Here is a 121,737-nt window from a genome sequence, read left to right on the forward strand (position 1 = left end):
GCTGCATGATGGTATGCACTGTCACTTTGAGTAGAAGGCAGGGGCAGACCCTGCCTGGAAATCTGTTCCTGTTCAGTCGATTCCTTGGACAATGTCATATTCTGGGAGTCTTTAGGAAGTACAGAACATCAAGAAATAAGTCACTAAAATACATTTTCAAGATTAGCAGCACTTGTCTATCTCTTCTAAATTAGAGTAATAAACTAACCTGAGTACTTAAGCAAAGTGAATAAAGACTACACAGAAGCCAAGAAGTTATTTTAGAGACCATAGCCAATCATTAAAAATCGTTCCCTACACTACCACCTCCACAGCCCAGATCAGTAACCACACAAAATGGGCCAGTTGATCAAGACAAATGCCGATTGATTCAACACTACTTCTTTTTCCCCTTCTCCTTCCCTTGCCTAATGCTTAGTGGTTTGTCTGCCCTAATGTCCAGCAGCCCACTGGGATAAGATTCTGTATTCCAAAAGGCCATTCTTCAATTGCCAGAACTTGGGTCCAGGTTTGATTCTTGGCTGTAGCTATTCTGCCTGTCTTTTTGCCCTAAGGGTACAGAAATAAGGTGCAGTTGGAGCAACAAATTATATGTAACATTCTGGGAGCATTCTTGTGCAGAATTTTTTCTCCAAAGTTTTGAGGACACATGGAGGTCAGTGGAGGAGGAAGCATTCAGAAGGAAATACTCCATTACACAAAATATATATGACAGGTATGTATTTCACTAAATGTGCACACAACCTGCTCCTCACAGACTTTAAAACACGTCCACTTTCAGATGAATGTAGTCTTTAAACCACTTTTAACTGTATATTATCCCCATTAATCTACCAAGTCATCAACACTGCTAACACAGTACAGACACTGTCAATAATGCTGTTTTTAATTTATTTCACTTCACTGATTGTCACCTACATATCTCCGGAAAGAAGAAAGGCAGAAGGAAAAAGGGGTTTTGACAGATCTAGTGGAGAGCAAACAATGCGATTAATGCTTGTTTAGACAGGCCAAATGTTTATCTGGAGCAAACTTGAATAAGAAAGTACAAAGTAGCCAAAACAACACAACTCAAGACTGCCAATATTTGTCATTTTTGAGAAATAAAGAGGGAGAGAAAAATAAAAAGCCCAAAGTAGCTCAATATATGACAACCTTACAATGCTGCCGTGGATTTGTTCACGTTCTTCTTTGTTGCCTTCTGAAAGGGATTCTTCCTTTACTTGTATGTTATGGTAGTGATATGGTCCTTTTCCTATACAGGAGGACCTGCAGCACTAACAGACTTCCGTGCTACATTCTTGGGTAAGAAGAACTTAATTAATTTAGCAAAACAATTACAAACTAAAGAAACAGTTTTTAATATACAGTCAAGTTTTCCTCATAGATCTTTGCCATTGTTTCATTTTGTAACTTTAAAAGACTACATTTGAGACAGCAGAGCTCTGGCCTCTTTATAGGGACTACAATGCAGCCACCAGTTACGCTGGTAGAATCAATCAGCTTAGCCTTTGGACCATGAGTCACTAAGTCTGATGCCTCAGGACTTGCTGCATATTGATCACAGCTTCTAGTTCAGCAGGCAAACACAGATACAAAGCCAGAGGAGGCTGGCTATCACATATCCATATCCACTCTGACATGATGCTGCTTATTGATTGTGCTCACTACTATGGCTGCTGATAAAATACCTTGTTGCTTCTGCTCCTGCAGGTTTCCCTTAGCTTGCAGCTTTTGAATATGGATCCCAAGAGCTGCATAAATTCCCCATTTGCTCTTAGTGGGACCACCAGTCATTATTTTCTAATAAAAATTAAACATAATAAAGATTTAAGATCTTGGATAATGGTGTTGAGGCCAACAGATGATAATCGATGGCTTGAAGATGAGAATCATCTACCAGGCCGGGCTGGGGGAAAAAAAAAAAAAGAAGAAACAAATTGCTGCCATAGCTGTGCGTGTATTGTTTGTGTGTGTGTGTGTTTGTGTGTGTGTTTGTGTGTTGGGGGGGCAGAGTGAGCACACTTGTGTCACCATGCTGGCGTGTCCAACACACAGACAGCAAGCTTGTTTAGTTATTTATTTTCGTTTTCTTCAACTTCCGACAGGTCTTCATTCATTCAGAGCGCTGTGACAGTTTTTAAAAAATACAGGCAGCTGAGTAAATGGCATTACACCAAGCTCCTTCACCGAGGAACACCGAATGCCACTCGAAGCACCTTGTTTCTTTTGCTTTATGATATGTTTGGGGGGGGGGGGGGGGGGGGGGGGGATGTGTTAAGTGAGAGCAGTACACCCCTGATAAACAAACTGGTGTTAAGGTCTATGTTTGGCCTCTTCTTTTTTGAAATTTAATTTACATACAGTTTTGTTTTTTTCCTTTATTATTGCTGTTCATTATTTCCATCTGAAAAGGTTTGGAGATGTTTGAGGTTTTTCATTTGAGTTGTTCAATAAATTAATGTTTCCTATTTTACTTCTGTTTTATCTTAGGAAACATAATGCTCTTTTTAACAATCTAAAAAAAATTTTCAGAGGTCTTTTTGAGATGAATGAGACAGGCTTTGGCCAAAATACCTTTAAGCACTGTGGCCTTTCTTTAGCAAATTAGCAACAAATGCTAGCAAATAATGCTTTCTCATAAACGTAAAGTAATGGACAAAATCAGAAATCAACTCTAACCCGTAGTAATGCCTGTGTACCATTATTACTGCATTTAAACCTTCTGTTGGTTATCAAATAATTATACTTGGAGACATAGCAGAAACATACCGGTAATGTAATGTTAACACACCGAGAGTGGTACATGACGTTCAATGCAGCAATGAGAGTGAGGAGAAGAAAACACCTTATCCACACATCTGCGACTTGTTTGAATTACAGAACAGAACCGTTCAACCAGAAAGCATATAATTAACAAAGTAATGTAACAATACTGTTCATTTTTCAAAAACTAATAGCAATAACTCTTTAGGAGTTCATTACATGGCAGTTTTTTTTTAAGTCAAGGGTCCAACTGGACAAAACAGTCTGAAAAGTGCTTGCGGCACAAATACAGTCTGTGTCAGTCAAATACATTGCGTGGACATCGGGGACAGTGCCAGAAATAAGGTCTAGGTTTAAAAATACCGGAGTTCTCCTTTAAATCTTCTCTAAAGCCCCTACCTGCTAAAAATATGCCCTCTACAGGGTCATGGATAGGAGTTTGAGTAAGAGCTTTTCCAGGCTAGAGGCACATGAATTTTAAAGAATGAGTGAACATGGATTTAAAATGATGTGCGTGTTCAAAATAGTAAAATAGTTAAGGAGAGTCATTTGGCCTCTTTTTAAAAAAAAAAAAAAAGGACAAAAGGCCACCGTTTTTTTTACTTGCATGTATGCAGCGCATTGTTTTCTTTGAGTCAAGTTTTTCTTGCCACTTCTTTTTCTTTCCTATTGCCAAAGTGTTTTGTAAGCTTTTTGGCCTTGGGGGTAGAATCTCGACTCAGTTACCAGCAGACACACTTGTATGATATCAGACTTGCCATTTGCAGTCACTAACCAAGATCAAAAGATAGCATTGACGGCTCATATTGCATTATTTTAATGATTATTTTCTGCCTGCCCACTCCGTTTTACCCTCAACACTGATCATGGTTTTGTTACGGCAGATAAAAGCCGTTTTGATGTGGTTTTAGAAGTAAAACTTATTAAAACATTTGCAAAACAACTGAACAAAATTAGCTTATAGATTATAGAGCAAAAAAGGAAAATGGTGGTTTCTCAGAGTTCATGTACTGTCACAATGTCAGAATAGTTGGAAAAAGGAAATGGAACTAAAGAAAATAGACAAAACACAGAAAGGGAAACTGTGAAAGTGCAGGCAAATCAGGAGGAGCCCCGTCTTCCTTCGGAAAAAAAAAGGCGTGAGGCCCTCAGAGTGGCGCAGCAAGGAATTTCGTCACTCTGGCTGTTGCCCATGAGTGGGGCTGGGCATCCATTCTGTCCCACAAAATACATATCGTTCCACATGGTCGAGGTAAAGGGGACAAGTGCTGCATCCCAGCAGGATGACAATGTATGCAATTCCTGTCTGGCACACACTCAGACTCTCATGGGCACAGGAAAGAGAGCGTGTGTATATGCATACTATCATGTATTTGGACTCCCTGCATCTCTGGAAGTGAGAATCTGGCGAGGCAGCAGGCATAAGTGAGAAAAAAACCTGCAACGCACTTGAATGTGATACAAGGTCAGCGGTACTATATCTGTGCACATACACACAGTAAATGCATTTAATCTGTTATAAAGGTCTTCAGTGTAAGCAACAGAAATATTCAGTTTTGCTTATTTTACAACCCATAGATTCTTTTCATGCAGTTATTGGCTGCCATGAACAAACGCACGTGGCGTATTTCTGTATTACAACTCCCTGCCACAATGTACAACTATACATCTGAATCTGCATTATTAACTCTGATATTCAATTCATTGCCTTCACTGTACTTCTTTCTGAACACAAACGCATAAGGACTGTGATACTGATAGAACAACAAGAGTGATTAAGGATTTACAAGTCTGGTTTTGCATGGCAAAAAAAAAAACTCACAGGAAGGGATGTGTTTACAGCTCTTGTTTCTTTTGAAACAAGAAAATAATTACAGCTGGTGGTTACCATGGGATGATAGTCAAAAAACAAACAAAACAAAAGCAGCCAAATCTGAGATGCTTTCAAGACAGACCAGATTTTATTGGAAAAAGTACTTTTTAGCACTAGATAGGATGTCACCATACTGTTGAGTCTTATTTGTCCTGGAATAAACGGAAACAGGAGGAGGCACTAACCAGCTGCTGGGAGAAGCATTCATATGGTATAGAAGTGTAGAAGGTAGGAGATAGCACAGAAATTCTAACAATGTGGAGGCTTGTGATAAGCAAACATTACCTTTTTCCACCATCCCTTCACACAAAGAAACTGCACTCAGCAGCAAAGAAATAAATTAAAATAAATAAAAAGCCGTTTCACCTTGTGGTCATTTTAACGTCAAAACCCCATTACCTTCTTTCATGCACTCACTGCTTTACAGGACACAATAAGTTTCTTCTGTATTCCTCATTTCACCCCCACCCACACAAATTACATTTGGCAACACTAGCTTTGATATGAAGATTGTGGCTGTTGCACTCTTATCCAGGAAGTGTAGCTCGACAGAGAGGCAGCTGTGGGGTCAGAACGCAGCAATGTGAGAGGAGAGGAAAAGGGAGGATACTATCAGTGTCTCCATCTGTGGAGAGTGGCACAAGACAAGATGGGAGACACACCTTTCATTAACCTTCACCTTCCACCACTTGTTCTTGCAAGCATGCGTGTGTCCCCCCCCCCGATCAGATGGCAGATAAACGACCAAAGTGAAATTCAATTATTTTTTACTTTAACATATTTAGGTGTTTTTATAAGCTTGGAGACATACACGTGAACAAACCGTTCCTTAGCTCGGCATTTCCTCCTTCAAGCTGCAGCACGTTTTTAACTGTAACAATCATAACAGCAAAGCTTTCACCGACAAAAGACCAGCATCCAATCCTGCCTCCTTCTCGCAAATAACGCAAGAAAATTGGAAGATTGTTGGTGTAAAAAAATAAATATAAATAAAGGGGGAAAAACATTCCGCATTGTAACTGCACATCTGGTATTTTCCAACAAACCAAATTACTTGAAAATCTGTTCAAAATCAATGAGTTATGACCATTTTATTGTGAAGATACCTCAAGCCTCCATCCAACTGCTCTGTATTAACTGCGAGTTAATGAAGTGAACAAAATGCAGTCTGGTTAGAATTAAAAACATATTTCAACTGTTTGGTTGAACAAAGCGAGGGCCACTCACAAAGAAAACAAATAGCTTTTTTAATTTTCTCTCCTCTCAATGCATGCTATGGAGATGGTTTGCAAAATGGTAATTTATTCAGTCCATATATATATATTTGTTTTAATCCAGCCCATTGTGTGCCTGGTTTTAAAAGGATCTACTGTTTTTAAAAGGATCTACTGTTTTCATGAGCTTGGACCATTTCTTTGCACAGTGGTACAGGGACTTCCTGGAGTTTATGCCAGTGTCATGGCAACTTTGCGATGACAAAAAGATTCCAGGAAGCCGTCGCCTTCAGTCGCCGTTTCCTCAGAAATTGTTTCCGTACCCAGAAAATACTCAAACTGTCTTAGAGTTTTTAAACTCCACTCCAAGAAATTGTGTTTCTGAAAATGTCAAACCGTTTCTTTTTCATGCCACTTAATTACACTTTCCTTCCTGCTACTTGGTGTTACAGACCTCTAATTCTAATTCAAGTGCTTTTATTGTCCGGCTGTTTTTTGTCCCCCGCCCAGATCGTTCAAATATTTTCTGCTGTAACGTGCACATACCGAGAAGTCTCACTTCATCATATCTTGCCTCTGTCAGTAGAGTAATATTTTACAGCAACAGTTGACCTTTGTCCTGCTCAAAGTGTTACAATGATGGAACCTGTGCCTTAATGCTGGCCGACAGCCTTGTCATGTAAGATTTGATTGGTGCCGAGGGGCGTGTCAGACAGCAATATAAAAAAAGAAATTGGGCTGTTAACATTCATCAGGAATGATCAGTGTCAAAGGGAGAGCATCCGCTTGTCATCGCTCAGACAGCACTGATCAATTTGACTGGCCATCTCTTTTAGTAATCCCCGTTATGTGAATCTATGATTTTCTTCTCATCTCCTTTCCTACCATCTGTCAATCCCATCTTGTTCCATCCTCCCTTCACTACTTTTCTTAGTCCTTTTCTTTCCAACCCTTCTTCCATTCTTCCCACCCAGTCATCCATGTTTCCTTACTTTCTAGCTCAGATCTCTCTCACTTTCTTCCCTCTCCAATTCATCCATCCATCTTCCCCCCATAAATCCTTACATCCTTCACCCAGCAATACATCCTTCCTGCCTTCTTTCCAGCTTGCCCATCTACCCTACTTGCCTGCAAAAAAGTGACATCCTCACTTCCTTACTTCCCCCTTCATGGTATCCTCTTATTCCTTATTTACCATCATTTCATCTTTACTTCCTTCACTATCCATACCATCCTTTCTGCCCATTCTTCAGCTGTTCATTCCCTCTTTAATCCACTCTTCCTTCTCACTCCCCCAACCATGTATTATTTCTTACCTTCTTCACTCCTTCATCTTTTCCTTTGTCCAGTCAGTGCATCCTTTCTTTCTCTCCTTTGTGAAATCCATACATCCTTCCTTCTCTCCTCTTCCAGTCTATGCATCCTCACTTCAGTTTTGCATCCTCTAACCTCTTTTCCTTTGACCCCTTTCATTTTACCCCCCAAGCCATCCCTTCATTCTCTCTCTATTTTGCTTCCCGTGCCTTTCAATATTGCAAATTTCAGATTTCTCTAGGGTGAAAATGGAATCAATCCATGACAAGTTCAAGAACCAACATCCAACTAGACAAAAATAATTAACTGGAACTTCAGTTAGAAGTAGAAAAGGTTGAGTTTAACCTGTAATATAAATTAGACCATGAAATACATGTGATATGATGCTGAAGCATTGTAGCTATGACTAGAAGAATCTGCATTAGATGTCTACTGTCACAAAGCAGCTTTCAGACAGTGACATAAAAAGCTAAAGTGTTAGCATATCCCTGCCCATCAGCTACCTGTCCACCCAGTCCCACAGTTTTCAATGAGTACACACAATAATAAGTTCACAAGCCTTCCAATTGTTGCCTTAATTCGATTGCTGGCACATATAGGCCAGGCATTAAACCCAAACACACAGGCCCACACAGTGACACACCTCAGTGCACTTTGTGGCTCAATGCTGTTCAACTACAGCATAGAAACACACCCGTTTCACAATTGTGAAACTTAAAAGATGACAACAAATACCCATCTGCCTTCGTTATTACCTCATTTTAGCCTCCTTTAATTCACAGCTGAAACACAAATCATAAGGCACATTATTAAAAATTAATACTAATGAGGACAAAGTGAGTGAAGCGTTGAAGAGGAAATTTTTACTCAAATGTGTCCCCTCTGTTTCATTCCGTTTAATAGATCTTTAACTTAAAAACCACATCAAGCTTTTGAAATTCGAGTGTCAGTCAGTCATTGCCCCAAAAATGCATCAAAAGGAATCAGATAAGGGTCAACTCTCAGGCATTTGACAATTAGACGCTTTCTATTTTCTCGGGACAAGTTCTGTGGTGGCACCAGATGTTGCCGTCTTTAAGCTGCTCATAAGTCATCTTTGGTGGCTTTCTCAGAGCTCAGAGTAATTCTCAATAGCATCTGAGTAATTATAATGAAAATAGTTTCATCATCTGTTGGTGATAAAAGGGATGATGGGTTATACAAAGTAATGCCCTGCCCTCATTTGGTAGCTAGTGGAAGTGCAGCTCTCAATAATCAGGACTGAGAGCTTATAAAGCAGCAATAATCGCCACCTCTTAATTCAAATTCATTAACCCAGGCTTACCGAAACACCTAAATACAGTACATACAGCTCTACAAAAACCTAAAACTTGTCAAGAAGGAACAGTTTTTTTTCAGTGTATAAAATACATGCATTTACTTGAGATAATGTCATAATGTAAAAGTGCATGTATACTTATTCTGAAATATAAGAACTTTAAGCACTGCATTAAACATATGTTGGTGAACCAAGATTTGTCTGTAACCAATTAACTGAGCAACAAATTTAGATAAACATGCCTTTAAAAATTCATTTTTGAACAACAAAGTAAGCTAAGGCTACATTAACATCACTAGCCCCATTGTTCAATTCAATTGCAACTCAACACAGTTCAGACTTGATACCTTTCTGAGAGCTTTATTTGTATCGACAACAGAAGAAGTCACTGTGAGACAACTCGGGAGACGCAAACAAATGTGAAATGAAAGCTTCTAAGTTCTAGGGATGGCAAACATTTTGACATCTATTTAGGTAAAGAAAGCGAAGGACAAGGAAGCTAGACAGCTAGTTTTTGCTAGCAGCATGGCTGTTGCTAGCAGCACTGTGGTAACACTGCAGGTGTATGACAACAACGCTCAACATGTACATTTAAGAAAAAAGCTACATGGAATCCGACAGGAGCGTCCACATTCATGCAGGATAGCCACATGTCAGATATACTTCCGTACTAGGACTGTATACTGAAGTCATGCAAATCAAAACTGATAATCGGATCCACACAGCCCTGAAAATTATTTGGGGAAAAAAAAATAATGCATGAGTCACACCAACAGGGGGGAGGGGGTCTTAATATCTACCCTTGTCCAAAACCAGCAGAAAAGATAATGATTCAATTAAAAGCGACGTTCAACCCCAATGTCATTTGAGAGCAGGATAAAGGAGACCCAAATATATTAAGTAGCCATGGTTGAGAAACAAGAGGAGCAGCCAGTGACCAAAAAGTTACAGGTTAATTTCCCTTACAGGCAGAACAGAAGTGCTGTTAATGGATAATGGATAATATACCCACACAGTGAGAATATTCAAAGTCTTTACAGAAAGGCTTCAGCAAGCCTCCAGGTTCAGACCAAATTTAACACTGAAAACTTTTAGGATGACAAAGAGTTCTCTCTTTGATCTTTAGACATATACAGAATCCCTGTAAGACATGAACGATAAGAAGTTGTACTTGCACCACAGTCTGCACTGTGGATTTCAAGCAATAAAACATTGAATCCAACTTTTGACTAAAGATCATGTTCTGAGGGTCCATCAACATCCAGGAACACCAGGAAAAGGAATGCAGAACAGTCTTGGTCTCCAATATTTCAAGTACTTCAACTTAAAGATAAATGTTTTTATATACAGCTTGAATTAAGCTGTCAAAGAGCATTTCTTTAAGAACTGGACAATGCGTCATAATGCGATACTGTTAAAGAAATAGCCACTGTTGTGTGTGTTGCAATCATTTCTATGTAATTCTCCCTCTTTTCAGCCTTCCTATAGCTACACCAGCTGTGCATTACAGCCGTCACTGTGATGAGTCATACAGGAGCTGTGTGTCACAGAAATCTCCTTCACTCTCGACTGTAAATTTACCTGTAGGTCGTGTTAAGGTCTTTTGTTCCTCTGATGCTGATTTACAGGTTGAATTGATCAGATGCCTGCATACAGAGTCCCGAGGAGAGGTAAATAGCTAGGGCTTAGTCCTCTAGTATTTTCCAGTTGCAGTCATCTCCCTTTCTTGCATGTCACTGGGTATAATGCTGGAAATTCAGAAAATAAAGTAGACTTATGAGTGTGTTGTGAGTGAACCAACGTCAAGCTGAGATTTTAACTCTAGTATGTACTGAACTCTTCCACAGCAATACAAAAAGCTTACACCTACTTCAAAGGCTTAATTAGATTAAAGGAGGATCTTTCTGCCACATAGAAAGGAGGGGAGGGGAAAAAAAAAAAGTCAGGGGTTCTTCACAACATTCAAAGCTTGATCGCACAAGGCATGCCCTATCTGGTACTTCTGGTTGATCCTCATGTGACAAAAGTAATGGGATAGTTAAACATATACTGAATATGCGGATGATGGTTGGGGTCATTTTATTAAATGGGGTGCCTGGGCAGCACCAAAAAGTCAAAATAAACTGTTAAAGAATATTCAAAACAGCTGACTGGAACTTAAAAGCAGGAACTAGTCAGCACAGCCAAAGGCTGAGCCGAGTTGTTAAACTGAGCTTCTGGCAAGGGACGGTAGCAAACTGGCGATTTAATTGCTGACTAAGGGTAATCAGGAAAGAGAATGCAGGTGGCGATTGATGGAGAACAAAAAGTAGGTGGGGTGAGTGTGGATAACAGGAGATTAGAGAGAATGAGACTGTGGACCTCTGGTGGATAGAAATGGCAAACAAAAGAGAGAACCAAAGCCAACAAATGACAAAGTCCAGAAATAACACAACAATTGAGCAACATTATTAAGTACACAAGAAAAAAAAGACTGGCATGACTGATGATTTTGGTTCGGACTACCATTTATTATGAGACCACACAGGTACTTTAAAAAACATATCTTGTGAATATCTCTGGATTAAGTTTCCTATCTGAGTTTAATCCACCATATTTGACCAAGCTTTTTTGACTTTAGAATATATTTAACTATCCTTTTGAGTCTAAACGATCAACAAGGATAAAAAAAGCTTGTGATAATTCAGTGCATTCTTCTTCCCATAGTTGTAGTGCCACAAGAGTCCCCTCATCGCTTGGAGCCACCTTTGAAGATTGTCACCTTAACACAACAATCAAATGTACAGATAATAAGCTGGGGAGGCAAAATGCCCACATGAACAGGTTCATTGTTTTTATTGAGTTCTAATGGAAGAGGTTTACATGTTTTATGTTTAAAAAACACATTCTTTTCCCTTGTTGTACATTGCAGTAGCACTTTTTGTAACCTTCTGGTATTGCAATGCTCAGATGTTGCTTCTATATCTTTCAGGCCCTCCCCCCAAAGGTGCCAGGTCAGCACTGGGTGGTCAAAAACTGGTCCATACGCTTTCAGGGAAGGCGAGGAAATATTCCATTAGTTCACTGAAAGAGTAACTTAAATGTTTACATGTTAGATTATATCTCTATCTAACTTTTGGGAGAATTTGACTGCTTTTATGGAAACAGAATCACATATACATATTAACAAATACTTTAGGAAAGACCATTCATGTATTTAGTGTTGTCTGGATATATAAAATAAAGTGGGAACGGGAAGACTTACTGTTTCAGATTTAGAAAACCGATGTGTAGATGAGTGTAGAATGATGCAAGAAGGCAGGTTCAACAAAGAGATTCTATAGCCTGCAAATTCTGCCTGTTAGGAAATGTTCATTTGAAACATCATCACCAGAGTAGCAGTCTTTTTCAAAGCTGCCAGGGGATGAATTGTTTGACTGCTGAGGTTCCACTCGTCCATGTTCTCGTGGACATTTATCCATGTGTGGAATCAACAGGTCCCTTTGACCTGCAGTGCTGTGGCAGTTAACGAATGCTTTTGTTTTTCTGCATTTGTTTCCATTCTCTGCTCCACATCTGTTAATTGATTAGATCCATCTTCACGTGAGTGAACTCTGAAATGAATCGGTGGGGTAGTCTACCATTATACTGTTCTTCCTGGTAATCCAGAAAGTACAATAGAGGACACAACATTTGCATATCCACCTATATAATTCAAAAGCTTTACAATTTGACTTGTGACATTAATGTTCTTATTTTCCCATGTAATAATACAATTGCAATGGAAAGGATATGTCATGTCACACTGATACACATTATATCTCTTAAAAGACAAAGTGATGCCTAATGTTAGACTACAGACAACATAAGCTGCAGCTCACTGTAAATATCGCAATATTTCGATTTGAGCAGCTGGAGATTATATATAGTTCTTTATACATGCACGCGCATATTATGTTTAGGCTATCTTCGCTGCCTTAGTTGTCACCTATAAGCCTATTTGAATCTTAAATGAGATAGCGATGGGTTTACATGTCAGTGGTGATGGTGTGGACTATGCTCTGTGCAAGAGTATTAGCTGTGCTAAATACAGTAATACCATCAGGGCCAGCCTAGTTATGAGGACACGTTGCTTTAGAGCAAGTGGGGAGGAGAAGGGGGGGGACTAACAACAGAGGGTCAAGTCTTAGCAAGGATCATTTAGCTCCTGAGGTCGCAGCAAAGAACACTTGTACAAGGAGCAGAGGATACAACGGATGCACTTTTAGGTTTCTAAACATGTTTGCCAAGTTGAAAGGCCTCTTCAGAGGACCCCAGGTGCCAGCTGAGTCTGGGACCACCAGAGAGGCAGCTGTCCCGGCTCCAGCTCCAGCTCCACCGCCAGCTCCAGCTCCAACTCCAGCTCCAGCCAAGGTAAGTGCATTTGAACATAAAGTTTACCACTGAAAATGTCAGGGATAGTTCATTTATATGAGATGTTTGAAAAAATACATCATTTTTCTGACACTCGTTCAAACTTTGAGTAACTTTCATGCCTCTCAGTATGTTAGCGGCCAAGCCTCAAATCAAGTATAACCACAAAATACAAGATGCAGCATCCAGCATGTGAGGCAGTAAACTACATTTGTTTCTCCGAAGATCACAGCTTTGGGTTCTTGCCTGTTGCTCCATTCATTCATTCAGTAACTCAATACTCTTGCTGGAGAAAAAAAAATTCAAACAAAATAGACAAAATAGACATGTTTCATTACACGGACATCACAGAAATCCCTCAGTGGGCTACATTTGAATTTATTTTGTTTCAAACGCAGCTTGTTTCAAAAGTGACAATCAGTCTAGGGACCAATTTGTCAAATGCTAAATTCAGGATTCTTTAAAACCGCTCACGAAATTAAAATGTCTCTTTAACGGTGGTGGGTTGACTGATGGAGCCAAGAATCTGACTCTGTAGAAAATGTTGATTTGTCTTGTAGGAGGAGAAGCCAGCCGATAAGGAGGATGAAGCCAAGAAAGAAGACAAACCACAGGGTAAGTCATCAGAGGGGCTGTAAAGATGCATCTACCATAGATGCCGGAGGACTGTATGTTACCCTTGTCTAGACTACAAATTGTGGCAGGATAAGAAAAAAAAAGTATTCTTAATATATTGAGAAGCCACATTATTTGTTCCCTAAAGCAGCTTGTAACCCTTATTGTTGACAGACAGTTGCTAATACAGTATATCTATTCTTAATGTAATGCAAAAGTTTTCCATGGCATCTCAGCAGTGTCTGCAGTTGCCCACAAAAGCATTTTACGTATGTTTCTGCAATTTTTCAAAGCCTCAGACACTTATAATAAGCTTTGTGTGCACTTGAAAGGCACAAGTATCTAACCAACATATTACATGTAATTGCACTTGTATGTAATTGCCAACAGAGAGACATAGACATGATCCAAAGGTGACAGATATTCAATGAGAAAACTTATGTCTCAGTTTGAGGTATATCATCTTTAATGGAAATTGAATTCCACGGTTTGGTTGATTGTGTCGTGAAATGTTGTGACACGTTCTGCTGCCATTTTTGATCAGACAGCATCAGTTCTGTCGCCTAGAGCTCCAGTTTTAAGGGCCCTTATATACCGATCCGACAGTTAGCCATTGGGTACATGTGGGGGGTCAGTGATCTTACTCCCAAATATTTTTCATGTGTCAGCGCCCTGTGATGGACTGGCAACCTGTCCAGGGTGAACCCAGCCTTTTGCCCAATGTCAGCTGGGATGGGCTCCAGCCCCCCACGACCCTGAGTTGGAGCGGACATTGAAAATGCACGGATGGATGGAAGCCACTGTCAGAATTTTTAGACTCTGGCAACATTCATTTTAGCGTCATTTCTGCTCACTCTGATTGGCTGTTCAGTGCAGTGAGTAGAGAACTGCTAACTTAACTTCTCACACAGTCTCTTCCCAATTGTTGTCTTCATTACTCCAAAAACAAACCACACTTTTCACAACAACATGGAATGAAGAAACTGAATACCACCTGATTATCATAACATGAATATGAAATTACTGAAAAAGCATGTTTTTTAATCTACATGGTCTCCCATTTGTTTGCCCTGGAAGGGGATACAAACTATCCCCTCCTTCTGCACTGATGAGTCTTCCTGCTCAGGTGTAGACTCGAGATCCTTGCCGGCATTTGTTTATATTTATGTTTATGTTCAAAGTAACTTACACTCATATCCCAGGTAGGCAGGTAACCGAAGGACCTTTCAAATGGGTAAGGCTCAGGCATTCTTACCACTACACTATCCAGTAAGTTTTGTAACAGGGGAAGTTGAGCCAAGATTGTGGTGACCGTGGCCATCCCTGGCCACCTTTTGGCTCCTCCTCTGTCTCCGTCATCTAGCCAGGTTCCGTCACTCCACCAGATTGATGCTCTTACTGTTACTTTGTGTGTGTAAAAGCCACAGAAAGACATGGATAAGTCCTAATCAGTGCTCTAACTGCAGTATACAGTTACACATTAGTCAGCTCTTTCTTCTGCAGATAACTAGATAACCAGTGCAGCTCAGATGTCAACAAGCAGGATCAAATCTACTAAACTCCTTAACAAAACTGATTCACAGAGACCTCCGTGACTCCAGAAATGTGAGCGCTGTAATTGTGAATTGAGATGCAGCTTCGTCAGTCAAACTTTATGGCATAGATTTTCATGTAACTTCAAAATGAGTTAATAGAAAGTTACAAAATGCTTTACAGGAAAATAAGGTTTATATAGATTAACAAAATCTATATATGATGTATAACAGAGTCTGGAGGGGATCAATTATAATGACAAAAATGTCCCTTTTTCAGAACCGACTCCCTCCCCAGCACCAGCTGCTACGACGGACCCCGCTCCAGCACCTGCACCAGCCCCTGCACCGGCCCCTGCACCGGCCCCTGCACCGGCCCCAGCACCGGCCCCAGCACCGGCCCCAGCACCGGCCCCAGCACCGGCTCCGGCCACCACAGCTGCGCCTGCTAACCCTGATCAGGCTGGAACTGAGGGGTAAGGCCTGAACACGTGGTAGTTTCCGTAGTTCTTAGTTGTTTCAGCTGCAATCACACAGACATCAGCACCTCTCATCTGCTCTGAGATTAATTTCAGGGGAGATGCACTAAAGGCAGTAAGCAATTAAAGAGAGTGGTTCCAGTCTATTTATTCTTGAGTACCTAACCAGTGAGCAAACTACACTTTGTATAAACAGTGACTCAACAAACCAGTATCAGATTAATCACTCAGTGTATACCAATTAATCAGATAGCCTGGTAAGTTGTTGGAGACAGAAAAGCGCTTGGAGGTGAAAACAGACTTTGAGATCTGTATCCCTTGATGCAACATGTGAATCAACTGTGGAACGGCCTGAGAATGGATTAAAAGCTTTCCAGCTCTTTAGGCATAAGAAGCTCATCAGGGATGCTTCTGGCTCAGCTACAAAATCCAAAAAAGTAACAGGTAACAGCTATCATTCATCTTCTCAGTTATAAAAACAGGTATGTAAATGAGACATGATGTCAATGATGCAGGAGTTCATCAGGAAAATTTGGTGGAAAAAGCTAAATGTTTATAGTTGGATGGCTTCACTGTTGTATGGAATGAGTGTCAGAGTTCAAAGGTGATCTGAGAGTACTGTAAAACAGTTTAGAGCTGGTCAAGGCTGGCAGCCTGTGAGCTGATAATTGTTTTAACCAGTGATCTAAAGATACATCACGGTGAGTTTATTTTTCATGCTCTGGTGTAGTATCTTAAAGGACTTTTATTTTCAGCCTTTGTCTTCATGCCAGTCTTTAACAGACCTGTTAAGCATGTAATTTCTATCATTAAAAAGCTCTCCATGCATTGCTACTAATCTCTCATACAAATATTCATATAATCATACTTTACAAGGTCCTTTTTTGTTGTTTGTTTTTGCAAAGGCTTTGCAAATATAAATCAACAGCTTCTACCTGTGTGTGTTTTGCAAGATTAGAATCAGTCCCTGCACTTGAGATAGATTAGTGAGATGAATAGCCGGAGCTTTTGGAGTAGATTAAGTCTGAGATGGCAACTCGCAGCTTTACATCCATCAGAGGCAGCCTCAGTTGCAGTGTCATTTCACCTTTGAAATGAACGATACCATCTTCCAAACAGCCCCATCTATAGTGAAGCCTCAGTATTTATCAAATTATGTCAGCCCTCAAAAAGTCAGTATAAAGGAGGCAGTTTTTCAAAATTCTCTAGCCTCAGTTTAGATTTATTATAAAAATCACTGTTAAAAAAAGAGATAAAAAAATATATTTCTAAGCTTTATCGTTGCTTTAATGTTTTGAAAGTTTAAATGTGGTGGCTGAGTGGATGATAACAAGAAACAAATTCCTTGTTGTCACAGGTGTATTCTGACTTTTCTCCACAAGGGGGTGAAACATGAACGTCCTTTGCTCTTTTCAAGACTTTCTCTATTACATTACAAGACTACAAACATACCAAAATACCAAAAAAAAGTATAAGCATTTAATTGCTTTTATTTAGCAGGTACTGGCCTACACGTCCTTTTCTTTTGGAGAATAGAAAAAATAATGTAGAAACAGCTATAAGAAAATCAAGGAAAATATTTTGATAAAAACGCACAAATGACACTCATTTCTATGTATAAATGTTAACAGTAGTTTGTTCATTCATTTTTTTTTCCCAGTCATTTCCATATATATTCATTCTTTTAGTAATATATCTTCATGTTTGGACTTTTTTTCTTCCCTTAAGCGATGTTTGTGAAGATTCTCAGTCATCCAGGTCATGGTAATCTGAGGAGCTTGAATAAAAGCAACTGAACTTCATTTTTTTAAGAACCAAGAAACAAAATCCTGTTAGACTATAATTCAAGCTCCAAGTATTTTCCCCATATTTCAATTTCCAAAGCAAGCTCCAAGTATGGAGGTATGGTAAAGGTATGTTAACTCCTTGGCCTACTTCTAACTTCACATTAAGCTGATGTGAAAAAATAAATATCATGAAGACTATGATGAAGACTAGAAAAGTAATTGTCTCGCTGTGTTTTTATTTCCTTACAAGGACAGATCTGACAGTCGTACAGAGTGACAAACAGAGTGTGAGACACTGAGTGATGTACAGCACTGATTTATGAATCACACTTTCCTTTTTCTTATCGTTGTATTGACTGCAGCTGTAAGTTCTGTACTGCACTATAGTTACTTTACTTAAGTTACAATATAGGCTGCTACTTTGATGCAAACAACTGTCTTATAAAGTCAACTGTGCACACTGTGAAGATAAGAGAAAGGCACAGATAAACATCAGATACCCCACTAAACACAGAACAAAAACCACCTCCCATTACAAAACATGCCTGACATGCAAAAATAAAAAGCTTTATCTTTCTACAGATGCTTGACTTGTTCTTCTTCACCTGTTCAAAGTGTTCAGTTAGTTAGCCCTGCTAAGGTTAGGGAGGGAAATGTGTCTTTGTTCTTATTCAATAAATGCTCCTCTGGGTTTGCTTAGAGGCTAACTTCAGTTGCTAGTATTGTTTTTATGCCACTTCCTGCTGCCAGGGGAAGCTTGGTCAACTCTTTGGGACTTTCTTTCAACTAAAATGACTGCTTACTACTGTAAAAGGGAAGAAATTAACAAATAAGTTCTTGGAAACCAAAGTGGATAGTGGATCAGTGGATAAGACATATTGTAGTGTCAATATTCTCAGTGGGCTGATCAGAAAGAGGAACTCTGTTATGCTAAATACATAAAATTATACTTTTTTGCCTATCTCAACACCATGACATGTCACCTGAGAGTTGTCTTGACGATCAAATTTATCCAACTTCATTACACAATAAACTGGCCCCTCTTTGACTATAATGAATAAATCAAGATGTAATCATACTAAGAGAAGAAATTCTAAAGGATAAATGTCCTGCAAAGAAAGTTCTGGTGGAGTTCTCATGAGTTTTTGTTGGTAAAAGGGAATTAAATGCTGGCATGGAAATGTGGAAGAAAATGGTAAAAGTGCCCTGCATGCCAAAATGCAGGCCTCTCCTAACGAGAATGCACTCATTATCAGTCTGTATGCTCTCTTTCTCTACTGTGACAAAATCTCAATAGAGTGAAAAAGGTCTACAGTCTGGTTGTTTTTTGTTTTTCAGACAGGACGAGGCCCCTCCTCCACCTCTACCCATAGTCATCAACAGATACTCCGATGACCAACTGAGAGCCATAGTCAAACTGATGAAGGAGAGACAGCAGATCTACAAGGAGAAAGTGATTGATCAGTACGCCTCATCCCCTGAGATAACCCCTCCTGTTAGTAAGTACTCACACCATATACTTCATCTGTATGCACACACGTTGATGCAGCTTTGCTGGGAAGTAATGACACAAAAGATGTACTATAAGTTGGACTTGATGTCTTTGCACACTAAGTTGTTGTGTTATCCTTTTAGCGCCATTGCTACGCAAGGATGACTACACGAAGGTCATCGAGGAAAGGGCCAGGAAAGCAGAAGAGGATCGGATAAAGAAAGAAGAAGCAGATAAGAAGAAGAAAGAAGAACAGGAGCAAAAAAAGAAGGACGCCGAGCAGAAGAAGAAGGAGGAGGAGGAGAAAAGGAGAGAAGAGGAAAAGAAGGTGAAGGTGCCCATAAAGGTTAAGCTGATTGCAACTTACTGGTCCTCAGTTGACTTTGTGTTGAAGCCAATTGAGGATAGCATGGACCCTGTGCTGGGGCACACCATCGATCCTTTCACAGATCGTCGCTATATTGCGTGGCTAAGTTTGGTGACTCTGGCCATCAACTACAACATATGGTTCATCACAGCCCGACTGTGTTTCCCATATCACAATGAGAGCTCCAACACTTACTGGTTCATCATGGACGTCGTGGCCGACCTCATCTACCTCATAGACGCCATCTTGTTCCAGCCTCGCAAACAGTTTGTCAAAGCAGGAGACATCATAGTGAGTGTGGAAGGATCCTGACAAGTGACAGTCACAGACAAGGATTTGAATAGAAATATGAGAAATTACTCTGTTTTTTCATTTTTCAGAAAGATCGTGCATTGACAAAGAAGCACTACAGAGACTCCGAGAGATACCTGGTATTCTTACTGGAGTTCATGGAACTTTGAACTTAAATGTGAACTAACACTGATGACCTGACACATCTGTTTCTCTTCAACAGGCTGACGTAGTGTCTTCTTTACCATTCGATCTATTATACATACAGTTTGGATTCAAATCTATTTTCAGAGCCAATCGTTTACTGAAGGTACATTTTCAGTTGTGCTCATCCCACGTCCAAATGAACCAAAACGGTTTTCTCTGTCTAACATTTCTTTATTTCTTCTTCTCAAGGTAGATACATTTTTTGAGTTCAGTGATCGTCTGGAGAGCATCATGGCCAAGGCTTACATCTGGAGGTAAGCCCCATGTGATGACTTAAGCAATTCAACTATGGTAGAGGTCTCATCAATGTTAGCAAACACATTTGATGGAGTCAGTGAGTCTTTATTCCACAAACATCTGAAAGGACACTGAGAAAGCCCAGTTTGTGGTTGGATTTAAACAATAACACTATGCAGGTAGGATTAGAAAAACAATCATGTCTGAAATACATTCTTTTCACAATGCGACTGTAAACAAAAGCCACATGTGCACATTTTGAGGAGGGGGTTAGTCTCATATACAGAGGAGTTCATGGACGACTTAGTGATGGTGAGGTGCCCAGGTCCCATGGCTGCTAAACAAGCCCCAATCATCAACCCTCCACCACCATGCTTAACAACTGGTATGCTGTGTTTGGTTTTCACTAAATATGGTGATGTGAAATACTGAAAATCACCGAACTTACCTCATGAACAGAGGTTTTGAGATTTGCTCAGATGCTATTTTACAAGCTGAAGCTGTGCTGAAACTTTTAAGAAATTTCTAGGCTTTCTCCAGGCGACTTGTTCACTCTTTATCTAATCGTGCTGTCATGAACTGTAACATTTCACATACTAACTGAGGCCTGTCGATTCTAAAGTGTAACTCTGTTTTTTACTTGTATGCTTCATTGTAATTTCTCTGAGCATTGCACAGTCTGACTTTGAACGTGAACTTTCTCCAGCGTTCATTCCTGGGAAGACGGGCAACTGTCTTGAATGTTTTCTACTTGTGAATAATCTTTCCATGTGGTTTGGAAATGGCCTTATAACCCTTTCTAGATTATATTTATCTCATTTTAACATCCGGTAAAGACAAGATGATTATTTTTTTTTCATTGTGTCTTTAGACTTAAAAGAGGGTGCTCTTGTTTTTTCACTTGACCAAAGCCACTGGAGGTGGTTTAAAAGAATAAGAGATGAGCGACTTCACCAACATCTTTTCTCCTCCGTCAGAGTGATTCGCACCATTGGCTATCTCCTCTTCATGCTCCACATCAACGCCTGCATCTACTATGTGGCCTCAGACTACCAGGGCATCGGAAAAACTAAATGGGTCTACTCGGGCCTAGGAAGCGCGTAAGTAAACAAGCTTAAAAAGTTTTCTTATCTCTTATCTAAGCATTGCACACTTTCCATCCAACACAGGTCATCTGTTCATCTGTTGTAAAGACGGTGTAACTAATACTGGTTGGCTTTACTTTGCAGCGCAGCAAATCGAACATTGTCAATCGTGATGTTTTCATTAGCATGGAACACTTTTTATCTGAGTTTGTAGGGCAGAAAAAAAAAGTGTGATCAGGGCAGAGGAGCTATATCGTAAGCAATAAACTGAATAACTTCAGACCATTTCTTCACTTTCCTTAAAACATCCACAAGTGTCTGTGGTTACTAAAGAATTTGTACCATCAGCTGCAGCAGTTTCAAATGTTTAATTTAACAATTCAGCATCCAATTGATATCATCATGAGCTTATTTAAAAGCAGCTGCTTATTGTTTTTGACAGAAAATATTGAGGCAAAACATTCCTTTGAAAAAGTTGTGATAAAGATTTAAGTAGTTCTGAAAGCTTTGCTGATAGGTTGTGTTTTCCAGGGTTTTTCAAAATTCGAGACATTTGAACTGTAAGGAACAAAATGTATTTTTTTTTTGTTTAAAGATGTCTTGAACACTTACATGCAACGTGACATGAGTCCCACTTTAGACAATCTCCATTGCTGAGAAATTCAATGAAAAAAATCCAAATTTAAAGTCTTTTATATGTTCCATCTTTGCTGCTGCTGCAGTTACCTCAGCTGCTTCTTCTATGCGGAGAAATCCCTGCTGATGATCGCTGAGTTGCCAATTCCAGACACCATGTTCGGGCAGATCTTTCAGATGATGAACTACCTATTTGGGGCATTCTTTATGTCCATCATTCTTGGCCAGGTAGCTTCCTTCTTGTAGCACGCATGATCCTTTGCTCTCTAACTTCTTATATTTTTCTTCTTTTTTTTTTCCTCCTCTATTCTCTACTGATTCGCTGAAGCTGTAATGAAATGACATGAGCCATTTTTTGATTTCCTCTCTATTCTTAATCACTTTTCAGCTCTGTTATTGAACAGCCAAACCGATTGTATGTATATCAAAAAGAAAAAGAAAGAAAACCAGCAAGACATGAAGGGAATCACAACTTTTCAACAAAAAAATCGGTTCATAATGCCTAAAAGTCAGGACTGCCCATTCCTCTAACCTAAATGCAAAAGCTTCAAATAAATCCTCTGAAACACACTGACCGGGGGCGTGCAGAGCAGTTTGTGAAAGCCCCTCTAACACCCCGCCCTCTCTACAGGTACCTGCGTTGTTACTACTATGCCGTCCGCAGTCTGATCAACATCGGGGGTCTTAACGAACCCCACACCGTCTTTGAGATTACCTTTCAGATGACTAACTTTTTCACGGGCGTCTTTGTGTTCTCCAGTTTGATCGGACAGGTAACAGAGAGCCAATCCCCCCCGTAGCACGAGTCGCAGCCCTAGCATCCTCATTCCATATGAATCCTGAAATTAGCATGTCTAAGTTAGAATATAATCACCTCCTTTTCCACCCGTCATGTTAAGATAGTTAGCGGTAGATGAAAGAAACCTGTCCTGTTAGAAACTGTACTACCTATAAACACTTTTTAGTCACAACGCCCTTTTTATCTCTGTTGTTTTTTTCTGGTTCCCTGTGAAGTCTTGACTTTCCAGGATGTTAAATGTAGCATTTGAACAAGAAAAACTCATTCTGCCATGTAAGTCACGAGTAGTTTAATCACACTTCTTTATTGTTATTATGTTGCCTCAGATGAGAGATGTCATTGGTGCAGCCACAGCAGGACAGACCTACTTTCGATCCTCCATGGACAACACTGTAGCTTACATGGTGACCAACAACATTCCCTCTTTGGTGCAGAACAGAGTCCGCACCTGGTACACCTACACATGGGACGCTCAGGGCATGCTGGGTCAGTACGCACAAGACAGTGATATTCTACACTCAGGCCTTCAGGGCTACCTTCCCACCTTTCCGATGGCCTTGAATGACCTAAATTAGACAAAAGAGTTACATGTTTCTGTCATTTATGTAAGCACCTCATTTCTAAAGTGACAGTAACCTTTTATTACGTGGAACTGAGCCATTTAGCTGAAGGCTCCGCGCTTGCAAGGGCTGCAGTACACTTACAGGAGAGACACGAATACACGACTGACAGCGTAGATAGGAGGCTGCATCACAAATAGACCACATTCTTTGTTATCAATGTCATTACCAAAGAAGCAAGAACAATTTCACAACAAGCACTATGAAATACAACCAACTCAATCAAGAATCAGACTTCTTTTGTAGATTCCAGCCAACCTGATCGGTCCAAACACACATTCCACCATACATAGTAAAGGTCACAGCCAGATTACTGGATCTCAACATAAATTTACACCTGTAACAACAGCAGTAATGATAAAAATCCACCATGGCTTCAAACACCGTATCAGTCAGTGACAAATAAATCTTCCCATCAGTACAATTTACAGTCATTCGTTGATGCACTAAGCCAGGTGTATTTTAGCTGCTTGACTGAAAGAGCAAGATGGAAACGTGGCTGCTAGCTTTCTCACAGTGTACAATTTTTCTTGAAAAATCCCATTTGAAAAACACTTGAATCCAGTAAATCCATGACAAGATCAACCTCTTCTCCTCATATTGACAGTCTCTGGGCAAGCAGAGAAAGCATTGCATTGCCTCATAACCCCTCTTTGGCGATGAATTAAGTCTTTAAAATTGTACGGGATGTCAAAAAGACTTAAATAATCAGAGCCCATTCGACTCTTTATTGTACTGGGCTGAGTGGTTACATGCTACATCTCTCTGTTGCTCCAGTATAGATTGACACTGAAGAAGGCTCTTAATTTTTCTGTTTCATCTTGATGTTCAGATGAGTCTGAGCTGCTGGATAAGATGCCTCTAGTAATGCGAACCGCCATTGCCGTGGACGTCAACCTGGCCACATTTCAGAAGATTGAGCTTTTTAAGGTTCCGGCATTTGAAATTAAGCCACTCACATGGTGACAACGGGATACTGGGGACTGGTCTGTTAAATCTCTATGGATGTTTTCACAGGGCTGTGACCAGCAAATGTTGGTCGACATGTTATTGAGGCTCAAGTCCATCATCTATCTGCCTGGGGATTTTGTTGTGAAAAAAGTGAGTTGGTACCATTATGTCTTTGAGTCTATAGGGTTATCCAGGATATCAAATCCTGAGGTTTTTACTACGAATACAGTCAACTGTCATTCTTACCTCCAAAATGCCAGCAATAACTTCTTTGTGCGACTCTTTTATGCCTCCACAGGGGGACATCGGCAAAGAGATGTACATCATCAAAAGTGGAGCGGTGCAGGTGGTGGGAGGACCTGACAACAGCATTGTGTTTGTCACACTGAAGGCTGGCTGCGTGTTTGGAGAAATCAGGTGACTTCACACACGAAAGGAATTGTTCATGCATGCAGGTATGTCCAAACAGAACAACAACTAGAGACGTTCAAACGTAAAATGTTTGTTTCTGTTTTTTTTCCCCACAGTCTGTTACAGTCTTCCAAAGATGGAGGGAACAGGCGGACAGCTAATGTCAAAGCCTACGGCTTCGCTAACCTTTTTGTCCTGGAGAAGAGAGACCTGTTCGATATTTTGGTCCACTACCCAGAGTCTCAGAAAGTTCTGGCCAGGAAGGGCAGGTGAGTTTAGAAGGCAATGTTTCAAAACCATAAAGTTGTTTTTTTGTATATTCTTTTTCCAACAAAGGTTTGCTTGTGTGGTCACTATCCGGTGAGTTCCATGTGTATTCACTGTGGACGCGGAACACATTCTGAACTGAAAAAAAAACCTAACAAATGTTATAAGTCACCTAACTGACCTAACTGAATTGCAAGTTTTGCTGGGTATGCCTTTAAATCTTTTTACACAAGTTGGCAAATCTCTTGTTTGTGTGTGTGTGTGTAGAAAACTAATGAAGGCCAAGGGCCCAGCAGGGGCTAAAGCCGAAGAGGAGAAGAAGAAGAAAGGACTTGCGCTTTTTGGACCTAAACCTCCAACACCCAAACTGCTGCGAGCTTTTGGTGGAACCATCAACAGAAATATGTTTGACAAAGTGAAGGTAACTTCACACTTCTTATTTCTCAAGACAAATTATGTACCCAGTGATCATTGCAACTATCTAACAATCTGATCTATATAATCTCTTTTTTTTTTCCCCCACAGTCTTCTTCTGGTGGCCAGTGAGAACCCTCGTAACCCCGGTTTTATTTTTAACAACTCCTTTTTGGGAGTGAAAGTTTTTTGTTTTTTTTCACCAGCATATTACTGCTCTTTGTTTGTTTCGTTTTTTTACCAAGTGTCTTTTTTTCTATAAAGATTGTACGTAGATTGAAAGATTCAAACATGTGGTTTAACATTTTGAATCCCGACAGTACACGAGATATATTTTAGCGACAAAAGTACACGTATGGTACATGTACCATAGAAATAATCTCTAATTGATTTAGAGTACTTTTCAACCAGCTGTTCTGCCCTCCGTGATTTTGAAAAATGATATTTAAACTGTTGTTATGGCTTGTGCACTAATAGAGGTCACAGTCTGCTGCTCACAGTTAATACTGTTTAAATTAACAATGGAAAAATTAATTGTTTTATTGGCTGTATTGCTTCAGTGTCTTGTCACAAAGTAGTTGTACACTATAAACCCAACGAACATTGTCCATCATTGCGATGAAGTGTGACAGTTATGCTGACTTTATCTTTGACTTGACTGGATTTATATCCATCTATATCTGCTTAAATAAATGCTTACCTGATTTAAGGTCAGTCCCCTTTTTGTGCTGTCATCTTTGGTGATTTGGCATGTGTCTGTCAGCTTTCAGTTTGCACAGTTGTAGTTGTGGTGCAGATCCTCTGTAATCCTGTTAGCCACACAGAGACATAGTAAAGGCTGATTAACTAAGTGGTTTCTCCGTTGGTGAGCAGGCAGAGCGACTGTTTGAACCCGACCACGGTCAAATACTACAGCAACTACTTTCATTCAAAACAGCTTTGAGTTCCTAATGTATTTCTCGTAGTATCTCGTGATGTAATGTAAAAATTTATTTAACTGTTGTAAACATAAAGGTAAAACTGGTTCTTTGAAAGATGCTGTTAACTATTTCTAAGAGATTAATTGGTAGATTAGGTAAACAAGGTGTAATACTGACAGTTTACCCAACTTCCCTCCACTTTCAACATCTTTCCTTCAGTTTTAAGTGATCCTTCATGTGAATCTATCTTGTATTAATCACTAATATGTTTTGCCACATCCTGTTAAAAGGTAGTGAAGCTTGAGTGTTCATGATCAAAGCCATTCTAACCAGACAGCGAGAAAACTATTATCCAGCCTGGCAGTGATTGGCGCATGTGCTGGCTGATCTGATGTTGGTTCCAGGAGAAAGGGGAGTGCCCAGAGGGACTTAATGATTCTAAGAAATTTTAAAGCCTCAGTCTGTTGTTTAGGTGTGAGACGAGGATTCTCATGAACTACTGGACGAGGAATGGATGGCAAGACCCGCTCGCTGTAGGCCACACAGAACCCCAACATGTTCAGCAAGTTGAAAAGACTGATGGGGGCTCCTGAGGCTCCCCCAGTTCAAGCAGCTGCTCCACCCTCTACGACAGCTGCACCAGCTAAGGTATGGCCTGATCACTCTTTGATTATCTTTATAATGTCATGTAACTACATAAAAGTCTGCCAGCAAACCTCAACCACGGCCGTGTTCTAAAACGCTTTTTTTAAAGATAAATCTTTACATAAATAAAATCTTACATTTCTCTTGCTGCCAATCATATAGGACTACAGCGCAATAGCTCATTTGTTCATTGGTCATTAGATTTTTTTCTTAAAGATTCTGAACCATGTAAACCTAATAGTAATTTATTCAAATTCATGTCTATTCATGTCTGCTACAAGCTTGCCACATTACGCAAACAGACTGTGTTAAGGTAAACAATAACAGATGACTGATGAGTAAAAGCCTCTGAAGCAGCTTGGCACTTATGTGGAGAAGAGCAGTGATTTTCCTCAGCAGAGAGTCTGGTCCTGTGTGGGAAGATTTGTTGTTGCTTTATGGCTCAATGCTGGCTAAAGGGACGGTTGGAGGGTCTACGTTTTCAAGTTTTCCATCCGTCCCACCCATTTTAGTTCAAATCTTTACAATGCCGTGAGCGAAATTCATCGATATTGTCAAAAAACAGCTAATCAACCTTAGGGATGAACTAATTAGAAATTGGTCCCCGTGTCCTCAAAACACATTTTTTTTCCGGCCATAGGACAAGAATTCATACTGTACTGTGATCGTGAAAGAAAGAATACTTAGAATCAGCTTTACAGCATAACCCTATTTACTGCCTTTTACGTGCGTTGTTCATTTCCAGGAGACGCCACCTGACAAGAAGGACGAAAAAGTAGAGGAGCCGAAGAAGGAAGCTGAAGAGAAAGAAGTGGAAACGAAAGATGAGGAGAAAAAAGAAGAGGAAAAGAAAGAAGAGAAGAAAGAGGAGCCCGAAGCAGGTGAGATGTCTGTTTAAAGTGGTCAGAACTCCATATTCAACAGTTTAATATTATGGTGGTCGTGATGTCATCCAAAGACAGCATGGTGAAGATTCTGGAAATCTTGCGCCTGTTTTTATAATTGATCCTTTCTTTAACAAACATGTTTTGTTGCATACTCTTACATGATATGACACAGCAGAGGGCATGGACACGTTAATGATTATTTGTAATCATGTAAAGGAATGGTTTGTTTTTACTCTGCAAATGGTCTACAAAGTAGGAAAGAGAGTTACTAACTCCCACAAAAAATGCTGCTCCATAATGGCATTAGATATCTGTTACGTTGTTTCACTTTTTATCCTTTACTTGTTTTTGTCACAATGTAAAAGCGTTACTTAATGCCCTCTGTCAAGCTTGTTTGAGAGTTTGGCATTCTGTTAAACAAAGCCAGTTATAAAAAGAAGTACTGTCTCTCACTTGGCAACCACAGAGAACACAAGAGTCATCCTGCTCTACTGGCATTTGAAACACTGAAGGCTCAGTCTACTACTTTTAAAGAACAATCCCTTTGTCTGTTTTGTTGGCTTAGTATGGACATATACAGCCCAGTCTCTAGAGAAGTAAGGTTCCATTCTATGTTTCTGGCAATCAGAAATATTTGCAATGTGTACATTTTCAATGTTTTTTAAAGCATGCATACAGCTCCTATTTTACTTATTTTCAAGCAGCAGCGCTTGACTCTGACTCTGGCTTGACTTTTGGACTATGCCTCCTCTTCCTGACAGTCACCCAGCCAGTCTAGGGTCCTGGCTGCTCGGGTTCTGCCAAGTGGTGGCTAATGGGGCAAGCTATGTTAGTTGGCTCCGCACTAAACGAAAGGGACCTGGCTAGATATCGGCTGGTGCTCAACGGTACAGAGACGACCTTCAAATTCAGATAACCTCGCCTACAAAACTAAAAAAAAAAAAGACTACATTTGTTACATGTATCATTATCGCTAAAGGAAACAGAGGAGTAACTAAACATCTGACACGGAGCAAGTTAATGCAGGAGATGGAGGAAGAGAACAGGTAGCTATGTTAAGCTCGAGAACCAGATATACCGCTAAAAAGTGAAAATAAACACTAAAAATCTGTAGGAGTGAGTGTTAAAATAGAACAAATATGTGATAGAGTCAACTATGCAAAAATGTGTAAATTATAAGGAGAAATTGGGTGACTTTAAACAGTCCAAGAAGAGCAAGTGATTCCACAGAATATAATCCAGTTACCAGGAAGTGATACAATATGGTTTGACACAAAGCCTCGACCAATATTATAAACATATTCGACCTAGGTGGGACTTGAACCCACACTCCCCAGCTCCGGAGGCTGATGCCTTATCCATTAGGCCAAAAATGGGGCAAAAGGGACTGCCTTGCCACCAGGCCACCATTGTACCACCTGAGAGGTCACCCATGGACAGTTTGTATAGATACCTACAGCCATTTTTTTAAAACTAGGCCTGGTTGTTAAAACACCACACAGCTGATGTTTACAAGTTTTTTGTAATGGCAGGTTTTGTTGTGCTTGAACGTGCTATTGATGCTGCATTGCATAACTAATTTTCGACTTACAACTTGAAAAAAAAAAACGAAAAACGAACAGGACATCAGATTTCCATCCATTAATTTTCTATACCTCAACCAAGGGATATCCAGCTGTCATTGGGAAAGAGGCAGGTTTCACCCAGGACAGATCGCCAGTCCATCACAGGGCCACATAAAGACAAACAACCATCCTCCCTCACTCCTGGGGTCACTTTAGAGCAGGGATGTCTAAAGTTGGTCCTCATGCGCCGCTGTCCTGCAGGTTTTAGATGTTCCCTGATGTTCCCAGATGAAATGGATCTCTTCAAAAGATTGTTAAGTTCTGCACAAGTCTGCTAATGATGCATTGATCTGAATCATGTGTGCTGAAGCAGGGAAACATCTAAACCCTGCAGGACAGCAGCCCTCGAGGACCAGATGCGGACAGCCCTGCTTTAGAGTAACCTCACATGCATGCTTTTTGGGCGGTGGGAGGAAGCAAAAGAGTACTTACTGAGAACTCACATATACTCAGGGATAACTTGCAAACTCCACACAGAACTGAAAGAACTGGTAGCTATGTTAAGCTAGAGAACCAGACAAACTGCTAAAAAGTGAAAATAAACACTAAAGATCTGTAGGAGTGTCAGAATAGAACAAACATGTGATAGAGTTAACTGTGCAAAAATGTATAACTTATAAGGAGAAACTGAGTGATTTTAAATAGTCCAAGAAGAGCAAGAGATACCACAGAACATAAATCAAGTTAACAGGAAGTGATGCAATATGGCTTAACACAAAGGATCAACAAATATTTAATCAATATCATCAAAGTTATTCGACTCAGGTCAATAGTCCAAGAAGAGCAAGAGATACCACAGAACATAAATCAAGTTAACAGGAAGTGATGCAATATGGCTTAATACAAAGCATCAACAAATATTTAATCAATATCATCGAAGTTATTCGACCCAGGTCAATAGTCCAAGAAGAGCAAGAGACACCACAGAACATAAATCAAGTTAACAGGAAGTGATGCAATATGGCTTAACACAAAGCATCAACAAATATTTAATCAATATCATCGAAGTTATTCGACCCAGGTGGGACTTGAACCCACAATCTCCAGCTCCGGAGGCTGATGCCTTATCCATTAGGCCACCAGGCCGCAACTCCCACACTACTACTTTTATCAGGTAGACCTGGTAGTAAGAATGAATTTTGTAATGATTTTACAAATTTTGTAATTTTGTGCTTGAACGTGCTATTGATGCTGCACTGGATAACAAGTTTTTGACTTACAACTTGAAAAAAAGAAAAGAAAATGCGAACAGAACATCATATTTCCATCCATTACTTTTCTATACCTCAAGCCAGGGATATCCAGCTGTCATTGGGCAAGAGACACCAATACATAGCTTTTCTATTTCCTTCTAGATGCCAATTGCTAAAAATATTTATCTAAATTGGGAGAAGGGAGGTCAAAGGTGAGAATGTTTTAATTTATAAAAAAATTTTTTTTTTTAAAAAAAAGCAGTTTAAGTGAAGTAAAATATTAACGTGACTGAAGTTATGGTCCCCTTTTTTTCCCCCTATAATCAAACGCATGTAGTTTCTCTACACACAGTAATTTGATTTTTGAAGATGTTGAATACGAACCAAAGTCACACAGTAACACAAAAAAAGGGCCTGGTTTCTTGAGAATTGCAGTCTTTTACAAGGAAATGGCCATAGCACAGAATAGCATAGTAAAGACAGAGTTTACAGGCCAGTGTCATCCGTTGGTGGGTGGAGATGTGGCTAGGGCCTGATTAGCATATTGATCCCCATTCCCCAATTAATGATAAAAATAAACAGTCACATTAAAGCTATTTTTAAAGCCATGAGGGTTTTTTTTATTGGCAAAAACATGAAAATGTATGACTTGTAGGAATACAGAGCAATTTTGACTGGATTAGTAACTGTCAGCAGTCGGGAACTTTCTCGGACAGAGGGGGGACAAGCTGTGTTACAGTTTACAGCATATAGAAGGGGTTAGTGGTCAGTTTTTATGTCTTGGGCATTCACTTGTTAGAAATGTTGAAATGTTGCAACATTTTTATTCCAGCTCCAGCTGCTCCAGCTTCAGCTGCTCCAGCTCCAGCTGCTCCAGCTTCAGCTGCTCCAGCTGCAGCTGCTCCAGCTGCAGCTGTACCTGCAGCACCTGCAACTACTCCTGCTCCTGCTGTTGCTCCAGCTCCTGATGCTCCTGCCAATCCAGAAGGGAGTCAAGGGTAAGAAAACATAATACACAGTACAATATATACTTCCCCATCTTATACAGTGCAAGTTGGAATAGGTTGCGGCCACTCTCAGCATCAAAGTTAATCCAACTCACTGGGATCTACTGCAAGGCCATCAGATGTAATTTGGACCAGATAAGTATGGCTGTATGGTGACAAAAGAGGGAAGATGATGAGGATTAAGAATGTTCAGTGTTTAGATGGCCGAATTGCATACAGCTTCTTTGGGAGTCATGATTACAAAAACAAGGAAATAAGCTACAACCAAATTCTTGAAGAGGGTAAGAGAAGAGCTGAGAAGTCAGATCTAAGCAAGCAGCTCAGCTGAAATTATAACTCCTCAGAATTTACTAAATGCTTCATCTCCCTGGATCCAGCGTCCTGAGGCTCTACAAACAACAGAATGTCGGGAGATGAGGATTAGTAAAAGGTAAAGCCACCGTCCTGACTAAAGTAAGGTAAATTCAAGCATGCATCAGGAAGATAGTTTCAAGTGAAGAAAGTGAATTATGGTATAAAGCCCCTCTATGGGTTAATCATCAGTAAATCAAGAAAGTAACAGACCATATACAAAACCTGCCACTGGCTACATAAGACTGGCATGAAGGACAGAATGGGTATCGGTTAAAAGTGAAGTCCCAATGGCATGCACCATCAAAAGTAGCTAAGAACAGCAGAGCTAAGATCCTGTTGGACTTAAAATACTAGACAGACAAGCGTCTGGCTGGCCAACCAACTCGATCAGTGATCAACAGCTATAAAAATAAACTCAACTAAGAACATCTAAACCGTGCTTGAGCTCTGTCCATTTCAAGAACCCCTAATGCTTCCCCAAATTAGTGAACTACATCAGTTTTGCAACATCACCGTGTGAACAATACGTTGATTTTACACGTGGACATGTCCCACCCCCGCGCCCTACCCAGGTATCCAAACAATCAGAGATGTCTGCATTGTGTGTGCTGCAGAAACAACAGCAGTGATCACCCTGTGACCTGCAACATGTGACTCCTAAAGTAGGTAAGAAGATTGGGAGCTTAGAGGTGTTTGTGACTGCGAATGATCAGGATTAACGTTCACATGTGAGCTACAGTTGATTTCAAAGACTTGGGGAGTTCTGTGAAGACAATGCAAATATGATAAACAAGAACTCTGCATTGCAGCAACTGACCTAAAAGCTTTTAGACATTCAGATGGAAAGGGAGAAAGAAAACCAATCCATTTTAATATGTGATGTGCTAATATGATTATGTGTGATGTATTTTTCCTCCAAATCCTTATGACAAAAATAACTATCAACAACAAAACATTTTCCTTTATAAAACCTAATTTATCACTCATCACTAAATCTAATTCTTCACTTATGCTTCTTCACCCATATCCTTTAAGAGAGGAACCCCCTCCACCACCCGTTGTCTACTCCCGCTATGCAGATGACATCCTTAGAAATATTATCAAGCGGTTAAGAGAGCGAACAGACATGCTCAAAGAGAAAGCCATAGACCCTTATGCCACTTCCCCAGAAATCACCCCACCTGTCAGTAAGTTTGGACAACAACAACCACAGTAGCTTTCATACAGGAAGAAACACAAGCGTGGCACCAACCATCTCTATCTTTGCTTGTCCAGCACCTATTCTGAGGAAGGAGGACTACATCAGACTGAAGGAAGAGGAACGGATAGCAAAAGAGGAAGAAGACAGAAGGAAGGCAGAAGAAGCAGCCAAAAAGGCAGAGGAGAAGAAGAAAAAAGATGAGGAGAAAAGGCTGGAGGCGGAGAAGAAAGCAGAGGAGGAGAGGCTGGCGGAGGAGGCCAGGAAGAAGGGAAAGATCCTCTCAGACTTCAGCTGCTCCTGCTTTGACATCCTCTTCCGTCCGATCGAGGAGAAGATGGATACTGTCTTGGGAGACACCATAGATCCTTTCACCGGTAGTCCAGTCTAGTCTAATTTATTGTTTAGTGTAACACCCCTAAACTCAACTGTAAATATTTCAGTTTTTCTTTCTCTCTGCAGACCGCCGGTACATTGCCTGGCTGACCGTTGTAGCCTTGGCGTACAACTACAACGTTTGGTTTTGCACCGCCCGGTTGGCCTTCCCTTACCACAACCCATCTGCCAACAAATACTGGATTTCTTTTGACATTCTTGCCGACATTGTGAATGCTATCGACATCATGGTTTGGCAACCTCGACTGCAGTTTGTCAAAGCTGGAGACATTATAGTAAGTCACAAAGAAAATTATTGCAAAGCTTCACCTAGAGGGATTTGCATCTGTGTTGATCCAACTGAACTTTAGCACTGTGTAACAAGTAAAACTCCTTCTGCTGCTTACAGAAAAACAGAACTATGACAAAGGTGCATTATCGGAAATCACAGAGATTTAAGGTGAGAATGTAATTCTATGTTCAGCTGTGAAAAGCAGCAAAGTATATTTCCTAAAATATGGCCCTTTTTTTTTTTAAAGGAACATATGCTTTAGTTTCATACTTTTTTTTATTTAATTATTTACACTTGAAATATTCTTCTTTTCACTCTTTTTCTTTTTTTTCCCCACATGTAATTCCACAGGTTTTTGGCTTTTGATTATTTTCTGTTTAATTCAGTTCAGTTTATTTCAATACAATTCAGTTTAGATTATCTATCTAGCACCCATTCATTACAGAAGTCATTTCAAGGCACTTACTTATCAGATAAAGTAAATAATCCATCCAGTCATCTTCTTCTGCTTAGTGTAGTAAAAGTCAGTTCAAGTTCAAGCCAAATCAAATTCAGTTCAGTTTAATTCAGTCCAATTCATCATAAATTCATTCAAACCAGTTCAGTCCAACTCATAGTTATCACATTCTAATCTAGATTAGTCCTATTCAGTTCAGTCAAATTCAGTATCATTTCATTTATGTCAGTTTGGAAAGAGAAGCCTAGTAAAGGAGACCAACAGATGACACAGAAACTCCAGTTAGACCCCATTTTAAGAAAGCTTATGTCTCACAGTTCCATATAAGTTGACCTCTGAGATGGTTTTCTTTTAAAGAAAAACTGAAGAAGTCAAATTATCCAGTGAAGGGAAGCAAAATGTTTCCATCTTTCTTGCATTATTTATTATCACAGCAATCTTTTACACAGGTTCTGTGAGCCTCTGAAGGGGGCTGCATAAGCTATATTAATGAATACTTTTACTAAGGCAAGCAATAGTAATACTTCTCCACTCCACTCACTGTTACCTTAAGAGGTGCAAATGCAGCCTATTTCACCATCAGGTGAATTTATGTTTCTCTTTCTCTCCCTGTAGACTGATATAATCAGCATCCTCCCATTTGACCTTCTCTGCCTGCAGTTTGAATTCTCCTCCATTTACCGATTCAACCGCTTCATGAGGGTAGGAGTGGCAAACCAAAGCAGTTTATTCTCTACTAGACTTTACATTTCCTGCTCAGCTCCCCACAGTGTCTGCATCTCCATTTCTGTTGTAGTTTGAGTCCTTCTTTGAGTTCAGTGACCGACTTGAGAGTATCATGGCCAAAGCTTACATCTGGAGGTAAACGCTCACGGAACAATGAGAGAAGCATATAAACACAGAGGCCACATTAAAACAATACAAAATTGACAGTATGGGATGTGTTAAATAACATCTATACATATATCTACTCTGTTTGGATATATGTGGATACGTTATATCCAGTCCTAATTGCTTGATTCTAAAAATATCTAATTTCACCTAAAGATAACCTCAGTCTCATTTAATCCTGCCTACTTTCTTTCCCTTCTGTCACTTTCCGCCCGCCGCAGAGTGGCCCGCACCACAGGCTACCTGCTCTACATGCTCCATCTCAACGCCTGTGTTTTCTATGTTGCCTCAGTACACCAGGGTCTTGCAACAACTACATGGGTTTACGATGGAAAAGGCACAGCGTACGTTCATTTTACTTTTGACAAGCTGTTTGGCAGGCTTCCTCCTGAGCGCTGTCCATGGTGCTGAACGCCTTGTGTGTTTCTGTTTGTGTGCGTCTAAAACCATTACTTTATGTAAAATAAATAAAGAAAATAAAATGTTAGCTATATCTTAGGTTAAAGTCTGTTTTGAACTTTGAAATTCTGAGTAGCAATCTCAAATAAATGAGTAACAAAAAAAAAAAAAAAAAAAAAAAACAATTCTGAGCCTTGTGAATGTATTTTTGGGAGTTTTAAGTTCCTTCTCTTGTCAGCGATGATGAAAAATAAGAAGCTGTCGTCCAAAATATGAAACTTGTGTGTCTATTACGAGTAATAATAACTACCACATATATACCACATATTGGAACCATCTGAACATGCCTCAACAGCTATGGTGCCGATAAAAAGTATAAGTGGGTCCTAAAATGTAAACAGATCTTAATCTGCAGCCCAGGTGTAACCAAATACAAAGCACATAAGCTAATAACACAAACTGTTAATCTACTGTGTGATTATTAATTATACACACGTTATATGGTAAGGGAACTCTTGGATTAAACAACTGTACTTCTTGTTTTTAGCTTTATAGCGCCACTCCAGTAGTTTTCCTATTATTTTGTTTTCTTTCTGTATGTTAAGCCCTTCCCTGACAGTCAGGTTTCACGTGTAGCTGTGAAACCTCCTGTAACGTTGGCTGGCTTCGAAAGCAGCTGCAAAAGTCCCAAATGGAGACAAACATAATATACAGAACACCGGGCTTCATGTCAGAACTAATTTAAGGTTCTTCATTAAATGAGGTCTGTAACAAAAGGTAATGTGTCTTTTTTCCTACCCTCCAAAAGGTATCTGCGTTGTTACTACTTTGCAGTTCGCAGTTTAATCAACATCGGGGGCCTCCCAGAACCCGTCACCGTCTTCGAGATCATCTTTCAAATGACTAACTTTTTCATTGGTGTCTTTGTGTTCTCCAGTCTAATTGGACAGGTAGACAGTTTAATGCTTTATTCATACCTAAAAGCAGTAAATCCGTTTCAGCTTTCAGACATTTTTTGGGGTTGAATTTGTAGACTTACACAGTTTTGATAATTCAAATTCATCATTTGTTGAATGATTCAACCGTTTTTTTCTCACAAAATTGACTCATCGAAACTCTTGATTTCCATTTACTTCTTTCAGATGAGAGACGTCATAGGAGCAGCCACAGCAGCTGAGGCATACTTTCGGGCATCGATGGACGGCTGTGTTGCCTACATGAACACTTATACCATCCCCAAGGTGGTCCAGAACAGGGTCCGGACTTGGTACAACTACACCTGGGCTTCTCAGGGAATGCTAGGTAACAAATTGTTCTCGCTACTCTGTGTTATCATCAACAAGTAAGATCGCAGACTGAGGTTATGAAGCTGACTTATACGTACCAACATTAAAACAGCTAATTCATGCACGTCTCCCTTCTCTTGTCCTGTTCAGACGAGTCTGAGCTCCTGGACAAGATGCCTCTGGTGATGAGAATCGCCATCGCTATGGACATCAACTTAAGCACATTCCAGAAGATCGCACTGTTTCAGGTGCCACAGCCTGTACTCTGTCCTCAGCTCAAAGCACGGGCTTGCTTTAAAGAAATGAGAAATGAGATTAAATTGAAAATGAACGCTAAGTGGTAACAAATGTTCCCCTGATTTCCACATCAATATGAAAGGAAAACGCAAAGGTACACTGTCAAATAGGTTGTACCTCATTTAAGATGAAAGAATATGCAATTAGAAGAGGGTCAAAGGAGGTTTGAAGGCAGTGGGATGGGACATATTTACCGACATTCATTAGGGTTTTTGTGTTCAACTGTGGCAAATCACACAGTCCCACATCAGTAACCAGTCCACTAAACACCGTCTCCTTTAGGGCTGTGACCAGCAGATGTTAGTCGACATGTTACTGAGACTTAAGTCCATCATCTATCTGCCTGGAGACTTTGTTGTGAAGAAGGTGAGCTGTGCTGCTCTGCAGGAAATAACTAACAATGCAGCCAAAGTCTTATGATCTGAGGGTAACACTGACCTCTGCGTCGCTGCTCCTCCGCAGGGGGACATCGGTAAAGAGATGTACATCATCAAAGGCGGAGAAGTGCAGGTGGTGGGAGGACCTGACAACAGCATTGTGTTCGTCACACTGAAGGCTGGCTGCGTGTTTGGAGAAATCAGGTTCGTCGGCGAGGGCGCAGCAAGAATAGAATTTGACAGAATTGAACAATCCAGCTCAGATGAAGCCTTTAGAGTCATAGTTTTGTCATCAAGTAGATGACTCCACGAGACTGATGTTGCCGTTATCAAAAGTATTCTATGTCATTTGATGTGGACACAACAGACATTTTTTGTTTGTGCGTCTGTACCTAACTGCAGTTTACTGCAATCTGCCAAAGACGGAGGAAACAGGCGCACAGCTAACGTGAAAGCTCATGGCTTTGCTAATCTCTTTGTTCTGGAAAAGAAAGACCTGTTCGACATCCTCGTCCACTACCCAGAGTCTCAGAAAGTTCTGGCCAGGAAGGGCAGGTGAGTCACTTTTGAGTGTTTGTGCAGCTCTTTCAGTTTTAATGTAGTTGTCCACTAAGAATTGTATGTATGTGTCCTGTGATTACAAAGACAACTAGTTAAATCCAAAGCTGCAACAGGAGCCAAAACCAAGGAGGAAAAACAGAAAGGTCTGACTCTGTTTGGACCAAAACCACCAACTCCAAAGCTATTAAGAGCATTTGTCAACCTTCGCAAAGGAGGGCTCCTCGAGAAACTCAAGGTAAAGTCATTATGCTGCGGCACAACAGCTGGGCCGGTTCGTTTGGGTTAAGATCACCGATAATCCCTCATGACCGGGTCAGACCAACTTATACCTTCATGAAAGTGAGCACTAACAACACATTTTGTCTTATGTTCACAGAAAAGTGCAGAGGAGCAGAATTAAGAACAGGATCTTTGACGTCCTTCCAAGGCTGTATATTCTGTTTTTCTTTGGCTGCTCAAACGCTCATAAGCTTCAAGATGAGCCGATCCCCTCCAACTCAGACGCCTACCGAGACCATCCGAGAGCTCCGACCATTTCTAAATCATTTTCCAAAATAGAAACAATACCTTTGAACCTGATCAGAGCCAAATCAGAGTAAAATTGCATTTGAAATGCATTTGTTGTAAATCGTGCACATTTTTTCATATAAAACAATTTGAACCTTCACTCCAAAAAAGTGTCCTCAGTTTTCTTGCTGCTTGAAAGATGATATCAAAGTATTTCATGCCTCAGAGTGGAGTTCCCTTTGTGGGACTTTAGCTGGGAAGAACTGGGAAGTTGGTGTGAGAAGCCCCAGTCATGATTTGGGTAAAGAGCACCACCTACTGTGCAACATCAGGAATTTAACTGAGGCGGAGCAGTGAGTTGTGCATTTTGCAAACATGCAGCGAGATGAGATTTATGCTTTTCAAGTAATTGTCCTTTTTTTCCTCAGCTAAAACAAATAACTACAAGCTTTGTGCAGCCTTCTCTTTGACTCCACATATTTAGAGGTTTTTATTTAAACTGCTTTATTTAGAGGTTAGACGTGTGTGTCGGAGGCTCACTCATCAAAGTATTTGGCATTCACCGTTTTCACTTTGCTATTAGAAAAATTAGATCAGTCTGATAACAACCAGTCACTTTTTCTGGTGCTCTTTGACCAAATGCTGTCAGTTTGTCATTAAAAGAACCGTTTCCACAGAAGAAATGGCTCAATAATAAAAACGATGCTCATGATCTGTGCAACTCAGAACACATGCAAACACATGAAAGAAAAAAAAAAAAAGACAGACGAGCCAGGTTTTAGAGGCAACTGTGTTTTTTTTGTAATAACACCTGAGTGGCATAAAGCTCTGCTACTCCGTCCACTTTAAAGAATAAAATACACAAAGCTGTAGAAACACGATTGCTAATTTAAAAGAGCAGCGTAACATACATCCATGAGTTATATCTGCTTTTTTCCTCAGAAGGCTGCAGCTGCCCCTCAGTCATGATGCATAGCAAAAGTTAAAATTCACACATAAGCATGAGGAACAAGCTAAAAGCAGAAGTGAAAAAAAAATAAGGCGAGGACACTTTTAGCTTCCAGCCCTCATGCAAAAAAAAAAAACAAAAACAAAAAAAAAAAACTGCAAATAGACATTTTCTCTTTCAATACTCAAAGAAGGATGAGTCACATGACTCTCTATAGACCAGCGTGTGGTATACTCCCACATACTGTACAGACAGTAAGCTTTCACCTCTTCTCATTCGAGTCTTTTTTCTTAGTCAGCAGGTTACTTGGCCTGTACTGTCCGGTATATTGCACTGCAACTTTAGTCTCCCCAGCTGGCGGATTCAGTTCTGCAGAAACGGGTCTTTAACACTGGATCTTCCAGAAGATGATCTGTCTGTCCTCTCCGCCTGTGATCACCGAGGTGCACAGATCGTTCATCCACATGGCTGTGACAGCACCTGCACAAACAGCACAACTTTCACTGTCCATTAACAGCATCACTATTTCTTTAATGTGGAAAACAAAGAAAACAGTCAGGTGAAAAAGAAAGTACACCCTCTTTTAATTCTGAGTTTGACACAGAGAACTGATGAGGTCGACCGTAACGTACGATCATGTGAACTCTTATTGACAACGTTGCTTCGGCTCATTGAGGTTTGTGGGCATTGTTCTATCCACACTTCTCTTATGGTCCCACTGCAGCATTTCCATCAGGTTAGCAGTGGGGACAGTAGCTTCACATTTAACTCTAGAAGGATCAACGAATCTAGGGGGATCAGCAAAACGTCACCTCTCCATCACCACGCTTGATAGTTGGTATGATGCGTTTTATTCTGACATGTTGTGTTTGGGTTAAACTAAACTAAACGTGGTGCATTATGACCAAACATTTCCACTTTGGTCTTGCGACATGCTAGCTGAGGCCTGTAGAGTCTGAGACGCAACACTACGGTTTTCTCTGGGCATCGCAGTGAACCTCCCCTCCTGAGAAGATTGTCAATGCTCTGATGCAGTGATGCAGTTCCATGCTCCAGACAGGCTGTCTGCCGTTAAGTGGCTGTGTAGCACAGTAGGTTCTCCTAAACCGAGGTCCGAAGTGTAAGTCCAAGATGTTGAGGTCATTTTTATATGTTTTCCATCATGGTGAAATCACAACTATATGCAAACACTGAATCTACATCTTAAGCTAAGCCTAGATGTTTACTATACTTCTTTTCTTTTTTCTTTTTTTTTTTTTCAAGCAAAAACAAAAACTCAAATGTTCTCAAATGGGGGGGTGAGACCTACCTGAGTGAGCAGGGATCCTCTTGGTGACCGTGTTGCTGAGCAGGTCCCACAGGAAGAGGTCACCAGACTGTCCTCCACTCAGCACGAAGTTCCCGTCCCAGCGGAAACACCTGCACACACAAAACTGCTGCTAAATCGTTCCAAACCGGTCAAGTTAAAAGGTTTTGGAGTCATTGAGGGTAACAATGCGACACAACTCAACCTCAGCAGGTCAGGATTCTCTTACTGCCAGATCTAATAAAAGCTCTCAATGTATCGCATTGGAAAGACAAGAACACCATTTCAGTAGCACTTATTAGACGCATAGGTTTCAAACGTTACCTCTGCTCCTCCTCAGCCTTCACTGATGAGATCACCATTCCCGTCTGAACATCTGTTACCTTCATACAGGAGTCTGCACCGACGCTGAGAATGTGCCGGCTATCTGAGGACACACACATCACACACAGCGCTCGAGCTTTGCAGCAATTCTCGACAACCTGTGAATTCCCTCTTTACACCCTCGGCTGCTCGGATTCTTCACCTTTAAACCTGCTAATTATTTTCATGATGATGTTATTTCTCAGCCCCACGCAGAGTGAGCTGCAGGTGTCATGCAGACTGTTAAAGTTAATCAAGTTTTCTCTTTTTCATGAATTGTTCCTGGTATTTCTACAGCTTCCATCTGAGACTTTATGGTTGGTTAAACCAGTGTTTCAGTTAAACTGAAGCACCCTCAGTAAAAACCAGTGTGTGCAGCTGGGTGTTTGTGTTCCAACTGATGCCAGTTGGAATTAAAGACGACCACAATAAAGTCATTTTTTTATGGTTCTTAGCAGAATAAGGTGAAGCAATGAGGTTTGTTGCCAGTACATTAAGACTTCTTTGGATAGCTCATGACTCAGAGAAGAGAAAACAGCTGCCAACCTCAGTGTTTTATGAGCTCTGTAGGAGCAAAACAACGACGGAGATAAAGACAAAGGCAATGTCAAATATTATGTTCTGAACTAAGCTTGCAAGGCGTCATTTTAGTTTCTAAAGCATTTAATTATAGTCTTAATTATAGTCAAATTAAAGTTTGTGATGGGACCATTTTCACATAAAGTTTTATTCCAACCTAACCATCATTTCACTAGAGCATAAAAATGTCTTGGTTGCTGCTTTGACACATACCAGGACTGAAGGACAAGTAGTGAACGGCGCCAAAGTGGCAGTGAACTTGCTGAAGGGTCCCGTAGCTGCTGGTGTCCCAGATGGTGACTGTCCCATCTTTACAGCCAGACACCAGGAGAGTTCCAGCTGGATTCAGACCGACAGTGTTCACCTTAACACGAGATATTACAGAGGGAAAACAATCTGATGTCAGACAAACATGGGGATTTGCTGTTGTCTTGTTTTTTCTCATCTGTTTCAGCATCTTAACTCACACCAGCATCATGCTCCAACTCAGCCAGCAAATGAAACTGGGATCTCTTGTGACTGGATGAGCTGTTAGCAGCACACTGCCAGACCTGTGGAATAAACGACACATTCTACCAGCTGTAAAGACGATCATAAAACTAAATTTTAAAAAATTTAAAAAATAAACGCTGAGGTTTAACGTATCTTTACCTTAACGGTGGAATCCCAGGACGCTGTGTAGAGTCGGTCATCAAACCAACACATCTCACTGACGGCATCATCGTGGCCCATCAGGGTGTCCTGCCGCCGGCCGTATGGGATGGAGTAGAAGTATCTGGCAGGGAGAAAAGCACAGGTCAGGGAGGGAGATCACCAGAAAATGTGCCCATGCAGTTTAAATAAGCTTACACATTGTTGTCCCACGAAGAACACACCACAGTTTTACCATCTGACAGCATCAAGCACGAGGATAATGCCTGAAAAACAGTCAACAGGTGTACTGATCAGAGAGCTGGAGAGGAAGACCAGAAGGGATACGGAGGGGAGGAAAAACAGCCGTGTACCATGTTAGAGAAGGACATGCTTCTCTGGAAGTCCTTCAGCTCTCTGGAAAACATCTTAAGTGTCGAGTCTGGAATAAAGAATGATACAGTTGAGTTTTACTCAACATTCCAACCTAAACTAAAGTTGACATTTATTCAATTTAACCTGCATTTTGCTCTCCTGTTCCACTGATACAATTAATAAGATAATCAGCTGCAGCATTCCAACCATTCTGAAACCGTAGAAATCGGATTCATTCATGCCACAGCTTTTTACTAATGTACATTTTACAAACATTGTTCTGCACAGAACTCCTTTTCAGACTCATGGAGTGTTTTGCTACAATAGATGTTTGCAGCGGTCTGGGTTTAGATGCTCCGTCTCACCTTGGGACGTAGAGAAAATAGAAGCTCCGTCTCGAGTTACAGCAATGCCTGTCACAGCGCTACACATTAAACAGGAAAAATGAGTTAAAACATGCACAAATATCCTGAAAAAAGGAAGCCAATGTTCACAACTCCACACAAGTGCAAAGCTGCTTGATGAAATCTTCCTATTTGAACCACAGCTTTCATTTTTGTGGCACAATGCATGTGACACTGCGATACATTTGAGCTTCATTGTTGGCCAAGTGGACGACCCCTGACTCACTCCTTATGGATCTTGTGGCTGGAGATGAACGTCAGATTTCCCATGTTTGTCCAGGCCAGTTTCCTGCTCTCCTCAGTCAGGTCTTCAAATGACGAGTCCTCACTCTGAGAAGCTGTGGACAACACAGGGTTCATCCGTGAGGCAATATCCAGACTTACTGCACGTAAAAAAAGGATACCCAGCTTATGTGTTCGACGGCTCATGGGGCCTTACCTGGAGACAGCTCACTGACAGGAGAGTTGATGCTGGGGCTTCGTGTGATGTTCTGGAACCTCGGTGTGATCCTCTGAGGGTGAGGGCTGGTGAACAGCTGTTTGGGTGTTTGGCCGAACTCCAGGATCTGCGTCAGCATGGCGATTCTCTGATCGGTGTCCTCGATGCTTCCCGGTGAGAAGGAGGGGAAAGTTAGTCATGACGCAAGGGAAATATTCACAAAGCAATTCTTCATGGACCTTCTTGTTCACCTGTCACAGTCGATGCCCCCTTCGTAGGTCAGCGGGTGAAACACTGAAAGACAGACAGAGAAATATTAGTTGCTGTGCACTCTGTGCGTTCGTTGTTGAAATTTGATGGCGTCTGTTTTACCATTATGAGCTGCCACAGCCTCACTGCCTCGCTGTTTGAAGCCAAACACCAGGTCAATCCATTCATGAAGGTGCTCTGACACATACTGACTCTCCAGTGCCGCCTTGTGCTTTTGAAGAAAATCGCTGGCATCTTGGGCAGTGGCAAAGACAAGAGCTTATTGGCAAAAGGAACTATTTATACTTCTTCTCTGCACAACTGCAAATATGACACAAGGCAGAGGAAAGGATGCTCGAGAGAGAAACCTACCTGAGGCCCAGGGTGGGAGAACAACATCACCAACTAATCGTCCAATCTGCCTTCTGCCCAAATCGAGATTCAGTCTGTTTTCCAGGAAGCTGGAGTCATTCCCATAAAACTCTGGAATCAGCTGCAGTAGCAGAGAGACGCGTGAGGAAAACTTTGTTATAGAAAAACTAAGAAGTCTGCAGGTTCTCTACAAACTCATCAAGCCAAATCTTTGCTGGATCTGCCCACTACAGTGGAGCTGATGGAAAAGTGCAGGAAACAAACATTTTCACCTCTTTGAAGTCCGTTGCCCCCTCCAGGCAGTTTTTCCATGTTTCACCGATGCTGTAAGAAATGAGAACGTGGCCGTAAATACCAAAACGTACAGATTACAAGTCAATAATCTTGGCCATTGAAGGGTTCTTTTGCACTTTGATAAGATGAAAAATTTTACCTGTTAAACATACGATCTGCATGGTCATATCTGCCATTCTGGAGACACAACATATGCTCTGGAGCTGAAGGGAAGAGGACAACTTCAATTATGCTCGCCTACAATCGACAGTCAAATCAGAATTAATAAGTAGAAATGCAAGATTACGTTTTCACTTTCCGTAATGTGCAAGTATAACATCTAAAATGAAAGGAATGTGACATACCGACTCTCACCAGGTAAAAAAGGACGTAGCCTGGAGACGAGTAGTGACTTCCGAACAGGAAGCGAGGCTCAGGCATGTCTCTGTATCGAGCCTGTGTGAACAGAACAACTCTGTGGATACTGAGAAGCTTCTTAGAGACACTAACAGCCCGGAAACAACATTCAACACTCATCCGCTCACCAGCAGTCTGTCCAGCCGCTCTTTATTCAGGGCCCCCACAGGTTTGTTCAGGTCTCTGAACGAGTCAGCATTTGTCAAGTCTGAAAAACAAAATGAAAAGTGCTGAATATGAACTACTGAGGAAAACTTCCAGCAAGGATCCTGCAGCGAGACTCAGACCTTTACCGCTCATTTTTAACCGTAACTGCCAGACAAAGCACTTTCCCCACCTAATTGTGCACTATTATAGTCTGCGATGACCCAGGGGAAGACGGGGTACTGCGAGAGGTCGTTGCAGCTGCGGTCAGCCAGGTTGTTGAGGTGGAGCAGATACTGGTAGTTACTGAGATGGCCTCGCTGCCACTGCAACATGTAACTCTCTGCCGTGTGTTCGGTCATGTGATTTTCTGAACCCAAACAAACAAAAACAAGTAGTTTAGAATTCCTATATTTCAGGATGTCTGCATACAGACGTTAACAGACACCAGTCTTTCTTTAGAAAAGGTACATTTTTGTTTCCTCTCACAGCTGCTCCTCGTGATGAAATTGTATCAGTTAATACAATCAATCAATCAAGCTTTATTCATGTCACTTTTTCCAGAAAAATGCACCTCTGTGCTTCATGAACCAAGTGCAAGGACACAAGCAAGAAATTAAGGAAAAATGTAACCCAACGACCACACTCAATTATTTGCAGATAGCAGCAAAATAGATTCAAAAACATCAATAAAGCAAAAAATATATAAAAAGAAAATAAAAAAGAAATAAGTGCTCAAAAATTTCAGTTAATTAGAGAAGATCTGATGTAGTTCTGAGCTTTGCATCACAAACACAGAGGCTGACAGCATTTGTGTGCGGCTGATGTTATCAGATGTGCTTTAATCTGCTGCCCAGCGCAAACATGCTAAAATGCCAGAAATTACATTACTCACTAAATTAAGATATTTTGCAACCTGGAAAAATGCAACTACGCCAGGGTGATGGTTTGATTCAGTTCCAACCGTCTAAAAGCAGCCTGGTCACACAAACGCTGCAGCATTTTCAGTGTTTGTTCACATCAAATACATAAACTACTAAATTAACAGCACGGCAAACCAAATGTAGACAAAAAACAGCAAATAAAATGGATTTTTCTTTCCTGAACAACCAATCTTCAAAATACTGCCAACAGTTCACGTGAAGCTGAGACTTCTTACTAGAAGTTCTTAAGTTAGGAGCTCACGGAACAATTCTTAGAACTTTTAGGGAACACAGCCCCTGATCTTTAGGCTCTTTGGGATTAAGAATTTGAGTGTTCTCACCCAGGAAAGTGGCGATGTAGTAGTAAATTTCATCTCTGTCAGCGGTGTTGTAAAACTTCAGGTAGATGTCCGAGCAGAAGTCGTTCTCAGTACAGAACACCTCCAGACCCTGAGCGAGGACAAAATGTGAGCACCCGAGGAATCGCCCCAGTGACAGTTAATGTTAGAAGTCATGTAATCCATGTTCAGCCACTGATATCACTCACCAGCGGTCTGAGTCCATGCCGTCTTTTGTAGATTCTCCTGATCTGGTGCAGTTTGATTTGAATCACATGCTCCTGAAATGAGACGTGAGGTTACCGTTGTTCAGCTGAGAAAAGCTGAAGGCACTCCAGGTATCACATTACTACCAACCACCTCATCTGAGTGGCAACTTTATCAGCTCACCGGATATCCATTGAGAGGCTGGAAGTAGAGGTTTTCATCGGTTATGCAAACGTGGCCTGGATTGGACACCAGAGGCATGACCATCTCCACTGCACACTCCATGTGTGGCCTCTCTGCAACACTCTGAAAGCTTTGCAGCAGATTACCATCATAGTCCAACACAACACTGCTTAGTTGATTAAAAATCAAACCAAAATAATAGATTCGGATTCACATGTACTGTACATACCAGTTCTTGTCAAATGATGACCTCGCCAGCCGTGACTGCAGATTAGCAGCGATCTTGATATTCACAAGCAGAAATATTCAAAATAATAGGTTAAAAATACATATATATATAAATACAGGCTGCAGAGTTGCTCATTTATGCTCTTTTTCATTGCTTTAGCATTTCAGAGGCTTCGCAGACTGAAACTTACCATTGCAGTCTGGTCCCCAAGCTTTTCCAGACAGGAAGCTCTGTGGAGCTACCAAATTTTACAAATTGAAAAGGGAGAAAAATGACACAAACACACATTCAGAGGACTAAAACAAATACGGCAAACGTATCATTGAACAACTTGAATCGTTAGTGAAACACAGAAAGTACAACCTGCTGTTAACGTAGCATTAGCATTCTTCAGGATATAACCACTTACCTGCAATAATGTCTGAACAACATCTTCAGTTTTATTCCAAATTTCCAGCTGAATCGTCACTTTGTGTGTTCCCTACCAAAGTGATGAGATGAAAGTTTATTCAAGAACATAAAAGGGCTCGTTTAAAAGAAAGGAACAAGCTGCGCGTGTAAGGTTAAAACTAGAACATTACAGACAAAAATGTTAAAGAGCCAAGTCAAGCCTTTATTCCAGGGTTTAGCCATTTGATCACCTAAAATGTTCTCTATTAATGATCAGCTCAGACCACGGCTCCCACTGTTAGAATGAATCATCCCAGGACAAACAAACAAGTTTGAGTGGAAAGCCAAAGCTGAATTCCAGCTGACTCACCCTCTCATTTCGGTAAGGTGCTATGATGTTGCTTTCTTTGATGAAAATAACCTGAAACGCAAAGTGAAAGGGAAGTTGTGCTTTTACTTTGGGAGCCAGTCGAAACAAACTGTACCCTGCAGCAACTGCAGGTGACAAATCTGGGCCAAGACAAGCAAGAACCACTAACTTTTGAGCATTTATTACAGTTAAACGAGCCGTGAGGACTGGGGACACCCTTACTGTTAATTCATCAAACAAAATTCACACCTCACCTGTTGACATGAAATAGACAGAATCGGTGGCTTCGGCCTGTGAGAAAGGAAGAATAGAAAACACAAGTGAGATGGTGGGAATCTTTTTGGCATTTTAAGATTCTGTTTAATAATATAAAATAACCAAAACCGTCCTTTTTACTGTGTACGTCACCATAAAAACAAAAACGGTGCAAAACATCAACCCAATAACTTGAGGATGCTGGTGTCAGACTTGGTTTCCAAGTGTAGTTGCACAACATGTCATTTTCAGTTAGGGAAACCTAACCAGTTTGACAAACTAATGAAACAGGTTTGGTGTGTAGAGATGGAACTGTGCTCACTCGCTGAAAGGGTTGTTTTCTTTCTCCACACACTCGATCTTCTTACAGTCTCGCAGAGGGATCTATACGAAGGGAAAAGAAAGAATACTGTCAGCCAAAAGAAATAAGTCCTTCCAAAACGGGGCTCAAACAACATCGTATGTTAGGCTTTCTTCTGTTTTTTGCCCAGCCTGTGAATGTAATGTTGCTCTTTAAAAGTTTCAAAGATCCCAACATAAGATGGCCGACATGATTCCAGTGTGAAGGTTTTAATATAATATACTTATGGGTGGTATTTATCCTCAAGTTTATCATCTTTATACATTTGTGAATGAAAAGAGACAAAAAAATATATAAACATTATCAAAACAAACCTTAATAATTGGCTCTGTAATATCCTCTGGGTCAAATATGATAGACCTGGAACAAACCTTGAAGGAACCCCTGATTTTTCTGGAAGAAGAGCAGCTAGAATTAGCATGTTAGCGCTGCTAACCATTAGCCTTTAGCTCAATACAACACAGATACTATAAATTATGATCAAATAAACATGCTGAAATAAAAGCAAAAGTAAACTGCAAAACACTAAGATCAGAAGGAAACGGATGTTAACAGTTGTTTTTGAAAAGTTAGCAAAAACAGAAAAAAACTTTAATTGATAGCATCCTCGTTGGAGCTTTTATGCTAAATAAAAGTCACTCTCAGGTCAGCTTTTACAAATTTACCTTGTGCAATAAATGCTCTTAGTTTTGGGATATAAAGATATTTAACAGATTTCTGGACTGATGCTTTGTCCAAATCTAAGTTGCCAAATGTTCATAAAAGTTATTTACTGGGGTCACAGTGGATTCTGTTGGTAAATACTGTGTTTTCTGTACAAAAATACATTTTCTGTAGATTAAAATTCACAAATAAAACCTCTGAGCTTTTTTTTTTTGTAACATTTATTTGTATTTAACCATTTACTCTCCTTTCCACAAGAGACAAAGTGATCATCAGTGGAAATGCACAATGTTTGTGACGGTAAACGAAAACTAAAATGTCTGATCATCTTTTTGAGTTTGACCGAGCCTTCATAAAAGGATCGAGACGATGACTGAACACATTTCTTACAATCTATGGCAAATACCCTTAGTTCTGTGTGATAGACAAATCTTCCAACATTTGAAAGAAAACAAAGTTAATTCATTACCTTACAATTTAATGAATTTGAACAAATCATTTAATGAAAATGGACAAAAAAGCTGTTAAAACATTTGACCGACCTCTCCTTTTTGGACCTGCTTGTCACATGGTATGCGGTGTGCTGCTCAAAGAAGTATTCCTCCAAATCCAGCAACAAGAGAGAAAACCTGAGGAGGACAAACAAAACAGCGACGTTAGAAACGTTGAAATAGGACAAGCATAGGCGTTAATAATGAGGGCTGAAAGTTCTGCAGAGAAGAGGGAGTTGGAAACAATATTCTTTAAACAGAGATCATGTGGGGGGAAAAAAAACGTTTTAATTCATTTAGTTAGGTGAGACAAACTCTTCCTAAATGTGACGGTTCAACATTGCAAACATTTCAAACTTCCTTTTGCCTGTAGTTGATTCACTTGAATTACTAACATTTCCAAAGATTTCTAAGGTGGTTTACACTGAACAAGCCCTTTCCCTCATTGGATCCAGGCCACAGGGAACATAAAGTGTGCTTTCTCAAGTATTGGCAGGACTGTTTGGCTTTCTACTCATAAGATGTACTGCGGTGACGGTTTATTGTGTTACTCAAGACACCATCTAATTCTAGTTGAATTTTATTGGCATAAGATACCAGCAAAAGATAAGAAAATCTGACTGATAACGTGGAAAAACTGAGATTAAAGCCAGAATAGGGGAGATGCAGCCTTCGAAAGTGGGAAATGTTTGGCCTGCAAAGACACAGAGCTCAGTACTCCACAGCTGTGTTAACCTCACTGCAGGGTTAGAAACTGTGACCTCCGCTTCGCCTTACAGAACATGAAAAAAAAGCAACTTCAAAGAAAGCTGCGAGCAGATAGTAACTACTGACAAATTTAGGAGGAAACCGGTGGCGACGCACTTTCTGATGAACACTGGTTTTACCACTTCACACATTCTGGCTCATGTTTTACAGCAGCAAAAGCATGAAAAAACCCACAACCGATTACAGGCAAACCCCGCAGACTTCCACAGAGAACACACCAAACCTTCTGTAGGTTCTCTGTAAATGTAGTTAAAGAGTGAGAGGTTTTATAGAAGTTATGGCTCCTGTGGGGATTCAAAGCGAGTCCAAGAGCACAGAGGAATCGCAAAGAGGTATCTGTTGAGAAAATTTTGGATTGTTAGGCCTTTACAATTAGTATCCTGCGGTGTCACATCAACGGATGAGCTTCCACTGGGTGTTTTTCTATTGTTACAGCCTCATCTAACTGCTTCAGCGTGGGTTACGCAACGCTAATAACATCACTGGACGACAGGTGACCTGCCAGTGGGCACACAGGACAAAAGCTACTCATCCTTCATTCCTCAGAGCAGAGAAATTCATCCTGTCGAATAAGCTGTGAACATCCAGCTCCTCAGTTCGATATCCGAACGCATGAAGAGTCAGGAAAGCCTTTAAGATATCAGACTTGTGATAACATTAGAACATATTGTGTGTAACTCTCTCCATTCTTGTGCTTTTGACGGGTGTTGCACCGTGGCCTCAACACGGTCTGGCACGCGACAACAAACACTACGATAGAAATTCGTCCCGTGAAGTAAACAATTTGCTCTTAATTGCAGCTTTTCTCTTTTGAACTAACAAGAGGTCATTTGGGGATATTTTTCACTACCCCGATGTGAAATAGCTGCCGCGTGTCAGTCCGTTCTCGCTGACACTAAACAACAGACCGTGAACAGTCAAGGCCGCTCTTCATGACTTCAATAAGCAGAGGGCATCTCACAGCTGACCGTGAAGCTCTCATTAGCCCAGCCTGGCGCTGAAAATGATATTCGTTCGCAGTGAGGGAAAAACGGCCCGCTCCTGTTACCGCACAATGACCTCCCCGACACAACCAACGACACGCTGACAAAAGACGGAGCACCACAAACCTTTCTTTAGTTCGCTCTTGCGTTCTAAAAAATGCCATGACTGTTCAGCATCCTCCACAGGAACTCAACACCGAGCAGCCAGAGTCCGAGCTCTGTAAACACGGAAACTTGCTTGTTATCACGTGACTGGTTCTCGCACAAATTACACTTCATCAGGGGAAAGTATAAAGTGGAGATGCTTTCCTCTGACCCTTTTTCGGGGTGGCATCACTGCAGTGCGAATTCTCCTGGAACGTGAGAAGAACATGCCAAGTGTGTGTTTCCCTTTTCATGTATCTGTATTGAAAGGGATGAACGAAAAACAGCTTCAGTTGTTTGACCATGTTGTAGTTTATTACTCATCTTTACTTCTAATTTCCCGCACCCATCCTTCAAATCTACTGCTTTAGATAATTTAGTTATATTATCATTGCGTTTGTTTATTGGTTTACTTATTGAAAGGAAGTAGCTATATATTTTTAAAAACACACTGAAAGGGAAATATAGTGGTTTAAAATTAGAATAATCTGTTGAGAGTGGGGTGCGGTGGGGGGTTGCTTAAAAATATATCTGAAACGGTCGAAAAATAACCAAATCACCTGCGTGACAGTGACGCCGCAGCTTGACGCCCGCCCAGTGAATGATCTTCCCTGACATCGACGATCTTTGTCCTCCAACGTCTTGACGTGTCGTCAAGGGGACAGTGTGGGAAGTTTCCGATCTTGAAGTGTTTCTGTCATGAAGCACGCTGTATTTAATCTAAATTTGTATCAATTCTTTTAGGAATCATGTACCTGCCGCATTATAAGTGCAGGTCATCATGCAGTGGAGAAGACACGTTACTGGCCTCGCGTTTAGTTTCGTTTTCGTTGTTTCGTATTTCACGAATAAGGTGAGTTGTCTTTTAGCGGACAACGCAGATCAAGTTTTAGGTCATGATCAGGAAGATCATTAAGTTTTAGGGTGTTGTGAGCTAAGCCCTGTTAAAATATTTAGACAGTTTTATTTTAGTCGCAACCGGTTAGGTTTATGACTACCTCCAGTATACTGGCCGAGGAGAGCGAGTCTCAATTTAAACCAAACGTGACTTATTCCTTGAAAATTGGAGCAAATCGCCGAGTAACCCACATAATCGTCATTAACCGTTCACTCAAAACTATTTAAAGCCCTTTTCGGACCGCTGTAGCCCTGAACATGAACGTCAAAGCAGCGTAACAAAAGCTGTCTCAACTCATGGATTGGTATAAGTAATTGTAGAAAGTAAACAAGAGCAACTTGTAAAATGGATGCACAGTGAGCCGAAGGGAGGAGTGAACACTGCCAAGAATGAACCATAAAGTCAAAGCTCTGTTGTAGCAGAGAAAGGCTTGTGCACAGAGAGAAATGCTAAATCGAAAGGATTATGAATGGGGTTTGGTACTGTGTTGTGTTTAGTACCAAAGTTGCAATGACGAGAACTTTTTTTCCTTCTTCTTTTGCAGTTTGTCCTGTCTGTGTTAAAATTTACCTATCCAACCTTATTTCAAGGGTAAGTGGCTGAAAGCAAACCCTTAATGGAGCATTTCAAAAGTCGATTAAATTGATCTAAATGTGCAAATGTTCTGGACAGGAATAAAAAAAATGATGTAACCAAAAGGGACATTTTTGAACAAGGAATTCTTACATGTAGCCTGTAAATGGGTGATAAAATGATCAATTCAAAAACCTACAGTTTACTTTCACAAACATGAGAAGAAAAAAAAACTTTTTTTCCAGATGGCAGACACTCATTGGAGCGGTCCTGCTTCTGCTGTCTGGACAACTGGGATGGGTGGAAATGAGCCGAATCACCAGGTACCTTTACGAGTCTACTTACTACACACTGAAGGATTTATGCTTATCCGCCTTTATTTGATTATTTCATCTTGATGCGTTACAGATCTGCTGCTCTCTCCTGGCTTCCGGGCTCATTCCTCTTTGTGGGGAACATATACGCTGGCTCCAGGGCCTTATCACGCATAGTGAGTGACTTTGCAGTGTAGTTGGTGTTTCTAGATCTAATTATTTTTTGAAGATGGCTACCACAAACTGTACATCCCGTGCTTTACATCCCGTCATTCCTGTCTGTGCAGGACATTCCCTTTTTCTTCACTCTTCAGAATTCCTCCCATGTTGTCAGTTACATCATCATTAAGATCCTCCACAGAGAGGTAAGGGCGGCACCCACCCCCGGCGGAAAATAAAGACCACTGCTGCTTTGCAACGTTGATGAGCCACCAGCTCTTACTTAACTTTTCATGAAGTTTTAACTGCTCAATAATATTTCCTTTTTTTCCCTCTCTGTTCTCCATCAGAGGACACCGTGGCTTCGATTTACCAGGTATTTATCTGCATTTTAGGTACTCAAGAGGTTGCAGGAGATGGGTGAATACCAGGAGTTACACAGCTGTTTTATAGTCAAACGAATTCATAAATGTGCGTCTTCCTCCTACAGTATCTGCCTCATGCTGCTCTCAGCCATCAACCTTCCTCTCTATGACCCACAGGTAACAGTAGTCTGTTACACAGTGTAATGGTGGGTTTTGTATTGGCGGTGCACACAGACCTCGTTACTTTACACGTTTTTCCACTTTGCAGTTTGACTCCAGTGGTTACCTGTGGGCTGCCTGCCATCTGTTCTGTGTTGGTAAGTCTAAGAACACACATTGACGGAGAACGGTCGTTCTTGTCCTGATGATACACCAGATATCAAACTCAGGCTGTCACCAAGCAGGACATTGAACGCGGACATCTGGCACTGTTCTGATGTTTAGCAAATACCCCTGATCAATAATTTGTCCGTTCTTTCAAAAGTTGGTCAGTGTGCCCCAATTATTTGTCGATCAAATGCTGGCCTCTTTAAGTCTCCAAATTTAAGCAGAGCTCAGTGTGGATTCAGTTCCATCTTTATCGTATTTAATCAAAGATATTTGTCCTGTGGAATGTCCTAATCAAAGGCCCCTGTTAGCTGCTTTGGACAGAACTCAGTGTTGAACTAACACATCTCAGTTACTGTAAAGCAACATGTTGGTTGTGCATCATGTTACCATGGGAACCATGCATTAGTTGGTGAATCCGAATGGGTTATATATGGTTTTTATGTCTTGTCCCGATTTGCCAACAAGTCCTTTCTATAACCTACTGCTAATGTCGGGTGATTGGTGTGTTCATCACAGATAAGGAAAACCTCCCTGAGTTGATCTGGCTTCACAGTCCACCCCTTCAGGAGGCATCAGAATGTGTTTTCACTACGATAAAACATGTAGTAGATGGAGCTTTAGTGCTTTACTGCAGCAATGAACTTTGTGTGAATAACATTTCATTTCCAGGTGCGTACAGGGTGTTTCAAGTTCACTACAATTCCAACAACATAAGGTTAGTCTCAGTGCATTTTAAATGGGTTAAAAACCCGGGCAACATCTCATCTTTCACTAATAAACTGAATTTTTTTTGTGTGTGTGCGTGATCTCGTTCTAGTGATTTTGAGCAGCAGTGTATGAACTACTTGTTCAGGTAAGAATACATTTAAATGGTTTGATTTAAACCGGCGCCGTCGGTGAAAATCTTACACCAAAATAACTCCACTGGGAAAGCCTGAACTTAAGCATGACGTAAATAAAGATGCTTTCAGACTTCCACACAGTTTTACTTGCTGGAAATCATTTTAATACTGTTGGATCGAGTGATTTAATCTTTTTTTTCCACTATTGCACAAAAAATACAGAAATCCTCTCTGGTTTGAGGTGGTTTTTGACTGTTTTAGCACTATAACCCATACCGCCACCCCTCTGAAATGTGTCCGATTCACGTTTCTTTTTGCTTCATGAGTGAATGGAATAGCTGCCGTGGTTTCAGGTATCTAATAACACCTTTTTACTGTCTTAACCCAAGTGTGCTGCTGCTGGCCCTCGCTGCTCACCCAACAGGTAGGTTGATGTAGCGCGTGCTTTGGTTGGTTATGCGGCGTGGCGCGTACGTTTACACCCTGCACCCCTCTGTCCCTGCACAGGTGACCTCACAGGTGCTCTGGAGTTCCCCTCGCTTCAGTCCCACACATTTCACTGCGGTTGCTGCGCCAGGTGAGACGACCCGTCTTCTCGGCCCGACGGGAGAAGCAGAACCAGTACAGACAGTGTTGTGTCAGATCAGATCACATTTGTCTTTTCTCCTCAGTGCTTTGCTGAGCTTTTTGTTGCTGTTGGCGACGGTTAAATTAAAACGCGGGTTGTCTCTTGAGCACTTTGGGGTATGGATGTTCTTGTCTAAGGTAAATATGAAATTTTTATCAAAATCACACCCGACACAGACAAAAGTGATGGCTGATTTTATCAGTGGGACACTTTTTCTCCTCTCAGGTTACTGCCATGTTCCTCTCCCCGTTCGTCTTCGACACGGACACCAACGCTCCGTCTCTTTATTGGTAAGAACTCGGCTCGACTTTCTTCCCATTGTTGATCTTGTGGATTGTTTTTGGCACCAGGTGTATATAAAAAAAAGATCCAGGTGTTATCTGCTAAGAAGTCTCGGAACACTTTAAAAAGCGTAACGAGGATTGTGCCTGAATCTTTCTGAAATCGTTTTTGTCGATTGCAGCGTGGTCATCAGTCATGTTGGCGAGGCCCTGCTGGTGTATTCAGACAGAGATTCTCAACTGCGATGACAAAAAAAATTCCAAATGAGTTCACAGCCAGCCTTCATAAAGAGATTATTTTTTACTTCTTTTTTTATTGTTGCTTTCGTTTCATCTCTGTGCTCCTATCATCCCCAAACCAAATAAAACTGTGTACATACCGTCCTTTTTCTTTTTTTACAGCATTTCACCTAAAAAGAATTGGATTTATCGTACCAGGTTCTTTTTTTGACTGATCCCAGTTCATCCATGCAACCGTAATTTCGTGGAAAACGTGGATATTTGGGATCAGGAAGATCTTGGGAAGTTGAAAATTGCACATACATGTCTTGTGTTTTAGTTTTTCAAACACAATCCTTTGAAAGCACACAGAAGCTGGTCTGTTCATCCAGGCGGCAAGTGAACACCAGGCCTCAGCCACTGTGCATTCCTTACAAGGTCACTGGATTCCTACCGCTGTGCAATAAGAATATTTGCGAGTTGATTCAAACGCGTCTTCGATTAGGGAGAAGCGTCTTCAGTGTGCTGCTGTTTTGGCTTTGGGGAGAAGAAAGCGTTGAGTGGCTGCCGTCTCCGTAAACGTGCCTGAGGATTCTTCTCTTCCTTGATGTAACCTGGGACAGAGGACAAAGAAACTGACTTCTACCGTGCGTCTAAAATAAATGCATCAGTTCACAACGTTGTATCAAAAAACCCGAAGGGACGAGCTGAAATCTGCCATAACGTGCAACTAAATCAGGAGGATTACCTCTCTCGATGCAGGTTTGCGTCGATGGGAATCCGACTTCCCAGAAGTTTTCAGGCGTGCTGGGAGGAATGTACCGAAAGCGGTGCCTTGAACAGGCAGACAGCTTTTTCTGTTTTTCCTCCTCTGGCAGGTGAGCGTAATACTGCAGGAAACCACAATCATTTCAACAGCACCAGAGTAAAAAAACTAAACGCAACACGTCCGCCTCAAACTCAAAAATACTCACAACTTCACATTCCTTGCAGGTGGTGCCCTTCAGCTTTCTTCTTTCGTCTTTCTTGCGAACTACCGCCACGTGTGCAAAGGTCGGCCATCTGACGCACAAAGAGGAACGGTGCTGTTCACTCAGTGAATCCCAAACGAGAGCTTAAAAGAAGAAGCTGTGGACGCGTGGCGTGTTTCTTACCCAGCTTTACTCTGACGTGCAGCGGTTTCCTGAGAATCTTGTTCTGTGTCGGTTGGAACGAACAAGGACAAAACAACACATCCATGAGCCGACATCCGTACATCTAACTATAAATACAGGTCAAATCATGCTGGTTCTTCCCATCTACGAGCATACCGCTGTCGTCTTCTTTTTTCTCCCCTTCTTCGTTCTCGTCTTCATCATCGTCTTCACAAGGCTGGCTCCCGAAGTGCGAACTGTTAAAAGACTTGTACTCCCCATAAGCCGTCGTTTCAAACATCATGTCCAGACTGTCGTTTGCCTTCCCGCCCAGTCCTCGAAAAGAGAAAAAAAAAGGTCAAGTTATTCACAAAAGGTTTCCAGTTTGCTGGAGTTTGAGGTTGCCCAGGTCTGAAAATATCATTCAGATTTACAGGAAGCTGTTGTACAGTCGACTGTGCTGACAAATCCAGAAAGGAGACGTGGTTTTCCTTTAGAGTAACGTAAAGACAGCAAAATGGACTGCTGTCACTCATTAAGACAACTGGAAACCAGGCTCTGATGTAAGGTCGTCTCGACAACCTAAGAGGAACAATAACAGATCTATTCCACGAGTAAAATGTGTTTAAAGTTGGCTCCAAACATGTTCTGATTCAGTTTAATAATGTCAGTTTGATGGATGATCAAATCACATGCCTTTGGAATCGAAAACACTTTAACTGCCTCATGAGTCACAACTGTGCTCACGTTGGATTCTATATGATCATTTCAACTACGCTCACAATTCCCATCACAGAAGTTTGCGGGGAAACTGTGCCTACAACAGGGATCAGTATCACTACGGAAACGTGTTTTTCTATCAGTCTGATGTGTGGTAGTCTGAGCTCCATTTACTGCGTGTGCAAATGTGAGTTGTTAGAATCGGCACTATACGCTGTCACATAAGATAATAGCGTGCTTTAAGAGTTATTGAGAGCAATTTGTGCCCAGAGGGCGTCTTCTTTAAGGAGCGTGACTTAAACTCACCGGACTTTGTGTCTCTTCTGCCCTGACTGTTTCCTCGCGGACGCTGAAGCATGCTGTGACTGACCCATGTGCGGTCGGTATCCGTCAGCTCTCCACAACGCTGTTGTTCTTCCATTTCCTTGAACACAAAAACCGTCAAAGTTTCACACCTCACCCACCGAGTGAACGAGAAACGGTCGCGCGACTGTACCTCGTCTTCCCTCGGCTCGCTGTCACACATGGGCAGAGCGAGCGCAGGGTCAATGCTCCACATCGGCTCCACGGCGTGCTTCTCTTCAGCTGGGAAAGCACACTCAACCGGTCACATTGTTTTTTAAAGTCAAACACTCAACTCCTCACATTAAATAACTGATGCTGCGGAGAAACCACCTTGTTTTGCTTCAGGTTGGCCGTGTGAAGCGTTCAGATCCTGCAGAGAAGTTCTTCCTCCTTTAAGCTTATTCTGCGGCTTCTTGAAAGCAGGACTTATACAACAAACATTTGGCTTTTGGCTGGAAGTCCCAGACTGTTCTGACTGAACCTGCCGAGCATTAAAGGATTCACACAAAAACATTACTTTGTCTTAAGTTCATTGCTTTGTTTCTCTTTTTAAAAACAGGTTACATGTCACTCTTACACATATCTGTAGAAATGGATTTAAAAACCTATTTTAAAACTTGTTCTGAAAGCATGGATCAAAGTGATGCGTATGGATGCTTAAAAACTCAAAACAGTGCGCTTGCCTTGTTGGTGGTGTGGCTGACCACTTCAGCTTGATTGCGTTTGTCTTCCCTCTGTGCCTCCACCCCCTCTGGGTTACTTTCCCCCTTCGTCCATTTCACCTTGCAAATGGAGCTGCCTTCTACAAATCGCTGGTAGCGCGGGAGAAGAGACGGGGACCTCTCCGTGGTCGAGTCTGGACTGTGTTTCAGAGCGGATGAAGAGGAGGAGCAGTAAGGCCTTAAAACAGGAAAACAAACTCCGCTGAGGCATTGTTTGTTTGGTCGGTGTTTCTCCTTTCTGCAACACGTCATCTCAATGTGTGTCAGCTGTCGTCTTTCTTACTTTAAACGAACGTCGTGCTTCCAGGGACTTCTCGAGTCGCTTTTCTGATTCGGAGCCGACTCTATTTTCTGAGGAGAGGACAGTCGAAGCAGAAGAGGAACAGAGCTGAACCTTTTCAAACTAACTTTACGCGTTCACATCAGTGGTGACATTCCCTCCCGGGGCACCCACCATGCGATGGTGCTCAAGAAGTTCAAGGGCACACGTCTCTGCAACCGCCTCCTCCCCGTCGTCTTTCTCATCCTCTGAGACAAGACAGAGACGTGTTCAGCGAACAATCAAACCTGTCACTGTTTGATGTATCAAAGCTACAGAGGCGACTGAGCATGTTCAGCCATCACAGAACTAAAACAGCTCAGTTATGTCTTGAACCCCTGAGTCTAAAAGGCAGACAAGCAGGCTGAGCAGCTACTTCATCAGGTGGATTACAGTATGTTAATAAGGAGTTTTGAGCTGGCGTTTTGTTTCCCATTGATCAGTTTCTACGTGAAATGGTGAAAAAGGACAGTGAATGAGGTCATACTTGAGATCTGGGATGCGTCCAGTTCACAAGTGTTGGGTACAAGCATGTCTACTCTCCTGGGATTCTTTGTGGCTTCAGGAGGATCTTTATGCAACTCTTCAAAAAGAGAGGAAAAAAAAGGAATGTTAGAACACCCTGCACCTTCAGGAACGTGATGAAGGAGGAAGGAGCTTTGACGACGACTGACCGTAGAAGAGTGAGCTGTTAGACGAGGGCAGAGGCATCTCTGCATAACGAACATGCCTAACTTTATCGGGGCGTTTGCGTTTCCTCAGTTTGTTCGCCACAGGCAGCGAGCTCGCCAGGAGCGGCGAGTCTGGGATGACGCCCTCCTCCGACTCCGGGGACGAGGCGTCCTTTGGCTCCGCACTGATACAAAACAACATCTGCAGTGTGTGACGGGGAACTGAAACTTAACTGGAAGAGTGTATTCCTGTGCAGAACACCACAAACTGAACAGCCACTAAAAGTAGAGCCACACGTCTGCTCCCCCTGTAAAGCACAGGCTGTGAACATGCAATGCACATCCTGGTCAGGTTTTAAATATAGAACTAGATGTGAAACCACTGCGATGTTCTGGCTGCAAGACTTATATCTACACAAAAAAAAAACTGCTTAATGTTTAGTTAATTAGAAATATCATCATGTTGAAAAAGAACACAACATCACTGTAGATACACTGAAGAGCTTACGGAGAGGCTTTTAACGTTTGCAGCTCAGCTTGTAGTTTTTTGTTTTCATCCTCCAGGCTGCTCCTCTCGTTCTCTGGAACAAACAAGACATTTCAACACCAGTCCCACTGAACATCATTACTGGACCAGGGGCTGCACGGACACAGTTTAAAGCTCCGTGAGGCTCAAATGTTAAATCTGGTGTAAAAGCTGAGGCTCATTAAAAGTTTACAGTTAGCGCTTAACCAGCAGACATTGCTCTTTATTTCATATCAAGGAGGGTGGTGAGCTCCGCTTAATCGCTTCTTTGCGTGAGGAAACTCACTAAGTTTGGCGACAAGTTGCAGATTCTGATCCCGATTGGTTTTCAGGTTCTCCTCTAAAATGGCGCATCGATCACACTCTCCTGCTCGGAGCCTGGAAGCAGGAAACATTGCGGTTTGTTTCACACATCACATCGATATGTCAACACTCTAAAAGCTGATTTTGTAATTAATGGCTTTATTTTTTCAGATCAAGTAGAGGGTGTCTAAAAATACAAATCTGCAGTTAAACGAGAGCGATTCCAGGCCATAAAAATCAGGGCAGAGAGCTCAAAGTATTATGCTTTGAAAATAGAAAACAAATGGGTAGAAACAGGAGTCAATGTCTGTCAAAAAAGAAAAAAAGAACGCCTGAAGAGCATAATGCAAGATGCAAAACATTTCTATATGATCCTACCGAGATATGTTTTACAAAGCTGGAAATTTCAACCGGTAGATCAGTTCGATTTTGTGTCCCTCTAGGTGAAGAGGACATGTTACCTTTCTTCCAGAAGATTGATGGTGTCCTGCAGGGTTTTGTTCTGCTCCTTCAGCTGTTGGTTGCGATTGTAAAACACCTCCAGCCTCTGAGCATCTCTGTGATGGACAAACTTCATCTCAGTTAACACAGATTACGTGTTACGTGCATGTAACAATTAACCCCGCTTACTGAGTTAATATACTCACAGACAGCGGTCCTTTTTTAACTTGCTCACTTTTGCCTCCAGGTCTGGGAAGAGCAAGAAATGTAGTGTTTACAGTGTAAACTAGGCAAAAAAATTGTTTGTGTGACACACCACGGGTCAGTCACCTTTTAGCGCATTTTGGTGGCACTCTCCAAGTTGCCTCCATAAGTCCTCAAAGGGATCAGCTGGTTTGGTTGACCCACTGCTGTCTCCCGGGCTGCTCATCCTCCATTCACCTCCAATACTGTCAACAGGCAGCTGCCCCCCTACTGTAGCTACAACCAACACACCCTGAACAGAAAACGCCTTTGTCAACCAACTTTCAACACTTAGGACTCTATAACAGCCCAGCTACTAAAATTATGTTAGTGTGAACCCAACGAACACGAACAATTTAACATGTCTCAACTGTCTCGAGAATCCCTCTTTTAGGGTAAAAGACGAGTTCGGGAACTCTCAAAGCTAATTAGCCAAATGCTCTTTTTCACTGTTTCAACGTTTATAAATTATTAACTTCAAGTTAAATATATTCTACAGTACAAAGCTGTACATATTTCACCGTTTCTCCGAATATTGAGAAAGGTTCAATACCTCCTGAACTCTGTTTATTTTCTCATATCCATAACATGAAGTCCTGCCAAAGAGACAACGCAGCAAACTCTGAGTGAGATAAATGACATGAGGTCGAGACAAATACTTACAGTAAATGCTAGAAGCTGTCCAAATATGACACTTTTATAAATCGTTAAACTAATAGATAAATATACTTTTCTCTCATACTCTAACATCAAACCATCGAAAGTCCGCGCGTTGAAGTGCATGCTGGGAAGTCTTCTTCTTCTCGGAAATCTTGTGGACGAACAGCTTCGACGCCATCCCGTGGCGGAAAGTAACCGAGTATAGACATATACCTCCGTGCAGAGCTATAGAGTATATACTCTATAGCGCTGCCTCCGTGTATTTACGGACAGTTTGAAGGTGCTCGGGTATTTCCACTTATTTTTATATTTTCTGTAACTGCTCATTAGCATTCACACGTCTATCTCAAAGAGCAGCTTATCATTAAAGATTTAATCAATTAGTTTCTTCTGACATAAGCTGTGTGTTGGCAGGGTCACATCTCAGATATCTGGGAATTTAAGAAGTTTTTTTTAATTGATTTTTTAATCTTGTCTAAAGAGATGAAACTCTATATACATCTAAAACAGTTCCATCTCCAGCAGGTACAGCAGGTACACTGATGCCTCATAATCTAATGAAGTCTCACATATAAATGAGGGACCAAACCAGTACTTTCACCTTAATTTTGTGCAATCTTTCTTCAGTCTTTTTTTTTCCCGGGATGAATTTTAATCATAATACATTATTGGTTCATACAATGTCATATTGGTACATTTACCCAAATACAGGACATGAATACTTAGGGGAACGCTACACGGTGATAAACACAAACCTGTGCCTGTTAGGACGTATAGTCAATGTCAAATTCAAAATCCTGTAGATCAAATATTTTTCATGAAATATTAAAATGTCTTGCTCTCCCTCTCTCAACACTTCATATGTTTTCCATCCAAATTTGGACGTTTTGCACAGCACACAAGCCGCTTTGGCTTCAGATTTGGGTTCAGCAGTGTAAACCTGTGCACATGTGCATCCAAAACGCATGCAAACAGAATTCCCATTTTTGCATAAATGATCGTATGACAGAAAACGAGCGACAGCCATCAACCTTATACTTGTTTTTTATTTTTTGGTCTTTCTTTAGAGTACAAAACAGGAACCAAAATCACAAAAATAACATTTACAAAACAGATCATTTAACTGAGGTGACCGAGGCAACATAGAAAAGCATGTTTGAAACAGTGATATTGGTGGGTTAGCCTTGAGGTAAGACAGCGAGCAATGTCAAAAGGTAATATATCTTAAACTGTTTTGACTTAGTGCCTTCACTCAGTAGTGCTATTCACAATTGGAGTATAACGATAACATGTCGTCCTAACATATCCACAGTTAGCAGTGATTTAATGATGTAGTGTCAGAGCTACCCAAGAACAAACCAACTAGGGTGACACGTAGGCCTACAATTCTAAGCATGTCTCACTTGTATGGCACCATTTTTTTTAATAGTTTCTATTTTAAGACACCTCCATACACACAAACACGCACACGCATGCATGCATACACAATACTGCGCCTGCTCATTTATTCTTATCAAATTTGGTGCAAATGTTTTCCAAAGAACTCCAGCTCTCTTTGCTCCGCACCTAAAACACTCCGGGCTAAAAATCAGGGGGGACAGTTTGGTTTTTTTTTTCCTTCTAATAATACCCGAGCTGTCGCTGCTTCAGAATTTTGGGGAAAACAATTAAGAGGAGGGGGGGACGACACACTCCTTACTGTTATAGTGTTGGAGCGGCCGTCCGTCAGAGGCAAAAACTCAAAACTCCCATCTTTGTCCTAAAATACAAACACAGTAAGACACAATGCATACAACGCATCACTCAAAAATAAAAACAAAGAAAAAAAAATAACCTAGCATCACTTCCCTAAACACAAAGCGGTGAAAATGGTACAGTTGGCCTGCTCTAGCTTGCGCAGGAATATTTTTGCATGGACAAACGTGTCTTTTCTTCTTTCACATTAATGACATAGTCACTGGTGATTCAGCATTGCAGGTTATTACTTATTTTTTTCTGTTTTTTCTCTTGGTTCCTTTGGACGTGTGCCTTTAGTTGACGTTTGCATCTGTCGCAGCAGGTAGATTGAGCTAGCATTACTTCATATATCTATATATACACATGCATTCAACATCATATGTATCCCCCAAACTAAAGAAAAAACTAAACATAAAAAGAAAAAAAAAACTCCCTTTTCACCACTTAAAAGAGTTGAAGCTAGAAAACCTGCATGACAAGTCCACAAAAAGTTTTTTTTGCAGTTGGATGCGAGATATGCGTCAGGCCGTAGAGATGCTGGCGTTGAGGGCGGGGGGAGGGGTTAGCATGGAATGCAGCCTTATGCCATTAAGAGGGGTCGTGGGGATGGGCCTATTCTTCATCCCCTCCCTTATAAAAAACAAAAAAAAACAAGCCTCTTTCTATGGAGTTGGGTTTTTAGATTCACATTATGCTGGAAGAAGAGTAACTGGTTAAAGACGCTGCCGGGGGGGCAGGTCGTCACCAAGAGCAAAAAACACTGGAGTCGAGTGTGAATGCATATCTACCATCTTCTAACCTGCAAGAGAAGAACGTGCATCAGTACAAACCCACAGCGCGTGTCCAGCTGTGCTGATTTGGAATCATCCACATGTGGTACTCACACTTCGGTCCCTTCACCACTGTGGGGGCACGTAGCTGTAGCTGGGGGTGCCCGGGTTCCGATATGTGGGCATCGTGACTGGGTGTGGGGCAACGGGCGCTGGTGACTGAGTCGTCAGCAGAGTTCCTGAGAAACACAGCAAACACCCCGGTTAGAGCTCACAAAGTGGCGCGTTTGCGTTCGCTACAGCGAAATGACGCCGTCGCTCACCAGCTGACATGGCCATGGTCGTGCCGGCTACCATCCCCATGGCAACACCGTTGTGGCGGGCGGAAGGGATGGGCTGAGCATACATAGCTGCAGGCATCCCGTTGGGCTGCACCACCGTCGTGTGGTGTATGACATGAGGGGGCGCAGCGTACAGCGGCTGCGTGTAGTAGGCCCCTTGTTGTTGTGAGGGTATTAGTGCCTGAGATCGCAAACAAACAAGGCGACATGGTCCAGATCAGAGCGCTAAACGACCTCACGACAACACCAGAACTAAAACGCTAAACCCACTGACCTGTGCGTAGGGGTTCTGTTGGGGATAGGTGCTCCTGACAGGGTAAACGGCAGCATGGTAGGGGTTTGGTGAGGAGGAGTATGGAGGAACGGTCCCCGTGTTGGGAGAGCAGGACATCTTGAAAGGAGTGCCAGGACTGTAGCCTAGAATGGGAGGAGAAGGAAGGAAGGTCTGCTTTGTGTTTTGGAACCAGACAACAGGAGTTCTCACCGTAGCGCCGGCAGCGGAGCTCGGTAAACAAACGCTGTGTCCAAATTTCCATACGTTGCATTACATCCCGAGCGTGTTCAGCACCATTAATCATGCCTGTAAGTGAATAAACAGTGGTTTGCATATCTCCGGTGCAAAAAGTCTTGATTCATCCATCAGTCCTTCATGTTTTGCATCCAAGAATCCAGACTTTTTTGTAATCTTTTAAAGTGCTCTTTGAAAGTTTTCCGGATGTCACTGGCTGCTTTTTCCACTTACGTTTAGCTGAGTCTGTGTAGCGGACCAATCAGAGAAATGCAGCTCCTCATAAGGGATGTATATTTTTTTGTTTTGTAGGCCACTTAACGCTGGCCTGTGAATCATTCAAGCATGAAAAAGGCACTAAAGTCAAAGGACAAACGCAAAGATATAATTTATCCCAATTTCTTTAGCTGCATCTACAAAGAAACAGAATTCGAGCAGAACCCTGACACAGGACCCGAGAGATGCATCTACTGTTCAATGTAGCCTCATCAGAAATGGTCTTAAGGGAAACAGGGAGAAAAGGCTGAGCTATGCCAAATGACACAAGAAGTGGACTGAAAATCAGTGGCAATAAGTTTTATGGAGGGATGAATCCTCCCCAGAGCCGGGACCTCAACATTACCGAGAACTATTCCTGAGGACTGCTCAGAGAAATGACAGGAGAGCTGGTCTAAGAGGGCTCAGGCTGTGTTGAAGAATAAAGGCGCTCCTACCGGATATTTCTATTCAAGTTTGCACCCATTTCCTTGGCAATATAAAGAAATGGTTGACTCAAGACTTTTTTTTGCGCAGCACAGTTTCTCGGTGAAGGCACTCGAGACATTTATATCACCGGGTCACTTCCTAATAGACAAATAACCACGGCAACCCATCCACAATGTATCTGCGCACACTGACGTTTCACTGAGCCACTTTCATTTAACTGAAGGGCTACTGCATTGTGGGAGATTTGTGCCAATTCATGCAGTCCTGCTGAAATTTCACAGAATATGCTCTCGTATTCTCTGGCATACACAGGCAAATGTTGAGTCTATTTTCAGTTTTTAAGAGTCTCAGTGACAGCTGGATAATAAAAATGTTTTTTTGTTTTTTTTAAATGAACCACAACCCTATCGGAAGCATCTGTAAGACAAATTTCAAACATGCTTCTTGTAAGCCGCAGTAGAGTTCAACCTTACCGCTGGGGAAGGCTGGGTTTGCTCCTGCATACATGCTGGGAGTGTATGCTGGGGCGGCAGCAGCATAGCCCACAGGGAATCCAGCTGTTGGGACCAAACACACAAAAAAAAAAGAAGAAAGAAAGAAAGAAATGCATTGGTTTGGGAACTTAAAATAGATTTAATGTTGTTTTCTTGTGAACGGGAACGCGGAATTACCTGGATAGCCTAGACCCTTAGTGTTGGTGAAGGGGACCCCTGTTGGTGCAGGGCTGTATAAAGGATTCATGTTGATCGTCTGCTCACAGGTGCTGAAAAGGCAAAGAAAATAAGCATTTAAGCGAGTCCTGGAAAGAGAACAAACAAACGTTTCGCGTACCGCAGCTCTCCTCGAGACTGCTCTTCTACGCCAGCCAGGCTGACATTCCCAAACATCAAATCTGGAAGAGTTGAGATGGTTTGGAAAACGCAAAACTTGCCCAGAAGCAGCAAAAACCTTCTGAGTGGTAACGCGTGCTGTGGTCAAACCAATCTGTGTTCCGGGTCTTTTTTTGAGAGAGAGAGAAATGGAAGCTGTGCGCCGTGGATCAAAGATTAAAGGAACCACTCAGACTGTTATCAGCAAACGCTCCTGAAGCCGGGCTCTGCGGTGGCATTGGGTTGCATCAGTGCCCTTGACAAAGGTAACGCACACTTCTGCGATGGCAGCATCGATGTAAAAAAGGTAAACAGATCTTATGAGATGACATCTTTTCCAGGGACATTGATGCAAAACCCCATTCTGCACTCATCACCAGCAGGGAATGAGTTTCTAAGCATTGGGAGATTTTCTCATATCATACATACTTGTATATATTTTTTCAAAAAGCTGTTTTGTGCTTCATCACCAAGGACTCCATTCTGAGACTCCCGCTACTGTAGCAGGATAGATTACTTATTACTCACACGTATGCCTCCCCCCCAAAACAAAAATAACCCCACCCGCTAAGTCTCGAGATCAGATAACAAATTATTGCACCACTTTACATTTAAGTGATTGTATTGGGAAGGGTGAAGAGATGCAAATGATAGAATTTTTGTTCTCCGTGTGAATACTGGCAGCACCTCAGAAAAGATGACCTTGCTAGATCATGGTCACCTTATCTATATATCATTTATACATGCTTCATCCTGTAGGGGGATTGTAGGGAGCTGGCACCTTTCCTAGCCGACTGTGGGCAGACAGCACTGTACCCCCTGGACGGACTGCCAGTCCATCATAGGGCCAGTAGAGAGACAGACATCTGTGCACACTGACAGCAGCATCCATGTTTATAGGTAACAAAACATTCATGTCACTGGACAGTGACGTTAAACCGGACAGAACTCACCCCACTGTACACACTGACAGTGGATGCAAACAGAAATCAAAAGTGCATCTTGAGATAAATCTGTGAAAAAAACAACACGTTTCACTTTAAATCCACTTTTCAACAGTCACACAACTAGTTTAATTTCCATTTCCAGGCGACTTCTGCTCCAGACGATCCCAGTTAATAAAATAATAAAGAATAAAGAAAAGAAAAGAAAAGAAATGCTCGGCTTCCGTTCAGTTTAGCCTCTCTGCTGCCCTCTTGCGACGATAGTTAAAAACACAATTACATCACATTACAAGGCAGTTCATTAAAGGGGAGACCTTGACGAGTAAAAGAAGTACATTTTAAATCATAAAACGGTGCGATTACTTTAGCTAGGACATGCGTGCAGTTTGGTATTGTACGACGTTCACGGCAAAAGCCCCAATTTATTAAATTGTCTGACTCATTGTGGATATCATCAGGATATCATTTTACATACATTGTTGACATGAAATTTCCCCTTTTTAAGAGAAAACAAACAACCCAGACAGTTCAGTTCAATAATTCGACTGCATTTAAACAACTTGTCATTCTAGTCTTCCAACAGACACACAAGGAGCGAAAAGTGAGGAATTTCATTAGGTTAATGATTTACTTTTCTTTTTTTCTTTTTAAAAAAAAATAATTATAAAGTGCTGCTCTCTGGTTTGCTTGAAAGCTTGTTTCCCGTAAGTCTCAACAACATCAAGGTGAGTCTACGCTCTTGGAGATGACGTTAGGTATGCTGCCTGTATCGAATAAAGATGGCAACCTTTAAGTAGAAGAATTTCCAAAGGTGAACATAGCGCGGCTTTGTTATCACTAGCTAGCTTAGCTCGCGAGGCTCAGAGGCTGCAGCTCCTGGGGTCGGCTGAGCGTGTTTGCTCTTCGCAGCTGGGCTCCGATAAACACTGTGACCTGTAAATCACCTGTATGACCGCGCAAAACCACTGAACTGTCCCCGGACAGCAGACGGATGGGGACAAGCTTGTCAACAGGCCGCGCGGCTCAGGAGGCAGGCAGCCAGACAGCTGTGCTCTGCAGTGACGCCTGTCCCAACACTACAGCTAACTCACGAGTCTCACTGATTTGGTAATAACGCACGACAACTTACTTGTTTACTGATTTGACCGCGCGTTTGCTTCCTCCTCTGGTCCTCTGGTGTTAAATGAAATTGAGCTAGCTCGTGTTTTGTTCCCAGATGCTTTGCTTAACTCTTTTGAGCACCCCGCGTCACTTCCGTGTACTGTCACGTGGTCTTCATAACAACACTTCGCTGTTTCAGTTGACGGGTTTTTCATTTGCGTTATGTTTTTAGTCTTAACACCTCAACGCAATGGGTTTTCTATTTTTTTTCACTATAAAGATAATCTTGAAAAATATTACGACGGAAACTAAACGAAAGAAACAGTTCGGATAGGAAAAAATGTCCAGTTCACAATGGCACATTTATCAAAAATAAATAATTCAGGCATATTGCCTACATAGTAGACATAATTAACGCTGTGCATCGACGTACCGTTCAATTTCGTAATATTGCAACATTGTGACAATCCTCTGTGAGCTCATAATTATGGCTGCTGTGCGGTCCTTACAGGCCATAAAATATTTTCGACTGAAATCTCGGGTTTACTTTATTATACGTTTACCTAAATTTAATTTAGTCTTTTTTTTTTGTAATACTTGAAAAGATTAGTACTTTTGACAGATAATTTTCAGTGTTTCTTGGACAGCACCGGAATGTATGCATTGGCTCTTTAAGGACCTTGACGCATCGTTTCCATTCAGCCATTGAACTGGGAACAGTAGGGTCTATACTGCTATGGTCTAAAGGCGACCAATGTGTGATTTTACAGGGAAAATGACATATTTGAATTATTTTAGGAGTCGTTTAACGGTGTAAGGTGAAACTATTTAGTGGGCTGGTGTCGTCGGCGAAGGAGCAGGGGTACAATGTCTGGGGCGGCCGGTGGGGGAGGAGGCTCCTCCTGTTTGGGTGCAGCAGCGGCAGCCAGTTGCAGCTCCGCCGGCTCTTCCTACGCTGCCGCAGCCGGAGGAGGCGCAGGGGTGGCCGGGAGGTTGCCAGCTCGCGTCCTGGAGCATATCTTCTCCTATCTAGAGCTCTTTGACTTGATGCGGTGTTCATTGGTCTGCTGGCATTGGAATAATATCCTGGCGGACGAAAACAGCGAGGTGTGGCGCAGCCTGTCTGCCCGGACTCTGAGCGATGAAGCACTGCGGTCTGACATCCTGTGCAACCTGCCCACATACAAGGGGAAAGTAGGTTTACCAACATACCCTGGTTCTGCCAGGTTGAGGGCAATATGACTGGCTCCAAAAATCAGTAGGGTGATGCGTTTGCTAGGCATACAAGAAGTATGATATGACTCTGATTAATTTGTACTCAGGTGCTTCTCAGCTGGTCTTTGATACAGGTGCAAAGCTAAACTAAATCTACTCTGAATTTACTAAATGAATCAGTTGATTTTAAGTGGATTTGGATTGGATTGAGAAGGCTGGACATTTTTATTGTTATCACAAACACATTTAGACATGGGTCCTCCAACTGTGTGTGTTCATTTCAGTATAGTATACTATACTGAAATTAAATAAAGCACACTTAAATTATCAGTGAAATACTGCTCAGTATATTTTATATTTCCAGTTCAAATATGAGAGTGTAGATTTATTTATGTCAACTTGTGTTGGGCTACCATGCTATTTTGCTTGATAGATCTACACTTAATGACCATATAAAGGCTCTTGACTCCACAGCTCTCCGCCATGATGGAAATTCAAGCGGCATCCATCAATATTTAACGCAAGAATGCATATTTTGATAGAAGGCATTCAAAAACACTAAGAATTCAACTAGATGTACAGCAGCTGTGCATGAGATTTTGGTCACCTCAGCAGCTGAAAATGAAATGGTCAATTTTCTGTCCCATGCAGCTCAAGGCCTTCCAACACGCTCTGAGCTCCCACGACTGCTCCCGCAATGTTTACGTGAAGAAGAACGGCTTCACCCTGCATCGCAACCCCATCGCCCAGAGCACAGATGGCGCACGTGGCAAAATTGGCTTTTCAGAAGGGCGGCACGCCTGGGAGATCTGGTGGGAAGGCCCTCTTGGCACCGTGGCAGTGATCGGTATTGCCACAAAGCGGGCAGCGATGCAGTGCCAGGGCTACGTGGCCCTCCTGGGCAGCGATGACCAGAGCTGGGGCTGGAACCTGGTCGACAATAACCTGCTTCACAACGGGGAGGTCAATGGAAATTTCCCACAATGCAACAACGCACCCAAATATCAGGTAGGAGCCGGAGCCTCTTCTGCATGCACGTTAGTCGGGTCCTCGACCTGCATTTTTTCCTGTTCCTGTCACCCAACTTTGATCATGATCATGCTTTTCCACAGATCGGGGAGAGAATACGGGTGATTTTAGACATGGATGACAAGACTCTAGCCTTCGAGAGGGGTTTTGAATTTCTCGGAGTAGCTTTTCGTGGACTGCCCAAAACTTGCCTGTTCCCCGCTGTCTCTGCAGTATACGGCAACACCGAAGTCACCATGGTGTATCTGGGAAGACCTCTGGACGGCTAAAAGCAGACGAACCTCCGCCACCTTCACAGCACACGGAGCTCCTGGCGAGTGCGGCGCTTTTTTTTTTCCGTCAAGCTGACTCGGTCTTCAAGACTTTGGAGGCCCAGCGGTCTCGCTTCTTCCAAACACGATGACTTTATTTAGATACACAAAGAGAACTGCTGCTCACGAACTCGGAGGACAGTCGAAACCACAGAGAGTGTGGTCTGTCGTTGCCGTGTTTCCATGTCGCCCTGGAAGGGTCCACTTTTTACAGCTCGCCTGCTGCTCTGGGACAGGAGAACCTGGCATTTTATTTCAAGCAGACCATAACGGCAGAGCTGAGCATTTACTTGAGATTTTATGTCCACTTCATTGAGGCCAAAACTACTCTAAACTGTGGCAAATACTTTAATATTTTAAATGAAACAGTAGTTGTTATCAATATCTGTTTGCTGTTAATGGAAACAACTCACTGTGGAGTAACGCAGTTTAACTATAACCAATGACTGGATTATGATGAATTTAGGCCAAACCTTTGTGAGCTGTTGTAATGTGTGTTTTTTTTTTTTGGTTTTTGTTTGGGATCGAGTTAAACGTGGAGGATATGCGGGACCGGCTGTCCTACATGTGCATGGATAGCGTACTGAAACATCTCCCCTTCTCAAGCACTCACCGACTCAATGGTGCAAATACACTTGTTTCAAAGTAACACGTGTCCTTTTTAATGTGCTACTGTAGTATTACCCATTATTTATTATGTGGTTTTAACTCTGGTACTATAGATACTGTATGCTTTTAAGGCCTGAAAATAAAATCGACATGGTGCCACTATTAGAATAAAGCTGATGTGGGTTTTTTTTACGTGAGGCTTTTATTACCACGCTTTGCCAGTGTTGATCGTTCATGATGACGTGGATGGTTATTTTGGGGTTTTTTTCCGCTCCAAAGGCAGATTTACTTCTGCTTTTGTGGATTTTATCCAGTTTCTTGTGAATACCTTTTTCACCGTGTGTGTACACAGTGCTTATGGAAAGCTGTTTTAACAGTTAAATCGAACCCAAACCCGACGTGTCTGTGTGTAACTCCTTTGTCTTTATCCACAACAGTGTTTCTTTTGTTCGGTTACATTGATCAGAACTGTGACGGCAACCTCAACAGTAGGAATTATAATTCAAGTAATCTCACACCATGCTACATTCGTGCTCCCTCAAATTTAAGATATCTAAAATTCATAAACGCTTCTTTTAAAAATGTAGGAGATCGGCTTTTCGTGTGCTGCAAGTGATGAATTATTGAATTAATTACGGTTAAAATGAATATTACAGATCTCCACTGTGACCTTCTTCTACTCCCGAATATTTCAGGGACCCAAAACGTGTGGATTTTCTCTTGTCTTTGACATCCAGTGCCAGATATCTTCAACAGTACTCCCAGTATCCGCAATCAATTACTTAGAAAATATCCCATTCTTTTTTTCTTTTTTTTTTCATTCAAATGCAGATTCTTTTTTCTTACACTTTTCATTTCAAGTATTCAAAATTCTAAACCATCACAGATATCTGAGAGGTCTTAAAATTAGGATTTGACTGGTAAAAATAATCCCTGTTTAGAAGACTAAAGCAGGCATTCGGAATGTCCGGTCGAGGTTCTGAAGAATAGAAATGTGGACGTCTGAAACGGAACGCCCAACTCAGATAACTGGCTTAAGTGACTGATTTTAGTGACAGGTCAGGTGAAACCTCAACTAAGTCGATCATTGATGGTCGACCCAAGGAGCTCTGGTACCAGGTACACTTATGAGCATCCTTGTGTTCGAACATGGTGTTTGTTACGGACAATCTGTGCCAAGCACAGAAGTCCAACAACTCCCCTCTCGGGTTTAGATCAGGCACGCCATTCCTCCCAGTCACCCCTTTCCAGGTTACCCAGTCATCGCTAACGTGAGCGTTGAAGTCGCCCAGTAGGACTATGGAGTCCGTCGGTGGGGCCCTTTCCATAAGCCCACCCACTCGCTCCAAGAAGGCCGAATCCTCTGAACTGCTGTGCGGTGCATAAACACAGACAACAGTCAGAGTTTTCCTCCCTGCAACTTTAAGCCACATAGAAGCGACCCTTTCACCCACTGGGAAAAACTCCAACTTTGTGGAAGCCATCCAGGGGTCTGAGTGTCCCCACACCTGCTCGGCGCCTCCCACCCTGAGCAACTCCTGAGTAAGCAAGAGACCGTCCCTTGTTGAGGAGTTTGGTTCCAGAGCCGACACTGTGCATGGAGGTGACCCCGACTATATGTAGTCTCAACCTCCCACACCAGCTCCGGCTCCTTCCCCCCCTGAGAGATGACATTCCACGTCCCAAAAAGCCAGTTTTTGCTGCAGGGGATCGCGGCATTGCGATCACTCTCCACTACTGCCTTGGCAGCGTTGCACCTGCCCCCCATGTTGGAGCTTGCAGTTTGGTGGGCCCACATGATCCTCCCATGTCGCCTTTTCGGGCTAAGCCCGGCCACCAGGCGCTCGCCGACGAACACCACCTCGGACTTGGCTCCAGGGGTGGTACCAGGCAGGGTACACATTTTCCTGTGTTCCTTCTACATGGAGGGGTGTTTCGGATCGTGTTAGTCTGGGTCTTCACTTCAGCACATAGCTCTGGAGATCACGAGACCACGCAAGCCCTTCCGCCCCGACAAGGCCACAATCCAGGAAGGGAGATTTATTTTTTTTTATTATAAAATGATTTTGTTTAAATTAAATTTTTTTTAAATATAAAAATATAAATATATAACTATAAACTATATATATAAATATACAACTATACTAAATATATAACTATACTATCATAAATATTAAGTCTAGAAAAGTAAAAGTAAAAAAAATGAACTGTACAATATATATAAATGTAAAAAATAAGAATAGTAAAATACGTATGTAAAAAAAGTTAAATGAATAGTAAAATATATATAAAAGTTAAAAAAAAAAGTTAAATGCAAAAAAAAGTAAAATAAATAGTAAAATATATATAAAAGTTAAAAAAAAGTAAAATAAATAGTAAAATATATATAAATGTAAAAAAAAAAACTTTTTGTCACACCCGCCATCTGTTTTCGTACTTGTACTGGCGCAGATGTGCAGGAGTGACATATTTTTTAAAGCGCCTCCACATGGAGGGCCTGTCCGTTTCTTTGAGGTCTTCAGGTGGGTGGTCCTGTTTTTGTCGTAAACCATCCTCTCGTACACCGATGTCTCCTAATTCGGACGTGTTGCTATATGAAAAAGAGTGTTTTTTTTATCTTTTCTTTGTGTATTTATTTGATTTACGTGTTTTCTTAAACTCCCTGGCGATGTCCTCTTCTTCCACGCTTTCTTTCAGCTCTTGAAGCTGCTCACATAACAAGGTCTTTTCCTCGAGCTGTCTTCTCAAACTCTCGACCTCATTCAGCAGCGCCTTGTTGGTCTCCTTCTTCTTCATTTTAATTCTTTTTATTCTTCTACAGAGCTTAGCATTCCTCTCCTCTAAACACTCAAACTCCTGTACAAGTTCTTCTCTGGACTTGCTCTGACTTGAGGTGGCGGGTGCCTCGGAGGTTTGATGCATACTCTCCATCCTTTCGTTGCACTCGTTGAGAGTTTTTTCACAGACCAATCTGATGTAACGTTCTTCTTCCAGGTATTTTTCCACTTCTCGTAACTGAGTGGCGTACCACTCACAGTCTGCCTCTGCCCCGAGTCTTCTCTGTTTCTCTAACTCCAGCTCCGTCTTGACTCTCATGTAGTCCATTAACTTTACATAGTTTGTATCCTTGCTGTCCCGGTACTTCTTGCAGCTCTCCACAGGAGACTGGGACTGCCTCCACTCCGGCTGGGTGTCTTTTGGGGGAGTCCCTAAATTAGCTAAAGACTCAGATGTTTGCTGGGAAACCGTTGAATCGGGAGTACAAATTTCTGGCTGCAAGGATGACTGCTCAGCCCTTTCTTCCATGTCACTATCATAGGAGGCAAATTCCTCGTCGGAATATAAACTCGGACCCAACAACTGAATCTCTACAGAGGCAGAAGAGTGCTCAGATGCTGGCCGGAAAAGCGATGAGTCTGGAGTAAAAATTTGTCGCTGGGAGGGTGACGCAGCCCTTTCTTCAGTTTCTCTATGATCAGAGACAGTAATCTCCTCCTCAGAATCATAGTCCAGGCCCCACGATTTGCTACAAATCTCTGAAGAGTCAGTAAAGGGCTCGGGGGCTTGCAGGGAACGCCTTGAGTCGGGAGAGCACACTTGTTGCTGGAAGGTGGGCTTCTCGTCCCTTTCTTCTGTGTTGATGCCATAAGAGAAAATAGCCTTCTCTGCAGGATGAAAATCCAGGCCCTCCATTTCAGTGTCTTTAAAGTCGTCCCAATTAATTTGATCTGGAGATAGTTCAGTTTGAATCCAGGGATGGTTTTCTGCCATTTTTGGTTTTAAAAATCAGTCTCCTGAATATATCGTTAGGCGTCGGCGAAATGTTTTCTAGCGATTTGTAATAAATTAATTTCTAATTCTTAACTTTCCTTCGCAAAAATGCTCTGTTACGGACAAATTTGAACTGGTTTGTAAAGAAACTGGTGAACCACGAGACATGGTCCAGGGTTTAAACCTTCCCTGATGACACGCTGCTCTTTGATGTATCGTAGAACGCTGGAGTGATGTCATGCGTTATGATGTCATCACGTCCTCTGATGCTGTACATTCTAAATTTTTTTAAAAAAAGTAGATGATGATGTAAATGATGATGATTAGAATTTTACGGAATTCTACAATCGGGAGGTAATTTCCCCCCTGAAAGATCCCCTAGTCCCCATGTTGCTAGGCAACATCAACACACAAGAGCTACCTTTTTGGTCTTGCCTTAAACTTTATTTACCTATTTATTAAATTTGTATTTGTTTTTATTTATTTTCAATTGAATCCACAATCCACATTGAATTTTTTTCAGTTTCTTTCCTATTTGAGAAATGCAGTTCTTTGTATTGATTCTCTAATGAGCCTGTTTATAATTTATTAAAGAAATTCATACCGTGGTCCTACAATACACTTTTGGATGTTCTAATTTTCTAATTTAACAATTTTGCACATAAACACAGACAACAGTCAGAGTTTTCCTCCCTGCAACTTTAAACTACATAGAAGCGGCCCTTTCACCCACCGGGACAAACTTCAACTTTGTGGAAGCCATCCAGGGGTCTGAGTGTCCCCACACCTGCTCGGCGCCTCCCACCCTGAGCAACTCCTGAGTAAGCAAGAGACCGTCCCTTGTTGAGGAGTTTGGTTCCAGAGCCGACACTGTGCATGGAGGTGACCCCGACTATATGTAGTCTCAACCTCCCACACCAGCTCCGGCTCCCCCCCCCCCCTGAGAGATGACATTCCACGTCCCAAAAAGCCAGTTTTTGCTGCAGGGGATCGCGGCATTGCGATCACTCTCCACTGCTGCCTTGGCAGCATTGCACCTGCCCCCCATGTTGGAGCTTGCAGTTGGTGGGCCCACATGATCCTCCCATGTCGCCTTTTCGGGCTAAGCCCGGCCACCAGGCGCTCACCGACGAACACCACCTCGGACTTGGCTCCAGGGGTGGTACCAGGCAGGGTACACATTTTCCTGTGTTCCTTCTACATGGAGGGGTGTTTCGGATCGTGTTAGTCTGGGTCTTCACTTCAGCACATAGCTCTGGAGATCACGAGACCACGCAAGCCCTTCCGCCCCGACAAGGCCACAATCCAGGAAGGGAGATTTTTTTTTTTTTATTATAAAATGATTTTGTTTAAATTAAATTTTTTTTAGAATATAAAAATATAAATATATAACTATAAACTATATATATAAATATACAACTATACTAAATATATAACTATACTATCATAAATATTAAGTCTAGAAAAGTAAAAGTAAAAAAAATGAACTGTACAATATATATAAATGTAAAAAATAAGAATAGTAAAATACGTATGTAAAAATAGTTAAATGAATAGTAAAATATATATAAAAGTTTAAAAAAAAAGTTAAATGCAAAAAAAAGTTAAATAAATAGTAAAATATATATAAAAGTTAAAAAAAAGTAAAATAAATAGTAAAATATATATAAATGTAAAAAAAAAACTTTTTGTCACACCCGCCATCTGTTTTCGTACTTGTACTGGCGCAGATGTGCAGGAGTGACATATTTTTTAAAGCGCCTCCACATGGAGGGCCTGTCCGTTTCTTTGAGGTCTTCAGGTGGGTGGTCCTGTTTTTGTCGTAAACCATCCTCTCGTACACCGATGTCTCCTAATTCGGACGTGTTGCTATATGAAAGTGTTTGAGAGTGTTTTTTTGATCTTTTCTTTGTGTATTTCTTTGATTTACGTGTTTTCTTAAACTCCCTGGCGATGTCCTCTTCTTCCACGCTTTCTTTCAGCTCTTGAAGCTGCTCACATAACAAGGTCTTTTCCTCGAGCTGTCTTCTCAAACTCTCGACCTCATTCAGCAGCGCCTCGTTGGTCTCCTTCTTCTTCATTTTAATTCTTTTTATTCTTCTACAGAGCTTAGCATTCCTCTCCTCTAAACACTCAAACTCCTGTACAAGTTCTTCTCTGGACTTGCTCTGACTTGAGGTGGCGGGTGCCTCGGAGGTTTGATGCATACTCTCCATCCTTTCGTTGCACTCGTTGAGAGTTTTTTCACAGACCAATCTGATGTAACGTTCTTCTTCCAGGTATTTTTCCACTTCTCGTAACTGAGTGGCGTACCACTCACAGTCTGCCTCTGCCCCGAGTCTTCTCTGTTTCTCTAACTCCAGCTCCGTCTTGACTCTCATGTAGTCCATTAACTTTACATAGTTTGTATCCTTGCTGTCCCGGTACTTCTTGCAGCTCTCCACAGGAGACTGGGACTGCCTCCACTCCGGCTGGGTGTCTTTTGGGGGAGTCCCTAAATTAGCTAAAGACTCAGATGTTTGCTGGGAAACCGTTGAATCGGGAGTACAAATTTCTGGCTGCAAGGATGACTGCTCAGCCCTTTCTTCCATGTCACTATCATAGGAGGCAAATTCCTCGTCGGAATATAAACTCGGACCCAACAACTGAATCTCTACAGAGGCAGAAGAGTGCTCAGATGCTGGCCGGAAAAGCGATGAGTCTGGAGTAAAAATTTGTCGCTGGGAGGGTGACGCAGCCCTTTCTTCAGTTTCTCTATGATCAGAGACAGTAATCTCCTCCTCAGAATCATAGTCCAGGCCCCACGATTTGCTACAAATCTCTGAAGAGTCAGTAAAGGGCTCGGGGGCTTGCAGGGAACGCCTTGAGTCGGGAGAGCACACTTGTTGCTGGAAGGTGGGCTTCTCGTCCCTTTCTTCTGTGTTGATGCCATAAGAGAAAATAGCCTTCTCTGCAGGATGAAAATCCAGGCCCTCCATTTCAGTGTCTTTAAAGTCGTCCCAATTAATTTGATCTGGAGATAGTTCAGTTTGAATCCAGGGATGGTTTTCTGCCATTTTTGGTTTTAAAAATCAGTCTCCTGAATATATCGTTAGGCGTCGGCGAAATGTTTTCTAGCGATTTGTAATAAATTAATTTCTAATTCTTAACTTTCCTTCGCAAAAATGCTCTGTTACGGACAAATTTGAACTGGTTTGTAAAGAAACTGGTGAACCACGAGACATGGTCCAGGGTTTAAACCTTCCCTGATGACACGCTGCTCTTTGATGTATCGTAGAACGCTGGAGTGATGTCATGCGTTATGATGTCATCACGTCCTCTGATGCTGTACATTCTAAATTTAAAAAAAAAAAGTAGATGATGATGTAAATGATGATGATTAGAATTTTACGGAATTCTACAATCGGGAGGTAATTTCCCCCCTGAAAGATCCCCTAATCCCCATGTTGCTAGGCAACATCAACACACAAGAGCTACCTTTTTGGTCTTGCCTTTAACTTTATTTACCTATTTATTAAATTTGTATTTGTTTTTATTTATTTTCAATTGAATCCACAATCCACATTGAATTTTTTTCAGTTTCTTTCCTATTTGAGAAATGCAGTTCTTTGTATTGATTCTCTAATGAGCCTGTTTATAATTTATTAAAGAAATTCATACCGTGGTCCTACAATACACTTTTGGATGTTCTAATTTTCTAATTTAACAATTTTGCACATAAACACAGACAACAGTCAGAGTTTTCCTCCCTGCAACTTTAAACTACATAGAAGCGGCCCTTTCACCCACCGGGACAAACTTCAACTTTGTGGAAGCCATCCAGGGGTCTGAGTGTCCCCACACCTGCTCGGCGCCTCCCACCCTGAGCAACTCCTGAGTAAGCAAGAGACCGTCCCTTGTTGAGGAGTTTGGTTCCAGAGCCAACACTGTGCATGGAGGTGACCCCGACTATATGTAGTCTCAACCTCCCACACCAGCTCCGGCTCCCCCCCCCCCCTGAGAGATGACATTCCACGTCCCAAAAAGCCAGTTTTTGCTGCAGGGGGTCGCGGCATTGCGATCACTCTCCACTGCTGCCTTGGCAGCATTGCACCTGCCCCCCATGTTGGAGCTTGCAGTTTGGTGGGCCCACATGATCCTCCCATGTCGCCTTTTCGGGCTAAGCCCGGCCACCAGGCGCTCACCGACGAACACCACCTCGGACTTGGCTCCAGGGGTGGTACCAGGCAGGGTACACATTTTCCTGTGTTCCTTCTACATGGAGGGGTGTTTCGGATCGTGTTAGTCTGGGTCTTCACTTCAGCACATAGCTCTGGAGATCACGAGACCACGCAAGCCCTTCCGCCCCGACAAGGCCACAATCCAGGAAGGGAGATTTTTTTTTTTTTATTATAAAATGATTTTGTTTAAATTAATTTTTTTTTAGAATATAAAAATATAAATATATAACTATAAACTATATATATAAATATACAACTATACTAAATATATAACTATACTATCATAAATATTAAGTCTAGAAAAGTAAAAGTAAAAAAAATGAACTGTACAATATATATAAATGTAAAAAATAAGAATAGTAAAATACGTATGTAAAAATAGTTAAATGAATAGTAAAATATATATAAAAGTTTAAAAAAAAAGTTAAATGCAAAAAAAAGTTAAATAAATAGTAAAATATATATAAAAGTTAAAAAAAAGTAAAATAAATAGTAAAATATATATAAATGTAAAAAAAAAACTTTTTGTCACACCCGCCATCTGTTTTCGTACTTGTACTGGCGCAGATGTGCAGGAGTGACATATTTTTTAAAGCGCCTCCACATGGAGGGCCTGTCCGTTTCTTTGAGGTCTTCAGGTGGGTGGTCCTGTTTTTGTCGTAAACCATCCTCTCGTACACCGATGTCTCCTAATTCGGACGTGTTGCTATATGAAAGTGTTTGAGAGTGTTTTTTTGATCTTTTCTTTGTGTATTTCTTTGATTTACGTGTTTTCTTAAACTCCCTGGCGATGTCCTCTTCTTCCACGCTTTCTTTCAGCTCTTGAAGCTGCTCACATAACAAGGTCTTTTCCTCGAGCTGTCTTCTCAAACTCTCGACCTCATTCAGCAGCGCCTCGTTGGTCTCCTTCTTCTTCATTTTAATTCTTTTTATTCTTCTACAGAGCTTAGCATTCCTCTCCTCTAAACACTCAAACTCCTGTACAAGTTCTTCTCTGGACTTGCTCTGACTTGAGGTGGCGGGTGCCTCGGAGGTTTGATGCATACTCTCCATCCTTTCGTTGCACTCGTTGAGAGTTTTTTCACAGACCAATCTGATGTAACGTTCTTCTTCCAGGTATTTTTCCACTTCTCGTAACTGAGTGGCGTACCACTCACAGTCTGCCTCTGCCCCGAGTCTTCTCTGTTTCTCTAACTCCAGCTCCGTCTTGACTCTCATGTAGTCCATTAACTTTACATAGTTTGTATCCTTGCTGTCCCGGTACTTCTTGCAGCTCTCCACAGGAGACTGGGACTGCCTCCACTCCGGCTGGGTGTCTTTTGGGGGAGTCCCTAAATTAGCTAAAGACTCAGATGTTTGCTGGGAAACCGTTGAATCGGGAGTACAAATTTCTGGCTGCAAGGATGACTGCTCAGCCCTTTCTTCCATGTCACTATCATAGGAGGCAAATTCCTCGTCGGAATATAAACTCGGACCCAACAACTGAATCTCTACAGAGGCAGAAGAGTGCTCAGATGCTGGCCGGAAAAGCGATGAGTCTGGAGTAAAAATTTGTCGCTGGGAGGGTGACGCAGCCCTTTCTTCAGTTTCTCTATGATCAGAGACAGTAATCTCCTCCTCAGAATCATAGTCCAGGCCCCACGATTTGCTACAAATCTCTGAAGAGTCAGTAAAGGGCTCGGGGGCTTGCAGGGAACGCCTTGAGTCGGGAGAGCACACTTGTTGCTGGAAGGTGGGCTTCTCGTCCCTTTCTTCTGTGTTGATGCCATAAGAGAAAATAGCCTTCTCTGCAGGATGAAAATCCAGGCCCTCCATTTCAGTGTCTTTAAAGTCGTCCCAATTAATTTGATCTGGAGATAGTTCAGTTTGAATCCAGGGATGGTTTTCTGCCATTTTTGGTTTTAAAAATCAGTCTCCTGAATATATCGTTAGGCGTCGGCGAAATGTTTTCTAGCGATTTGTAATAAATTAATTTCTAATTCTTAACTTTCCTTCGCAAAAATGCTCTGTTACGGACAAATTTGAACTGGTTTGTAAAGAAACTGGTGAACCACGAGACATGGTCCAGGGTTTAAACCTTCCCTGATGACACGCTGCTCTTTGATGTATCGTAGAACGCTGGAGTGATGTCATGCGTTATGATGTCATCACGTCCTCTGATGCTGTACATTCTAAATTTAAAAAAAAAAAGTAGATGATGATGTAAATGATGATGATTAGAATTTTACGGAATTCTACAATCGGGAGGTAATTTCCCCCCTGAAAGATCCCCTAATCCCCATGTTGCTAGGCAACATCAACACACAAGAGCTACCTTTTTGGTCTTGCCTTTAACTTTATTTACCTATTTATTAAATTTGTATTTGTTTTTATTTATTTTCAATTGAATCCACAATCCACATTGAATTTTTTTCAGTTTCTTTCCTATTTGAGAAATGCAGTTCTTTGTATTGATTCTCTAATGAGCCTGTTTATAATTTATTAAAGAAATTCATACCGTGGTCCTACAATACACTTTTGGATGTTCTAATTTTCTAATTTAACAATTTTGCACATAAACACAGACAACAGTCAGAGTTTTCCTCCCTGCAACTTTAAACTACATAGAAGCGGCCCTTTCACCCACCGGGACAAACTTCAACTTTGTGGAAGCCATCCAGGGGTCTGAGTGTCCCCACACCTGCTCGGCGCCTCCCACCCTGAGCAACTCCTGAGTAAGCAAGAGACCGTCCCTTGTTGAGGAGTTTGGTTCCAGAGCCAACACTGTGCATGGAGGTGACCCCGACTATATGTAGTCTCAACCTCCCACACCAGCTCCGGCTCCCCCCCCCCCCCTGAGAGATGACATTCCACGTCCCAAAAAGCCAGTTTTTGCTGCAGGGGGTCGCGGCATTGCGATCACTCTCCACTGCTGCCTTGGCAGCATTGCACCTGCCCCCCATGTTGGAGCTTGCAGTTTGGTGGGCCCACATGATCCTCCCATGTCGCCTTTTCGGGCTAAGCCCGGCCACCAGGCGCTCACCGACGAACACCACCTCGGACTTGGCTCCAGGGGTGGTACCAGGCAGGGTACACATTTTCCTGTGTTCCTTCTACATGGAGGGGTGTTTCGGATCGTGTTAGTCTGGGTCTTCACTTCAGCACATAGCTCTGGAGATCACGAGACCACGCAAGCCCTTCCGCCCCGACAAGGCCACAATCCAGGAAGGGAGATTTTTTTTTTTTTATTATAAAATGATTTTGTTTAAATTAATTTTTTTTTAGAATATAAAAATATAAATATATAACTATAAACTATATATATAAATATACAACTATACTAAATATATAACTATACTATCATAAATATTAAGTCTAGAAAAGTAAAAGTAAAAAAAATGAACTGTACAATATATATAAATGTAAAAAATAAGAATAGTAAAATACGTATGTAAAAATAGTTAAATGAATAGTAAAATATATATAAAAGTTTAAAAAAAAAGTTAAATGCAAAAAAAAGTTAAATAAATAGTAAAATATATATAAAAGTTAAAAAAAAGTAAAATAAATAGTAAAATATATATAAATGTAAAAAAAAAACTTTTTGTCACACCCGCCATCTGTTTTCGTACTTGTACTGGCGCAGATGTGCAGGAGTGACATATTTTTTAAAGCGCCTCCACATGGAGGGCCTGTCCGTTTCTTTGAGGTCTTCAGGTGGGTGGTCCTGTTTTTGTCGTAAACCATCCTCTCGTACACCGATGTCTCCTAATTCGGACGTGTTGCTATATGAAAGTGTTTGAGAGTGTTTTTTTGATCTTTTCTTTGTGTATTTCTTTGATTTACGTGTTTTCTTAAACTCCCTGGCGATGTCCTCTTCTTCCACGCTTTCTTTCAGCTCTTGAAGCTGCTCACATAACAAGGTCTTTTCCTCGAGCTGTCTTCTCAAACTCTCGACCTCATTCAGCAGCGCCTCGTTGGTCTCCTTCTTCTTCATTTTAATTCTTTTTATTCTTCTACAGAGCTTAGCATTCCTCTCCTCTAAACACTCAAACTCCTGTACAAGTTCTTCTCTGGACTTGCTCTGACTTGAGGTGGCGGGTGCCTCGGAGGTTTGATGCATACTCTCCATCCTTTCGTTGCACTCGTTGAGAGTTTTTTCACAGACCAATCTGATGTAACGTTCTTCTTCCAGGTATTTTTCCACTTCTCGTAACTGAGTGGCGTACCACTCACAGTCTGCCTCTGCCCCGAGTCTTCTCTGTTTCTCTAACTCCAGCTCCGTCTTGACTCTCATGTAGTCCATTAACTTTACATAGTTTGTATCCTTGCTGTCCCGGTACTTCTTGCAGCTCTCCACAGGAGACTGGGACTGCCTCCACTCCGGCTGGGTGTCTTTTGGGGGAGTCCCTAAATTAGCTAAAGACTCAGATGTTTGCTGGGAAACCGTTGAATCGGGAGTACAAATTTCTGGCTGCAAGGATGACTGCTCAGCCCTTTCTTCCATGTCACTATCATAGGAGGCAAATTCCTCGTCGGAATATAAACTCGGACCCAACAACTGAATCTCTACAGAGGCAGAAGAGTGCTCAGATGCTGGCCGGAAAAGCGATGAGTCTGGAGTAAAAATTTGTCGCTGGGAGGGTGACGCAGCCCTTTCTTCAGTTTCTCTATGATCAGAGACAGTAATCTCCTCCTCAGAATCATAGTCCAGGCCCCACGATTTGCTACAAATCTCTGAAGAGTCAGTAAAGGGCTCGGGGGCTTGCAGGGAACGCCTTGAGTCGGGAGAGCACACTTGTTGCTGGAAGGTGGGCTTCTCGTCCCTTTCTTCTGTGTTGATGCCATAAGAGAAAATAGCCTTCTCTGCAGGATGAAAATCCAGGCCCTCCATTTCAGTGTCTTTAAAGTCGTCCCAATTAATTTGATCTGGAGATAGTTCCGTTTGAATACAGGGATGGTTTTCTGCCATTTTTGGTTTTAAAAATCAGTCTCCTGAATATATCGTTAGGCGTCGGCGAAATGTTTTCTAGCGATTTGTAATAAATGAATTTGTAATTCTTAACTTTCCTTCGCAAAAATGCTCTGTTACGGACAAATTTGAACTGGTTTGTAAAGAAACTGGTGAACCACGAGACATGGTCCAGGGTTTAAACCCTCCCTGATGACACGCTGCTCTTTGATGTATCGTAGAACGCTGGAGTGATGTCATGCGTTATGATGTCATCACGTCCTCTGATGCTGTACATTCAAATTTTTTTTTAAAAAGTAGATGATGATGTAAATGATGATGATTAGAATTTTACGGAATTTTTGAGGAAGGTTCTAGAATCGGGAGGTAATTTCCCCCCTGAAAAATCCCCTAGTCCCCATGTTGCTAGGCAACATCAACACACAAGAGCTACCTTTTTGGTCTTGCCTTTAACTTTATTTACCTATTTATTAAATTTGTATTTGTTTTTATTTATTTTCAATTGAATCCACAATCCACATTGAATTTTTTTCAGTTTCTTTCCTATTTGAGAAATGCAGTTCTTTGTATTGATTCTCTAATGAGCCTGTTTATAATTTATTAAAGAAATTCATACCGTGGTCCTACAATACACTTTTGGATGGTCTAATTTTTTAATTTAACAATTTTGCCACTTTTTTTCTGCCTCTAGTGTTTCCTCATACAAATTCTTGTGCATATTTTTTTTTGTAGATAAAATACAATCGTGTTTCCTCAGCCCTTTCTTATCTCATCGCCCCTTATAGTTAGAGCGTTAGAGCTGGGTGGGAAGGGATAGTACGGAGTGGGGTGTGTTGTTCTTGTACAGCACTTTGTGCCACACTCGGTTTAGTTTAAAATGTGCTACACAACCACTAATGCATACACAAATACTCATGAAATAAATAAATGAAACCTTTTTTTTTTTACAGTACTGTTTTTCACCTCCAGAGTTTTAGCTATAGTTGGAATGGATATCAGTGATATAGTCTGTATGTCCTCCTATATTTTATAATGGCCTTTGCTAGTTTTTATGTGCTAACAATTGAAAACAGTTCTTCTCATTTGAAAATTAGAAAATTCAAAAAGCATCTTTAAAGGTTTGTTTGATTCTGAAGGAAACATGAAGGCAGATGTAACATATATGTACCATATCTCTACATCGTGTACAGCACTGTGAGAAATTTGATCACATCTAATTTCTTCATACAGGACATGGGCACAATAACTTATTGAAACATGTGCAAACATATCTACATACAGTATATTGAGCTAAACAGAGTTTTTGCAATTCTAACAAGCTTGATATTTGGTCTGAACACCTTTATATGTCAACACAGCCTGTTATTTCTTAAAGTAGTCTTCAGGAGTAGTTCTCCAGGCTTCCTAAAGGATATTTTGGAAAGCTCTTCTTTGGATGTTGGCTACATTTTGTTCCGTTCTCTGTCAAGACGATCCCACACTGCTTCAGCAATCACAGGTCAAACCTCGGGTTGGAATTTATCACTCTATAAAACTTGTTGCCACGGATTTTCAGTCCAGCTCCTGTGTAGTTTGGCAAACCTCAGCGTTTTTTTTTTTTCCTTTGGTGATATTTTGCTTCTTTTTTTTTTTAAGAGGGGTTGTGTGCAGTCAGTGTGTTACCAACAGTAGACAGCAGCACATATTTTGATCTTCTGGTGACCCCAGAGAAGCAAAAAAGAAATATGTACTTGCTCAGACCTAAAAAATTCATGCATTTTCAAAATGAGTAGCACCACTTAGCGCTTTCCCTAACGGTTTTGCAACATGGACTACATAATGCTGATCTACTCCATCTAGAAGTGCTGCGGAGTAAAAATACACAACATAGTGATCATTCCAACCGCTATGAAACTTTTGAGGTTTGATTTTTTTATTTAATTCTTTTTTTGAATCGACAAGAAATTTGCTCTTCAAGTGGCCTCATGCTAAATAGCTTTTAGCTTTAGCTCGCCCATCAGGAAACCGTCTGCTCCTTCAAAAGACTTCCATATAATGCTGTATATGTGGTATGACACCAACTACACATTGGTGCTTCACACAACCCTACTGCAAAGAAACCGAAAAAGGCCTTTAAGAACGGCTTCCCTTCCCTGGGGACAATTTCTGATGAGGTTTTGGTGAACGGAAGATGCTCAACTGAAGGGCCAGATGCATCTCTCAGTTTCTGTGTCAGGCCTTGGTTGGATTTGTTTCCCATCTCTTAAGGACATCACTTTCAGATACTGTTCATCAGATTTGGCTATTTTTTTGTTTTTTTCTATAGGCCTGTTTCTTCTTTTGTCCTCCACTTATGCAGTATTCTACTTTTTTTTTTACAGGGGACACTACATATCCTGCTGACATATGCCAAGGTTTCAGCCAATAGTTTTTTGGGAATTATCTTGTTGATGCCAAAATCTCATTTTATGTCAAACGGTGTAATATTTGCCTATCTTCATAAGTGCAACCAAAGGAATAGGAACAAATCTTGTGAGAAAGTGTCTTTTTTTTGATAAATCGTTTGTCAACTGTGGACACAATACCGGCTCATCCCTTGAGTTAGGTGTTTTTTTGTCTATTTTTTTATGTTAACCCACATTCACTGACTAATAAATTATTCTTAAATCACACTGGGTTTGAATAGCGCTGTGTAATACAGCCTATCCTTTTTACCACAAGAGGGTAGTAGCTGTCTGTGTGCCTGCTATGCAAATATCTTTACAACACAGAGAGCCTGGTCTCAAGAGGATTGAGATCTTTCTATTAATGTGTGCGTAAATGTCACTAGCTATAAACAGTTGAGTAACACATGAGCTGGAAATACAGCTAAATAAATTATGCAGGCTTAAAAACAGACACTATAATGGAAATCATCTAATCTCATCACCATCTTCCAGTTTTTTTGGTGTGTTGGTTGGTTAAGTCGTAATCTTTCTTAGGAGCCGCCCACATCCCCCGTTGAGTGATGGGACTTTACACACCAATGCTTAAACCTCTTCCTTAGTTCTCAAAAACAGAATGCAAATGTTGATTTTACCAGGTTTCGATAAGGCCTCAACCGTTGAAAGGTGCCCAGTGAATTCACTCGTTTTGCTACACAGGCTCACATCACTGTACCAGTGCAGGTTTGGAGCTGCTTTACCGCAATTTGCTAAAAAAAAAACACATTGATGAGAAAATGTCTTCTGTCGTATGCTTAGCCACATCTGGAGGTGTGAAAAAATCAGCCAATGTAAATTACACTGAAAGCCACTACAAGCAACCTCACTGAAATAATACTGGAGACATAAATACTTACAGTATAAGGCAGAGGACTAAATAAGAACCCAAAATCTGCACCTTTAAATCATTCATGCAGCATGAGTGAGGCTGAAAGCAGGACTGCAAAGGTCTCTTTTAGCTTTCACTGTTCACTGTTGCTCATCAAAAATACATTGTCTGTATTCTGGAATATGTCTGAATGCATTTCCTCCAACATTAAACTCCACCTTGTCAGACTCCAATATGTTTGTCGGGGGTTTGCCTTGTTGCAGCGATTTTGGGTGTTAACAAATATCAGCAGTGGTGGCTTCCTAGAGAGGTTAGCATAGCTGTATGCTACATTATCGGTGATATCAGAAGTGGAGATTACTTCTTCATGAAGAGAAGAATGGAAATTTTGTATAAGAAGCTGACAAGCTTTCCCTCAACTGTGCTGCTTAGCTGGCCAATATGTTTACAGTATATGCACAGTGAAGTCGGGCTATGGTTTTAGCTCTGTTGGGCCATTTATCTGGATTAAGGTCTTTGTCCTAGTACAAAAACACATGAAGGGAGCAGATTTATTGACTGAATGTTTTCAAATGTGAAAGTGGTGAAAAGGTCTGGACTGCAGGAGGGTCAGTCCAACACCTGGATTCTTACTGGAGGGCCATGCTGTTGCAGTATGCAGTTTTGCCTTATCTTGCTGGTCTATGCAAGGCCTTCCCTGGAATCTGAATGGTAGCATATGTTGTTCAAAAATCTCTACATACAGCTTTCAGAATTGACGGTACCTTTGGTTGCTCCTTCCGCAGGCACTAATCCACCCCCATACTGTCAGAAATGCAGGCTTTTGAACTGAGTGCTGACAACAAGACAGATGGGCCTCGTGAAAATGAAATGTCTTTCATTTTCAATTTCAACTTAACACTGAGGAACATAATTCTAGAATTTATCCACAATTTGTCGACACAGCAGTTTGGCAGACCACTGAACCTCTGCCCATCTTTACGTCTAAGAGACTCTGCCTCTCCAAGGTGCTCTCTTTATACTGAGTCATGTTACTGACCTGTTGCCATGTAACTTAATCTGATGCAACAAGTTCATCCAGCTGTTTCTTTTGAGTACCGCTTACTTTTCCAGCCTTTTGTTATTCCCATTTCAATTTTTTGAAGTCATGTCGCTGTCCTCAAAATTCAAGGTAAGCTAATATTTTTCATAAAATAGTGAAAATCTCTCACTTTCAACATTTGATATACAGTCTATGTTTTATTGTGAATACAATATTGGTTTATGAGATCTGCAAATCTGTGCATTCTTTTTAAATTTACATTTCATAAAGCACACCAGTGTCTTTAGGATTAGGGTTAGGGTTGTACATCAAGCAACAGGTGATGACATGCCTCCTCGTGTCTTGTCAGCGTCTGAATTCTAAACGGTTCAAAACATCACCAACCAAAACAATAGACAATCAATTTACTGGCAATCTGGTGCCATGTGGAGCAGTGAACTGGACGGCTTTAAGACTCTGTGTATTTTGTACAAGCTGTACGCTTTACTGTTTTTAACAAATGTCAGAAATTGTTACCGGCTTTTTCTTTCTCTGCCCACCGGCTTCTGAATAATTAGATTTAGTGGGATTTCAGTTGGTCTAACACAGTGTTTCTCAATTCCGGTCCTCATGACCCACTGCCCTGCATGTTTTCAATGTTTCCCTCCTCCACCACACCTGATTCAAATGATCAGCTCATCATCAAGCTCTGCAGTGGCCTGATAAGGAGTCATTCATTTGAATCAGGTGTGGTGGAGGAGGGAAACATTGAAAACATGCAGGGCAGTGGGTCATGAGGACCGGAATTGAGTAACACTGGTCTAACATGTTTCTATGTATTTCAAAGGTTTGGGTTTAGCCAGACTAACGCAATAATTAAAATTTTCTAACATTATGTACGCGCACAGCTGAGTGAGTCCAAACAGACTCTTATTCATTAGAAAATCATTCTGTCACCCAAACCTATAGTGGAGTCAGAAGTGAGAGCTTGAGATGTCCTGTGTGAAAACAGGAAGGAATCACCAACAAATCAACCCTCCAAAGACAGCTCCAGCACTTCCTGATTCCTAATTCCCTATTCTTGTTCACTTACTGGTGACAAAGGATACTCGAGCTAACAACTGAAAACCAACCTGACATTAAAAAAAAGCTATTAGTGGCTGGAAAACACGCAAAAAAAGACGTGTATAAAAATGTGTTTGGTTGCTGAAAGGTGCCATGTTGTAAAGGTATTCATTTTTTAAACCCTAACCCAAGTAATACATTAGGGTACATATATGCTCTATTTGAGAAAGCTGCATTCACTTAATCATTCTCTTGATTTCTTGTGTTACACTGTCTGGCCCAAAAGCAATGTGACCCTGATTATATTATTTCAACAGAATATTGAGTGAGGATGCATATGTATATCTCTTCTGCTGTGACAGGCCGAAAATAAGGCAGGAAGGGTGTGTATATTGAGTGGTTTCCTCTCGAGTAGGTTGACTGATCAGAACGAGCGGAGAGTGTGAAGGGTGTGTTCTCACTGGGTTTTTGTGGTGGCACTTGTGCTAGGAGCCTTAAGTCGTCTGTACAACAACACAACTGCTGTGATGTTGTGAAGAGAGAGAAAGGAAAGCGTGCACAGTCCCTGCTGAGAGCTGTTGAGCCTGCACTCGCCTTCCTGTGGCCCTGGGCTTGAGAACCTCAGTGTGATTGCAGCTTGTCCATGTGACTCAGCTTCCGTTGCCTGCCTGCTTCCGTGAAGAGTAAAAAAAGGGGCATCAGTGCTTCAGTCAGAGCAGAGCAGCGCAGCGCAGATGAACTTCACACTCATGAGAGCACTCTTTGCAACAGCAAGTCAACCAGCGATATGGTCAGGGGAGCAACCATCAGTGGCTTAGGAAATCCACACCTAACCACCAGTGTAAGTAAATGCACTGTGCACTAATCTACGATAGCAACATGCACTTATACCCCGCTAAAAGAAGAAAAAGTAAGCATGCCAAATTTGGACATGCTTAGTCTTAGGTGCATTTGAGCAAGATGCATAAATGTTGTGCTTTGGAGTATGATATAAACATATAGTGTACTAACGCATGAAAACAAGCCTTAAATTTGTAATGTGAGCGCTTTACTTGATCCCGACTTATATGTTTATGTTTATGAAGATCAGCTGTATAATGTTTAGGAACAGTCAGGAATTAGTTTTCTGCAAATATATTTTTCTTCACAGCAGTTAACAGTTGTGACAAACTGTGTTCTCCAATCTTACACAAGCCTAGTTATTCACTGTGAACTAGGGAGAAGCTGTTTGAAGTGCTGTAAAACACGGCAGCAAAAAGAGCTGAAACGTTCAAACGAAAAAGGTTATATCCATCACTAATATGAACCTCTATGTTAACGTGTCAGCATTAGAAATGCAGTCCAAAGATTCAAGATGCATGTCAGGTAAAACGGAACACAAAATCTCCACATTCAGTAGGCGTGACGGTGGTTTGAAATGAAATTTGAACAAAGCTTCTTTTCACAGGAGAAAATATGGTATATTTCACTGCAACCTAAGATGGGACTTTAATTAATAAAATCTAAACTTATATACAAGAGAGAAGGAAACCACCTCCTGTACACGCAGTTGATATCCTGTAAATATTTGAACAGGACAAAATCACAAAAATTTCTCAACTTGAAACGCACGCTAGAAAGTGAAATACTTCACTTAACAGCATGAATATTTTTTTCAAATGAGTTGGAAACTGATGCCTGGCTATCTAAGTTTGGTCCCTCTGTCAAACTGCTATCGAATTCTTCCAGTCACACAGTCCACATAGCGTGGAGAAATGGATTTGACCAGTTTTTATGCACAGTTATGCAGTATATATCAATTTCAAGGCATAATTTCCCCAACGCTAAGTTAGTCATTACATGCAAATCATAATAACTGTGGTTTCAAACTGAAGATGGACACAACCACTGCATCTTTACTGATATCAAAACAAAAAAAAGCTTTTCTGTACTGCAGGACTGCACTGATATTCAGTATCAGTAATGTGAAAGTATAGTAATCAGTAAGCCATCAGAAAGTTTCATCCTACAATTCATCCTACAATTTTTCTGAACAGTGAGATGATAAAATGCCAGTCCACGGACTCACTCGCATCCTGCTCTGTCTGCTACCCATGTGGAGAGTCCTGGTACCAGTTTCAAGTTATCCACAACACATCCCGTGCCAGCTGGTAAGATGTCTTTCTTTCTCTCAGCTCGACTTAATGACAGCCAAACCACAAACAGAAACAGTGTCGGGAACAAAAGTGAAGGTTCAGAGATTGTCCCGCGTAGAGTGTTGTAGAATTTAGACAGAATTCTTACTCACGATCAAAAGGTAAGATAATAAAAGAGAAGAGAAATTCTAGCATTTTTAGATAACAAGGATAAAATTATGTAATATGAAACTAATAAACTGATTGACTGTGGTAAATCAGTTCATATAAAAACAATTATAATAACAATGAATTGTCAATTAAAGTGAACATTACATATTATAACAAAATAACAATATAAATGATGCAGTACCTAAAAGAAGACTCTAAAATCTAATGATTAAACATCACAGGAAAGATTGTATATATTGATATTTAGCAAACATTTTAAAATAAATATTTTCAGCTCCTGTCACATTATGTACAAATTCAACTACCCCTTTACCCTTTAAAATGACTACCTCACCTTCTATTAAGCCGCGATCAGTTCATCTGTGAAGCTGGCTTTGGGTGGGGGCTCTGTATCTCTTTTGCAGAAAGTAACAGTAGTTTTTATTAATGATAAATTCACTATGTCAAACTTTTGCTTGAATGGTTACTCAGCAGAGAATAAAAACAGAGAATTACCTGCTGTAAAGTAGATTTTGGAAAATGTCTCACAGGAATGAAAATAACGCAAAATAACCCTCAGTTGCACTTTTTTTCTGGCATGTTCACAAAAAGTGGCAGACAGGAAATATCTAAAGAAACAAACATACAAATAAATGAATAAATTGAGAAGCATTAAATTCTATTAAGAGCAAGCTGAGCCTTAAAAAGTACTTCAGACGTTTGTGTAAATCATTGCTAATAAAATGCTAACAATGCTAAAATACCACAAGAGATTGGCAACATTTTGAAGAGTCGATTATTATGAGGTTGACAAGACTATGAGTCTGTTCCAGTGAGTCTACGACCTTGTCAGATCATACTGGTGCTTTAACCTAAATGCTAATATGAGCAATATGAGCTAAAATGCTCACAAGCACAATGTTAACATTGCAGTTAAAGCTAACATTAGCATCATTCGGACAGCATTCATTTGGCGAGTGTCTGGTCAAAGGACAACAAGAAACTGGGGCCTTATAGCTGTGTTAGGGGAAAAGTCATGGGATAACAAAAATTCTATTGGGACATCTGACGTCTGTAGCAAATTTTAAAGCCATTCATTAAATGCTTGCTAACACATTTTAGCCTGACAGCCCAAAATGATATGATGCTGTGTAGTGTCAATTGATATCATAGTTTTACCGAAATCTTTCTGACAGAAAGTAGACCTAATGCACTAAGAACCTATTTGATCCCCGTGATTAATGTCCCTGGACCTGGTAAAATAGTCAATCGTATGACGATGCTGTGCAGATCTTGAAATTTAAACGTCATGCCAAATAGAAGTAGTTCTAAAAAGCCACAACATTATTTTCCCACCAATAGACACATGATGCATTCACATAAATGTATGTGCTCTCATTTTCTTTACAGATGCAAAGGACGGCTCTCTGCAATAATCGCAAGTTGTCCTCTGTGCCTGCAGGACTGCCTACCAACATTGAGGAGCTTCAGCTTAACTACAATGATATTGTAACACTACGGAACAACTCTCTTCTACTTTATCCCTCACTAAACACCCTGAGTTTGGCTTGTAATAGCTTGGACAGATTAGAATCAAACACTTTCAAAGACTCAAATTTGTTAGAAAGCCTAAATCTTGCAAACAACAATCTTGACATTGGCTATCAAGAAACAAGCATTGCATTAAGAAAGCTTCCCGGTATTAGAATTCTAGATCTTTCTGAGAATAAGCTCAATAATGAAATGGCTTCCCTGCTTCTCCAAAATCTGACATCCCTGGAGTATCTCAATCTTTCTGGAAACCTCTTGAGAAGACTGGATGAGACCTCGTTCAGGGATCTCCAGCAACTCAAAGACCTGGATCTACAAAGAAACATAATCTTTGAAATCGACGGTGCCTTCGACGGCAATTCAAAACTCCAGCGGCTGAACCTGGCCTTCAACTATCTGCCTTGCCTAACTGAGTTTCACATGACCCAGCTGGTCGTCCTCAATGCCAGCCACAACTCCATAGAGTGGTTCATCTCGACACAGGAACTCAGCGACACTTTCCAGCTAGAGACCCTCGACTTGTCACATAACAAACTCTTCTTTTTTCCCTTCTTGCCCAGCCAGAGTAAATTACGGAACCTTTACCTGTCCCACAACATTGTGAGATTCTATGAACAGATGGCAAACAATGTTTCCTTCCCCAACTCAACCTCAGCAGTTGAGTTCTACAATCTGCAGAAATACAATAATAACGTAACTGCTGAGTTGTGGGATGATAATCTTCATGGTGACATTTCTGCTGTAGAGATTTTAGATCTAAGAGGGAACCAGGTGGCATATTTCCCTCAAGGATTCATCCAAAAAATGCCTTCCCTGTCAAGACTTCGAATGAGCACAAACTGCCTGGAAACCTTCAATCTCACATCAGAACAGTTCTCTGGAGCCTTGTGTGAGCTGGATATTAGCAACAACAGACTGAACCAGATTTCAGCAGATGATAGTACACTTGCTGCTCTTGGCAATTTGACATACTTTAACCTGAGCCTTAATGATCTGAAGCAGCTGCCCATGGGGTTATTTTCCTTACTGCAAAGCATCCGGTCAGTGGATCTCAGCTATAACAACATTGACATTTGCCATTCTGATGAAGCTGAAATGAGCACACACACTCTCCCAGGTTGTGTGGATTGGAAAAATATTATTTCCCTGAGACAGATTTACCTTAAAGGATGCAGCCTTGACATAATTCCAACCTCTGCATTCACAGGGATGTCACTAACACACTTAGAACTGTCTGATAACCCTGGTCTCACTGTCCAAAATTCATTACAAAGTTTGAGCAGCACGTTGCAGCATCTAGGTTTAGGGAACACGCAAATAAAAGACCTTGACTTCTCCAGTTTCCAAAGACTGAAGTCTTTAAATCTTTCAAATAACCATCTTCCCTGTCTCCCATCTTCACTTCAAAATACTGACCTGAAAGTGCTTGACTTGAGAGACAATAGACTGTTGACTATCCCATCTGGTCAGGCTTATGCCCTCGCCTCAAAGCTTCAAACTGTTTTCCTCACAGGAAATCCGTTCAACTGCTGCCAAACAGAATGGTTCAGGACATTTGAAACAACAAAGACGGTCAACATGGTTGGACAGTCAAATATCAAATGTGAAGATCTCTTCCAGCTGACACACCGAGTGGAAGACTCCCAATCATTTTTGTGTTTGGAGGCCGGGGAATCGATGCTCTGGTACATTCTGCTGTTTGTACCTGTTTGTGTTTCTTTAATAGGCATCTCCATTGTTGTTCTCCTAACCTTTAAGCCCAAACTGCTGCAAAAATCGATCAAAAAGAGATATTTGAAACCTACATCTTACTGATACTTTATAAACCCTTAACGTAACTGGACTTTGTTCAGTATATTATTGACAAGTGTGGCTGAATGTACATTCAAAATAAATTCAGTAAATGCGATTCTAAAACTGTCTTCAATATATATTTAAACAAAGCAGTGTTCCGTTTTTCACATTGTTCGGTGAATTGTGGTTGAACACCCAATCTTAATCCAGGTACCGTGATGTAAAAATGTGGCCTTGTTCATGTGGGACTTGGTGTGTGTGTGTGTCAAGATATGCAGAAGTAGTGTGATGCAAACTGTTGCTATAAGCAGCAGAGGAAACATGAAATTTCCTGTTTTGCTAAGATGTGCAGCAACTGCCCAGTTCTGTATCTTAAAGAGGAGGGGTTTGCGGTTTCCTTCCCATCAGTGAGACAAAGATGCATCACCAACATGAGATTCCAGTGTGTCTCGTGATGACTTGGTTTTGACCCATATACAGATTCTGGAAAGCCTAATCTGCTCCGCAACTCGCATTAATGCATTAATAAGTTCAAATGTATGGCTATAAAGACAAGCCTGTCATAAAAATTAAACAGAATGTTTGTGAGTGATTCTCAGTTTATCATTTCTCAACCTTTGCATGTTAAGTGTACAGCTTTTCAGCAGTGGGTAGGCTGACAGATCAGTGCCGTACAGAGTGCCGGGGACTAACCAGAAAGTAACCAAAATACCGCTGTGGTGATGCTCAGGGTCATGGTGGTTGCAACATAAAAAGAGAAACCAGAATGAAGCTAAGTCAAAGCCTCGAAACATCATAATTATTTTTAGTTTTTTTTTTACACATCCTTGACATTATAAGTTAGCTACAATCGAAACATTTTGGCCATGTGTTGGGCAAAGAAGACTAAAAAAGAGTGAAAAAGTGTAAGATGATGGAATACCTTCAAATTAGAGCAGCAGATGGTTAAAGATAGAGAAAACAAAAAGCTTTTTTTTGTTTGGACGTCAATTTCTTAACAGGACATGTCAACGGCGACTCATCCTGCAGTAATGGATCCGTTCAGAAGTCTACCATAAAGCAAAAGACAACAAAATATCAGGGCAGAACAAAGGTTGTCAGTTTCGATCAGGAAATTAGCTGCGGCTAAATTTAAACCAGAGATTTCTGGGGAACTTACTGGAGGCTAGAAATGGACATGGAGCGATAAGGTGCCGATACCAGCCTGATAACGATAAGAAGGAACTTGAAAAAACGAACTGAGGAAGGCTCTTTGCTGCCGGTCAGATTGTTGACAAGAGGAATTCAATTTGATTACTCAGCTTTCACAAAAAAATTGCAGCCGTAACAATTTTGTAGGCAAGTCAACATAGAACTGCACTGAGTTGACACATGTGGTATAGGAAGTTAACAGCGTATTGGACTGCAAATGCAGATTGATGCTGCTGATTATCATTTGTAAAACAGCCCAGCTGTGGTGAAGGCGTTCAGACTCGAGGTTAGTTACCAAATACAAACCTGAAAAGGCAAAGCATGGGTAAAAATAGTGCCTGAGCGTGTGCTCATTCTTTCTACGGCAGCGGTCACTGATGAGTGCAAATGAGCATGGAGAAGTGAAATTTGATGTGAAGTCGTCAAATGACATTCATCCTGACAGCAGGAGGGCATTGAGCAACATGTAAGCTACAATCTACAAAAAAAAAAAGAAGTATAGCTGGGCACAGTAAACCAGAATTAGTCAGGGACTTGCACAATGTAGAGAAAAGAAAAAGAAAAGAAAAAAAAACACTTTCAGGTTTAAGGCTTTACATCTCAGGACATAATAAAGAATCCCCTGGGCCTTACCAGGATTTAATATGAGGTAAATAATACCTCAAATTAACATTATGTGACATATTACACTGTATCATTATATATTTCACAAAACAAAACTAAGTACTCCCCATCATTCAGTAGCTGATAGAACCATCTTTAGTTGCAATAAGTTGAAAAAAAAACGTTTTCCATGTAATGCAATCAGTGTTGCATCATTTTGGAGGGATTTCCTGACATCTGATCATTGCAAAGCTCTCTTTAGGTCCCAGCAGAGAATTTCAGTTAGGTTGAGGTCTGGACTTTGACTGGGCCATTGCAACACCTTGATTCTTTCTCAGCCATTCGGCAGTCGCTTCACATTCACCTCTTACTCTAAGATACTTTGGTATACAGTGGAATTCATTGCCGGACCGAGTGGCTTCATCATCTCGATCATCACCCCTCCACCATTTGTTCTTGACAGTTGACATGAGGTGTTTGTGCTGCTAAGTTGTGTTTGGTTTTCACTAAACATGGTGTTACACGTTATGACTAAACATCTACGCTTTGGACTCGACTTTAACAGTTTTTCAGGAGTCCTATGGTTTATTTAGAGGCAACTTTGCAAATCTATGCCTTGTTACCATGTTCTTTTTTTTCTTAATGTTTTTATTTCCATTTTAAGTGGGGCTGTGAAATACTTATCATCACGGCCATCCTGCCACTTCTAAACTGTCTCTGTGGGAGTTTGCTGTGGCTACATACAAGTGTTGAAACACCGTCTTTACGTTGCACAATGGTGCGTTTGTCGGATAATGCTGCAGTTATAAAATCAGGATTTTTAGAAGAGCAGAGTTACAGTCCAGAAAGGCTTTGGGCAACCACAAGTCGGCTTAAAGTCTTAATAGACTGAATTTGAGCCTAACATGTTTACATGGACAGTCTTGATCAGGCTATTAGATAAGCTTACTGACTCACCTGCAGTAGACAGATAAGACATATGTATATATGTATGTATATAAATATATATTTTCTACGACGTTTCCATTCATGTGATGACATCTAACATGACAGGAAGCACCCTTAGCAACCCACGGGATGGTCAGGTGGGCCAGCCCCTGTCAGTTGACTTATCTTTAAACACTTTATGCAAGATAACCCTCTTAAGGGGGAAGGTGGGGAGGGTGTAAAAAAGTTGAGGACGTTTAGACTGCAGGTTCGATTTTTAAAGACAGACTGTGAGTAAAATTGTTGACCAGTAAATTAATCAGATTGGTGTGTCCAGGCATCATTGGCCCAACTGCATGGGAGTGGTAACAAGAAATGTGGCGACTTCCTTCTTTTTTGAGCAGCTTGTTGCAGCGAGCCTTTGCTGCACATTAGGCTACATTTACTACAAGGACTGCTGCAGCTGATTGGAATGCTGAAATTGGCTCAAATTCTTTTCCTTCAAAGTCCCACCAGGAAATCTATCAGCATTTATTCTGAAACGGATGTTAAGTTTGGGCCATGTTGGTACTAGTTGAATAATAAAGTTGACTAGCTGATCATGTCAGTTAATACCCATTACCTACGGGTTTCGACAATCGACACATAAATATACCTTTAGCAAAAAGTAGTATATTTGAAGTTCTTTTTATTAAGTATGCTTGAGTAAGTATAGAAAGAATACTACGGACCATGTACTTGTAGTGTACTAGAAAGTATACTAATTTGATACTTCTTTGGACTAAATTGGAACATTTTGAAGTTCATAAAAGTATACTTTATGTATACATTATAAGGTAATTTTAAGTTTACAGAAGTACAACAAGTACACTCATCTATACTACCAGTGTACAAGGTATATACTTCAAATCCACATTTAAGTTTATTAAAAAATAACTTTGAGTTATTTATGTTATTTAGTTTTATGCATTTGGCAGATGCTTTTATCCAAAGCGACTTACACTGGTAGGCGGGTAGGATAAGGGGGTCTTGCCTAAGGAGGTAGTACCTTTCTGCCCCCTGCCACAGTTTTAGTATAAAATAAGTGTACTCACTAGAATAAACTACTTTTTGCTAAGGTTAGCTCTGTGTATTCTTAACTAACCGATGCAATGGTGGTGACCTTTTGCAACGAGCCACTTTGACATTCTGTGTTCCCACACCTTCGTGTGATTATCACCGTATATAATCTGTGGCAGAGTGTTGTCTGATCACCCCGACTTAACTGCTGAAAACTGAACACCTTGCTTTCACTTATAAATGCTGTCCTCACGCAGACTCAACCCCCTGACGTGAAGCTGATAACAAGCAGCTCGTTTCGGGGTTTTTTTCCTTTCTACCTGCATTTTCTGTTGCAGCTGCTTCAAAGGCTCGCTCAGGAGTCTTTAAGATGCACTGCACAAATGGCAGATCTCAAGTGTTTTGACAGTTGTCAACATCTGACAGAAGAGGACTGAAGAAAGAGGAAGTGCTTTTTCTCAGGCATGCTATCACTCATCTCATCAGTGAGAACTGGTTAACTCTGCCTTTATTTAACTAGATGGGGTTTGCTTTCAGAGTGGCAAATTTTACTTTTTTTTTTTTTTAAAACAAATAGAATTTAGAAAAAGAACCAAATTTGGGGAAGCAGAATAGCTCTACTGAAAAGTTATGATCACTGCTACTGCGTGACTTGTACCAGTAGAAGTTTTGCCAGTCAGCTCTGTGGTGAGGCTTTGGTTTGGTGTCCGTTTTTCCTCAAAGAGCCTAACTCTAACACAAATGACCTCTGAGGCTTTGAGCCTCTCCTTCTCATTAGGCTCATAAAGACTAAATGGCATTAAAGTCCATTCAAGAGCCATCAACTGCTTACCTTTAACCTCAAGTTTTGCCTGTGGTCATACACTGGTAAATAAGAATATTGGCCAGTGAAATGAGATGTACAGGCTGCTTCTTAGTCAACCGGCAGTTTGCAAAAACTCACTTCCTCTTAACCCTTCCTGCTCTTATGACAGGCACAGATAGGGGCCTCCACACTAGTTTAGCCTGGATGAGAGATAAAAGTGCGAGTGACGAATAAACACCATAAATACATGTGGAAAACATCAAGTAACGTAAGGCAATAGCCACATATATAACCAACATTCAGATTTCTGTACCCTGCACGAAGCCCCCGGCTAACCCGTTACATCTGAAGATGAAATGCAAGATAAAAACATTGGATTCTCCTGCTTCTGGAATCTTAGAAATCAAAATATCCATCAGTCACTTGAGTCTTGGGAGCATAGTTGGAAGTCTTTGAGTCATATGTATGTTACTGTTTGTGTTGTTTTTTTTCACTACTTGTTCCAAATGTTCTTGTTCCTGGTGACCATAACAGAAATGGCTTATATGTGAACCTAAAGTGCATTGTTTCTTAAGATCTGCGTTCCATTTCTAAAAATCTGACATGTAGGACCTATACGGAGGATTCGTGGAGAAAATCAATTCTAAGAGTATTCATTTCCAAGTTTGCCAAAGGTGATTTGGCATGTGGGGAACCTGCACTATTCTGTGGTGTTCTGAATAAGGATAGTGCATGCAGTCAGTCTGCGAGACAGAATAAGTTTGATCCGACACGATTGAGATTTTTCTTTTCGTTGGTTGCATTTACCCAAAGTGCACCTTTTTATGGTTCAGATGGGCTCCATCACGTTGCCTGCCCCGCCCTCTAGTGGTCCCCTCGGCGAGCATGAATCCCCAGCGCGAGGCCTTCATTTCCCAGCCATGAAATCTCAAAATGCTTCTTTTATTGCTTTATATATTGGTATATTTATTTTACAACGGTATGCAATCATATCAGTTACACACAAAACAGAAAGCAGAGGTGTAATGATATACTTAAATTTCCCAGAATTAGACAAAATAGTTTGGGGGGGCAAAAAAAAACATCAAGTTGAAATGCAAGTTCAGAGGAAACCAAGGCAAGTTAATAATCTCATAAAGATACGGCTTTACTTTTAGGTGTTTTTTGCTTTTTTAAAGAACAAAACCGGAGAAATAAATATCGTGTGCAATTCTCAACAGTAGGCAATGTTTTCACTTAATCAGACAGCAGCCGTTTTCTGGTTCTGAAGTATTCAGCTAACATGGTGGAGAGTTGGGTTTCATGGGCTTCAACGCTTAGAGAGGAGGCTGACCTGAGAGTCTCAACACTGCAAAGTGTCATGGAGTCGTCTGCCGTGCCGGTTCAATAACTGCGTGGCTTACAGCGGGCTGCGGCTGCTCTTATTCTGCCCGCTCCACCGTTGAACGCACACGGACGACGCCTCCAGCTCGCTGTTCAGTACGGCTTCGTGCAAGTGAGGCTGACGCCACGAACCAAACCAAACTGTTAAAATACAATTCATATTTAGGATAACCACAGCAGCTGCTGGATCATCTCTTCTAAAATATGACTTAAAAATAAATCCGTGTCCGTTCACTGCAAACTGAAGTGCTTTTTTTTTTGGGCTTTTTTCCTTTCAAAGTAACCAAACGTGTCTTCTGTGTCTCTCTACTTACAAAAAAAACCTACACTGCCAGCGAGGGAAGAGAGAGGAAAAAAAAAAAAGGTATAAAAAGCATTTAGGTCACCATCTGACTTATATGTTGTAAACAAAAAACCAATAACTCGTTACTGGGAGATGTTCTGGCACATATTTCAAGGCTGCATGGCATCAACACAAAGGCATGGAAGCAAGTATTAGAAATGTACTGCATACAATGAGGGAATGGGTCCGTTTGCTTTCCCTTCACTCGCGTTTATTCACTCCAGCTCGAGTCTGCTGCGCGTCAGACTTCTTCTTCTTCTTCTTCTTCCTCCAAGTAACGCTCCTCCTAAAACACCTGAATGGGATAGAAAGCGAGGCCTGTCCCTGAAACATAGTATAAATACAAGATCACAGCTGGGTGCACATTGCTGCAGGACGTGGGCTCGTGGGTCTCAGTTCAGTAGCTCCAGGTAGGTGATCGGCACTTTGCCCTTCTGGCTGCCTCGCACCCCCATCAGCCAATCTGAATCCATGCCTGGAACGCTGCTGACTGTGATCACCTGGGAAGGCGAGAAGATGCATTCAGTCCGTGTTGGATCAAATGATCTATTCTCATTTTATTCTTAAATAAAAAGGTAAGACTACCAGCTTTAACAGATTAAGACCACAATGAAAACACAGAATATTTGACATTTTTTTCATTTGAAAAAAAATAAATAATAAATGTTTCCTCTTTCAGCTAAAGAACCTGGACAGTGAAGGAGAATAAAAGGCTGCCAGCGGAAACAATAAAGAGTGATAGAAACTCCTGGGATGAGTGTGTTCTTACCTCATCGGCCAGCAGGGACAGCTCGCTGGAGTTGGCAGCATCGTAGTCATAAAGGACTCGGGCTTTGCGGCTGCCGTTGGAGCTACGCAACTCGCTGAATCCGCCCGATGCCGCGGAGCTGCCGTGGCCTGCGGACACGCTGGGGAGGGCGGCGGACACCGGTATGGTGGGCACGGAGATGCTGGCCCCGCCCGACACGGACGACTGGTTGTTGTTGGAGAATGACGAGGGAAAACTGGCGGCAGGGAAAGAAGATAAGGACAGGAAACCGCTGTTGTACTCTGAGTCACAGCAGAAGGCTGAGCATTGCACCCTCTCATTCTGCAGGGCATCTCCGACTTGCAATACTAAAGGAAGTTGACATCTCTTTGACCCAATTCCATTTTGGCAGAGTTAATCATTTTCCCTCATTCATCTGATAATTGTAAACTTTTTGCAACCCCCGCGTGAATTTGCTCAGACAAGCATGAACACGACATCAAAGCTTGTGTGCACAGGAAGGAGCTCAGAAAATGAGAAAGTTTAACAAAAAAACAAAAAAAACAAACAGCGGGTGACGAGAGTAAATCAGACTCGAGTAGTTCCACAATGCAAGAATACTCTGAACAGGAATGAGAGCCGAAGGAGGCGTTTCACCTGCCAAGCTGCTTTTGGAGGTCCACCATGTACTGGTAACACTGTGCGAAGTACGTAGTTTGTGCCTCCACAAAATCATTCAAACAGCGTAGGTGGTGTGCCTGGAGAAAGGAAAGAAGATGAAAACGGAGTAAAGCACCAGGGCCATCTCAGCTGAGCAGACACGCTCCTCTCAGAAAGCAATATCCTTTGATGCGATGCGCTTTAACTTTGCGGGGCCACGTACGTGGGTGCTGCTGACGCCCTCCAGCAGCAGACGGGTGATCTCCGCTTGCCGGTCGAACTCACTCTGAGTCATCTTCAGCTCCTGCTCCGCCTGAGAAGGAGCAACATCTCATTATTTCAGGGAAACCAAATCACGGACAAGACTTTCCAACAACAGGGAAACGACTTTTATGTCCAGAAGAAAGTGGATTTTCCATGTGGCTTTACAAAAAAAAGGGTGAATGAATGTGATTTTAATTGTTTATTTATCTCATCTGTTTATTAAAAAAGTTGTTTTTTTAACTTTAGACACTTTGCATTCTTTGAAATGTTTGGTTAGAAAATGATGACTCTAAAGTGCAGAAAATAAAAGGGTTCATTGACATTAAACGGTGACGGCAGTGATGTTATGATATGGTTTGCATTGAGAATGCAGGAAACAGATAACGTGTTCAGAAATGGGGGGGAGGGGGGGTGGTAAAGGAATATAATGGTGGAATGTTTCCTTTTCCGCACTCTTAGCCAGTGAATTCAGAATGAGACCTGCTGGAATAATGGCGTGTTGAGATTTGCTACAAAGTCTAATAAACATGTGGACAATGGCCTCACTGTCTTGCACAATTACCAGCTTACAGCGGGGAAAGAGCTGTGTGTGATGAGAAGCGTTTGGTTCTTGTTTGATTTGTCTACACGGGCTTTCCATGAGGTTAGACAGCGTGTAACAAGGACTAGATGGAGAAAGAGATAGACAACAGCTGTTGACACTACCACCAGGGGGTTTGGGCTGTGTGTGTGTGTTCAAATCAAAGATGGCGCCAACATTCCACTCACCTCTGTCACTTCCTCTGCTCACATCTGCGGCTTTGCGTTTTAAAACACAGTGACACAGAAGTTAGAGCTACAGCTGCTGCACAGCCAACACAACGCATCTGTTTGTGTGAAAGCGCCACGTTTGGCTCGCTTTGACAAAACCACACTGCAGAAAGCAGCGGGACTGTGACAAAGCGCCGCGCAAAGTGTTTGCATCCCTCGGTTTGTGATGAAAAAAACACTTCAGACATGTGAAACGCCACTCAGAGTGAAATGACACCTTGTTTGATAAAAAAAGAAAAAACTAAATGGGATAAGAAATTGTGCTGGTGTTAAACCGCTCGTGTTTCAGTGTCACTTTCCTTTTGGGTGTTTACAAACAATGTTTGTCGAGACTGAAGTCAAGCTGCGTTCCCATTGGATGGAAAACAGCCTGCATATATAACCCCCCCACCCTCCCCCTGGGTGCATTTGTCCCAGAAGGATTTTACTCATCATCATCATCTGAAGACTTTTGTTGTCTGGAGAACAGTTTCAGCTGGGAAGAGCAAACAAAGGCAGACCTTTTGGATCTTTCTGCAACTTAAACACGATGGAGGCGGACATCAGAGTGAGAGTCCAGCGGCACACGAAAAGGGAACTCTAAACTTCCCATAGTTGCTCATGTGACTATACAGAAGTCACAAGAAACTAAATGGACATCCTGATGTTGTGAAACTTAGTGTCAGTTATACATGTGTGACTTCAGACGGAGGCACAGGAGGAGACGCCCTAATAGCCCCCCCCCCCCTGCCCCGAGAGACAGGAACTCGAAGCTGGCCATAAGTAAGCATATCAAACCAAAAGAAACCAAAAACAAACCCGTGCGTGTACTCACCGCAGCTCGAGCGTCAGCCATCCGGGCCTTTTTCACCCGGGTTTTAGCTGCGTCCAGGTCCAGACGTTTGACCTGCAGAAGCTTCCGCTCTTTCTGGACACAAATCACAGCACAACAAAATCCTCAGAGACAGAATCCTCCCGCCAAACATTAGAAAAAGCCTCATAACAGGTGAGCTTTGTCGTTCATTGTGTTTTCATCAGGGAAGTTATTAAAGAGTGAGTTTGAAACATTTAATTCGAGTGTCTGAAGTTAAACGCTGAATAAAAATTAATGCACCTTTAAAAAAAAAATTATCCAATTGTCCAGATCATTATTTTGTTGAATAACTGTAGATTTCCACCAGGTGGTTGTATAGAAGTTCTCAGAATTTGCTGGACTGACAGAATCCTCTCCTGTGCTCTCTCTAAACTGACCCTGCCTTCATTTATGACCTTTCAGATATTCGTGAAAGAATTTCTACTCATGTGACATGAATTAAATGCTTTCCAATTATAATCCAGAGTGGGTGAGGCCCAGTGTGTAAAGTCCCCTGTTGTGTCTCTCAGGGACTCGCTGCGGCTCAACCTGCTTACACCCTGCAGATGTCGGGATCACTTCTAGAAGAAAAGGTGACGCTGCTCCAACTCACCAGGATGGTTTTGAAGTCCCCCTCCAGAAAATTTCGGAAAGGTGTCAGGAAGTTGATGGCGGCGCACTGGATGAACTCCCGCTCCGCCCCACCGATCTGCTTCTGCGTCTCTCCGCATTTTATTAGAGCGTTTCCTGGAATGATCAGCAGCAGAAACAGGAGTTCATCTTTGATACAACAGCGGGGAGAAGGCCGGCCTCTGTGGCAAGGCCTCGACACGTCAGTGTCGAAGACAAACATTTCAGACACTTGCCACCTTGTGCATCCCATGTGAAATGTTTGGTCACAATAGTAATAACAGTTGGGACTTGCTTTGTGGAAAAAAGAAGTTATACACGAGTTATTGGCTAAAGTATGTATGACGCTGTAAAAAACCCACCAAATTCTGGTTTTTCCAACTTTCACTGAGGGATTCCATAACACATGCAAGTACACGGCCTTTTAACTACTTGTCCGGTGATCGTGTCAGATGATGCTCTGCTTAGAAAATGAGGATTTTATTCGAGCAGAGCGACAGTCTAGAAAAACTTTAGGCTGCTGTGAGGTGACGCAGTCACAGATTCTGACACGATGGGGCGTCTGACAAAAGTAACAGAAAAAGACGTGAATGAGAGCAGCCTTGTTGGAAACTCGGCTGAATCAAAGTACACTTTCCCTTCACTGTTTCTGCAAAAAGACGGAACTATGGACCGTGTGACGAGCACCTGCGCCAGTTTGACACCAGCTGAGCGCATAGACATGCTTTTCAGTTACAAACTACTTTAGCTCAACAGGACAAGGGGAAGCAGCCCTGGTTGCAAAGCCACAAATAAAAGTCTGATGAGTTTTATTGGATTTAGCAGTTGTGGGGATTTTTTTAACCTGAGAAAAGAAATTATGTGAGTAAGGACTTTTAGTTTCTTACGTTCTGCTTGACTAATGGTAAATTGGGCAAAATCCTTCCATGTACTCATCCAATCTTCACTTCCAACATAAGCTGGGGCATTGCTGCAGAAGCGCTTTAAAGAGAATTGTTTAGTTTCTTCGTATAATGTACCTTGAGATGACTTTTTGTTGTCTGTAAACAAAGTAAAATTGAATTGGATGAACACAGCCCCTGAGGACTTTTACATAATCGTGTTGGACAAAGTCAATAAAAGCCCTGCCCACGACTGAGGAATGAGACGGCAAAGGCCGACAACGGCAGAGGATGTTACAGATAATTAAAAACATAACAGAGGAGTGCTACAATGCAAAACTATCATTTTCTGCTTGTTTGCCCTCAGACAAAACTTTACATTAAGCTAAGACGCTTTCAGCCTTTTTATTTGTTGTATAAACTGAGGAGCTTTGCGGGGGAGGATTGTTGTTTGTCAAGCAGCTATTCTGACTGAAAGAGTTCCAGCCACAGCCCCCCCCACCCGAAATAGTTTATTTTAGCAAAATAAACTCTTAGTGTTGGTAGGTGTCATCAGAATGTGAGGTATTCTCACGTAACACTCACCGTAGGCAGTTCCTGGACCAAATTCATTTCCTGACTCAATCATGGACTGGCCCAACAGCTCATGGTTGTTCATCCGCGTGGGGGCTTTTTTCTCCAGTTTCTCATACAGGAATTCTTCTAGTCGAACATCTGAAAGATTGGAACAGGAAAACTCAATTAGAAAGTCATAAGACCAACGTGAGGGAGCCAAGTGCAGGGAGTGACCTCAGAACAGCCTGCTTGAATGCTTTCATAATGTTAAATCACAACACGGAAAAGTGAGGAATTTCTCTGCTGGCTCTGCTTCGGTTTGTTTCATGTCACAACATCCCGCCAAGGAGCAGAGACAATTCTCTGCAGCCAGGTTATCTGCGGTGTGTTTTCGGTTAACACAGGACAAGTAGAGCAGATCGTGTCCGCCGCGTCGGAGACGCAGAGCTGCACAAGAGCTGCGATCGCCAGATGGTCGGCCCGTGTTTGTTGTGCCTGTGCTGACATTGGGCTGCAGCGGTGTGGCATCATGGTGTGAACTGAGGAGGATGCACAGCTGAGTTCACACACTTCACAGACACCCGACTTCACGGTGTACGTTTTTTTTTTTTTTTTTTTTAAGAGGTGAGGTTTTTTATGAGAGACCCTTGGGGGAAAAGAATATACACAGCACCTAACAGCAGGCATTTCTAGGTGCTGGAAGTAGTGCATTCAAACAGACTCCTCAAATTCCAGAATAGATGTTACTCGTATTCTGGTTTCCAAAGAGCTGGTTGCCAAGATAAAGGACCTTTGGATATATTCAGTGTCATTGTTTATGTTGTCACTTGTCATGACAATTAAAATAGAGCTACTCAAGCGGTATGTTAGGGGCATCATGTCTGCACAATGGCAAATGTGGTTAACAGACTTTCTTAACATTAATGGGGCAACTTAATCACAGTATCAGCAACGGTGCCATCAGTCTGTTCTGTACAGTAAAACAAACCAAAAAAAAAGGAAAAAAAAGCAGTCTTACTTGGGTTGGGCTGTAGTAAGACTTCTGTCTGCTTCATAATCCTTTCTGTCCATTGCTTGGTGTTTTCAGCTCTGACCAACAGGTTCTCCAAATGGGCATCCAACTCTGTCTTCTCAGCCTGGCCAAATTTCTCTTCTGTAAACTGAAAGGGAAAAGTATTATTTTGCGTACGTTCAGCTTACTGTTAGTTCCATGATTCAAAATAAGGTGAGAATATCTGGCCGAGGTGCCATGCGCGGACTGGTTAGTAACTAATAAGGTTAACGTTATCTGCCGAGCTGCAGTTGATAGCTTTGTTTTAAAGGGTTCTGAGGCCTGCAGTGACGGTTGAGTGGAACAACCACATTAATGTTGCTCGTGCTTAAAACAGTCATCTCGCTGTTTAGAAAACACTTTACAGTGGAACGACGGCTAACGTGGTGGTTTATATGATTACTCTTTGGTGATAACAGGCTGCTAGCTACACAAAAACAGCCAAGGTAACGTTAGCTGCTTAGCATACGAGCTAACGCTACCTAAATGGTTAAGCTAGCTGCTAAAATTGTTTAGCAACAACTTCCACCGTCTAAACGGTTAAACTTACTTGTACAGCGCGGCTCAGGAAAGTACCGGCATCTGCGGCGAGCCGCTTCACGTTAAAATCCATGGCACAAAGGTGAAAAAGGAACTCTTAATATAACGACTGGCTTGTCTCACACCCAAACTGCCATCCCTACGGAAAATGTCATTGAAGCAACTTTTTGTCTGAGTTCCACCCAGCTGTTGATTCGGACGAAGATCGTATACTCCAAGATGCTTCCCATCCTCAAGCAATTCTGACAGCTGCGACGGAGTCTCGCGCATGCGCTTTAAACCTACGACGACAATATCAAATGTATAATGGACATAAGAAAACGCTTGTTTTTAAATATGTCACAACAATAAAATATACTTTAAAATTTCAATTGTACAAGAATCAGAAAACGTTACATTTCTGACACACTGACCAAAGTCAAACGTGGCACAGTTAAGTAAAGCAAAACGAACACGGTAGTAGGTGGGACATTTTTCTCTTGCTTCTCACGTTTAATTTTTCTTCAACTAATCTTCTGTTGCATTCACGTGACGCGGAAATATTGGAGTCACATTATAAACGTACGGTCTCTGATGATGAAGGACCAAGATGGATTGACTGTGAGTGGGATTTGTGGAAAACTCCCCAAAAGCAGCACAAGCCATAGGGAGATACTTTTAAAAGTGTACAACGGGTGTGCATGCGAAGACAACATATTTCCTCTAAATTTCATGTTAAACGTTTTGAGAAAATGTAGCAGTGGTCAAGGAAAGAAGAGACAAAAAAGAGGGGGAAAAATGATTAAAAAACCTGCAAATTGAAACTTGAACGAACATATGCTGTTTTTGCGGGTCCATTTAGACATAATTTAAAGTTAAAACACATTTATCATGAATTTTAAAGGGCACATTGAAGGCACCACGCTAACCTGCTTGTTATTGGAGGACATTGACACTATTTCGCATTTAGAAATATCCACTGACCTTAACCCCTAAAACTAACTTTCTCGTCATGTTTTGTTGACAGCTGTCATGGATTGCCTGCGTGTCTGCATTTTGTTTTTGATTTTCTTATCTACATATTTACACTTTACCCTGATAAAGAAGTTGAGTTTGGCACATTTTGGAAAAACAAAAACACCCGCAAGGTCTGGTTGTGATTATGGCAGACTGAGCCTGCTACCTGCTGGGTGGGAGGAAGTCAGGCAGAGGGAGACTTCCCTTCTGTAGGCTTCCAATACGCTGTCAGCGGCGGCCTTTCCACTCATCTAAACAGTGGTTCAGAGCCCTCCTGTGATGCATTTTAACTGCTTAATGGCAACTTTTTGTGTTGCTGTTACACAGAACTTCCTGTTTTGGGTTAATACAGGATATACAGATATTGATTTACATGGTTATCCACAAAATGCTTCAGAGTTTGAATATTTCACTTTAATAATTTTTCAACAAGTAGACCTTAAAAACAGCTGAGTAGGTTACACATTGCATTTTTCTTTTTATGTAACCACAGAATGTCAAAGCTATAAAGGTTCCAGTGATGCTTTATGCTTGGCTAACTTTTAGAAGTGTCGGGGTGGATGCTTTAACCATGTGAACATTGAAGTCAGCACTTTTACAAAGGCGGTGCGGCTCCTCTGAGGCAGCAGTAGGTTTCAGTCTGAGGTTGTTCCAGTGGTAAATCTGCCTGTTGTTGCTATTTTACTTCACAAAAACAGAAAGTACAAGTAGACACAAACCTGCCAGAACTTGTCATCAGAAAAACTATTTTCCCATCTGACGTGTTTCCTGAGATCATGCAACCCGGCTGCTCATTTTGCTGCTTTTACAGAATATAACGGAACCACACGGACAAGTCAGTAACAGTCAGAGGTTTTTATTTGGAATACAGGTTAGCCAAACTTCCACTTTTTTACATGATGAGGCTTTGACAGAACATATAGCTTCAAGCTTCATTCAGCACAAGACTTTAGAATGCAACTGTCATAGACTGCTGTATCAAAGCACATCTGTATCAGCAGAAAGTTTTTAGGTAAGCTCTAATATGCACCCATCTATGCTGCTTAACTACCTGGCGGGTGACACACGAGGCACATTTAGGGCAAAATCGAAGCTAAACTATGATTGCTGACTTTTTTTGACCACATTTTCAGCCAGCTCCAACAGCAGAGGGTATCGAAATGTCCTCTTCCTCCATGACTCTGGGATTCCCTGGAGACCGGTCTGAAAATACATTGAGATGTTGGTTAAACGCACCGAGAAAGGACAGAACTCTCGAAATATCTGAGGCCACTGTTGAACTGATCAAAGGAGTTCCACAAACGTAAATGAGAATATGGAAAAGTGAGTGAGAATTGGTTTGTTTTCTTTCATTTGACAGAAGTGAACACAACTCTTTGTTTTCTCCCATTCGTGCCATACAACCCCACTTCCAAAAAAACAAGTACATTAAAGCAGAGGGCAGCATTTTGCAAACCTCCTTAAACAATATTTAATTCACAGTTAAACATGGAAAGCTATCAAATGTTGAAAATAAGACATTTTACTATTTAATGAGACATATTAGTTAAATGTTTTACTGATCCAGAGGAAGGTCTTAGGGTCAAATTATCCACAATCAACTAAGTTAAACAGAAGTTTTTGTGTTAGTCTCAATGATTCTATGTCTTCTCCAGTGTCTCTCTGCTGTGAAGTGCCTCAGGGGTCTATTCTTGGACCCCTTCCTTTTCTCACTTTACTTTGCTCCCCTTGTTCTGCTTCTCTGTCAACATAGGTGCTACTGCTCGCCATATATCAGCCATATTATCTGGGTCAAAGCGCTTTTAAATCGACTGTCATTGAACAGTGGAAAACTGTTCTGTGGTTGAAAGAAAAGAGAAAACTCTTGCTGGGAATCATGGATGCCATGTCCTCTGGAATAGAGAAGAGAGGAACCACCCAACTCATTATCAGCATTTAGTTCAAAAGACTGCATCTCTGATGGTATGGGGGCACATTAAGCTTGTTTTATAGTTTACGCGTAGCTCACGCCGTGTGACGTCAAAATGACGTATTTCTGCCTGGCGTGCGTCATGAAAAGGCGGCACGGCGCGTAGTCATGCACCAGTCAATTTGTAACTTGGCGCGCGCAGAGAACGACAAACCGGATGGACCAATTCGAAAACAGGCTCCACAAGGAAGTGCGTCTGTAGAGGCACCTGTATGACACTGCATTGAAACAGCATAAGCAAGAAAAACAGCAAACCGAACTGTTATTATTATTATAATTATTGCATCCTGAAAGGCAACGACAATTCCCAAAAGTGTCCATTGAAGCACACTATTTCATAACAAAGAAAAGGTAACACAATAGACTTAAAAATCAGACTATAATGGTGATAACACACCTGCTGAAATTTCAACCTCTGCAGGCTCATCAGCTATTATGTAAGCAGAGGCGAGAATGCTGATCATTGATGACAATGCTACTCCTCCTGCTCTTGACGGGGGCCATAGTTAATGGAAACCTTCACGTAACAACGACACCTCTGTGACGGAGAATATTGCAACTACTAGTGCATCGTGGCCACTATATATGGCCGGCACAACACCGTGACGCGGTGGTGTGGTGGTTAGGACCGTTGCCTCACAGCGAGAGGGTTCCAGGTTTGATTCCCCAACTGAAAACATTCAGTGCATCGTGAAATACAACAAAGAAGACCCAGGTTGAGTGGCCAAAATTCTATATCAGACAAGAATTGAACAACTTTCCCCTCCCAAAGGTCCAACAACTGGTCTCCTCAGTTTCCAGATGTTCACAGACTGTTGGCAAAAGAATGGGAGATGCTGCACAGTGGGAAACGTGGACCTGTCCCAACTTATTTAAGACCTGATGCTGCCGAACTACTACTTTTCAATACAATTGTAAAATATCTCACTTTCAACATTTTATGTGTTTTCAGTGTTCTATTGTGAATAAAATATTTGTTCATAAGATTTGCAAATCACTGCACTCTGTTTTTATTTACATTTCCAGTGATTCCTGATCTGAGGGCGTTAACCAAGGAAGCATTAAGCTCCGCTCCTTTGTATCTAAAGAATTTGAATTGCCCTTATTGTGACTTCTGCTGGGTCAGTTAGGAACCTTTCTAAGAAAAAAAGCAAATATCCGGGATTCAGATAAATGATTACTGATTTGAATCCGTGACAATCAGTGCTTAAAATTCAAGGATGCTTCCTTGGTAGAATTTGTCCTGTGAAGTCACGTTCTTCGCATGCTAGGAAACATTCCTGTCTAGTGGGCATAGGTCTCATAATTGACAAACATTAAACAAACTCAAAATGTTTGTTGCACATATTTCACCATCTTTAACATGCTCAAAGGATTGTGGGTGCTTTGACAGGAGGATCTGCAGAGGCATCCTTGCAATTTTACCGAGCGAAAGACTGAACCCTTCAAAGGATCCTTGAGTCTGACATGGCAACAGTTCTTAAGCGAGATTTGACGACATGACATGCTAGAAACATTGCCATGAACTTGACTTTGAGAAGCACCCGATGCCTGACAGGCACTTTCTACTGTACCTGTGCCCCAAAACAAGCTCCAATGAAGGAGGTTCGGCTGGCAGTGCATCCCCCGCGGCGCATGGTGTCCCTGACTGCTTCATCCAGCTGTTTTAGTGTCAGTACTCCATGAAGAGCCCCCTGGAATGCACCTGGCAAACCTGGACACAAACCCAAACTCAGTAAGATAAATAACCATGTAAATAGAATCTAATTCAAAGACATGTTAACATTACTGCCTGAAAACGCCATGGCTTGCTTTGCTTTGTGAAGGGTTTTTAGTAGCTTGGACACATATAGGAGGCAGAATTCTTTACAACCTTTTAGGTAGGAAAATCCTGACAGTCAACTCAGCATGGAATGGCGAAATGAAAAGGACAGAGGAGTGGCGCCATTAGAGATCAAAGACGAGAGGACCTAATAACGGCTACACTGTGGGGAAGGGTGTGCAGGCGATGCCAAGTCAACAGACCTGAGTCCTGCTGCTGCCTACTGACTTACCTCATGTGTTATTGTACACAGCAGGTATGAGCTCATGGGATGCTTTGGCTAAGTTGTCTTTCACCTGGGTGATTTGTGCTTTGGCGGAGACACAGGGAGAGAGAGGTGAGATATGCAGTTAATCTTTCAGACTCTGGAACAAAAGACTCAAGGACAAATCTCAAACTTTGATGAAAAACAATATTTTCTGTCGCCTCTTTTCCTCATTGGACTCACTTAAAAGAAGGATGAGAGAAAACCAAACTTCAACTACAAATTGGACAATCAAGCTGTATGGCATTTCATGCAAAAGAAAAAAAACCCCATCCTGACGAAATGCTTGTCGCCACAGGCCTTCTCATTAATGCCATGCCACTGAAATTAAACTTAAGAGGCTTCCTGATTGGATAGATGTTACAGCTCATTTCACACACAGTATCATCCACGGTTCGTATCCAATGATGTCATTCTTCCCTTTCTCACTCATCTTAATACCTCGGTCTTACACCATCACACTAAATGATGGTTAAACATAAATGGATAGCTTTGTGCAAAGTAAAACAGCATTTTGGAGGACGGCAGGTTAAATACAGCCCATGTAAATCATTGTGTTTTAATTAAGTGTATTACTCAGCAAGTAAAATGTAATAATGGGTACATTTTAACTGAACCGAGGCCTATTATGACTATTTTTCTTTTTTAAGATACCATCAATTGTTAAACTGAAGTTTTATAATGAAGGAACATTTATTCCTTACCAATGACAGCCCTGTCCAGCTCCTGAGGGTTCTGTCTCTTAGGGTCATTCAGCTGAGCCAGAATTTTATCCAGAGCATCTGGATCAGGACCATTCAGGATGAAATGCTCTAGAAACCTGACGTCACACATAAAAGCAAAGTCAAACACACAGATGGAGAATCTCTTCCTCTATGGTATCTGTACACATCGGTGTTGCCCCCTACCTTGCGGCAACCAGCGTCACAGCTACACACATGTCGTTGTTCTGGGTGACACGTATGGCTTTCTCCACCTTCTCCAGCATCTCAGGTCTCCCAGCGAACATGGCCACCACTGGAGCAAGCTTAGTGATGCCGTCCATCTGGCAGTCCACATCACAGCCTCAAAAACACACAAGCAAGACAGGGTTTAGAGCCTGAAAACGAGAGACTCCGGGTGGTAGGCGTTTGACATCTGTGCTCTTTACCGGTTTCTTCTTTGCCAGCATCAACGTTTCTGAAGAAAGCCTTCAGGCTCCCGTTCCTCCATGGGCCGTCAATGGGGAGAATGGCTTTGGGACCTAATAGTTGCAACAAGGAGATGTTTTTATAGAGGAAAGATGAGACGAATCGCAAAAAGAAACATTCTCGGACTCTCTGTGCAAGCAGTTAAAAGTTTCTGTGAGTTGAGCTCTCTCTTTGTTCAGTCATGACGGATATCACTGTCTAAAGCACAGCTCCTGTTACTCAAGTCCAAGACATAAAGCTCTCCTCAGTTTATTGGACCCAAAGGTGTGCTGCGCTGTTATAGTAATTTACTGCAACTCTTTGTTTTATATGACATCTTGATAGTAAATACACACACACACACACACACACACACGCATATATATATGTATACATTATTTTTAAAGTGCTGGACATCAACCAAGAAGAGGGAAGTCCTTCCGAATGGAACATTTTCATAGAGGGACTGGCCTGGCAGGAAGAAGAAAACATTAGCTACAGTGTAATTAGATAGTAACAGAGGCCCTCACATCCTTTTGGGCCTTTAACGTTGGTGATTTACCTATATGGAAATAACAATATTGGCATGTTTTGTGGTGAAACTGACAGTTATGTAACAGCTGAAAAGGCACAGCACCTCCTTTCTTCCTGTACGGATCGTTCAGAGGCAGATCATACACCGTTCCTGGTCCGAAGAACTTGTAGATGCGCTTGGTCAAGTCTTCCACGTCAACATCTGCCAAACATGACACAAAAGGATTTAAAGGCATTTCCATTCAATGCTTGCCTACTAATAAACGCTCTGATGCTACGTCCCTTCCATGTTAAAAGGTGCCTTATGTCGTATATTAAAGGAAAAAGCTTGTCATTTTCAAGAAGAAGCTGATGATGAGTTCTTACAGTTAGAAAAGCTTCCAGAACAGCTAACGCTCACCGTTAACAATGTCCTATAATTTCATCTACACAAAGATGACATTGTTCTGGCAATGGAACCAATTTTAACACAGATGGAGAGATGAAAATATAATGTTTGCATATGGTACACCATTGCTGCCTGTCTGGGTGAAATCCAGTACCTCCACACTGACTCAGTGACTCCAACAGGACGTACGCCTGGTCTCCATAGCAGGTCTGCTCGCCTGTTGTCCTGCGGTAAAAAGGATTCGCTGACTGAGGCCGAAACTCTGGACAGGGCTCCAGGTCGGAGAGAACTTCTTTCAGTCTGTCTGGGTTGTAGATCCAGTGCATAGGCTGGGCTGTTTGGTTAATACACAAGTACAAAAGATGGTGATAATAGACAGCGGAGCATTCAGTATCACACATTGTTCTTATGTCTTTAACATGCTCTAAGAGGTCTGTCAACGATGGAATAGACTACAGATGTGAAAGAAACCCGAATCTAAATCTGAATTAATTATGAAGCAGAACCAAAATCATTGGGGTTACTTCATTTTGTATGTGCTGTTAGATAGTGTCGTAGGACTGACATTTCATAACATGTGCAGGGTCAACGTGACTCATAGAAACAAAGGCAACGCCCATGTGCTTTATCAGCAAGTACACATGTTACCAATGGATAACACAACAGATAATGTTCCTTTGCGACTCGTAACACGTAATGCATCAATCAATGACTCACTAAATGAAACGTTACACTGTAATAACACAGAGCTTTTACAGATATATGATCATAAATAGGAAAAAAATTATAATCTTACACATGTCAGATCTGAGGTATTGAAATTAAGAATGTGCTCCTCAAACAGAGGGTCTATGAATTAATTAGATGTTGGAAATGAGGGAGGAAGATCTGGTTAACAGTGTGAAAAAGCCCTGCCGCTGATTAGCTTTATGATAGATAATACATGCAGTTTATCTTACCCGCTGCATCAGCCACGGCTGCCCCGATAATGGCCCCAATGGCTCTGTCAGCCACACTCAAGGCCATCTGCTTTCATTACATTATAAAGAAGAAATACTGTGAGGGCTCCGTATGACATTAAAACATGGAATCTTCAAAAAGGCCGCGGCCTAAAACACGAATGCCTGCAGTTTTCATTAGAGAAGCAGAAACACAGCTCGCTATTGTCGTTGGAACGAGTCCACTGTTAGTGACTAAAAATAATTGATGAATGCAACATAAGAATATCCAGATGCAGAAGTCATTGCGTGTCTTTTGGTTTGATTCTTACATTAACTATAGCCGATTAACATAGAGTAGGAATATGAGGATTTTCAATGTTTTCTGTCTTTGACACCAACAAACAAAGCAGTCTCTGGGAGTTTTGTTGTGTCATCTTGTGATGTAATTCTTATGTCTAATGGCAACAAATGTAGACTTGTGTTGTCTTACCTCCAAGCTCAGTCTTCTCCTGTCAGACTCCGTCTTCAAGTGTTGTTGTTTAAGACATCAGCTTTTTCACAGGGAGAGGGTGACACCCCCCCCAAGCCTGTGATAAGCACAACCAATCGCGACCCCAGAGGAGCCGTTTTGTCATGCATCAGTTCGAGGCCAGTCACTGAACACATGTAGAAGGTTTTTTTAACCTCTACTTTCAAAGACGTCTCCACAATATATTGAAAAGATTTCCCCCAGCTCAGGCCAGTGGGAATTTTGTTGATTTTGGAGGCCAAGAACAAAAGTGTTGGCCAGCCTTGGTGATAAATTAAAGTTTTAGATTCACAAAGTTTTTAGAGGTAATCCTCTGAGGTGTGTGAATGTCCTGGAGATATTTCACTTAGACTTATAAATGTCAGCTTCATGGTGGCTCTCAAAGAAAAGTCAGAAGATTGCCAAAATCATAATGATGCATGCTCAGGTTATTTCTCAAGTTGTTACCCTCAGTTAAGTGAAAAATCGAATGGTGATTTTATATATATATTTCAATGTGGATCCCAAATAAGAAGTGAAAATGAGATACTTTGAGAGGAAGGAAACACACACACACAGATCTAACTGCGTGTTATTTTGCAAACCTAACACTGGGGGTCACACCCCTCACTTCATGAGCTTGAGTCTTTTATCATTTTTATTCTTGCATTGAATCCTTTGCGTTTCATCTCAGATGTCATCTCAGTTTTAAATAAAACTGTGAATAATTTCAGGAAATCCATATAAAGTGTTTTTTCCTTCAGTTAATTTCCACTTAAAGAACTCCACTTCAGCATGAAGGGGTGGGGGGGGACTATATGCTGAGATGACTTCAGTTTGATTCGTCATGCTCTTCCTTTGTATAGCTTCCACTTCATTGCCTCCACCCTGACAGTTCCCCAGCTGATCCTCCCCAATATTATGACTCAGATGAACCCTTGCTAATCCCGGCCTGTTGCCACTTATCCCCAGCCTCTCATGGGTATCCCAAGTCATTGATTTTTCTTCTCTGGACTTCTAAAACAGCAAAATAGAGTGCTGAGGGTTGGGTCAGAAAATCGATAGCAGTTGGAAAACAATGATCAAGAGCTGCAAGGGTCACTTTCGGTGTTACTTCTGGGTCATATTAATAGGTTTTATTCTGAGCGTAGGCTGTAACTGTGAGAAAAGTGCTGTATTTACAGAAGCTTCATACCGATAAAGGAAAATGTGATAGAAGACAGAGATCTAACAAGGGATTTATACACCATATTGTCATTTCTGTGAATGCATTAGGTCATTGTTGCACTTGAGACAAATCTTCATAAGGAAAGTCTGCAGGAAAAGAAGGGCCTTTGTGTTCTCTGGTGGGGAGATATGCCCTTCACAGAAGGATGAAAGAGCAGCATAAATAGATCAGCCGCTGTCACCAGATCAAGTGACACAATGAGGATGAATTACAGTCTAATAGAGTTGCAAGATGATGTTGTGGTGACGCCCGCATGTTCGGGGGGCAACTGAGCTTTTTTTTGGGGGGGCTTGGATCATTTGGCAGGACTGTGGAGAGAGGAGGGGGTGCCACCCTGTTACTGGATGCCAAAACCTGTAAAGGAACAATGTGTAAAGCAGAGAGCATGAATGCTGCCTCGGACACGATGCTGAGCTGCACTTACAGCTTGCAGAGTTTCCCTGCTAAGTGAAGTTTTTGTGTGATGTTTGGTCTGATGGGTTTTTTTTTTTCCTCCGTCATGCTCAGTATGACTTGGACTGTGATCCGTAAACAAATGAACAATGACACGTTTAAGCCCAACGGTGTTTCAAACTAGACAAGTTTCGATGATATGGTGCCGCACCTTGCAGTCAGAGAGGCTACTTTAAAAAAAGTAAATATGTACTGCATATCATCATGAAACAAGAAAGTATCCAGTTCATTTGTGAGCCTGTTATACTCACATTTATTACAAATGTCAACTTTTGTGTGAATACATACATTTCCTGTGTGATGGGTGATGGCCAAAGGAGTGTAGGTCAGCTGGGGCAAAGAACACCTGTTCAGCTCTGCTCTTTGACCCAATCTATGCTAACACTAACAGCCCACCACAGCAGCATGTCTCCCACTGCATCCGTCCTTGCTGATTCAATATAACACAGACCATGCTTGAGCCTCTCATTGATTGGTCCAGATTTCCAATTGGACACATCCCTCTGCTCCCCAGCCATCCCCCACTTTTGACTGAAGCATATTGATATTGTTTGTATATGTTTTCGTCTTTATGTGATTTGACTATTTCCACTGCTGTCTCTCTCCCACAAACACCACTGTGTGCTCGGGTCCAGGTCTGCTCAGGAGCTCTTTGGTAGACTTTCCTGAATGCGAGCCTCTCCCTCCAGTCCTTCAACAGTCAATACTGGGGAGGGGGGAGCCCATCTTCATAACATGCACCATAAATGTCTTCAAAATATTCCAGGGAGGTAACAGATGTGGTTCATCACTGACTGTAAAAATGAACAAAGCCATCATGATAGGCCCTTGACAGGTTTGTGGGCAAATGATCTTTATTTAGGAAAAATCTCAGGAAAAATTAACACACAGGCTCCAAATCTATTTATTTTCTATAAAGTGGTATTTTACGAAATATTCGTAGTGCATTGTGTTTTTCATTTACTTCAGAGCTGGCCTTACTGTATATATATATATATATATATACAAACTACAACTTAAAGTTCAAGGAACACATCATTTGCTCCTTCTTTATTACTTAATTTAATTTTGAATTGATCAATTAACACCCAAACACTGAATTGCATAAACAATTTCTTATACTTGTCTTATACTCCCGGTGACATTTCATCGACTGGCAAAAATTTCTGATAGCTATTTTCCAAAAATACCAAGCATATCAAATGTTCTTGCATAGGTCTATTTGTAAAAGCAGTTTTCCAGATAACGCTCATTCGAGAGATTTTCACATCATTTTTAAGTGTGGAGCAATCTGACACATATTACATGTAAACATAAAACTTGTTTCCAGCTGCAAATACTTTGGGACTATAGTTAGGTAGATCTATATCAATGCCAAGAGGAACAGACCAGAGATGTTGGTACACAGGTTTCATGGCAATCTCTTCAAGTGTTGCTGAGATGTTGCAACTTGAATCAAACTCAGACTATATATAAGAAGCGAACAATGCCAGCCAGTGTGAAGTCAAGCATAGATTTAAACGTTGTCAACTGCCATGGTTGGAATATGAAGTGATTGGTGTGGCTCACTTTGAGAGTTAACCTTATCTACTATTTTTTGTATACATTCCTTTGTTGACCCCTGTGAAGTCAGAAGGGTCACGATGTGGAGTCAAAATGCAATGTGAGCGGACTTTGTCATTACACTTGATACAATTTTGTTTTTCATTATGATCGTGCTATTTGGTGAAGCTTGAGTTAGTCATTATTATTGTGTCTTACTTTCATAGCTGTCAGCACTGTCAAACAACCATGGTAACTCTGTGAAAACAACAGCAGAATGAGTGGAAGTAAGACAAAAACACTAAGAGGGGCATAAAGGCTTCTTTTAGCTTCTCAAATAGAAATGCTCTGTGTAATTATGCTGTCTTCATCTTGTGCCACGTTCTTGTTTTTTGCTTATCTTCAATGACTCAAAGAATATTATGGCTTATATTTGATTGTTGACTTTATGTGACAGAAGACACCAAAATAAAAAGGAAAAAAAAAAACACACACACAAAAACCAAAGCCCTGGCAGTCAGATCACATCTGCCATATGTAGCCAGGCATCATCGTGCTGTTTCTTGGACGCTCACATTGTTAGTGATTAACTGGTTCATCAACCGTTGATGGAAAATTGAGGACAGTAAAACTATGTTTTGATGCAAATGAGAGGGAGCCATAAAATCATCATAAGCTCCTCGGCTGACTGGGTTTTGTAGCAGTGTTTTCTAACTA

General features: G+C 41.5%; 10 protein-coding genes and 1 non-coding gene across 14 annotated transcripts; 5 read left to right on the forward strand and 6 right to left on the reverse strand.

The window, feature by feature from the left end:
* The first annotated feature begins 12,742 nt into the window (after positions 1 to 12,742).
* LOC140284423 (cyclic nucleotide-gated channel beta-3-like) lies at positions 12,743 to 25,291 on the forward strand. The gene is made up of 17 exons (XM_072378293.1): positions 12,743 to 12,877; positions 13,438 to 13,492; positions 15,305 to 15,500; positions 18,629 to 18,789; positions 18,926 to 19,440; positions 19,530 to 19,580; positions 19,664 to 19,750; positions 19,837 to 19,901; positions 20,862 to 20,984; positions 22,237 to 22,378; positions 22,731 to 22,890; positions 23,857 to 23,954; positions 24,042 to 24,125; positions 24,274 to 24,392; positions 24,503 to 24,655; positions 24,921 to 25,074; positions 25,179 to 25,291. The coding sequence occupies exons 1-17, from the start codon at positions 12,743 to 12,745 to the stop codon at positions 25,197 to 25,199; spliced, it is 2,319 nt and encodes a 772-aa protein (XP_072234394.1). The 3' UTR covers positions 25,200 to 25,291.
* A 1,251-nt stretch (positions 25,292 to 26,542) lies between these two features.
* On the forward strand, positions 26,543 to 38,231 carry LOC140284424 (cyclic nucleotide-gated channel beta-3-like). Its single transcript, XM_072378294.1, has 20 exons — positions 26,543 to 26,635; positions 27,378 to 27,513; positions 28,499 to 28,565; positions 28,831 to 28,958; positions 31,170 to 31,335; positions 32,734 to 32,885; positions 32,974 to 33,273; positions 33,359 to 33,567; positions 33,681 to 33,731; positions 34,636 to 34,722; positions 34,817 to 34,881; positions 35,133 to 35,255; positions 36,119 to 36,260; positions 36,453 to 36,612; positions 36,747 to 36,844; positions 37,176 to 37,259; positions 37,356 to 37,474; positions 37,673 to 37,825; positions 37,916 to 38,066; positions 38,208 to 38,231. Exons 1-20 carry the CDS (start codon positions 26,543 to 26,545, stop codon positions 38,229 to 38,231), a joined length of 2,508 nt encoding a protein of 835 aa, XP_072234395.1.
* On the reverse strand, positions 30,158 to 30,230 carry trnar-ccg (transfer RNA arginine (anticodon CCG)). The gene has a single exon. It is a non-coding gene; the product is annotated as a tRNA-Arg (tRNA).
* Positions 38,232 to 39,125: 894 nt separating the features above from the next.
* nsmaf (neutral sphingomyelinase (N-SMase) activation associated factor) lies at positions 39,126 to 100,937 on the reverse strand. Of its 2 annotated transcripts, XM_072379079.1 has the most exons (31): positions 51,126 to 51,248; positions 49,300 to 49,386; positions 48,409 to 48,487; positions 48,056 to 48,117; positions 47,733 to 47,769; positions 47,479 to 47,529; positions 47,128 to 47,199; positions 46,909 to 46,956; positions 46,719 to 46,771; positions 46,490 to 46,619; positions 46,309 to 46,380; positions 46,103 to 46,211; positions 45,032 to 45,208; positions 44,823 to 44,902; positions 44,643 to 44,733; positions 44,438 to 44,501; positions 44,277 to 44,328; positions 44,005 to 44,125; positions 43,756 to 43,887; positions 43,635 to 43,677; positions 43,384 to 43,550; positions 43,171 to 43,282; positions 42,906 to 42,964; positions 42,540 to 42,607; positions 42,385 to 42,452; positions 42,187 to 42,310; positions 42,003 to 42,086; positions 41,749 to 41,899; positions 40,918 to 41,020; positions 40,597 to 40,706; positions 39,126 to 39,767 (listed from the first exon to the last, which is right to left on the reverse strand). In XM_072379079.1, the coding sequence occupies exons 1-31, from the start codon at positions 51,161 to 51,163 to the stop codon at positions 39,673 to 39,675; spliced, it is 2,739 nt and encodes a 912-aa protein (XP_072235180.1). In that variant the 5' UTR covers positions 51,164 to 51,248; the 3' UTR covers positions 39,126 to 39,672. The 2 variants fall into 2 exon arrangements, with proteins under 2 accessions (XP_072235180.1, XP_072235181.1); XM_072379080.1 differs by lacking the exons at positions 42,906 to 42,964; positions 43,171 to 43,282; positions 43,384 to 43,550; ... (18 more) ...; positions 49,300 to 49,386; positions 51,126 to 51,248 and adding an exon at positions 100,932 to 100,937 and having other exon boundaries at positions 42,540 to 42,601.
* LOC140284801 (UDP-N-acetylglucosamine transporter TMEM241 homolog) lies at positions 51,779 to 55,913 on the forward strand. The gene is made up of 15 exons (XM_072378795.1): positions 51,779 to 51,996; positions 52,586 to 52,632; positions 52,860 to 52,937; positions 53,023 to 53,104; positions 53,216 to 53,293; positions 53,438 to 53,463; positions 53,578 to 53,629; positions 53,721 to 53,769; positions 54,452 to 54,497; positions 54,600 to 54,635; positions 55,014 to 55,048; positions 55,132 to 55,201; positions 55,296 to 55,389; positions 55,478 to 55,542; positions 55,716 to 55,913. Exons 1-15 carry the CDS (start codon positions 51,925 to 51,927, stop codon positions 55,780 to 55,782), a joined length of 897 nt encoding a protein of 298 aa, XP_072234896.1. The 5' UTR covers positions 51,779 to 51,924; the 3' UTR covers positions 55,783 to 55,913.
* rbbp8 (retinoblastoma binding protein 8) lies at positions 56,230 to 61,764 on the reverse strand. Its single transcript, XM_072378875.1, has 19 exons — positions 61,729 to 61,764; positions 61,263 to 61,428; positions 61,139 to 61,181; positions 60,953 to 61,048; positions 60,475 to 60,566; positions 60,171 to 60,243; positions 59,666 to 59,847; positions 59,479 to 59,574; positions 59,127 to 59,200; positions 58,956 to 59,023; positions 58,634 to 58,850; positions 58,281 to 58,431; positions 58,102 to 58,190; positions 57,912 to 58,029; positions 57,063 to 57,221; positions 56,907 to 56,949; positions 56,727 to 56,814; positions 56,501 to 56,642; positions 56,230 to 56,366 (listed from the first exon to the last, which is right to left on the reverse strand). The coding sequence occupies exons 2-19, from the start codon at positions 61,360 to 61,362 to the stop codon at positions 56,254 to 56,256; spliced, it is 1,944 nt and encodes a 647-aa protein (XP_072234976.1). The 5' UTR covers positions 61,363 to 61,428; positions 61,729 to 61,764; the 3' UTR covers positions 56,230 to 56,253.
* Positions 62,864 to 69,003, reverse strand: fam168b (family with sequence similarity 168 member B). Of its 2 annotated transcripts, none has more exons than XM_072379081.1 (7): positions 68,839 to 69,003; positions 66,568 to 66,659; positions 66,370 to 66,453; positions 64,958 to 65,100; positions 64,666 to 64,864; positions 64,457 to 64,581; positions 62,864 to 64,371 (listed from the first exon to the last, which is right to left on the reverse strand). In XM_072379081.1, exons 2-6 carry the CDS (start codon positions 66,635 to 66,637, stop codon positions 64,469 to 64,471), a joined length of 609 nt encoding a protein of 202 aa, XP_072235182.1. In that variant the 5' UTR covers positions 66,638 to 66,659; positions 68,839 to 69,003; the 3' UTR covers positions 62,864 to 64,371; positions 64,457 to 64,468. The 2 variants fall into 2 exon arrangements, with proteins under 2 accessions (XP_072235182.1, XP_072235183.1); XM_072379082.1 differs by lacking the exon at positions 68,839 to 69,003 and adding an exon at positions 68,643 to 68,812 and having other exon boundaries at positions 63,821 to 64,371.
* fbxo45 (F-box protein 45) lies at positions 69,421 to 72,164 on the forward strand. The gene is made up of 3 exons (XM_072378825.1): positions 69,421 to 70,004; positions 70,677 to 71,033; positions 71,138 to 72,164. Exons 1-3 carry the CDS (start codon positions 69,678 to 69,680, stop codon positions 71,321 to 71,323), a joined length of 870 nt encoding a protein of 289 aa, XP_072234926.1. The 5' UTR covers positions 69,421 to 69,677; the 3' UTR covers positions 71,324 to 72,164.
* nrros (negative regulator of reactive oxygen species) lies at positions 90,776 to 96,449 on the forward strand. Its single transcript, XM_072378674.1, has 3 exons — positions 90,776 to 91,134; positions 92,330 to 92,443; positions 93,989 to 96,449. Exons 2-3 carry the CDS (start codon positions 92,342 to 92,344, stop codon positions 95,942 to 95,944), a joined length of 2,058 nt encoding a protein of 685 aa, XP_072234775.1. The 5' UTR covers positions 90,776 to 91,134; positions 92,330 to 92,341; the 3' UTR covers positions 95,945 to 96,449.
* A 1,183-nt stretch (positions 100,938 to 102,120) lies between the features above and the next one.
* sh3glb1a (SH3-domain GRB2-like endophilin B1a) lies at positions 102,121 to 109,436 on the reverse strand. Its single transcript, XM_072378360.1, has 9 exons — positions 109,216 to 109,436; positions 108,633 to 108,774; positions 107,645 to 107,773; positions 106,162 to 106,295; positions 105,531 to 105,623; positions 103,866 to 103,955; positions 103,640 to 103,740; positions 103,004 to 103,238; positions 102,121 to 102,734 (listed from the first exon to the last, which is right to left on the reverse strand). Exons 1-9 carry the CDS (start codon positions 109,276 to 109,278, stop codon positions 102,627 to 102,629), a joined length of 1,095 nt encoding a protein of 364 aa, XP_072234461.1. The 5' UTR covers positions 109,279 to 109,436; the 3' UTR covers positions 102,121 to 102,626.
* Positions 109,437 to 111,032: 1,596 nt separating this feature from the next.
* LOC140284625 (crystallin J1C-like) lies at positions 111,033 to 117,827 on the reverse strand. Of its 2 annotated transcripts, none has more exons than XM_072378541.1 (10): positions 117,780 to 117,827; positions 117,308 to 117,374; positions 116,503 to 116,682; positions 116,064 to 116,162; positions 115,408 to 115,500; positions 115,166 to 115,322; positions 114,962 to 115,077; positions 114,225 to 114,302; positions 113,745 to 113,884; positions 111,033 to 111,404 (listed from the first exon to the last, which is right to left on the reverse strand). In XM_072378541.1, the coding sequence occupies exons 2-10, from the start codon at positions 117,372 to 117,374 to the stop codon at positions 111,300 to 111,302; spliced, it is 1,035 nt and encodes a 344-aa protein (XP_072234642.1). In that variant the 5' UTR covers positions 117,780 to 117,827; the 3' UTR covers positions 111,033 to 111,299. The 2 variants fall into 2 exon arrangements, with proteins under 2 accessions (XP_072234642.1, XP_072234643.1); XM_072378542.1 differs by having other exon boundaries at positions 117,308 to 117,377; positions 117,780 to 117,825.
* Positions 117,828 to 121,737: the final 3,910 nt, after the last annotated feature.

This window comes from Leuresthes tenuis, unplaced genomic scaffold (genome assembly GCF_036924035.1).
Source record: "Leuresthes tenuis unplaced genomic scaffold, fLeuTen1.0.hap1 SCAF_24, whole genome shotgun sequence".
NCBI classification, from domain to species: Eukaryota; Metazoa; Chordata; class Actinopteri; order Atheriniformes; family Atherinopsidae; genus Leuresthes; species Leuresthes tenuis.

Coding starts and splice junctions, on each gene's coding strand:
- LOC140284423 (XM_072378293.1), top strand. CDS start 12,743: ATGTTTGCCAAGTTGAAAGGCCTCTTCAGAGGACCCCAGGTGCCAGCT. Junction 18,790..18,925: donor TGAGATAACCCCTCCTGTTA/GTAAGTACTCAC, acceptor TTATCCTTTTAG/CGCCATTGCTACGCAAGGAT. Junction 22,891..23,856: donor GGACGCTCAGGGCATGCTGG/GTCAGTACGCAC, acceptor CTTGATGTTCAG/ATGAGTCTGAGCTGCTGGAT.
- LOC140284424 (XM_072378294.1), top strand. CDS start 26,543: ATGTTCAGCAAGTTGAAAAGACTGATGGGGGCTCCTGAGGCTCCCCCA. Junction 34,882..35,132: donor GCCAAAGCTTACATCTGGAG/GTAAACGCTCAC, acceptor CGCCCGCCGCAG/AGTGGCCCGCACCACAGGCT. Junction 37,475..37,672: donor TGCGTGTTTGGAGAAATCAG/GTTCGTCGGCGA, acceptor ACCTAACTGCAG/TTTACTGCAATCTGCCAAAG.
- nsmaf (XM_072379079.1), bottom strand. CDS start 51,163: ATGGCATTTTTTAGAACGCAAGAGCGAACTAAAGAAAG. Junction 47,200..47,478: donor CACCTTACCGAAATGAGAGG/GTGAGTCAGCTG, acceptor TCACTTTGGTAG/GGAACACACAAAGTGACGAT. Junction 46,381..46,489: donor AGCCTCTCAATGGATATCCG/GTGAGCTGATAA, acceptor GTCTCATTTCAG/GAGCATGTGATTCAAATCAA.
- LOC140284801 (XM_072378795.1), top strand. CDS start 51,925: ATGCAGTGGAGAAGACACGTTACTGGCCTCGCGTTTAGTTTCGTTTTC. Junction 53,464..53,577: donor CCGTGGCTTCGATTTACCAG/GTATTTATCTGC, acceptor TTCCTCCTACAG/TATCTGCCTCATGCTGCTCT. Junction 55,390..55,477: donor TATGGATGTTCTTGTCTAAG/GTAAATATGAAA, acceptor TTCTCCTCTCAG/GTTACTGCCATGTTCCTCTC.
- rbbp8 (XM_072378875.1), bottom strand. CDS start 61,362: ATGAGCAGCCCGGGAGACAGCAGTGGGTCAACCAAACCAGCTGATCCC. Junction 60,244..60,474: donor GCAACTTGTCGCCAAACTTA/GTGAGTTTCCTC, acceptor TGTTTGTTCCAG/AGAACGAGAGGAGCAGCCTG. Junction 57,222..57,911: donor CAGAAGAGACACAAAGTCCG/GTGAGTTTAAGT, acceptor TCTCTTTTCGAG/GACTGGGCGGGAAGGCAAAC.
- fam168b (XM_072379081.1), bottom strand. CDS start 66,637: ATGAATCCTTTATACAGCCCTGCACCAACAGGGGTCCCCTTCACCAAC. Junction 66,454..66,567: donor TAAGGGTCTAGGCTATCCAG/GTAATTCCGCGT, acceptor TGGTCCCAACAG/CTGGATTCCCTGTGGGCTAT. Junction 64,582..64,665: donor GACCATGGCCATGTCAGCTG/GTGAGCGACGGC, acceptor TGTGTTTCTCAG/GAACTCTGCTGACGACTCAG.
- fbxo45 (XM_072378825.1), top strand. CDS start 69,678: ATGTCTGGGGCGGCCGGTGGGGGAGGAGGCTCCTCCTGTTTGGGTGCA. Junction 70,005..70,676: donor TGCCCACATACAAGGGGAAA/GTAGGTTTACCA, acceptor TGTCCCATGCAG/CTCAAGGCCTTCCAACACGC. Junction 71,034..71,137: donor ACAACGCACCCAAATATCAG/GTAGGAGCCGGA, acceptor GCTTTTCCACAG/ATCGGGGAGAGAATACGGGT.
- nrros (XM_072378674.1), top strand. CDS start 92,342: ATGCCAGTCCACGGACTCACTCGCATCCTGCTCTGTCTGCTACCCATG. Junction 92,444..93,988: donor AACACATCCCGTGCCAGCTG/GTAAGATGTCTT, acceptor TTTTCTTTACAG/ATGCAAAGGACGGCTCTCTG.
- sh3glb1a (XM_072378360.1), bottom strand. CDS start 109,278: ATGGATTTTAACGTGAAGCGGCTCGCCGCAGATGCCGGTACTTTCCTG. Junction 107,774..108,632: donor CTTACTACAGCCCAACCCAA/GTAAGACTGCTT, acceptor CCAATCTTTCAG/ATGTTCGACTAGAAGAATTC. Junction 102,735..103,003: donor TGTCCCTGCTGGCCGATGAG/GTAAGAACACAC, acceptor TCGCCTTCCCAG/GTGATCACAGTCAGCAGCGT.